Consider the following 144,179-nt stretch of genomic DNA (forward strand, 5'->3'; position numbering starts at 1 on the left):
TCTGTCTGTACAGGTGATCAATGTTAGAGACAGATCCAGGAAATCATATTTTGCATATATTATAGAAGCAGGTGTTTGGAGATAAACTTATGAGCAGTAAACGTTTTCAGCTACAAGATATTAGTGTTACCTCAGCTCAGTTGGTAGCACTGCTGTCTTGGAGTTAAAATGAGTATAAATCCTACAATGGACTTCAGAACATAATCTGGGCTGACATTCCTGTGCAGTTATTGAGGGAATGCTGCATTGTTTGAGGTGAATGGGTCGTAACGTCCGAGCTGTCCAGTGTTGGATTCAGAGGTGCAGTGCTGGGGGGTACCCCAAAGATGCGCTGGGGAATCCCTCTCGGAAATTCGCAGGTAGGGGTTTGCATGGCAATTGCCCAGAAACACACACTTCCTCTGAATAACTGCCCTGCGCCGGGAATCTTGCAAAAATGCAATTTAAATTGCAAACTTCGGATGTTTCCGGCTGTGTCACACAAAGTATGTCACGGAAGAAGCTAGAAAAATGAAAACCTCCTCTAACTTCTGGGTGACTATGTAATGACCCAGACTGACCCGCCCTGCAAATCCCCCACAGGACTCCCCGCCCGACCCGACCTCCCCCCACCAACACCACAGACCCGACCCGACCTGACACTCCCCCACCACCTGAGATCTGACACCCCACCACCCCCACCCCCCCCCAGCCGAAGTCCGAACTTCCTCCCCCCTCACCGAGGTCCAACCACACCCCAAACCCTCCAATCCCCCTCCCCCCCGCCTTTCCAAATCCTGTCCACTTACCTTCTCCCTGGCCTGTCAATTTCAATGGGACCTTTAACTTACTTGATTTACGACAGCTAGTGCCATAAAAAAGGGGTGTGTCCTTCTTCAATCCCACTCTGCTGAGCTACGATGTTGGGCCTCGAGGAAAGTTTTGTTGCCTGTATCTCACCTGGCCTGAGCCAGAAGGTAGGACGAGACAGGCACGAAAGAAATTTAGAGCAAGTAATTAGGCACGGTGTGGCAAGCCGACGCTGATTGCCATACCGAGAAAGCTACAGCCCAACATTGCCTTTTGGAGGAAAGATTAAATTGTGGCGCTGTCTGCCTGCTCATATTGATCTGAAGGATCGTAGGCACTATTCAAAGAAGAGCAGGGAGTTCTCCTGGTGACTACGTTAACTTCCCCCCCCCCCCATCAAAGGACAGATGATCCAGTTATTTATCTTGTTGCCTGAAAATTGGTTGTCTCGTCTGCTTACGTAACAGCCTGGATTGTCCGTCAAAAGTGCTTCGTTAGTTATAAAACACCTTGGGGTACCTTGAGGACACTTTCTTTTTTGGAAATGTCTTCCATCTGTTTAAGGTGGATAATTGTTCTCATTTTTCGAGCAAGACTGTAGTTTTCACTCTGCACCAATGCAAAAAGAGAGAACCTGCACTTATATCGTGACATTCCTGACCTCACGGTGTTCCAAACCTCCTTATAGCCCATTAGTTACTTTGGATTGGTATTTCCTGTTGTTGTGTAGGCAGGCAAATAGAATAACCAATTCAGGCATAGCACAATTCCACAATCAGCAAATGTTAGGAATGGCCAGTTAATCTGTTTTTGGTGTTATTGGTAGAGGGATGAATGTTGCTCAGGCATTGCAAGAACTCCCTGATTCTGTTCAGATGCTGCTGTGGATCTTTTATGTTCACCTGAACAGGAGTCAATCCACAGCTGTAATATTGTACTGAAGTGTCAGCCTAAGTTATGTGATCAAGTCCTGGAATGCAGCTTCAACCATCGACCTTCTGAATTAGAGGGAAGGGTATGCACCAAGATTGGAGCTAGTTGACAACATAACCGACTCTAGAGTACAATGGTATGAGGCTGCCCCACATCATTAGTGTTTAACACCATGTGACTGAAAAGTCCAGAAAGGGGGGATCAAGTAAATGGACCCCAGGATGTGCTGTGATAATATGTGATAATAATGCAACTGCTGAAGAATACTTTATGGGAACAATGTGTGGAGATAATCAATAACAGTGAAGAAGCCCAAAAGAATGACTTGCATTTATATAGTGCCTTTCACAGTCTCAGGGCATCCTGACATGCTTTACAGTCAATGAAGAATCTTTGAAATATAGTTACTGTTGTAAGTCAGGTGAGTAATGTAAGCTGGAACAAACTTTCTGAAAGGCCGGTGGAGGCAGGGTCGATTGAGGTATTCAAAAGGGAATTGGATTTCTATCTTAAGAGAAAGAATGTGCAAGTTCCAGAAATAAGGCAAGGGAGTGGGATTAGGTAGATTGCTCTTTCAGCGAGCCAGTGCAGACTCGATGGGCTGAATGGCCTCCTTCTTCGCTGCAAAGATTCTGTGATTCTGTAATACAGAAAATACAGCAGTCACATTGCGCACAGAAAACTCCCACAAACTGCAGTGTGATAATGGATAGATAATTGGTGTCAGTGACATTGGTTTAGTGATAAATATTGACCAGAACTCTTCTGCTCTTCTTCAAAATAGTGATGTGGGATCTTTCTCATTTAACTAAATCCATCTCTTGCATTTGACTTAGGCACCGGCAACGACAAAGGCAAACCCAGCTCTGTCCCACCGACAGGACAGATCCACCAGATGTGGCGGCACAGTGGTTTACAGCTGGGAGGTAGTTGCTCTGGGAGCTTTCAGCATCGACTCTGAAGCCCATTAAGTTTCATGGCATCAGGTCAAACGTGGGTAAGGAAACATCCTGCTGATTACCGCCTGCCGAGCCAAACCCCTGGTGCCCCTCAGCTGATGAATCAGTACTCCTCCATGTTGAACACCACTTGGAGGGAGCACTAAAGTGGCAAGGACACAGAATGTACTCTGCATGGGGACTGTAATGTCCATCAACAAGACTGGCTTGGTAGCACCACTACTGGCCAAGCTCTAAAGGACATAGCTGCTAGGCTGCGTCTGCAGCAGGTGGCAATGGCACCAATAAGGGGGGAAAGCCTGCTTGACCTCGTCCTCACCGATCTACCTGTCGCAGATGCATCTACATATGAACATACGAACTAGGAGCAGGAGTAGGTCAATCGGCCCTTCAAGACTGCTCCGCTATTCAACAAGATCATGCCTGATCTGATTGTAACCTCCTGCCTACACCCGATAAACTTTCACTCCCTTGTTAATCAAGAATCTATCTAGTTCTGCCTTAAAAATATTTAAAGACCCTGCTTCCACTGCCTTTTGAGGAAGAGAGTTCCAAAGATTCAAGACCTTCAGAAACAAAATTTCTCCTCATCAAAAACAGAATTACCTGGAAAAACTCAGCAGGTCTGGCAGCATCGGCAGAGAAGAAAAGAGTTGACGTTTCGAGTCCTCATGACCCTTCGACAGAACTTGAGTTCGAGTCCAAGAAAGAGTTGAAATATAAGCTGGTTTAAGGTGTGTGTGTGGGGGGCGGAGAGATAGAGAGAGAGGTGGAGGGGGGGGGGTGTGGTTGTAGGGACAAACAAGCAGTGATAGAAGCAGATCATCAAAAGATGTCAATGACAATAGTACAATAGAACACATAGGTGTTAAAGTTAAAGTTGGTGATATTATCTAAACGAATGTGCTACTTAAGAATGGATGGTAGGGCACTCAAGGTATAGCTCTAGTGGGGGTGTTTTTTTTATAATGGAAATAGGTGGGAAAAGGAAAATCTTTATAATTTATTGGAAAAAAAAAGGAAGGGGGAAACAGAAAGGGGGTGGGGACGGGGGAGGGAGCTCACGACCTAAAGTTGTTGAATTCAATATTCAGTCCGGAAGGCTGTAAAGTGCCTAGTCGGAAGATGAGGTGTCGTTCCTCCAGTTTGCATTGGGCTTCACTGGAACAATGCAGCAAGCCAAGGACAGAAGACATGTGGACAAGAGAGCAGGGTGGAGTGTTAAAATGGCAAGCGACAGGGAGGTTTGGGTCATTCTTGCGGACAGACCGCAGGTGTTCTGCAAAGCGGTCGCCCAGTTTACGTTTGGTCTCTCCAATGTAGAGGAGACCACATTGGGAGCAACGAATGCAGTAGACTAAGTTGGGGAAAAGGCAAGTGAAATGCTGCTTCACTTGAAAGGAGTGTTTGGGTCCTTGGACGGTGAGGAGAGAGGAAGTGAAGGGGCAGGTGTTGCATCTTTTGCGTGGGCATGGGGTGGTGCCATAGGAGGGGGTTGAGGAGTAGGGGGTGATGGAGGAGTGGACCAGGGTGTCCTGGAGGGAACGATCCCTACGGAATGCCGATAAGGGGGGGTGAAGGGAAGATGTGTTTGGTGGTGGCATCATGCTGGAGTTGGCGGAAATGGCAGAGGATGATCCTTTGAATGCGGAGGCTGGTGGGGTTATAAGTGAGGACAAGGGGGACCCTATCATGTTTCTGGGAGGGAGGAGAAGGTGTGAGGGCGAATGCGCGGGAGATGGGCCGGACACGGTTGAGGGCCCTGTCAACGACCGTGGGTGGAAAACCTTGGTTAAGGAAGAAGGAGGACATGTTAGAGGAACTGTTTTTGAAGGTAGCATCATCGGAACAGATGCGACGGAGGTGAAGGAACTGAGAGAATGGGATGGAGTCCTTACAGGAAGCGGGGTGTGAGGAGCTGTAGTCGAGATAGCTGTGGGAGTCGGTGGGTTTGTAATGGATATTGGTGGACAGTCTATCACCAGAGATTGAGACAGAGAAGTCAAGGAAGGGAAGGGAAGTGTCAGAGATGGACCACGTGAAAATGATGGAGGGGTGGAGATTGGAAGCAAAATTAATAAATTTTTCCAAGTCCCGACGAGAGCATGAAGCGGCACCGAAGTAATCATCGATGTACCTGAGAAAGAGTTGTGGAAGGGGGCCGGAGTAGGACTGCAACAAGGAATGTTCCACATACCCCATAAAGAGACAGGCATAGCTGGGGCCCATGCGGGTACCCATAGCCACACCTTTTATTTGGAAGAAGTGAGAGGAGTTGAAGGAGAAATTGTTCAGCGTGAGAACAAGTTCAGCCAGACGGAGGAGAGTAGTGGTGGATGGGGATTGTTCGGGCCTCTGTTCGAGGAAGAAGCTAAGGGCCCTCAGACCATCCTGGTGGGGGATGGAGGTGTAGAGGGATTGGACGTCCATGGTGAAGAGGAAGCGGTTGGGGCCAGGGAACTGGAAATTGTTGATGTGACGTAAGGTGTCAGAGGAATCACGGATGTAGGTGGGAAGGGACTGGACAAGGGGAGAGAGAAGGGAGTCAAGATAACGAGAAATGAGTTCTGTGCGGCAGGAGCAAGCTGAGACGATCAGTCTACCGGGGCAGTTCTGTTTGTGGATTTTGGGTAGGAGATAGAAGCGGGCCGTCCGAGGTTGGGCGACTATCAGGTTGGAAGCTGTGGGAGGGAGATCCCCAGAGGAGATGATCTCTGTCTAAAATGAGTGAGCCCTTATTTTTACACTCGACCCATAGTTCTGGATTCTCCCACAAGAGGAAACATCCTTTCCACATCCATTCTGTCAAGATTCCTCAGGATCTCAAAGGTTTTGATCAAGTTACCTCTTACTCTTATAAATTCCAGTGCATACAAGCCTAACGTGTCCAACCTTTCCTCATAAGACAACCCACCCATTCCTGGTATTAGTCAGTAAACATTATCTGAACTGCTTCTAACGCATTTACATCTTTCCCTAAATAAGGAGACCAAAACTGTACACAGTACTCCAGGTATGGTCTCACCAGTGCCCTGTACAACTGAAGCACAACCTCCCTACTTTTGTTTAAATTTCCCCCCGCAATAAATGATAACATTCAGAGATATTCAGGTTACGATGAGAAGGAAAAGAGAGGCTTTTAGCAGGTACAAGGGAAGCAAATCAGCGGAGGCATTAGTGGAGTACAGACAGTGCAGGGTGGAGCTTAAGAAAGTAATTAGGAGAGCAAAGAGGGGATATGAGAAAGCTCTGGCTGGTAAAATTAGGGAAGGTCCCAAGATATTCTATATGTTTATAAATGGGAAGAGGATAACCAGGGAAAGAGTAGGGCCCATAAGGGACCAAGGGGGCAATCTATGGGTGGAGCCAGAGGACATCGATATAGCGTTGATTGAATACTTCACATTCGTCTTCACCCAAGAGAATGAGGATGAAGGTATCAAACTCGGGGAGAGAGACTGCAAGGTTCTTAAGCAAATTGATATAGGGAGTGACAAGGTATTGGAGGAGTTGGCAGGCTTGAAAATGGACAAATATCCAGGTCCGGATGGTTTATGTCCCAGACTGCTGAGGGAGGCAAGGGAGGAGATTGCAGGGGCTCTGACCCGAATTTTTAATTCCTCTCTGGTCACGGGGGAGGTGCCAGAGGACTGGAAAACAGCTAATGTGGTTCCGCTATTTAAGAAGGGTTGCAGAGATATGCCAGGGAACTACAGGCCAGTGAATCTCACGCCAGTGGGAGGGAAACTATTGGAGAAAGTTCTGAAAGATAGAATCTATCTCCACTTGGAGAGGCAAGGTTTGATCAGGGAAAGTCAGCATGGCTTTGTCAGAGTGAGGTCATGCCTAACAAATTTGATTGAATTTTTTGAGGAGGTGACCAGGTGTAGATCAGGGCAGTTGATGTAGTTTATATGGATTTCAGCAAAGCCTTTGACAAGGTCCCACATGGGAGACTTATAAAGAAGGCAAATGCACATGGGATACAGGATAATTTGATAAGGTGGATTCAAAATTGGCTTAGTTGTAGGTGGCAGAGGGTGATGACAGAAGGATGCTTTAGTGACTGGAAGCCAGTGTCCAGTGGCGTACCACAGGGATGTGTGCTGGGTCCCCTATTATTTGTCATTTATATAAAAGACATAGATGACAATGTGGGGGGTAGGATTATTAAGTTTGCGGATGACACAAAGATTGGCCGGTGGTTAACAGTGAGGTTGAGTGTCTTAGGCTACAGGAAGATATAGACGGGATGGTCAAATGGGCAGATAAGCGGCAGATGGAATTTAACCCTGAAAAGTGTGAGGTGATACACTTTGGATGGAGTAATTTGACAAGGAAGTATTCAATGAATGGCATGACATTAGGAAGTTCTGAGGAACAAAGGTACCTTGGCGTGTGCAACCATAGATCTCTGAAGGCGGAGGGGCATGTTAGTGGGGTCATGAAAAAGGCATATGGGACACTTGCCTTTATCAATTGAGGCATAGATTACAAAAGTAGGGAGGTCATGTTGGAGTTGTATAGAACCTTGGTGAGGCCACAGCTGGAGTAGTGTGTGCAGTTCTAGTCACCACATTATAGGAAGGATGCGATTGCACTGGAGTGGGTGCAGAGGAGATTCACCAGAATGTTGCCTGGGATGAAACATTTAAGTTATGAAGAGAGGTTGGGTAGGCTTGGGTTGTTTTTGCTGGAGCAGAGAAGACTGAGGGGCGACCTGATCGAGGTGTACAAGATTATGATGGGCAAGGACAGGGTAGACAGGGAGCAGCTGTTCCACTTAGTTGAAGGGTCAGTCACAAGGGGACATAAGTTCAAGGTGAGGGGCAGGAGGTTTAGGGGGGGATGTGAGGAAAAACCTTTTTACCCAGAGGGTGGTGACAGTTTGGAACGTGCTGCCTGGGAGGGTGGTGGAAGCTGGTTGCCTCACATCCTTTAAAAAGTACCTGGATGAGCACTTGGCACGTCATAACATTCAAGGCTATGGGACAAGTGCTGGTAAATGGGATTAGGTAGGTAGGTCAGGTGTCTCTCACATGTCGGTGCAGACTTGATGGGACGAAGGGCCTCTTCTGCACTGTGTGATTCTGTGATTCTATTAGCATGCCTAATTACTTGCTGCATCTCCATACTAGATAGTATTGATAGGAGTGACCACTACACAGTTCTTGTGCAAGCAAAGTCCAGTCTTCACATTGTGGATCCGCTCCATCACATGGCACTACCACCTTGCTAAATTGGATAGATTTCAAACAGATCTCGCAGCTCAAAACTGGACATCCGTGAAGTGCTGTCAGCCATCATCAACAGCAGAATAGTACACAACCACAATCTATAGCCTCATGGCCCGGCATATCCCCCTCTCTAAAATTAACATAAAGCAGGGGATCAACCCTGGTTCAATGAAAAGAGCAGGAGGGCATGCCAAGAGCATCACCAGACATAACTAAAAATTAAGTGTCAACCTGGTGAAGCTACAATGCATGCCAAACAGCATCCCACAACCAACGGATGACATCTACGCCCAACAATCCTGCCACATTCAGTTATTCATGGTGGTGGACACTTAAACAATTCACTGGAGGATGAGGCTTCATAAATATCCCCATCCTCAGGATGGGGGAGCCCAGCACATCAGTGCAAAAGACAAGGCTGAAGCATTTGCCAGAATCTTTAGCCGGAATGCTGAGTGGATGATCGCCTTGATGTCCTCCAGAGGTCTCCAGCATCACAGGTGCCAGTCTTCAGTCAATTCAATTCACTCCACGTGATAACAAGAAATGGCTGTAGGCACTGGATACTGCAGTGGGCTATGGGCCATGACACCATTACAGCAAAAGTACTGAAGACTTGTTGTCCATAACTAGCTGCGCCCCTAGCCAAGCTGTTCCAGTACAGCTACAACATTGGTATCTACCCGACAATGTGGAAAATTGCCCAGGTATGTCCTGTACACAAAAAGCAGGACAAATCCAACCCAGCCAATTACCACCCAAACAGTCTACTCTCGATCATCAGCAAAGTGATGGAAGGTGTCGGTGACGGTGCTACCAAGTGGCACTTAATCAGCAATAAGCTGCTCACCGATGTTCAGTTTGGGTACAGTATTGGTCTCCTTATTTAAGGAAAGATGTAAATGTGTTAGAAACAATACAGTGAAATTTTTCGAGACTACTACCAGGAATGGGCTGGTTGTTTTATGATGAAAGGTTGGACAGGTCAGGTTTGTATCCACTGGGGGTTAAAAAAGCAACTTGATTGAAACCTTTAAGATCCCAATATCCTAAAAAATAAGGGTTTGCATATTTAAGACAGATGAGGAGAAATTTTGACTTATGAGGGTCATGAGTCTTTGGAACTCTCTTCTTCAAAAGGCATTGGAAGTAGAATCTTTAAATATTTTTAAGGCAGGCTAGATAGATTCTTGATTAACAAGTGGGTGAATGGTTATTGGGGATAGGCAGTAATGTGGGGTTGCAGTTACAAGCAGATCAGCCATGATCTTATCGAATGGAGGGGCAGGCTCGAAGGACCAAGTGGTCCTCCTAACTTGTATGTTCGTATGCCAGGGCCACTCAGCTTCTGATCTCATTGCAGCCTTAGTCCAAACATGATCAAGTGAGCTGAATTTGAAAGGTGAGGTGAGAGTGACTACGCTTGACATCAAGGTAACATTTAACTGTGTGTGGTATTAAGGAACCCTAGCAAAACTAGATTCAATGGGAATCAAGGGGAAAACTCTTTACTGGCTTTAGCCACACCTAGCACAAAGGAAAATGGTTGTGGTTGTTGGAGGCCAATCATCTTAGTTCCAGGTTGTCACTGCAGGCGTTCCTCAGGGTAGTGTCCTGTCGGCTGCTTCATCAATGACTTTCCCGTCATCATAAGGTCAGAAATGAGAATGTTCGCTGATGATTGCAAAATGTTCAGCACCGTTCACAACTCCTCAGAGACTGAACAAGTTTATGTCCAAATTCAGCAAGAGCTGGACAATATCTGGGCTTGGGCTGACAAGTGGCAAGTAATATTCACACCACACAAGTGCCAGGCAATGACCATCTTCAACAAGAGGGAATATAACCATTGCTCCTTGACATTCAATGGCATTACCATAATTGAATCCCCCATTATCAACATCCTGATGCTTACCATTGACCAGAAACTGAACTGGACTAGCCATATGAATACTAGGCTAAAGAATCAGGTCAGAGGCTGGGAATTCTGCAGATTTTCCAAAACCTGTCCACCATCTAGAAGGCAGGCATGTGATGGAATACTCTCCACTTGCCTGGATGAGTGCAGCTCCCACAACACTGAAGAAACTCGGCACCATCCAGGACAAAGCAGCCCACTTGATCGGCACCCCATTCACCACCTTCAACACCTACCTCCTCTTCCACCGATGCAGTGGCAGCAGTGTGAACCATCCACAAGATCCACTGCAGGAGCTCACCAAGGCAGCCTCAATTGCATCTTCCAAACCTGCGACCTCTACCACCTAGAAGGACAAAGGCAGCAGATGCATGGGAACACCCATGTAGCTCCCCTCCAAGCTACACACCATCCTGCCTCGGAACTATATCGCCATTCCTTCACTGTTGCTGGGTCAAAATCCTAGAACTCCCTCCCTAACAGCACTGTGAAGTGTACCTCCACCACATGGACTGCAGCGGTTCAAGAAGGCAGCTCACCACCACCTTCTCAAGGCCAATTAGGGTTTAGCAATAAATGCTGGGTCTAGCCAGTGGTGCCGACAACCCATGACAGAGTAGGAAATCTGAAGGACCTCAGTTTAATGTCTCTGACATTGCAGCATTCCCTCAGTGCTGTGCTGAAGTGTCAGTTTCGATGATGCCCTCCAGTCTTTGGAGTGGGGTATGAATCCACAACCTTAAGACTCTGGCTAGAGTGCAACCCATTAGGCCACAGTTGACACGTAAGTGAGCTCTCTTGACGTTTCAGAGAGATTATCCCATGAGTAGCCAAATCAAACAGATTCTGAAGAAAAGCCATATTGGGGGTAAATATTAACTCTGTTCCTCTCTCCACAGATGCTGGGTTTTTCCAGCACTTTGAAATAAAAACAAACAGATTGTGAATGGCCCAGGGCCAGTCCTGTGTTTGTACAGAGCTAATTGAACTTAGTTGAACTGGTGGTAGGGGAGCTGCAATTACACATAACTTCCTCTGGCTAAAGAGTGGATAATTGGCTAATGTTCCTGCTCCTTGTTGGTATCATTGGCACTTCAGCGCAGTACTGAAGGAATGCTGCAATTGATGGATGTGAGAACCATATAAAGTTACACTACAGAAAGAGGCCATTCATCCCATTGTGTTTGCGCTGGCCGAAAAAGAAAAAAAAAACTTGCTGCCCATTGATTGTACACCATTAGTAAAGTTGTTAGGATCTGGAATACACTGCCTGAAAGGATGACGGAAGGAGATTCCTTCTGAGCTTTCAAAACAAAATGGGTTATAGATATAGAAAAATAACCATTTGCAGGGCTCTTTCAAAAAAAACCACCACAGGTGCAATGGCCTGAATGGCTTCCTTCTTTGCTGTACAACAGTTTTGTTCTCCATACCTAAGTATGGAGCCTTAGATGGCGTGAAATGAAGTTTCTTTCGCTTGATTCATGAAAAAGCTTACAAGAGTACATGCTGAGAGCCTGTTTCCCTTGGCTTGAGAATATGTCCACGGTCCATAGTCTCACGATCTTGTTGAACTGAGAAGCAGGCTGAAGGGGCCAAATGGCCTTCTCCTATTTCTTAAGCTCTTGTGGGAAATGTTCACCAGTTCATCCACTTAAAAAAAACATTTTTTTCGTAAAGTAAAAAAGTTGTGTTTTCAATAATTTCTTAATATGCTTCACAAACAAAAGAGGAAACAAAAACACCCTTCCCCAGGTAAGAGTATCAATGTACATTCCTTTCCAATGACGACTGAAGTCCCACTGCGCCAGCCTATGCTCCAGATGCTCACTCTATCTCTCTCTCTCTCACCTGAAACGCTAAACCCCGCCCACATTCATACCTGAGCTTTTGAGAGTGCGCATGCGTCGCAGTCCTCTGGGACGGTGGCGGCTCCAAGGGGGCCCCGGCCGCGCGTGCGCTGTAAGTAGCTGGCGGCTGGGATGGCCAAGACTGAGCGTGCGCAGTCGGGGGGGTGGGGCGGACGGACGGACGGACGGACGGAGAGACCCGCCTCCTGGGACGGACTGGCGCGCCTGCGCGCTGCTGCTGGCTTCACCTGTGGAGCGGGACGGTTGATAACGGAGTGTGTGAGGGAGCCGCCGGACGGGAAAATGCCGCTGGGCCTGAAGAACAGGAGGAAGAACAAGTCGCGGGACAGCTCCACCCTGGTGGACAATGAGGGGGGCCCGGCTTGGAGGGGAGCGAGTCCCGGGGCGCACTCCCCTAGCGCCGGTGGACCGGGGCTCCCGGCCCCGCCGCCTCACGCCCGGCCCAAGCTGGTCTTCCACACGCAGCTGGCGCACGGCAGCCCCACCGGCCGCATCGAGGGCTTCTCCAATGTCCGGGAGCTGTACGCCAAGATCGGCGAGGTGTTCGGGATCCCCGCCTCTGAGGTGAGAGAGAGAGAGAAAGCCCGCCGGCCGCCCCGAGCGTGCTGGGAAACAGCGGCCGGGACCCCTCCTGCCAAGCGCCCTCCCCCCTCCCCACTCCGTGCCCAGGGTGGTGGGGGCGGGAGTAGGGGGGCGAGGTGGGGATGGTGGGGGAGGGGGCGGGGGCGAGGTGGGGGTGGGGGGAGGGGCGGGGAGGGGCGGGGGGGGGGGCGAGGTGGGGGTGTGGGAGGGGGGTAAATATCTGAGTGGACTCCAGTCCTGAGACACGCTGATTCAGGATAGGGTCGCCATCCATTCTCTCTCCCCCCCCACCCCCCCCCCTTTCTCTCTCCCCCCCCCACCCCCCCCCTTTCTCTCTCCCCCCCCACCCCCCCCCTTTCTCTCTGGCACCTCTCGAAACTCCCCCCCCCCCCCCCAACTTCCTTCCTTCCTTCCTCTGGGTCAGCGTGTCTCGGATCAGCTGGCGACCCTCCCTTTGTCACCGAGCGCCCTGTTTCAGGTTTAAAACCCTCCCTTCCAGCAGGGCACCAAAAAAACCTGAACCCTGCGGAGGGGGGTGGGGGGTGGTAGGGTGAAGCGTGTGACACGAATCGACGAATTGCTGGTAATCCCGGCGGTGCTGCCTGGTGTGTTTCGGGCAGTGCGGATTGTGCAAATTTGAGTTTAGCTGCGGGCGGGTGACGCTGTTGCTCCTTTCCTTTCCTGCCTCTCCACACCCTTCCAACCGCCACCCCCCCCCGTGTCCAAAGGACATTTGAATAGCGAACCAACAATGTTGTCGTAATTTCTCTAAATATTGCTGTTCGTGTTTGGATGTTTCAGTTAGTTTGTTACAAAATACTTATTGTTGTGTGACTGAAGCTGGGTTTGATGCTAGTCGTTGTGACCAATCTTTTGTACTTTTTGTAATGTGATATGCGCACTTTAAGCCTTTGATCCAGGCACTGATTCATCCTTGCAGTAGAATGGTTTTTAAGATCCCTAGTTGCTACCTAAGCATTGAATTTACCACCCGAAAGGTTGGTGGAGGGCAGGTTCAGTTCTAACTTCCAAAAGGAAGTTGGATTAGCACATGAATGGGAAAAATTTGCAGGACTATGGGGAAAGAATTGGGGTTGTGGTACTCATTGGATGCCTCTTTGAGAGTTGGCAAGATGGGCTGAATAGCCGCCTTCAATGTTGTATCATTCTGTGATTAATTTCATGATCGATACAGCATTCACATTGTATTCTGTGGCTCCTTTGAAGGAGGGCATTCAAGAACGTACCGCCTTGCATTTATAGTAACTACTAAGAGTGTTTTGAAGTTTATATTTGACATTATAATTTTTGTTTTAGTGAAGGGACGAAGCAAGTAATAGAATTTTACAGCAAAGAAAGACCATTCAGCCCATCATGCCTGAGCTGAATTTGCTGTTTTCCCCATTGTTATTGATTTTTTTTTGTGGCCTGTTTATCCTGTTCTTAAAATAAATATTTAACCATTAGATGAGCTAAAGTATGTCTGGAAAGAGATGAAGAGAATGGAACTTGGATTTATATAGTGATTTTTCACAGCCTTTGGAAGTTCCAGAATGTTTTGTAGCCAATACAGTATTGTGTTGTAACTGTCAATTTGTGCACAGCAAGATTCCGCAAATGACAATGTGATAATGACCAGATAATCTGTTTATTTAGTGATGTTGGTTGAAGGATAAATATCGGCCAGGACACTGGGGTATCTTCAAAATAGTGTCAAGCCTGAGGGGTCAGGCAGCGATTTGGTTTAACGTTGGACCTGGAAGACAGCACTGCTGACAGTACCACACTAAAGTGTCTCCTGGATTCTGTGCTGAAGTCTCTGGAGTGGGACTTCTGACTTGGTAAATCTCTGCGAGTGATCACCAACAATGTTACCAAGTGACACCCACTCACCAATAATCCGCTTACTGACACAATTCACTCATCTCTGGACCTCAGTACAGCCATGGATGCGTGAGGTGGATGCCAGAACCGAAATGAGTGGCTGGCCTCCACACTCAAGCCTCAGTCCACTAAGTGGGGAACCAAGGAGCACCAGAAAAACTGAGGCCAGAGTGTCAAAAGGAAAATCCTCCAGTGGCCTTGATCACCCCTGATGTAAAGGAAGGTTGTTGTTAAAGCCTATTACTGTTACTGGAGCAAATGCCCTTTATCAAGCCATCTTCAGCTGCCTCACAAATGTCTGTCCTTCTGTTATAAACTCAGGAATGGTGCTGGATGCTAATGATTCCAGTATTCAGCTTCATCTGACTAAAATTTGCTTGAAGATTATTTCATATACTTCATAATGCCACTTACAGTTTGAACTTCATGCTTGCTCTTGAAGCTGCAATTTTTATTCCATAATAGCATTGAATTAGTTGTAAATTTACATTTATTAAATTTGCAGTTTACAGTTTTATCAATTGACAATTTAAGGGAACGTGAGCTCTTAATGTAATCATCATGTCACGAAGAATAAAGCTTCTATAGTAATTTTAAATACCATGTATTTTTCCCTATAAAAGACAATAAGACATTTAAGGAATTCTGATGTAACAAAATAACCTGAATATCTCTTGGACATCCCAAAGCAATTCCCGTCCAGTTGAAATGCAGTCATGTTATGCAAACGGATTGGGAGTCAGTAAACAAATTGCTGGCCTTTTTTGGTGCTGGTCGAGGGAGGACTGGTGGCCAGATCATCAATCCTCATCTTCACATTGTGGCATGGGATTGTATATGCCAATCCAAAGAGGAGTCACGGCCTTGATTCAGGATCTCTTCTCTATTTCATGAAGAGCTTCCTCAATACTGCAGTGTTGGTGAGATTGACTCTGAAGTAGGGATTGAATGCACAATCTTCGCTTCGCTGTAATGCTGAGGGAATGCTGCACTGTCTGATGCAGTCTTGCAGATGAGACATTGAACCAAGGCCTCATCTACTGTCTTGTGAGAATGTTAAAAGCTTTAGGCATGATGTGAACATGATCAAGGGTGTTCTCTTGGTGTCCTGGCTAATAGTTATCACTAAAGCTAATAATCTTGTCATTTATCTCACTGTTCTTGGACATTTGTGTGTTTTTTTATTAATTCAAGGGGTCTGGGCTTTGCTGGCTCGTCCAGCATTTATTGCTCATCCCTAGTTGCCCTCAGGATGGTGGTGAGCTGCCTTCTTGAGCTGCTGCAGTCCATGTGGTGTAGGTACACCCACAGTTAGGAAGGGAGTTCCAGGATTTTGACCCAGCGACAGTGAAGGAACGGTGATATATTTCCAAGTCAGGTTGGTGAGTGGTTTACAGGGAAACTTCTAGGTGCTGCTCTTGCCCTTCTAGATGGTTGTGGTTGTGGGTTTGCAAGTGGCTATCTAAGGAGCCTTGGTGAATTCCTGAAGTGCTTCCTGTAAATGGTACTGCTGCTACTGTGTGTCAGTGGTGGAGGGAGTGAATGGCACCACAACCAAGAACAATCAATCAGCTGCTTTGTCCTGGATGGTGTCAAGCTTCTTGTGTTGTGGGAGCTGCACTCATCCAGGTAAGTGGGGAGTATTCCATCACACTCCTGACTTGCACCTTGTAGATGGCATACAGACTTTGGAGAATCAGGAGGTGAGTTACCATTCGCAGGATTTAAAACCTCTGAGCTGCTATTGTAGCCACAGTATTGATATGGCTAGTCCTGTTCAGTTTCTGGTCAATGGTAACCCCAAGATGATAGTGAGGGATTCATTGATGGTAATGCCATTGCATGTCAAGGGCTGATGGTTAGATTCTCTCTTGTTGAGATGGCCTGGCGCTTGTGTGGTGCAAGTGTTACTTGCCACTTGTCAGCCCAAGCCTGGATATTGTCTTGCTGCATTTGGACATAAACTGCTTCATCATCTAACGAGTTGCGAATGGTACTGAACATCGTACAATCATCAGTGAAAATCCCCACATCTGTCCTTAAGATGGAAGGAAGGTCATTGAAGCAGCTGAAGATGGTTGGGCCAAGGACACTACCCTAAGGAACTCCTGCCTTGTTGTCCTGGAACTGAGATGAGTGACCTCCAACAACCGCAATCATTCTTTGTGCTAGGTATGACTCCAACCAAGTGGAGAGTTTTCCCTCTGATTCCCATTGACTCCAGTTTTGTTAGGGTTCCTTGATGCCACACCTAGTCAAATGTCGTCTTGATGTCAAGGGCAGTCACTCTAACCTCACCTTGGGAATTCAGGTCTTTTGTCCATTTTTGAACTAAGGGTGTGGTGATATGAGAAGCTGTGTGACTCTGGTGGAACTCTGGGTGTCAGTGAGCTGGTTATTGCTAAGCAAATGCTGCTTGTTAGCACTGTTGATGACCCCTTCCATGACTTTAGTGATGATGGAGAGTAGACTGATGGGGTGGTAATTGGCCGGTTTGGATTTGTCCTGCCTTTTGTGTACAGGACATACCTGGGCAATTTTCCATGTAGCCAGGTAGATGCCAGTGTTGTAGCTGTACTGGAACAGCTTGGCTAGGGGCGCGGAGCATTCTGGAGCTCAAGTCTTAGTACTATTGTCAGGGCTCATTGCTTTTCCACTATCCAGTGCCTTCAGCCATTTCTTGATATCATGTGGAATGAATTGAATAGGCTGAAGACTGGCATCTGTGACGCTGGTGATCTCTGGAGGAGGCTGAGATGGATCATCCACTCGGCACTTCTGGTTGAAGGTTGTAGCACGTCCTTCCGCCTTATCTTTTACACTGAAGTGCTGGGCTTCCACACAGTTGTGGATGGGAGTATTTGTGGAGTCTACTCCTCCAGTGAGTTGTTTAATTGACCACCACCATTCATGACTGAACGTGGCAGGACTGCAGAGCTTAGCTCTGATGTGTTGGTTGTGGGAGTGCTTAGCTCTGTCTATCACTTGCTACTTATGCTGTTTGTCACGCAAGTAGTTCTGTGTTATAGCTTCACCAGGTTGACACCTCATTTTTAGGTATGTCTGGTGCTGCTCCTGGCATGCCCTCCTGCACTCCTTCGTTGAACCAGGGTTGATCCCCTGGCTTAGTGGTAATGGCAGAGTGGGGGATGTGCCAGGCCATGAGATTACAGACTGTGTTCGAGTACAATTCTGCTACTGCTGATGGCCCACAACGCTTCAAGGATGCCCAGTCTTGAGTTGGTAGGTCGCTTCAAAACCTTTTGCATTTAGCACGGTGCTAGTGCCACACAACATGATGGAAGGTATCCCCAATGTGAAGGCGGGTCTTCGTCTCCACGACGATGTGCGGTGGTCACTCCTACCAATATGCAAATTAGCTGCTGATTCTCTGCATTACGAAAGTAACTGCACTTGAAAAATACTTCGGGCAGTTAAAAGCTTTATGAACGATGCTGAAAATAAGAGCTTGTTCTTTCAGATTCGTGCTTTATTTTAGCCATGGGAATGTTCACTGCACATTTAAAATGGTATTTTGTTTGGTCTCAACTCCTTTGAGACTACTGATATACGTACATCCTGCATTTCTACGCCACATGGTTCATTTGAAGAGCTGCCTGTGGGCGTATCTCACATCCTCCCTGCATCTGTAACCTGATCTGGCACATCCAGTTAATATTTGTCATTTTGTTTTTCTTTGTTTAACTCAGTTTACTTACAAATACTAGAGACTAAGTAATTACATTAGATTTCAACTGGGAGAGCACTAAACATGTTGCATCGAGTGACGAGTCCCTATGTTTGCAGTTGTGAAATTACCACAGTTGTCATCATTCAGGAAATGATAGTAAATGAGATACATTGCAAACCTTTTGCAACAGCGTTTGGTTTGTTAGCAAAATTGCTAGCAGTTTTAGATTCAGAAAGGTGAATCTCACTCGAGAATCGTGGGACTTAATAGTAGTGATTTGTGTAATTGTGAACTGGCAGATGGAAAGTTTTGTATGCCAAAATCAAGCTGTCACATGAAAGATGAGGGAAATCCTCTGTATCCTGTTTCTAAGGAATAAAAACAGAAAATGCTGGAAAAGCTTAGGCCTGGCAACAGCTGTGGAGAGAGAAACAGAATTAACGTTTCGAGTCTGTATGACTCTCCTTTTAGTCTCCCCAATGTAGGGGAGACTGCATTTGGAACTGTATTGGTATGCTAAAGTGCTCCAGTGAAGCCCAACACAAATGGAGGAACAGCACCTCATCTTTCGATTAGGCATTTCTGGACTTAACATTGAGTTCAACAACTTCAGACCATGAACCCTCTCCTGCCTTTTTACCCCTTTTTTAATCCAAATACATTTTCTTCATTTTTGTTATTTTACTTTAAACCTCCCCACCCCCCCCACCACAGTGCCATCTGTCACATGTTTTTATGTTGACCCTTGTTCTGCTATTAGTACTTCCTGCTATCTTACCTTTATACCACTATCAGCACCTTCTTTAGTCTTTAATACTGCCCTTTGTCTTGTATCCATGACATCGTTATTAAATTTCACCTAAGCTCATACAGGCTCAAAGTTAACACTCAGCTTCTGTGGAAACAGAAACAGTTTTTTCAGCATTTTTTGTTTTTATTTCAGATTTCCAGCATCTGCAGTATTTTGCTTTTAACTTGCTGTTTCTAAGAATTTTCTTCTTTATGTGGGCCAGTTACTCTGCTTTAACCAGCTTAAACAATTGAAAACCTAAATCTGTTGAGGACTACAGCTAGTTAGTTTTGTGAGAGAAACTGGAGGCAATGGTCAGCTTTGACGACCCGGACATTAATGTTGCATTGATCCTGTTTAAGTTTTGTTTGTATTCCTTTAAACCTTTAATTGAACTGTAACTGAACAGCTTTAATAATTTTTCCTTGATCTTGCTAAAATTAAAAAGTTAAAATATTACATATTCAGCTTTTATTTCCTTGCATACTTAACATTTTAATAGTAAAGATTAATTGTAAAACTCAATCACGTATGTTCAAGAAAGGAGAATAAATGCTGATATTGAGTAATATGATATTTATTTGTATGCTGCTGAGCGTGAATGTTAAGATCAACAGATTTTGGAATGTGACCCTGCTCTCTCTCCTAATTCTGGTTGAAGTGAACAGAAAAAATGCATTTGAGGGCACACTACATAAACCTTTGAGGGAGAAAGGAATAGATGGTTATGATGGTAGATTTAGATGAGAACAGATGGGAGGAGGCTTGAGTGAAGCATATACGTCGGCATGGAGTGTTTGGGCCAAATGGCCTGTTTTTGTGCCGTATATATTAGGTAATCATATGTGATTCACAGAAAGTCATTACGTAGCAACATTAGGTGAAAATTTGCTTGAATTGCTTTTACTTCCTCATGATATTTCATAACCCTCGCTGGTAAATATTGATTTTTGACCCTTGGGATATCTTGGATCTTCTACCAGAAGTTGGTTACTTTTAGGAAGGAGTTAAATACATTTTTAAAACAAATAAAGAATGTAATTTATCTTTGGATAAGTTTCTCCACGTGTCATTGCTGGAGTATACATTGGACAATTAGCCATTCATCACATAAACTGGGCAGTAAGCTCCAGTTGGCTCTTTGGCCACAAGGCCTCACAGCTGAGTTGAATCCTGCTTTTGCACAAAATATGTGTCAGTCCATTTAAGGCTGTGATTAGGACTGAGAGCTGTTGTCTCCTGTTTCTCCTCTTCTCGCTCCCCTTGTGCTCCCCACCCTCCCTTCAGCTCCCAGTGTAACCTTCAGATGTAACTCAAGACTTGGAGATTGAAGTATTTTGTTGTTCAGTTGGGCATTCATTGTTACTCTGCCTGAGGTTAGCAGACTCAGCAGAGGCTGAGGATTGAGAATTTTCTTCTTTATGTGGGCCAGTTACTCTGCTTTAACCAGCTTAAACAATTGAAAACCTAAATCTGTTGAGGAATACAGCTAGTTAGTTGCCCCTCCCTGTGAATTCCCAGTGCCCAAATCGGTCAAGGGTCTGTTGAGTTTAAAATCTAGTTTTGTGTATGACCTCCAGTTGAACTTGGTGTACAATTGCTGTTCGACAATGAGATTATTGATGGATATTTAGCAGCAGTGTCACAAGATTAAAGACCTGTTAAGGTTACTAATTAAAATACAGATACATTACTTTGCTATTTCAAACAGTACAAAAACAGTGCATCATCGGGTTACTCATTCATTGGCCTCTTGTTTTGAATGTTAACAGAATTTTTGAATGTTTAATTAACATGGTGGATGGTACTGATGTCACTATTGGTGCAGGAAAATCTGAGTCAACGTTCAGACTGCATGTTTTCCATAAATTTGTTTTCTTCCCTTATCTTTTTCTGGTGGTGGAATCCAGAACAAGGGAGCACAATCCTGAAATAAGAGGTATGCCATTCCAAATAGAGATCAGGAAGCACTTTTTCACACCGAGTAGTGAAATCTGGAAAATTCTATCCCCCCGCAAGGATGTTCTAGGACTGTTGGAGTTCTCGTGAGAAATCGCTTGATTTTGTTCAGCCAGTGGTATCAAGGAGTATAGGTCAAGGCATCATTTGACCGAGTGTGGCAACAAGAAGCCCTAATATAAAAGCAAAATACTACAGATGCTGGAAATCTGAAATAAAAACAGCTTCCGCTCTGAAGTCATACGGACTCACCGTTAACTCTGTTTCTCTTTCCACTGATGCTGCCAAACCTGCTGAGTTTTTCCAGCATTTTGTGTTTATACCAAGGAGCCCTGGGCCTACTGAAGTCAAGAGGAATAAGGGGAAAATTTTCCTTTGGTTGGAGTCAAAACCTAGCACAAAGGAAGATGGTTGTGGTTGTTGGAGGCCAGTCATCTTAGCCCTGGGATATCGCTGCAGGAGTTCCTCAGGGTCATGTCCTAGGCTGAACCATCTTACCTGCTTCATTAATGACCTTCCCTCCATCATAAGGTCAGTAGTGGGGATGTTTGCTGATGATTGCTCGGTATCGTTTGTGACTCCTCAGATACTGAAGCAGCCCGCGTCCATATGCAACAAGACCATAAGACATAGGAGCAGAAATTAGGCCCATCGAGTCTGCTCCGCCATTCAATCATGGCTGATAAATTTCTCAACCCCATTCTCCCCGTAACCTTTGATCCCCTTACCAATCAAGAACCTACCTATCTAGGTCTTAAATACACTCAATCACCTGGCCTCCACAGCCTTCTGTGGCAATGAATTCCATAGATTCACCACTCTCTGGCTAAAGAAGTTTCTCCTCATCTCTGTTCTAAAAGGTCTTCCCTTTACTCTGAGGCTGTGCCCTTGGGTCCTAGTCTCTCCTACTAATGGAAACATCTTCCCCACGTCCATTCTATTCAGGCCTTTCAGTATTCTGTAAGTTTCAAGCAGATCCCCCCTCATCCTTTTAAACTCCATTGAGTATAGACCCAGAGTCCTCAAATGTTCCTCATATGTTATGCCAAGACCATGCAGGTTTGGGCTCATAAGTAGGGCGGATGGACAATAAATCCTCCCATCCCATGAAAGAATAAAAGGAAAATGATATGAGTTGATGTACAGATCAGCCATGATTGAACTGAATGGTAAAACAGGCCCAAGGGCCTGAATGGCCTACATCTGTTTCTATATTACTATCCTGCAGTTACTGGCCCCTCATTTTCTATCCCAGCCTGGTTTCTGTTTAACTTGAGCAAGTTACCTGTCCATGTAGTTATGCTTGTGCAATTTTGTTTAACAATTGTCTCAATCATTGGACCTGTGACTACCTGTACTTGGTGTTTAACACCTCTCCAGACAACCTAAGCCTGGATGGACTAAATCTTACATTGGGCTGCTGGGTCCTGGGGATGTCTTGTAGATTGGCGAGACCGCATCTCGAATACTGTATGCACTTTTGATCTCCTTATTTAAATAAGGATGTAAATGCCTTGGAAGCATTTCAGGGAGGTTTACTAGATTGATACCTGGAATTAGCAGGTTGTCTTATGAGGAAAGGTTGGACAGACTGGCCTTGTTTCCACTGGAATTTAGAAGAGTGAGAGGTGACTGGATTGACGTATATAAGATCCTGAACGGTCTTGACAAGATGAACATGATGTTTCCTCTGGTGGATGAGTCAAGAACTTGGGCACTTTTTTAATTAGGGGTCACCCTTAAAGGGCAGAGATGAGAAATTTTTCCTGAGGGTTGTGTGACTTCAGCAATCTTGTTTCAGAAGGCGATGGAAGTGGGGTCACTGAATATTTTTAAGGCAGAGGTAGATAGATCCTTAATAGGTAAGGGAATCAAAGATTATCAGGGGTAGATGGGAATGTGGAACCCGAAACATAAACAGTTCAGCCAAGATCTTATTGAATGGTGGAGCAGGCTCGAGAGGCCGAATGGCTTACTTCTCCTATTTCGTATGGTCGTACCCATTGTTCAGTTTTACTGGAAGCTTGAGTGATTTCACTGATAAAGTTAAAATATCTGAAACTGATTGCTCAAACTGTTTTAAATTTCCCCCTTTACTCTTGCCACTCCCCTGCATTACCTACCGTAACATGTATTGCAACATCTTTGTGGAAACCTGCTTATTTTGGATAAGTTACAGATTAAAATCAGACATACTTTAATGGACATATTCATTGAAAGCATATCTCTCCTTGACACACTCAAAACTGACAGTCTTTTAGTTTCTTGAGGCTCAACCTTATCACAACTGTCTTAGCTCTCCTAAGTAACTTCATAAATTGCAGCTGATTTGGAGCACTGCCACCCACCCCTTCTCCTGTCCTAAGTCCTCTTCAACTGTGTCCTTCCTGAGTTTGATTCTATCTATGTGCAATTTAGGGTGACACAGGTATCATCAATCGGAAACTAATTTAATATTTTTAAAGGGGTCCAAACAATGAACTACAAATTATGGGTAAAAGCCAAAGTAGCCTTACTAATTCAAATCATCATGTTGTTGCCTCTATCCCTTACCCAGTGCAGGTCCTCTGGTTCCCACTGGTCACAGCCTCAAGCCTGTTAATGGACACCACATGCCCCTTTTGCAAGGACATCTAGGTGGCAAAGAAGAAAGACAGGTAGCCAGATCAAACAACCCTATTGGCTGCACTCCACTTGGACCCTAATGACTGGAGGACTTTTGTCTTGACCATGAATTCCATCTATGGCCTTGCCCCATTTTGCCTCAATGACTTCCAGCTGTCCGTTGCTGCGTGCTGACATTTGAAAGTTGCTCATCATTACAGTACCATGGCTTGCTTTTCTGACACTTCTGACCTCTGGGATGTGTCCTCTCTTTCTCCCACATTTCCTCTATGCTACTCTTGTCTGCTTTCAAAGGCCTCCCAAATTCATTCACATGACTACCACCTCCTGACTTCTGTTCATTGTTTTATCTGCCCCCTCTTTCACTTTGGTAACTTTTTTCTATATGTAAAAAGAAATAGCTGTGTAATAGGGACATGCTCTAGGATTATTCAGAAAACAGGTAGCTGCTGGGCTGTGACAGACAATCAGACGATGACCTTACTGGTGACTTTTCTTTGTTCATTGTTAGAGAATGGTTCATGAGCAAGCTATTGAGAGAGAGGAACTGGTTGGACCAGGACAGTTTGTTATTACCTTAATTGAGTTGACTGCCGGTCTGTAAACCAGGTCCATTCTATGGAATTCCTGGAGGTGAATCATATTCTCTGAGTGTCATTGATTCCAATTCGTCAGACGCAGTTCACTTGTAGTTGCCACATTCTGATGTATGAATCAACATGGCTTATAATGTGGAATAGTTTCAGCTATGGTTGCATACGTGTGGAATTGGTGCTGATACCCAGTCTGGCTTGAGGATATTTGCAAAATGTCCTGACAGGCTGGTATTTGTAACCTCTGTGGGTTAGAGGTCAGTGATGGCATAGTGATAATGTCGCTGGACTAATAATCCAGAGACCCAGGGTAATGCTCTTGGGACCCAGGTTTGAATCCTGCCACAGCAGATGGTGGAATTTGAATTCAATAAAAATCTGGAATTAAAAGGTCTAATGGTGACCATGAAATCATTACCGATTGTTGTAAAAACTAACCTGGTTCACTAATGTCCTCTAGGGAAGGAAATCTGCCGTCCTTACCTGGTCTGGCCTACATGTGACTCTAGACCCACAGCAATGTGGTTGACTCTTAAATCCCCTCTGAACAAGGGCATTTAAGTTCACAATTAGGGATGGGCAATAAATGCTGGCCTAGCCAGCGACACCCACACCCCATGAATAAAAAAAAATACCATCAATGTATATTGTTTGTTGAAATATTTACTGAAGGATTTTAGTGTCCCTGGTGGCAAGTGTGTTGGGTGGTTTAGTCTATAAGATTAAATCCTTCACCTGTAGCAAATTTTTTCTTTTTATTTACTCTATTTAAAATAAACACTTCATGATTTTATGCACCTCTAACAAATCTCCTCTAGTCTTCTCTGCCCTAAGGACAACAACCCCAGTTAAGAGCATAAGGCATTGGAACAGAAGTAGGCCATTCAGCTCACCGAGTCTGATAATCCTTAACTTCACTTTCCTGCCTTTTCCCCGTTACCCTTGATTCCCTTACTGATTAAAAATCTGTCTATCTCAGCCTTGAAAATACCTAACGACCCAGCCTCTACAGCCCTCTGCGATAAAGAATTCCACAGATTGACCACCCTCTGAGAGAAGAAATTCTTCCTCATCTCTGTTTTAAATGGGTCCCCCCTTACTCTGAGATTATGCCCTCTGGTCCCAGACCCTCCCACAAGGGGAAACAACCTCTCAGCATCTACCCTATCGAGCCCACTAAGAATCTTATATGTTTCAATAAGGTCGCCTCTCATTCTTCTAAACTGCAATGAGCACTGGCCCAACCTACTCAACCTCTTCTCATAAAATTCCTCCATACCCAGCGTGAACCTTCTCTGGACTGCCTCCAATGCCAGAACACCTTTCCTTAGATAAGGGAACCAAAATTGTTCACAGTATTCTAGATGTGGTCTAACTAATGCCTTGTATAATTTTAGCAAGACTTCCCTATTTTTATACTCCATTCCTTTTGAAATAAAGGCCAACATTCCATTTGCCTTCCCTATTACCTGTTGAACGTGTATGTTAGCTTTTTGTAATTCATGCAGAAGGACTCCCAAACCCCTCTGCTGCAGCCTTCTGCAGTCTTTTCCTATTTAAATAATATTCAGCTCCTCTATTCTTCCTGCCAAAGTGTAACCTCACATTTTCCTACATTATTTTCCATCTGCAACGTTTTTGCCCACTCACTTAACCTGTCTATATCCCTCTGTAGGCTCCTTGTGTCCTCACTACTTGTCCTCCCACCTATTTTTTGTGTCATCTACAAACTTGTCTCATCTAATATATATATTGTAAATAATTGAGGCCTCAGCACTGATCCCTGTGACACTCCACTGGTTACAGGTTGCCATCCCGAAAACTCCCCCCTTATCCCAACTCTGTCTTCTATTAGTTAGCCAATCCTCTAACCATGCTAATATACTACCCCCAACGTCATGGGTTCTAATCTTGTTAAGTAGCCTTATGTGCGGTACCTTATCGAGCGCCTTTTGGAAATCCAAATATATTACATCTACTGGTTCCTCTTTATCTATCCTGCTTGTTGCTTCCTCAAAGATTTCTATTACATTTGTTAGGCATGATTTCCCCTTCATGAAGTTATGCTGACTTTGCTTGATTAGATTGTGTTTCTCAATGCTCTGCTATTATATCCTCTATAATAGACTCCAAAATTTTCCCAATGACAGATGTTAAGCTAATTGGCTTATAGTTACCTGTTTTTTGTCTCCCTCCATTTTTGAAAAAGGGTGTTACATTGGCTGTTCTCCAACCCTGGGGCATTTTTACAGAATCTAATGATTCTTGGAAGATTACTACCAGTGCTTTCGCTATCTCTGTAGCTACTTCCTTTAATATTCAGGGGATTTATCAGCCTTTAGCCCCATTAATTTCCCTAGTACTTTTTCTCTAGTATTAGCTATTGTATTTATTTCCTCCTCCCCCCCCCCCCCCCCACCTGTTTTGTCCCTTGATTATTTAGTATTTTTTGGTGCTATTAGTATCTTCTACCGTGAAGAGTGAAGTAAGTATTTATTCCACTCCTCTGCCATTTTCTGGTTCCCCATTATTATTTCCCCAGCTTCATTCTCTAAGGGGCCTATGTTCACTTTGGCCTCTCCAAGTTTCTCCATGTAATTTTAATCTGTCATCCTTGGAACCATTCTAGTAAACCTCTTAGCCTTTCTGAATGCTTTGTACCAGTTGTAAACTGTGGTACCCAGAACTCGTGACAATTCTTCAGCTGGGACTGAACTAGTGTTTAAACAGGCTTAGCTAAGCTTCCTGACTCTGCTACACTATAGCTCTGTTTATGAAGTCCAGGGCATGATATGCTTTATTAACTGGTCTTGCCACTTGTAAAGGTTTGTGCATAAGCACTCCCAGGTCTCTTTGCTAAACAGTATGATTTTGTTTGTATACTTGTTTCTCCTTGTTCTTCCTGTCAAACTGTACCTCTTCACACTTTTCTGCATAATCGACTTAGCTTAATATTCAGTCTTGGACAATTAATACAGGAAGTGCAGTTCTATTTCTTGATTATGCTTGATTTCATCTTGACATTTTTTTCAATGCATATTCTCACATTGCTAGTTTCTGTCTTCAAATATCTCATGTAGCCTTTAAGTTTATTTTCATTAATTAGTGGATCATTGCAGGAATCTGAGCTTGGGATCCTTGGTGCTTATTATGTATGTATGAATGATTGGAAATGGGTACAGAGACAAAAATTTCCTATGTTTGACAAACAAGTAAAACAAAAGCACAACATTGACAGGCAGGAAAAGACCAGCTGGTCCACCTAGCCTGCCCTACTTATGATGAGCAATGCATCATGAGTAAATGCTTCCTCGAGTCACTACCCCGCCCAATGCAAACACATCGTTGTGGCCATGTAATCTCTCTGGAGGGGCAAAACACTGGAAGGCACCCCAACAAGACAATAGACTGGTCAGATACTGAGGATCTGGATAGATTTGGGAGCTGAGGTTGTGGCATGGCAGATTCTGTTTCATATGGACAGTGCAAAGTCATGAGATTTGGAAATGATAAACAGTGACAACATAAGCTCAATAGTTTTCTTTTGTAGCCTATGATACTGGAGAGAGATTTGGGGGCTACTGATAAATACATTACTGCTTCCACACATTGCCTTTGCTGAAACCATTAGCTCAGTATAGAGGATCTTGGGCTGTTTGGCCCAAGGAGCAGGAAGTGGCTGAGTTTGCACAGAGTGATGGTCTGGCTCAACCTGGAGTACTTTGTCTAGTTCTGGTTGCTATATCTTGAGAAAGATACGAAAAATGCAAAGGGCAGCTAAATTGAAAGCCGGGATTAGACACGAGTTGTGAGGAGAAACTGGAATTCTTTTAGGCAGAAGACTTGGGGGTAATCTTACTGAAATATTCAAATCCTAAAAGGTAACGGAAAGATAAATGTCACGTGTTTAACGTAATCAGATCCCATAACAAAGGGGCATTACCTCAAACATAATGGGGAATAAGAATCCCACTGCACAATTTGAAGAAGAGCAGGGGAATTCTCCTTGATGCCCTGGCAAATATTTAACCCTTGTCGATCATGAAGAACATTCTCTGGTCATTGTGGGAGCTTGCTGTGCAAAAATTGGCTGCCGCATTTCCGACATTACAACAATAATTATACATACCAACCAGGAGTAGGTCATTCAGCCCCTTGAGCCTGCTCTGCCATTTAATAAGATCATGGCTGATCCGATAGTACCTCAAGACTGTGTTATGCCCACCCATGATAACCTATCACCCCCTTGCTTAGCAAGAATCTATCCACCAATGCCTTAAAAACATTCAGACTCTCTTCCTGAAAATGCAGTGGAAGCAGAGTTCCAAAGACTCGCGACCCTCTGAGAGAAAAAAGTTTTGTCACATCTCCATTTTTAATGGGCAACCCCTTATTTTTAAACAGTGACCCCCTAGTTCTAGATTCTCCCACAAGAGGAAACATCCTCCCCACATCCATCCTGTCAAGACCCCTCAGGATCTTATATGTTTCAATCAAGTCACCTCTTACTCTTCTCAACTCATGCAGGTAAAAGCCTAGCCTGTCAACCTTTCCTCATAAGACAAAAGAGAAAAACTTTTGCATCAAAAAAGTATTTAAATGGTTGCCAAGTGTTTTGGACATCCTGTGGTCATGAAAGGTACTACATAAATGCAAGGTTTTTATTTCGTTGTTCCACTCTTTCTCAATGTAGATGAGTAAATATGTTAGTTTAGAATTCTGTAGTAATCATGATCTTGTGGAAAGGCCTAGGGCCACATTTTGTATGTGCTAAATCAGTTTAGTCAGGCTCGTAAGTGGTGATCCCATGTGTTAGACGGGCTGTCGAGCAGTTCTGGTACAGTATTGGATTCATACCTTTCACAAAGAAAAATAGCTGTAGCTGTTGGAGATCAATCATCTTAGTCCCAGGACATCACCACTGGAGTTCCTCAGGGTACTGTCCTCGGCCCAACCATCTTCAGCTGCTTCATCAATGACCTTCCTTCCATCATAAGGTCAGAAGTAGGGATGTTGCTGATGATTGCACAATGTTCAGCACCATTTGTGGCTCCTCAGAGACTAAAGCAGTCCATGTCCAAATGCAACAAGTCTTGGACAATATCCAGGCTTGGGCTGACAAGTGGTAAATAATATTCTGCCCCACAAGTGCCAGGCAATGACTGTCTCCAACAAGAGAGAACCTAATTATTGCCCCTTAACATTCAATGGCATTACCATCACTGAATCCCCCACTATCAACATCCTTGGGGTTACCATTGACCAGAAACTGCACTGACATTGCTCATATAAATACTGTGGCTACAAGAGGAGGTCAGAATCCTGACACCCCAAAGCCTGTCCACCATCTGCAAGGCACAAGTCAGGAGTGTCATGGAATATTCACCACTTGCCTGGATGAATGCAACCGCAACAGTACTCACCATCCAGGACACAGCATCTTTAGCACATTGAAAAAACTCAACAGGTCTGGCAGCATCGGCGGAGAAGAAAAGAGTTGACGTTTCGAGTCCTCATGACCCTTCAGTTCTGTTGATGCTGCCAGACCTGCTGAGTTTTTCCAGGTAATTCTGTTTTTGTTTTGGATTTCCAGCATCCGCAGTTTTTTGTTTTTATTTTTAGCATCTTCTTTGATCCTTCAAGTCTGTTCCAGACAGACCTAGTCAGTGCTGATGTCTTCACAACTGAAAACAATGAATCCCACCAAGGTGAGGTATCCCTGGCTCCAAAGCTGATCTTTATGTGAAAGGTTTCTCTCCTGTGACAGGTGTGAATGGATGTTGCCTGGGGCTAGTTGGTTGTGACAGTGGCCTCCTTCATTTCTTAATTAGATTACATGATGGTGGTTATCCTGTGTTCTCTGCTGTGATGATGTCTTAAACTCCAGTCCTTTTAGTAGTATCAGTTCTGTTGTGATGTTGGAATGTCTGAGATTAACCCCGCCCCACAATGTAGCCTACCTCGGTGTGATTTGTTTTAAGGCTGGGCTTTCATTCACAGTACTTGTGCCTGTGGGGGTTTTGGGGTTCTTCCATCACATACAGTCCATTTGCAGGGGATCTGATCCCACAGGCCTACTCCTATTTCCTTTGGCAGCTTGTCCACTGTGGGATTGCCCTTGGGAAGAAAGATTGTTGACACACTACCTTGGAAACAAATGGTCTTTGTAGTTTGTGTGCGTGGCTTCTTTGCGTATTGTCGTTGCTGGAGGGCACCAGGTACTTGGTTCTGTCAATTCTTACCAGATCACTCCATGTTTTATAGAACATATGTGTGGTCAGTGAGCAGAAAACAACCACACTGCTGAGAAATAATCGGTCTGGGTTTGCACTACTTGCCTCACCACCAATGCAACCTTAATGTTTTCTTGTGCAGTTGATTTGTAGAAGTGTGTGCTCTATTTAAATCCTGTTGCATTGCCGTGCAACTGAGAGGGAACATCGCTCACCGCAGCTGTTAAAGCTGGACCTTGAACCTGATTTGTGCACGTTATTTCCTTACACATGGGGATCCCTCTGCCTGTCTGAGATTGAGAATGCTAGAAGATGATGGCTGTAAACCTGTCCGCCATCCATCTATGATGCATTGTTTGTTTGGGCAAGTGGTATTATCTTCAGTTTTTGGTGTGTCAGAAAACAGTTTGTTTTTGAGTGTGGGAGATATGGACATGATAATCGCTGGATAAAAGATCAAAGCCCATTAGTTCATTGTCTGCTGGCCTGGCAGTCACATGGTAATGATGATGGATTTGTTGACAAATAGCAATCATTCTCCATCAGTTAGTTTACAACAGATCCATACATGACATGAGGTAAACCTCAGTGGTGGAGAGCTTTGGGAAACTAAAATTGCCTGCTCCTACCCTCCCTAGCCCTTCTTTCCCCCTGCCATCCCAGCACACTACACCTACCGCATGTTATGTCTCAAAATACTCATACTCTATCCCAAAAAATGTTATTTTTGGCAAGAAATTTATTTCCTTTGCATTTGCATGACTCAATACATTGTGGCACTAGTGCCTTGTCACCAGCTACTGATGGGATTTTCAATTGAACTGAAGACCAGGGGGTGTGCGCTATTTATTGCTGTTCATTCAATAACGAGATCTCCCCAATGGCTGAGTGGATCCAGTGCTTGTGAAGGATTTTGAAGAGGCCAGGGAATTTAAGTTCAATAAAGGGAGCCAGTGGGAAAGGGAGTAAGATTTAATGCAGCATAGGACAGGGGCAGCAGTGTTTTGAACAAGTTAGTGTTTCTGAGGGTGTTATCTCATGATCAGCCAGAATTTAGATGGGCAGAAATCTAATTATGTTGTGGATATTTGGATGTTCTTTAACACTTAGAGTGGAGATGGTATAAAAAAAAAATTCCACCCAGCTGCCATTGCACCTGCCTAAACTATAATTTATGCAGTATCTTTTTCCTTCTGCACACCTATTTGTGTTAAGAATATGGCAGCAAACAGTGTTTTGTTATATAATTATAATTTGTCACCAATGATAAGTCAGTCCATGGCATAATTTGGTGCACTCCCCACCACAGTTGCACCCCATCCCGCTCCACACAACCCCAAGATGAATTCTGAAACTTGGTTGAAAGCAGCAGGAACCCCAAATCATTTATTTTGTGGTTTTGCAATAGCTTCCTACATCCAAATTAAAGACATAGATTTTTGCTTTTTAAGTACCCACTCTGTACTCCCTTCTATTTAAGGGATTTCATGGCCAGACCAAATTGCTCCAGTGCAAGAGGGTTAGTATAGGAACAATAATCTGAATGGCCTTCTTGGTGATGCTCTCAAATTACTTGATTTCACTTCCTCATCAAACTCCCTCTGTTACAAGATCATAACTTCCTGCTGCCTGTTTGATATTGTATTTAAAACAGGATTGTTCCCAGAAACCTCTGACGCTTAGCTTATTTTTTTATAAACTGGTCCACATTTTTAAGGGCTTAGTGGAAGGAAATACCAAAGACTCGGCATATGTGGATAGATTTTCAATTGTGAATGCTTAGTTCCCACCTGTATAAATAAAATAGCAAGCCACTGCAGGAGTTTGATACCATGTGAAAAAATTACTATATGTACCCAGAGTGTGAGAAATTGTTAACAATAGGCTGTGTAATTAGTCAGTGAAGTTTTGATGGTTGCCTGATGGTAATAATGTTGTCAGGACATTGACTTCCATCACCCACCAGTAGTTATTGCCCTTCTTTTGTTTTTCTGATCAGAATGACAAGCTTGATTATTGAACATGCTACTTTGTGCTGATTATTTACTTCATCATTATTTCATCATGTAAAAACAAAATCATTCTCTGGATATGAGCGTCACTGGTAAGATTGGAATTTAATACCCCACCTTGGTTTCCCTGGAACTGAGAGGCTTTCTAGGCTATTTCAATGAGCAGTTAAGAGCCAACTGATGTGGGAGTGCAGTCACGTAGAAAGACTGGATAAATATGACAGGTATCAATTGAACCAATTGGGTCTTCTAACACACCCAAGATTTTGACTTTGAATTTTGCACTGATGAAGGTTAGGGGCTTAAAAAAAGAAAAACATTTCTCTGTTTTCATTTTGTAACTCAAAACATGGAAGAATGATGTCCATGAACATCTGAGCTATTCTACCAACCTGAGTATTGCCCACTCAGTTAAGGGATCTGGCCTCAACAATACAAATGCAGGGAGCAGTAGGATAAAGTTAGGCTTCACTTGCTTATTTTGTAAGGTGTTAAGAGAGGTTCGGACAGTTGAATTTTTCACCACGATCCTAGGGTGAACACAGCAGAGTAAAGGGAGAAATCCTGGAAAAATGTTTGCTATTGGATTACAGAGGGGAGGTGCAATGATTTGTTTTGTGTGTATCTGAGAGAATGTTAAGATAACTGAGAATGTACTTCAAGGGAGATTTCTGGAAAGGTTTTACCATCATTCTATTTTAATAAAGGACATTTAATAAATTGAACCGTTAGACATGGTATAAAAGCAGAAACTCTCAACGATATTGTCAGTTGGAGATATTTGATGAAGAAGGAAGCCTGCAATTTTTTTCATTAGGTCAAGGGAACAGTCGACTTAATTTATCGCAGCTTGGTCAGCTTGATCAATTTGATTGCAAGTTAAAGTTTTAAACTTCACTGTGACTCTTATGGCTAATGAGAGGCAAGAGCACAAACCCATAAAGGATGGAAAAGTGTTGATACAGAAACGCAGCTCCAAGTGGCTATCAAAACAGGCTTTAAGGGAGGCAAATAATTTGAGCATTCTTTTTTTCGAACCTTCCTGAATACTTTGAATGTGCTGTTAAGTTAAGGCTGCTGCTTCTGATGAAGGAAGCATAGTAACCCATTGCCTCTGTTGCACAGTGGAGCCCTAGGCCCACCTCTTGAGCAGACTATAGAAATGAGGTCAGCACAGTGAGCTTTAACATAAAATTACATTGGACTGCTTCAGTACTGCAGGCTTTCAGTCCAGTTTGTCAATGCCAGTGTTTATGCTCCACATGAGCCTCCTCCCTTCCCTCCATCTCAAGTTATCAGCATGTTTTTCCATTCTTTTCACAGAACCACAGAATCACACAGTGCAGAAGAGGCCCTTCGGCCTATTGAGTCTGCACTGACATGTGAGAAACACCTGACTTACCTACCTAATCCCATTTATCAGCACTTGGCCCATAGCCTTGAATGTTATGACGTGCCAAGTGCTCATCCAGGTACTTTTTAAAGGATGTGAGGCAATCTGCCTCCACCACCCTCCCAGGCAGTGCATTCCAGACCGTCACCACCCTCTGGGTGAAAAAGTTTTTCATCACATCCCCCCCAAATCTCCTGCCCCTCACCTTGAACTTTTGTCCCCTTGTGACTGACCCTTCAACTAAGGGGAACAGCTGCTCCCTATCCACCCTGTCCATGTCTCGTCTCTCTCCCCCCCCCCCACCCCCCACCCCGTATTTGTCTACCTGCCCCTTAAATGCATCTCTGTTCTTTGCCTCAACTACTTCAAGTTTTCCCTGAATTCCCTAGTTGATTTATTGGTGATTCAGATTTGTGGTCCCCTATCTTTGGACCCCCTGACTAGTGGAAACATTTGGACCTCTACCTTATCAAAGCTCTTCATAATTTTAGAAACCTCAATTCAGTCTTTAATTGAACTGGATTCCCTAAAATGGCAAGCAATTATAAAAGACAATAGACATGGGGATGGCAGTGTAGATCGCTTCAGTTTTGTTTTGTACCGATATTATCTGTCTAAATTCCACGTGCCAAGTGGGGGGTGGGGCTGGGGGGGTGCAATATGTCACTTTGATTAGTTGTTTTCACATATTTGGGAAAACTGGAATGCTCTGGGTCACTTATGATGGGCGGTTGCCTTGGTTATAGCTGACACTAACGGCTTGAATGAGTGTGTAGCTGTTTAATTTCTAAGCTGTCAGCAGCTTGCAGGAAGGATAACCCTGGTTGAGTTAAAGTGCATTTGTAACAAATTCCACATCTTGTGTGCGAGTTAACATTACAATTCTATTTTAGATAATATACACAATTTATGCTTGTTAAGGTGAAAGATGTTTGCCTTAGAGAATGGACCTTTTTTTAACCTGGCTTCTTGAGTACTTCATGTTGGCATCAAGTGTGCATACAAACACCACGATGTGAACACATGGTGTAAGGCAAATCTCCAACTATCTCCCACCTCAGTTTAACACTTTTTACATTTTCCCCACCAGGTTAAGAACAGCTGTGTGTTTTCAACTCTGGTTGAGAATTTGTGTCACCAGATGAGCATAACTAAACAACGACTGTGCCACAGCCTCGGTGATGTGACCAGTTTGACTCATGGTATAACTATTGCAAGCCTTGATGTATTTAAGCAATTGTTTTTAATGGGAATCTAGAGCAAAGTGTTTGTGTTGATTTAACCCAAATCTCCTGTAAGCCCTTCTTTGCAAGTAACTGTGTGTCTAGAATTTTAAACTCCAAAGTGAGATTCCAACTCAAGCAAAAAACAAGATGCACTCCTCTTTCTGCTCTCCTCCATGCACCCTCTCTTCTTCAAGGAGTCTTTTTATGGACTGCAGCTATTTAAATCTCTGGAACTGGAGTACTGGTCTCTGGTCCAAATTTTTTCTTTAACTACCGACTTACGATATATCGCAGCGTGAAAGAGCATTACATAGTGCTTTGCCAGGCAGCAGGGAATTTATAATTGGCAGTGGAATGGGTTAGGGGGATAATGAAAGCAGTGGAAGGGTTTCTTTCAAAGAAAAGCAGCCCGTGAGGCAAAGAAGAGGCAACGAGGGAAAGTTTGTGAGTTACAAAGTGTCATGAATTAGTGGCTGGAAAATCCCCTTTTTATGAGGGTCCAGTTGATGAGGAGTAATCCAGAGTAAGGAGAGCCGAAGGTTGAAGTTGGAAATGTATGGATGGCGAAAGTTAATTCGGAGAATGAGTTATAGACCATGGTGGCATTTGAAAGCCAAGATGAAGATCTTAGATTAAATGCCTGTGTTTGATTCCTTCTTCAATCATATGATTTGCCTGTCAACTCCGTGATTAAGCTGCCAGCCAGACCCTTGTAATGTTTTTTAAACAAAAGTGAACAAGCAAATTCTGGAAACTTGACAACATTGATTTACTTAGAGTGCAGATGCAGTCTACAGAATGCCACCATTTTGGAAGCAGCATTTTCTGTATGGCAGAAGCAGGGAATTGTGGTCTTGACTCTCAATTCCCAGTTTGACGCTGCTTGCAGCCTCTGGCTGGGCCCACTCCTCCTATATGCAATTCTTATCATAAATCATAAGAAATAGGAGCAGGAGTAGGCCATTCAGCCTCTTGAGCTTGCTCTGCCATTCATAAGATCGTGGCTGATCTGATTGCGGCCTCAACTCCACTTTCCTGTCTGTTCCCCATAACCCTTGACTTCCTTGGAAATCAAAAATAACCTTGAATATATTCAATAACCCTACCTCCACTGCTTTCTAGGGAGAATTCCAATCACTGATGACCTTCTAAGAGGAAGAATTCCTCCTCATTTCTGCCTTAAATGGGAGACTCCTTATTTTTAAACTGTGCCCCACTAGTTCTAGATTATTCCATGAGGGAAAAGATCCTCTCAGCCTCTACTCTGTCAAGCTTAAAGTTGGCCAGGGTACAACACCATGGGTAATGCTGCAGGAGATGCATATCAATGGAGATGCAAATTAATGCATAAGGCATGTTTTTACTTTTGGGACTACCTCGGGTGTTGATGTTTAAGTTCAAAACCATCCACAGAGCAAATGCCAGCACTTCAGACCATTACATTTAGGACCAATGGACTTAGGCTTGCATTGCAACGTTTCTGGTTGTACACTGTACTTGGCTTCCATGTGCAGGAAGTTATTTTAAATTGCTCTACTGTTATCTCCCCTCCTTTCTTAAGGTGGTGTGTCATGTTGGTGCCATAAACCCCCCTCAAATCCTGCTATTCTGTGAACACTTCCTTCTCGTTCACTGTGTTGTGTGCCTCTATGTCATAAAATTAAGCTAAAGTCCAGCTTTCACTTGGGACGATTCATTCCCTGACTTAAACCATGAGCTTGGCATCAAATATGGCTCTATTATGTGAAGAAGGTTTGACCGGTCTGCACAATTTGGGCCAAATCGTCCGTTCTGTGTTGTAAGTACTGTCTAATTTGGGTAATTGTGTAAGAATATAATAGAAGAATGTGTGGACACTTGTTAAATTTGTAGGGGGGGAAGGTGGTTTCTGTTCTTTTCCCCACCCAGCCAAAGTTCACTTTCTTCCAATGTGGAATCCTGGATTAGTTGGGATGTGGAGTTGATTCCTGACTTGTTGATGAGAGCTGAGGTTTGTTTACAATCCAGCCATGCTCGTTCCTGCCCATCTGAGGTGCTTCCTTGTAGCAAGTGGCATATGATGAGGTAAAGGACTTTGAAGTAACTGTGACCTGAAATTGGAGTCTTAGTGATTTGAGCTAAGCATTTTAGCCTCTAACTGCACGTTATCACTTGAAATTAAATTGAAGATTATTTGTTTCTTTTGCCAATTATTTCTTTTATTCTATTTTTTCTTTCCTTCTCTACCACCACCCTCACCCCCACCCCCACTCCCAAACAAATTCTCGAAACTATTGTTATTTTGTTGGGGCCCACAGACGTCAGCAGCCCACTGATCATTTTTGTGGCTGCAGATGGTGGGCTCTGGGGACATCAAACCCTGGCCCCCCTCCACATCCAACGCCTGCATTCACTCACATTTTTATCATCAGTTCCCGGAAAGTGATTACAGGAAACACACAGACAGACATTCTCCCCTCCCCCAGTGTATAAGCATGGTCATTACTGACAACAGCCGAGTACAGATCAAGCATCAAAACTGCTGTTTTCAGCTGTCCCAGTTGAATGCAATTAAAAGTATAGGATAGCATCTTTTAGTTTTGTTTTAACCTTCCTGATGCAATTATGACTTAAGGTGTTACCTCTTTCAGCTGGGCGAAGTACAGCTAAGTGCATTGTAAATCCTTCTGCAACCTCAGTGTCTCAAGTGCTCCAAGCATTATCTCGATAGAACTGAATAACTATTTAATGAGTCATGCCTTTTAGATCCAATTTATCCTTGCAGATCAGATTGGTGGAAGGTGTTAGAGTGCAGACCTGTTGGTACACGTTATCTGCAGTGTACTTCTGTGGTCTAAAGTTGCTGTTCACTTTTATGCTGGATACTGGAACAACTAAAATGTTATCGTCATTTCGTACTGAGTACATATTCTAGGCTGACACTTCAGTGCAGTACTGAGGGAGTGCTGCATAGTTTGGGATGAGATGGTAAACTGTATAAAAACAAAAAAACTGCGGATGCTGGAAATCCAAAACAAAAACAGAATTACCTGGAAAAACTCAGCAGGTCTGGCAGCATTGGCGGAGAAGAAAAGAGTTGATGTTTCGAGTCCTCATGACCCTTCGACAGTTCAGAATTACCTGGAAAAACTCAGCAGGTCTGGCAGCATCGGCGGAGAAGAAAAGAGTTGATGTTTCGAGTCCTCATGACCCTTCGACAGAACTGTCGAAGGGTCATGAGGACTCGAAACGTCAACTCTTTTCTTCTCCGCCGATGCTGCCAGACCTGCTGAGTTTTTCCAGGTAATTCTGTTTTTGTTATGGTAAACTGTATGCCTCTTCAGGTTAACAAAGACCATGTGACTGTAGTTCAAAGGTGAGTGGAGGAATTCTCCTGGGTGCCTGTTCAGTCATTGTGTCAGCCAGCACCTAAAACCGATTCTCTTTGGTCTTTGCACTATTAATATTTGAGGGAGCTTGTTGTGCACAAATGAGCTGCTGCATTTTGAATGTTAGAGCAGCGACTACATTTGAGAAAAAGCATTTAATTGGTAAAAGTACTTTGGAATGTCTTGCGGCTGTGAAAGCGATCTAGAAATTAGTATTTTTCCAGATGTAATGTATAACAGCCTATAAAATGATCCGTCTGCACCAAACTATTATGTTTTTCCTAGTAAGAATCAAGAATTTGACTTATTGAAAGGATGCACAGGACTTTCTGTCTTGTGGGCTCATTCGGTGCATTTTACAAGAGGTGTGTAAAGTGTGACCCTGAAGGCCCAAGTATGCCCCTTGGCAACAGCATGGGGAACCATCCTTTTCACACCCACAAACTTCAAACAGTGCAAGCCAGAGAGTGAGAAATATAAGCATAAATAGAACTGGATTTTGTGGCCTGGATTGGTGAAGGTTTGTGGCAAATATGCACGGGCTGCAAGTTGGTCCCTTGTTATATGGGAGTGACAGTAAATCTTAACAAACAAGCAGGTTGCAGTTGCCTGTGGACCTCCCTTAGAGTGGCCAGTTTCATCTGGTTTTATCTGATTTTCAGGCTGTAGAGGTGTGTGCAGTGGGGAATTTGGAAAGAGATATCCACGGCTACTGGTCCTGATCATCATTCGGTGATTCGTACTGGAAAATGTGAGCATGTTTGGGTCAAATGGTCTGTACCACTCCAAGGTAGCACAGTTAGTTTTTAGACATTTAGTTTCTAGGTTTGTTCATGAAGAATGGCCTCTCGGATGAGGCTGTAGAGGGTAGATGGCATCTGTTCTCCAGCAAGGATTCAGTGCCCAAATGAGAAATTGGGGGAAATTAAATGAAGGCACGACAACTTTCCTTGGATAAATTCCCTCCCTCAACTTCTCTTGAATTCCCCCTTTAAAAACCCATCTCTTTGACCCTGACCAAATACAGTATTGCCTCATGTGGTTCGGTGTCAAATTTTGTCCCTTGGAATATTTTATTATATTAACAGATCTATATAAATGTAAGTTGTTTAAGATTTTAAGAAAACTTTGCCTATTGTTCAAATGCAAGCGAGTTGAATTACCAGCCTTATATGAAGCTCTTGAGATCTCTGTGGGAAAGTTATGTGGAATTTAACAAACTTTAAAAAAAATACTTCCAATGTAAATTATATTTCACATTTGGATCGTATTAGCCAAATGCAGTTTGAATGTGGAAATTCAGATAAGTATCTGTTCTCCAGCGTGGCAATTTAATGCCACCTTTCATACACACACAGCAGATGGATGCAAAAGCAGTTGATGGTGAAGTCAACTATTGAAAGCTGTCACATGTGCCACCTTCCGTTGTGGGCAGCTAGCTTTGCTGACGATGCATATTAAACTCACCAGGTTCACTGAGACAAATTCAAAAACTAATTCTTCCCGATAATTAGTTATACAGAACCTGGGCAAGTTTTTCAAAGGTTGAAGAGCTGAAAAGTCAACCTAACCTCTGTTTCTGTACAAATGCTGCCTGATCTGCTGAGTGCTTCCAGCATTTTTATTTTCAGTGGTTTCCTTCATCTGCAGTATTTTCTTGTCTCAAAAGGCCAAAGGAATGTTAACCTCATCCCAACGTTTATAAAGGAGAGGAAGTGATGCTTCAGTTACATTGAGGTTTGGTTTGACAACATCTGGAGTATTCTGTTCAGTTTTGGGCACTGGACGAAGGAAGAATATATTGGCCTTGGAGTAGATGCAGCAAAGCTTCAGCAGAATGACATTGGGACTAAATGGGTTAAATTGTGAGCTCTGGTTGTATTCCCTTGATGATAAAAGACTAAGGGGTAATTTAACTGAGGTGTTTAAGATGATTAAAAATTTGAATAGAATAGATAGAAAGGTGGGACGGGGGCTGGAACAAGGATGAATAATCTTAAAATTAGAGCTAGTCAGGAGTGATGTCAAGAAACACCCCTACACACAAGCTGGTGGAAATCCTGAAATACTCTGCTGCCAAAAAGCTTTTAAGACAATGGGGTCAGTTACATTTCAAAACTGGCATTTTTGTTGGTCAAGGAGGTGAGGGGTCGATGGAGTTAAAATACATGCCACCCATGATCTACATGAATGACTTTCAGGCTCAGGGCTGAATGGCCTACTTCTGATTCCATGTCCCAAAACTTGGTCTTGGCAGTTTTGGGAGACGTGCTTATCAGGAGCTGATATTACCATTACGCCAACTGTAATGTTAAAACAAGTAAACTTGGCAATGACTTGGATTTGATTTCTGCCCCAAGGTTATAAAGAAAGTGCTTGGGTGTGTCTGTAGTTTGATATCTTTGGGGTTACTTCTCTAAAGACTAGAAAAATGCCTTAAAATTGCATTATAATGACGATCTTTATATCTAGTCAGGAAGCAAAATGTGTACATTTAGTCAGGAAGCAAAATGTGTCACAAATCTCTTCACGCAGTCCTTTGTCTATTTGTTTGAGAAAGATTAGGTAATACTCATCCAGCAAGAATTTCCAACTGGGCCTCATGTTACCCTAATGTGGTTGGGTAACTTAATATGTAATTAATGCTCTGGTTCGGAGTGTGAGCTGTCAGCTAAATCTCTGATTTTGTTGTTGAAGTATAACGAAGCTTCATTATATCCCTCGACCGAAAACCCTTTCCACATCTCTCTCCCTCCCGCTGCCATTTGTTGTGCATTTCTCATTTGATAAAAGGTGCTTCAGTAAATAATTCTGTATTGGAGCATTAAAGTCATATTAAGAGTTGCATAGAATGAGAAGTGACCACAATTAGCATACTCCACAATGGAAATGACGAACCAAAATCAGGGCATGAAATAGAGAGGAAGAGAACTGAGGCACAGTGACAGGAAAGGGATGCTGTAAATTTTTGTCTATGAGCAGCACTGCAGGAACCCAGCTGGATGTATTTTTTTTCAAAAAATGCAAATATTTTCAAAGTTATCTATGAACCTTAACTAGGGATACAATTTAAAAACCTGCTTGTTTTGTTTTAATCATGAGTTCAAAGATACATCCAAATGAAATGTAGCTGTTTTTACATGGTGTTATGATAATAAGACTATAAGATATAGGAGCAGAAGTAGGCCATTTGGCCTATTGAGTCTGCTCCACCATTCAATGAGATCATGGCTGATCTGATGATCCTCAACTCCACTTTCCTGCCTTTTCCCTGTATCCCTTGATTCCCTTACTGATTAAAAATCTGTCCATTGCAACCTTGAATATACTTAACGACCCAGCCTCTGCGGCAAAGAATTCCACAAATTCACTACCCTCTTGAGAGAAGAAATTCCTCCTCATCTCTGTTTTAAATAGGTGACCCCTTAATCTGGATAATGCCTTCTGGTCCTAGACTCTCCCACAAGTGGAAACAACCTCTCAGCACCTACCCTGTCCAAGCCCCCTAAGAACCATTTATGTTTCAATAAGGTCACATCTCAGTCTTCTAGACTACAGTGAGGACAGGCCCAACCTACTCGATCTCTCCTCATAAAATCCCTCCATCCCCGGAATCAACCTAGTGAACCTTCTCTGGACTGCCTCCAGTGCCAGCATACCTTTCCTTAGATAAGGGTACCAAAACTGTTCACAGCATACTAGGTGTAGTCTAATTAGTGCCTTGTAGCGTTTTAGCAAGACTTCCTTATTTTTATACTCCATTCCCTTTGAAACATTCCATTTGCCTTTCCTATTACCTGCTTAATCTGTATGCTAGCTTTTTGTAATTTATGCACAAGGACCCCCAAATCCCCTTGTGCTATAGCTTTCTGCCATCTCTCTCCATTTAAATAATATTCAGTTCCTCTATTCTTCCTGCCTAGGTGCATAACCTCACACATTTTCCCACGCTATATTCCATCTGCCACACTTTACCCACTTGCTTAACCTGTCTGTATCCCTCTGTAGACAGTCATCCTCGCTTGCCTTCCCACCTATTTTTGTCATCTGCTAACTTGGCGATAGTGCATTCAGTTTCCTCATCCAAGTCATTCATTTATATTGCAAATAATCCCCACCACTTTCATTACCCATGTTTATCACAAGCAGTTGCTTCTGTCAGATAAGTGGTACTAATCAATGTTCCCCCTTAGCTGCATGGATGTGCAGTAACCCATAACTTTGCGCAGGGACAAACATGCCTCACACCAGAAGCGATCTCTTTAAGATGTGCGCATTTTTGGTTCCACGGCAGTCTTCAAGGGACTGTATAGTACAATAAACGGGTCGTGCACAATGAAAGGAAATTAGAGGCAGCATTTGTGCTGATCATTCACCATTACCATTGAAGTCAATTGTAAAGGCACTGCTTGCATCACTTTTTAAGTGGCCTGGGTTTTTCGGGCAATTCCAAAAATGTTTTGGACCTGGTTAAATGCGATTAGGTGCTGTTAACTATTTACTCAAGGACCTGAGTACCTCTTGATGTTATCCAGCCTTTTGTTTATCTTATTATAACACCAGGAACAGCTGACTGAAGCTGCCCGTGGTTTCCACTTTGAACCTGCTGCAGTTATTAACAGTAGAGTTCAGGCATTTACTAAATACAGCCTGATTTTGGATCAATTTCACATCATGTGCAACAGTCCCCGTCACTTTGAGAGATTTATCTTTTCAAAATCTTAGGTGCTAAGGAGCCAGTAAGATTCAAAAGCCACCATGTTTAACATGCAAATTATGTCCACACAAACTTGCCTGGCATATCCAGAGGCAACTGTACTATCTCTCCCTTGGGACTGAGCTAACTTGTTAGATTTGCCAACACCAAGTTGCATAACACTTTTAATGTAGTAAAATATTGAGTCACATGGGATTTTGGCACAGGTCACCATGGCCAGAGGAAGGTTTTAAGAAGCACCTTAAGAGTGAGACAGGCTGAAAAGCAGAAAAGTTTAGGGGAAATTTGAGTTTAGGTCCTTTGCACATTGAAGGCATGACTTTCAGTTGAGCTCAAAATGGGAGAGTTGTCAATAGGGTCTAGAATTGGAGACTTCAGAGGTTTGTAGAGTTTTGAGGAGGTTGGAAAGACCAGGATGGAGCAAGGTCATGGATTTGAAAATGAGGATGAAAATTTTAAAATCAAGGCCTTGCAAACCAGTAGCCAATGTAAGTCGATGAGCAGATGGTTGATGGGTGAATTGATCTTGGTCTGAGCATGGATAAGGGCAACGGAGTTTTAGATGAGCTCACATTTACAGAAGGTGCAAGAAGGCCAAAAAGGATAGTTTTGGGCTCGTTGAGTCTGAAGGCAACAGAGCTGGGCCAAGGCAATATTTGAGAGATGGAAAGAGATGCTAAGATTGGTCATTAGTAAGACCCCTCTCTTCCTCTTCCTTAGCGCAGAAACAGTTAAGTTCCAGCTGCCAGTGTTTGTCTCTACACCCTGGTTTCTGTATGCGGGTGATTGGAACAAATCCTACCATGTTTGGCACAGGTTTTCATTAGCTGTAAAAGCTTTTGTGATTGGGAGCTGGTGTCCAGTACATTCTTGAAAGCTCGAAAAGCAGCTCAAAACTGATGGGATTGCAGCAACAGGACGGAATACAATTTGGGCCTGAAGCAGTAGGTGATCGTCAATCTGCCTTGCACTGCAGACATGGCATGTCCTGTTTCTCCACTGACTGAAAGATGGCCACTTACTGATTAGCCAATCTGAGAGTGAAATCCATCGTTATGACTCTGCATTCTGGGTCCCATGCTGTTGAAGTTGCAATCAGTATGAATAAATGTTGGGATTTTTATTTCTGGAATCCCATTTTCTTAATTCTTGGGCAGGAGATTAGTAATTTGAGTTGGAGTGTGCCCATGTATCTTTTGGGTGTAGGAATTATTGTTCTGTTCTGGTATAGTTAATTGGGCGTGAGATTTCTGTATAAGGTGGATTTGAAAAATGCCCCCCATGTTTTGTACATCTCACTTGCTTGGATGCAGGAAAAGTTAAGTATCTAGCTGCAAGTTTTCACTTCTGCCTTTTCTGGTACACGTGCTAGAAAGAAGACAGCTTGCATTTTGAATGCCCCCAAAGTGTTTCAGTGTTACACTGCTATCCAAACAAAAAGGCAGCTAATTTGCCAGCAGCTAGGCTTCATAAACATGCAAATGAACAAATGACTTACTTAATCACCTTTGGTGATGTTTGGGAGAAGGAAGTTGGCCATGAAAGCTGCCTACACTTAATTGAATTGTGCCACAGGATACCTTGTGCCCATCTCTGTTTAATATCCTATCTGAAAGATTGCACCCTTGATTTGCAGCACTCACTCACTGCTTTGAAGTATAAGACCATAAGACGTAGGAGCAGAAGTAGGCCATTCGGCCTGTCGAGTCTGCTCTGCCATACAGTAAGATCATGGCTGATCTGATAACCCTCAACTCTACTTTCCTGCCTTTTCCCCATACCCCTTGATTCCCTTACTGATTAAAAATCTGTCTATCTCAACCTTGAATATATTTAACGATCCAGCCTCGACAACCCTCTGTGGTGAAGAATTCCACAGATTTTTGACTATCCTCTGAGAGAAGAAATTCCTCATCATCTCTGTCTTAAATAGGCACCTGCTTATTCAGAGATTATGCCCTCTGGTCCTAGACTCTCCCACAAGGAGAAACACCTCTCAGCATCTACCCTGTCAAGCCACCTAAGAATCTTACGTTTCAATAAGGTTGTTTCTCATTTTTCTAAACTCCAATGAGTACAAGCCCAAAGTACTTCACCTCTCCTCATAAGAAAATCCCTCCATCGCTGGGATCAACCTAGGGAACCTTCTTTGGACTGCCTCCAGTGCCAGTATACCTTTCCTTAGATAAGGGGACCAAAATTGTTCACAGTATTCTAGGTGTGGTCTAACTAGTGCCTTGTAGTTTTAGTAAGACTTCTCTCTTTGAAGTAAAGGCCACCATTCCATTTGCCTTCCCTATTACCTGTTAACTCGTATACTAGTTTTTTGTGATTCATGCACGAGGACCCCCCAAATTCCTTTGTGCTGCAGCTCTCTTCAGTCTTTCTCCATTTAAGTACTATTCAGCTCCTCTGTCCTTCCTGCCAAAGTGCATAACCTCACATTTTCCCACATTATATTCCATCTGCCATGTTTTTGCCCACTCACTTAACCTATCTATATCCCAATGTAGACTCCTCATGTCATCCTCACCACTTGCCTTCCACCCAACATCCGCAAACTTGGCGATAGTACATTGATTTCCCTCATCCAAATCATTAATATATATTGTAAATAATTGTGGCCTGAGCACTGACCCCTGTGGCACTCCACTAGTTACAGGCTGCCATCCTGAAAATGTCCCCCATTTCCCAACCCTTTCTTCTATTAGTTAGCTTAGCCCCCTGTCTTTGCTAATATACTACCCCCAACACCATGGGCTCTTTCTTAAGTAGCCTTATGTGTGGTACCTTATCGAACGCCTTTTGGAAATCCAAATATATTGCATCAACTGGTTCCCCTTTATCTATTCTGCTTGTTACTTCCTCAAAGAATTTTAAAAAATTTGTAAGGCGTGATTTCTCCTTCATGAAGCCATGCTGACTCTACTTGATTATATTATGCATTTCTAAATACTCGGCTATTACATCCTTTATACTAGACTCCAACATTTTCCCAATGACAGATGTTAAGCTAACGGCCCTTTAGTTACCTGTTTTTTGTCCCCCTCTCCTTCTGAATAAGGGTGTTTTATTGGCAGTTTTCCAATTCTCTGGGATTTTTTCCAGAATCTAGTGATTCCTGGAAGATTACTACCAGTGCATCCACTATCTCTGCAGCTATTTCCTTTAATATCCTAGGATGCAACACATCAGGTCCAGGTGACTTATCGGCCTTTAGCCCCATTAGTTTCCCTAGTATGTTTTCTCTAGTGATAGTTATTATATTTATGTCCTCCTCCCACCCCGCCCCCCCCCCCACCCCCCATCTTGCCCCATGATTATTTAATGTTTTTGGAATGCTGTTAACGTCTTCTACCATGAAAACTGATGCAAACTATTTATTCAACTCCTCTGCTATTTCCTGGTTCCCCATTATTATTTACCCAGCTTCATTCTCTAAGGGGGCCTATATTGACTTTGGCCTCTCTCTTTCTTTTTTTATATATTTAAAGAAGCTCTTACTGTCTTAAATTACTTGCTAGTTTATCCTCAGTTTATTTTCTTTTTTTTGGTCATCTTCTGTTGGTTTTTAAAACTTCCCCAATCCTCTGGCTTACCACTAATCTTTGCCACATTGTATGTTTTTTCTTTCACTTTGACACTATCCTTATCCTCCTTGGTTAGCCATGGTTGGTTTATCCCCTTCCTACAATCCTCCTTCCTCACTGGGATAATATTTTGTTGTGAGTCATGAAATATTTTCTTAAATGTCTGCCATTGTTCATCGACGATTTTTTCTGCTAAACTCCTTTCCCAATCCACTCCAGCCAACTCTGCCCTCATTCCTTTGTAATTACCCTTATTAAGTTTAGCACAACTTCCAAACTAAGTTTCTCACTCTCAAACTGAATGCAAAATTCCACCATGTTATGGTCACTGTTTCCTAGGGGATCTTTTACTCTGAGATCATGTATTAAACCTGCCTCATTACGTATTACCAGATCCAAAATAGCCTGACCCCTGCTTGGATCCACAACATGTTCTAGGAAACTGTCCCAAATACACTCAATGAATTCCTGCTCATGGCTACCTCTGCCAATTTGATTTTTCCAATCTACTTGAAGATTGATGTCACCCATGATTAAAATACTGCCTTTTTTAGATGCCCTCATTATCTCCTGATTTATTTTGTCCTACAGTATAGCTACTGTTAGGGGGCTTATTGACTTCTCCCACCAGTGTCACCTTCCTCTTGTTATTTCTTACCTCCACCCATATGGATTCCACACCTTCCAACCCAAGATCATTTCTTGCTATCATACTTATTCCATCCCGTACTTATAAAGCTACCGCACCACCCTTTTCTTCCTGCCTGCCTTTTTGAAAAGTCACATACCCCTGAATACTTACTCCCCAGCTTTGATCTCCTTGTAACCATGTCTCTGTAATGGCTATAAGATCAAACCCATTAACTTCTATTTGTGTGTTAATTAATTTATTTCGTTCCAACTACTACATGCATTTAAGTAAAGAGCCACTAATTTTGCCTTCTTACCATTCTTTCCCCCCCCCCCCCCCCCCCCCCCGCCCCCGCCCCTGTTTGCTGCTTTTTTTTAATGTTTGTACACTCTGTCCCTTCCTCTCAGGGTATCATTACCTAAGTAGTTGCCCTGCAATGCCACCATATCCTTTTGCTTTGTAAGCCTACTTATCCCCTCTCCAGAACCCTCCCTCAGGCTAGATTATGTGCCCAATTCCATAGCAGGGCTTTAACCTTTGACTAAGATGCGTACATTATCATCTGACACTCAAGGTGACATTGGTCAGTGTCATCAGTCCTTGTGCTTTTCCTTTCAGCTTGTTACTATGATGCCATGTCATTTGATTTATTTCTCAAAATAGCTGTACAGATTTGTTTGTTTAGTAGTGTAGCTAAAATTCATACACCATCTTGATGCTTTGCTGTGAACAAGCAAACATTAGGTGTTGAACTGTACAGTGGTACATTGATTATAATCTGCAGTAATGGAGGGATGCTCAGGAGGGTGATGAAAATTCATGTATAGTTATGAGTTTTAAAGTTTCTAAGTTGTACAGCTCTCAAAAATACTCTTAAAAACACGAAGGAAGATGAATGCAATATGATTATCAGCATGTTTATTAAACTGACTGACTGACTAGCCTGTGAAGTGGAGCTTCATCTAAGTTAGTGGAGGAAATATTTGAATCATTTGAGAGGCAGGTTGATGATATGACAGGCTGGTGCTGTTTGTTCTCAAGGTTATGGGTTTGGATGGGTCAAATGGCTTCCCTCATCCTGCGATCAGCCTCTGATCCTTTAGTCAACCGTGAAAACGACCAGCATGTTTACTTGGTTAAATTATCAAGGTGATGTACTTTAACTTCTAAACAATTCTAGCAAACATTCTTGGTGTTGAGAGCTTCATTACTTTAGGAGTGACAAGCTCATCAGTGTAAACTTCAGTTTTGTTTTTAAAAGGCCAGTGGCTTGGCGAACTGGTGCTAATGCCGAAAACAACAATCCGCAATGACACGAGGTAGCTTCATGTGTGGCACTTGTGGCAGAACCTGCCTCTTGAGGATTGACCTCACCAACTGTCAGCAAGTCTGCACCATATGACGATGCCCCAAGTGAAATGGATTTGTTTGCTGCGTGTCCATCATCAATGATAGATGTAAGGATGCCGGAAAATTAGGCTCTGGAACTTGAGCTTTCTGCGTCCATTCATGTGCACGTTTTGGTTGCTGTTCCAGACCTCGGCCAATCACTCTATTTCTGCTTTTTCTCCCCCTTTATACTTCCTTGCCCATCTTAACCCCCCCCCCCCCTCCTATCACATGCCTCTTTTCACTTCTCCCCTCTCAGATACTCTCCCCTCCCTAATCCCTACCCCAACCTTTCAGTACACCTCATCTTTCCTACTCCTGCTCCAGGCTTTATCCCCTCTTAACTAAATCGACAGCTTCTCTCAGTGCCTCTCGGCATCTCCCCAGAGGGCCCATTGAGGCATTCAGCGCCACCTTAACATGAGGAACAGCCCACCTGCCCCATCCTAACCTCTTGCTGAACTTCCTGCCCACTGTGCCCCAGGGTGATAACGCTTCCAATTTCCTTCCTATCTGACTCGTACCTCTCTCTGGTGACCCTGTGGACCCTGCTGATGGATCAGCTCTCGTTGCCTCTATCTTCATCCCCCTCCAGAATTTCTGTTCACTTGTGAACAAGGGCCTCACTATCCGTAAAGTTGTTATAGATAATTACAAATGACATCATGGTATTGATGGAAACCTGGCCTGAGGGTTGAATACACCTTCCCCCTAAATCCCTAAAATGAAGCCTCTCCACTAAGAATGCCATGATGAGGGTTTGGCCCAGAACTGTTCTGACAGAAGGTCAACAACCTGAAACATTAAATCTGTCCCTTGTTCTACTGATAATGCCTGACCTGCTGAGTATTTCCAGCGCTTTCTGTTTTTATTTTGGATTTCCAGAATCATAATTTTGTATTAGAACATAACGCAGTTACTAAGTTTCTATATTTCAGTCAGGTTCACTTAAATTGTATCACAACAGAGACAGATGACAGCAAACTGCTCAAAACTGTTATCATTTAAATGTCCACATGAACAGTGGAATGTGTTTGAAAAAACATTTAGCTTAATGCGGGACTTGTATATGTGCTGAAGGAGAGAGAGCTCTACTTACCAAATAACTCATCCATGGTCGACAAAAGAGATGAGATGACACAAAACTAAAAGGAAGAGATCATAAGAATGCAGAGAATAGTGTAGATCTAGAGAACTGGGCGATATGCTTAATACAATATAGTAAGCCAAATATATTGCGAAGAGCTGCAAAATGGAATACCAAAAGAAACTAATGGGGGATATTAAGATTAAAACACAGTTTTTAATATTTACTTTGGAGGAAATCAAGTATAACATGGGATCTGTAAAAGAGAGATGCTGGTAGGATTGCAACTGAAAATAAGGAAATGGCAGACTTGATGTATCGCTACTTTCAGTCTTCCCAGACGAAAAAGATAATGTACCTGAGATTTGAGGGAAACAAAGACTGGAACTCGCCAAAATTAATGACAGCAAGAAAATCATATTAGAAAAATAATTACATGAAAGACTGGCACAAACCCTGGAACTGATAAAGGATCAAATGAAGGAAATTGCAGATGCATTAGCCGCGCTCCTGTGTGGTTCTACCAGTTCAGATTGGAAAATTACAAATGTAACAACATTGCTTAAGAAAGGTGTGAATGAGAAACCAGGAAATTATGGACCCATTAGTCCTAACATCTTTTGCGACTAGGGAGTCTAGGACAAGGGGACATAACCTTAATGTTAAGAGTCAGACCATTCAGGAGCAAAGCTGGGTAACATTTCTTCAGTTCAGGGGTGGTATACCTCCTCAGTATTTCACTGGAGGATCAGCCTTGATTTTAGGTGTTCAAATCCTGGAGTAGGACTTGAACTCGGAACATTCTGGCCCTGAGGCAAAAGTGCTATTCACTGAGTCTCAATTAACACAATACGCTGCACTATTGTGCTGTTTCTTGTGTGATAATTTATCACCTCAACTAGTTCGTACTCCTGTCAACATCCTAAATACCTCCAGTGTTCTGATCAAATTTGAGAGGATTCATTCTGGGCATGGAGTTTTCACCCAGTGAGTGGTTCTGATCTGGAATGCACTGCCTGATAGTGTGGTGGAAACAGCCTCAATCGAGGCTTCAAAAAAGAATTAGATCATTATCTGAAAAGAAAATATTGTAGGGCTACGGGGGAAAGGCGGCAGAGTGGAATTAAGTGAGTTGCTTCTGCAGAGAACCTACATGGTTACAGTGGGCCGAATGGTTTTCTTCTGTGTTGTAACAGTTTTAACAAAGTAAAATCACTCCCAGAAGTGTAATCCGACAAAAACTGACACTGAGCCACATGATCTATTAGGACAACTGACCAAAACTTTGGTTATAGAGGTAGGTTATAAGGAGCTGCTTAAAGGTGGAGAGAAGGTGAAGAGGTTTAGAGGAGGAATCTGGACAGCTAAAAGCACCACCAGCAACAGTGGAGTGAAAGAATTGGACAATGCGCAAGAGTTGAAAAGGCTGAATGGGCTGCACTTTGTTTTATGACATTTGATAAATGCAGGAAATAGTCAGCTCGGGGGGGCGGGGGTGATGAGTGTCATCCTGTTAGATAGGATCTCTGTCTTTCTGTATTCACTATCAATGTTTTTCTTCCACACAGATTCTATTCTGCACGTTGAATACTCACAGAATTGACATGGACAAGCTCCTCGGGGGACAGATTGGCTTGGAAGATTTTATTTTTGCGCACACAAAGGGTCTGAAGAAAGAAGTGGACGTATTTAAAGCAGAAGATGCCCTGGGATTAACTATAACTGACAACGGGGCAGGATTTGCTTTCATAAAAGTAGGTTCCAATTCTATATCTGTGCAAGCGAAGAAAGTGGCGCTTGGGTTTGCAACAGAAATATTGCAAAAACATGATTGCAGCTTTTTCACTGTAGGGACGGACGGGCTCCTGTTTCTTACTTTCCCGATCAAGAAACTACAGTTTTCCTGCTGTTGCTAGCAGTGTAATTTCGCTTACATTTTCTATTATTGTTGAATAATTCTGTGACCTCTTAAAGGAAAGTGGGAACACCAACTCTGCAAGTTGCATACCACCCTGACTTTGATGTATATCTCTGTTCCTGGTTGCTGGGTCAAATCCTGGAACTTCCCTCCCCAACAGCACTGTGGTGGTACCTTCTTCACACTGACTGAGGTGATTCATGAAGGTGGCCCATTACACCACCTTAGGACCAACTAGGGATGGGCAATAGTTCCTGTCCTTGCTGGCGACATCCATATCCAGAGAATCAAATTTTAAAATGAATAAAATTAGGCAGCGTTGTTTCTATTGAAGAGCTTGCACAGGCACGAGTTGCCATTTGGCATCCTCTTTCTGTAATTCCTGCCAATGTTTAACTCATTTCCATTGACGTTAAAATTATTAATGGGTTTGATGACTCTCGTTCTTGGTAAAAATGGTTGGTTGATTTTTTTTTTAAATGATTCTTTACCAAGTTTGACAGCTGCAGACCCTGTCATGGTGAAAGTCAAAGACTAAAGAGCATGAGAGAGTAAAAGGCCAGTTTACTTTGTTGCCTACTTGTCTCCATACCAACCCTGAGTTGGCTATGACATAAACATTGCAATCTTGGGAAGGGTGTTTGCGTGCTTTGTACTTGTGCAAAGGTCAGAAAACTTTATTTAGCTTAATGATGGTAACCCAATGCTAGCATAATCTGCATAGCAGTACCTTTCTTGTTTGGATCTCAAGCCAATTTTATCGCAGGGTGCCCTAGAGACTAGAATGTTCCCTGAATGTAGCTGTCCACAGTGTGGCTTGGATTACACACTTGACTTTAGTAACAACTGCATTTCAGAAATTTAAGCTATGAGGCTAATAGAGGGTTGAGATTGTGTGGAAAAAGAGGAGACCAGCTGAAGCAAAAGAACCAGTATGGAGATGAGAACGTTTTTCTTAACATGGCAAGCTATGATAATCAGGAATGCACTGCCTGAAAGTGTAGTGAAAGCAGATTTAATAGTAACTTTCAAAAGGAAATTCGATAAATGCTAGAAAAGGAGAAGCTTACAAGGCTTCGGGGAAAGAGTCAGGGAGACTAATTGTCAGCTCTTTCATAGAGCCAGCACAGGCATGATGGCCACCTCCAGTCCTATAATATTCTATGATAAAACATAAAATTAAGCGACTGGTATTTGGTGTAGATTTAAAATAATTTTTCAATGTGCTAATAGATTGGACGTGCTCTAAATTTAAGAAAAAAACACCCAACTAAAAATGAAGGGACTGGAAATGAAATGTTGGTTTCCTACAATAGGCTGGGAGCGGAAGGGAAGTGTCAGAAGGGTTGGGTGTGGGTATGTGCGTTTCCAGTGGGCAGTCTATGAAGTAAAAAAGCCAACTAGGAGGTCATTGTTGACAATAAGCACTGCACAATGTTGGCAAAGGGAAGGAAGTCATTACTGCTCTGTGTTTGCCTGGGTAATGACTCTTTCTCTGTTGTTGTTAGAACAATTTTGTTAATTAGTTGAGTGGTTGGATTAGGATGTTGGAGGATGCTTGTTAGCTTACAGAAAAGCTTAGATGGTTGACAGTAATGCAGGTAGATGTTCACAGATTTATTAAGCACATGATAACTGACAAATATGCACTTAACAAACAGCACTTATGAGTTTCTAACCTGGGGAATCTACAGGTTATCAGTGAATTCAGACGTGTCTCTCTTTCGGCAACGACTTCCCGGGTTGTTTCTTTACGATCCTGTTCTGTTTTAATATTACCTAATGTTCCCTTTGTGATCCGTCACTGACTTCAGTTTGACATAACACGTACTGGTCAATCAAATCCTTAAGCCGAAGTCAGTTACAGAGCTACCAAAGGCCGTCTAACACTCCTGTGCACGTGTTGCTTTCCGAACACACTAAACCATATTCCTTTTGACACATGTCATCTTCCAGGATGTCCCATGTATATAGTTGTTTATGTATCAATACAGCTGCTAACCACCCTGAAACTGTCACACCTCATGTCTCTGTTAAGTTAAAAACCAAATAATTTGCAAGATGACATTCAGTCTATATGCCCACTTGCACCCTCCTTCCCCCATTTTTCCCCTATCTCTATTGACATTGGGAGGGTGGGACATGAAGCTACATTGTTCAGTCGAGCACTGCTGGGTCCTTCAGCTGGCCCTATCTGTCTGCTTGTTCTGCATCTGTCATCACTGGCCACCTGTTGGGTTGAGTCAATGAGTTGACAGTTTAGGTTATATAGAGCATGAGGATGAAGGCATTCTTTTTCACACTCCTACGAAAGTAAATGCCTGATTGCAAATTTACGGAATTGTATATTGTATGTGTCAGGGCCCACCACATGCTGTTTGTTAGAGATATTGAGATAAGGATGTACTGCATTGCCATCTAGTGGCAGTAAGAGGCCACTTTACAGACTCTTGTACAGCTATCTCTCTTAACACTCCAGATGTGTTCCTGTGTGCTGTTTGAACATGTGGAAAATGAAATATCACTTTCCCATATGAAAACATATTATAAGGGTGGGTTATGATCCTCACCTGGAATTTTTACATTAAAAACCTGTTGGCTGCCGTGAGCCTAACTGGCCCAAAGATCCTATCCGGGATGTTGATGGTGAAGTTTCAGCAATGGTAATGCTGGTAGCATCAAGAAGAGATGATTAGATTCTCTCTTGCATAGAATATACAGCACAGAAATGGGCCTGCTGGTGCTTATGTTCCTCTTGAGCCTCCTCCCATCTTTCCTCCTCTAAATCTATCATCCTAACTCTTTATTCCCTTCTCCTCATATGCTTGTTTAGCTTCCTCCTAAATGCATCTATACTAATTGCTCTTGCCACTCTGGTGATAGCGAGTTTCACATTCTCACTGCTCTATGGTTCTTGCGAACCACATTTTCTTATTACCCAAGCTGGAACGTTGTGCAGATTTTGCTGTATGCACTCGGACTGCTTCAGAATCTGAAGAGGTTCCGAATGGTGCGAATGCAAATGAGCACTATGCAATCATTAATGAACATCCTGCTTCTGACGACCTTCCCTGGATGATTGTCATAAGAACAGACAAATTAGGAGCAGGAGTAGGCCACTCGGCTCCTCGAGCCTGCTCTGCCATTCAATAACAGCATGGCTGATCTGACTGGGACCTCAACTCCACATTCTCACCCATCCCCTAAATCTTTCATCCCCTTGCTTATCAAGAACCTATCGACCTCTGCCTGAAAAATATTCAAAGACACTGCTTCCACTGCCTTTTGAGGAAGAGAGTTCCAAAGACTCACGACAGAGAAACAAATTCTCCTCATCTGTTTCTTACGTGAGTGACTCCTTATTTTTAAACAGCAATCCCTAGCTCTCAATTCTCCCACAAGAGGAAACATCCTCTCCACATCCATCCTGTCAAGATCCCTCAGGATTATATTTCCATCAAGTCGCCTCTTACTCTTGTAACCCCTAGCGGCTATAAACCTAGCAGGTCCAATCTTTCCTCATAGGATAACCCACTCATTCTAGGTATTAGTCCAGTAAGCCTTCTCTGAACAGCTTCCAATGCATTGACGTCCATCCTTAAATAAGGAGACTAATGCTGTAAACAGTACTCCAGATGTGGTCTCACCAATGTCATATATAACTGAAGCATAACCTCCATACTTTTGTATTCAGCTCCCTTTGTAATAACATTCTATTAGCTTTTTTAATTACTTGCTGTACCTGCATACTAACCTTTTGAAATTCATGCACTAGGACGCCCAGATCCCCCTCTATCTCGGAGCTCTGCAATTTCCCACCATTTAGGTAATATGCTTTTTTATTCTTCCTGCCAAAACGGACAATTTCATATTTTTCCACATTATACTCCATTTGCCAGATCTTTGCCCACTCATTTAGCCTACTTATGTCCCTTTGTAGCCTCCTTTCGCCCTCTTTACATCTTACTTTCCTATGTGTCTTTGTGCAAAAACAAATTTTGCAACCATACCTTCAGTCCCTTCATTCAAGTCATTTATATCAATTATGAAAAGTTGAGGTCCCTGTGGAATGCCACTGGAAACCGCTTTCCATTCGCAAAAACGTCTGTTGACCCTTTGTTTCCTATTGCTGAGCCAATTTTGGATCCTGTTTGCAATTTCCCCTGTATCCCATGGGATCTCACCTTTCTGACCAGTCTGCCATGTGGGACCTTGTCAAACGCCTTACTGAAACCTATGTAGAAAACATCCACTGCTCTACCCTGATCAATCCTTGTTACTTCCTCAAAAAATTTGAAGGTTACTAAGTTATGATCTTTCCCGAACAAAAACATACTGACTCTCCCTTATCAACCCACACCTTTCTAAGTGACAGGTTATTGTCTCCCAGAATTGTTTCCAATAATTTGCCCATCACTGAAGTCTGACTGACCGGCCTATAATTTTCTGTCCTATCCCTTGCACCCTTTTTAAATAATGATACAACATACACAGATCTTCAATCCTCTGGTACCTCGCCTGTATCTAGTGAGGATTGGAAAATAATCCTCAGAGCATCCACTATTTCCTTCCTGGCTTCCTTCAACAGCCTGGGATACAAGCCACCTTCAAGGATGCCAGTCCCTCCTGTACATCCTCTCTCATTATGCTTATTGTATCTAATATGTCATACTCCTGTTCTGTAACAAGAATATCTGCATCATCCCTCTCCTTAGTGAAGAGAGAGACAAAGTACTCATTGAGAATCCTGCCCACACCTTCAACATCAACACCAAAGCTACCATGGACATCCCTGATAGGCCCTCCCCTTTTCTTAGTTATTCTCTTGCTCTAAATGTACTGGTGGAGCAGCTTTGGGTTGTCTGTGATTTTTGCCTGCCATATTTTTTAATATCCTCTTTGCTTTCTTAATTTCCTTTTTTACTTCACCCCTGCACTTTCTATATTCCTCTATGCTTTCTACAGTATTAAGCGTTTTGTGACTGTCATAAACTTTCTTCTTCTGCTTTATCTTACCCCGTATGCTTCTGGATAACCAGAATCTAGATTTGGCAGTACCAACCTTTGTTCTTTGTGGGGTCATGTCTACGCTGTGCCTGTAGAATCTTACTTTTGAATGTCTACCACGGATTTGATACTGTTTTGCCTTCCAGTTGCTGTATCCAGTCCACTTTTGCCAATTCACCTCTCAGCTTTGTAAAATTTGTCTTCCCCCAATTTAGAACTTTTGCTCCTGTTCCATCTTTGCCTTTTTCCATATTAGCTTTATTTCCTATACTAAACCTAATTGTATTATAGTCATTCTCCAAAATGGTCCCCCGCTGCTACTTCATCCACTTACCCAGCTTCATTTCCTAAGACTAGATCAAGAATTGCACCCCCTCTCATTGGGCTTGTTACGTGCTGGCTATAAAAGGTCTCTTGAATGCAATGCAAGAATTTTCTGCCCTTTTGGACCCTTCACACTGTTCATATCCCAATTAATATTAGGGTGGTTGAAGTCTCCAACTATTATTGCCCTGTTGTTTTTGCACTCAGAAATTTTCCTACATGTTTGTTCTCCTAGCTCCTTTCCACTATTTGGGGGTCTGTAGTACATTCTTAGCAGTATTACTGCCCCCTTTTTTATTGCTGAGCTCAACCCATGTGGCCTCATTTGATGTTTCATTTACTATATCATCCCACTCGCTGCTGTAATTTATTCTTTAACTAATAATGCTACACCCCCACCTTTTTTATCCCCTTCTCTATCGTGCTTGAAGACACTATATTCAGGGATGTTGAGCTGCCATTTTTGCCACTCTTTAAGCCAAGTTTCCATTATAGTGATATCATGTTGCAGTATGTCTATCTGTGCCCTCAGCTCATTGGCTTTATTTCCTATACTACTTGCATTTATAAAGGGATATGTGTGAAGGTGTGTGTGTATATGTATACGTGTGTGTATATATATATATATATATATATATATATATATATATGGGCAGCATTTATTGCCCATCCCTAATTGCCCTTGTTCAGTGGGAGTTTAAGAGTCAACCACATTATTGGTGGGTCACGTGTAGGCCAGATCAGGTAAGGACTGCAGATTGCCTCCCTCATAGGACATGAGTGAACCACATGGGTTTTTATGACAATTGACAATGATTTCATGGTCATCATTAGACTTTTAATTCCAGATTTTTATTGAATACAAATTTCACCATCTGGTGGGACTCTAACCCGGGTCCCCAGAGCATTGCCCTGGGCCTCTAGAACACTAGTCCAGTGAAAATACCACTTTGCCACTGCACCTCACACACATGCACATGTTTTGACACTGCCAAATTCCTGTGCTGTGCACTTTTTAACCTGTGCTGCTACTGTTTTTCAGAGTCATTCACTAATTTTCTATCTCCCGTTCCCTTCTCTGAATTTGCCTCAGGTTCCCGTCCCCCTTTCAATCTAGTTTAAAGTGCCTCCCCCCACACCAGCACTAGCAAATCTCCCTGCGAGGATATGCGTCCCAGTCCTGTTCAGGCATAGACCGTCTGGCTTGTACACACTCCGCCTTCCCCAGAACCAGTCCCAATGCCTCAGAAATCAGATGCCCCCATCCCAACCACCCCCCCAGACCAACTTTCCAACCACGTGTTTAATCATTCAATTCTTATATTTCTATCCTCACGTTTGCATGTGGGACTGGGGGTAATCCTGAGATTACTGCTTTCGAGGTCCTACTTTTTAATCTCCTTCCTAGCTCCCTGAAATCTGCTTTTGGGATCTCATCCCCTTTCCTACCTAAGTCATTGGTACCAACGTAGACCATGACCTTTAGCTGATCACCTTCCCCCAGAAGAATGCCCTGTGACATCCTTGACTCCAGGATGGTATGTCGCCCCCCCCGGGTGCCATGGTCATGCCTACAGCCACAGAAATGCCTGTCTGTTCCCCTAACTTAACAAATCCCCTATCACTACTGCTCTTCCTTTCTTCTTCCTCCCTTCCTGTGGTGCCACAAACTTGGCTTTGACTGCGCTCCTCCGAGGAGCCAATGCCCTCACCTGTATCCAGAATGGAAAACCGACTGATTAGCGAAACCACAGGGGACTGCACTATCTGCCTAGTTCTCTTGGGCTACCTTCTGGTCACCCATTATCCTAAACTGAAGTGTGATCACCTCTTTGAACCTGTTATCCATGTGGCGCTCAGCCTCGTGGATGCGCCACAGTGACTCCAGCCACCAAATGAGCTCTGAAAGACAGAGCTCAAGTTTCTGCGGTTGGTGACACTTCCTGCACATGTGGTCTTCTAGGACACCGGTAGTGTCCATGACCTCTCACATATTACAGGATATGCATTCCACATGACCAAGCTGTCCTGCCATGGCTTCAATTTACTTCCCTTATGTTAATTTTATTTTACTTTGTTTTACTTATACTACTTTATTTTACGTGGCCTTGACTTTAATTTCCTATTGCTTGTGTTTCTTTCTTAAATTGTAAGTAGCTATTTCTTTAAAAATGTTTTTTCTAATTTTCAGCTACTTGAAGACTCCCTAACAGCAGTTTCTCACCAACCAATTACTTATGTTTCTCCTGTGATATCACACTCCGAGAGTGCAGCCCTCTCGTGCAGCTTTTAAATTCCTGGCTTCCGGGAGGCTGAGATATTGAGAAAGAGAAAGAAAAGAGCACCTCCCTCCTCTCCTCACTGAAATCCCTTACTCACCAAAGACGCAGTAATTACACTCGGAACCAGCTGCACTCTGTGCCAGTGCGGTTAACCTCTTTTATTTATACTAAGATTTCAAATGAGTCTGCCGTGTGGCGGTTACAGAACCAGATTAGGCCAGTTACTTAATTGACTGATCTCACCTGCTCTCTCGACAGACAGCTTGATTTATTTGGTTAGCCCTGCCAAAGCCTAAGTTTTTAAAACAGTAAATTTAAGTTAAATGATAAAATGCAAGCAGACAGTACTAGATTTTCTAAAAGAGGTTAACCCTTAAATTTTAAAACTTGACTCCCTTACACTCAGAGCCACCTGGGCAGTTTTCCACATTGCTGGGTAGATGCCAGTATTGTAGTTGTACTGGAACGGCTTGGTTGGAGGCACACCTATTTCTGGAGAAAATGTGTTCAGTACTACTGCTGCAGTGTTGCAGTGCCCATATTCTTTGCTTTATCCAATGCTGCCAGCCATTTTTGATATCATGTGGATTGAATTGAATTGGCTAAAGCCTGGCATCCATGATGATGGGACCTTCTGGCTGAAGATGTTTGCAGATGCTTCTTCCTCCTCTGGCTTGTTGTTTAGTTGTCCACCACCATTTACAACTGGAAGTGGAAAGACTGCAATGCTTTGATTTGATCCATTGGTTGTAGGATTGCTTGACTCTGTCTCTTGCACGCTGCTTCTGCTGTTTGGTGTGCACATAGTCCTGTGTTGTTTTCAAATCCCTCTCTATCTCTAATCTCTTTGAGTCCCACAACCCTCCGGTATCTGCGCTCCTCCAAGTCTGCCCTCCTGTGCATCTCCAATTTTAATTGCTCCACCATTAGTGGTTATGCCTGCAGTTGCCTTCATCTCAAGCCCTGGGCTACCTTCCTACACCTCTCCAGGGTTCAAATTACATTGGGTCAGTGGGCAAATTTGCCCTTGCAATGTCGTAAGTAGCCTGTGATAAAGCAAAGAATGGCGAAACGTTCAAGAAAGGTTGCTTCATGAAATATTAGCTTACCTTATGGCTCTTTCGCAACCTGGACCTAAACAATTGCAGGCATCTCCGTGAGAGTGGGAAAACAATACAGAGTTTGGTTGGCGGAGCAGTGGGTGTGGGAGAGACAGAATCTGTGGGGTACTGTTCTTTCAATCTCAGATTCTGTCTCTCGTATGCTTGCTGCTCCAGCTCCTCCAATCACAGGGTTCCTCCTGCTCTTGCTGCTCCTCCATAGACAATCTATGTTAAGCAGAGTAGCCAGGGAGGAAGGGAACCTGTGTTTGGAGGAGCTGGAGCAGTGAACACGGGTGAGACAGGAGAAAAGATATTAAATGTGGCCCTGTCAGCATCGTCCATGTCCTGAAAGATTTCGAAAGAGAACACGGTACACTGGGCAGTACTTCTGTCAACTGAGGCATCAGGCATGGCATTAACATCAATGCTCAACCATCACGTTGACTTCCTGCTTGAAGATTTTATAGAAAATTTTTCCAAATTAAAACATTGCATCCTCATTGACAACCACAACCTGGTAGAGTGATGGAAGTTGGGGATACACGAGAGGCCAGCAATGGAGGAGCAATATGTCAGAGGTTTGTGTTTACCATGAAGTAATAACAAAAATGTAGCAGGTGTATTGTGTTTGTCAGCACCCATAAAGCTGGGTTTTTGATGTAGACAATTGTTGGAAATAAGGTCTTTCTGCTTTGTAGTGTTTGAACACGCTTTCATTCTCTTCCATTTTCCAGCGCATCAAAGAGAACAGCATCATTGACCGAGTTAAAGTAATCCTCGTCGGCGATCACATCGAATCGATCAATGGCCAAGGTGTGGTGGGCTGTCGGCACTATGAAGTGGCCAAAATGCTGAAAGAGTTGCCAAAAGGCCAAACATTCACCATGAAACTGGTAGAAACTACAAAAGCATTTGGTAAGCTTTTGACAGCTAATGCTGTACAAGATAGTATGGCCCTCCACTTCCCTTCTCTTCCCTCCTCCTCCTCTTATCCTACCAGCCTGAGCCATCTGTTTTAATCTATATGTGTGATACATGCGAACGCTCTGATTTATCAACCATGTGGGGCATCAAGGTTGGGATCATGCCTGTTTGCTCCCAGGCGTTAAGTTTGCCCCATCCTGCCACTCCAAAGTGACCATGAGCAGTTGAATTGTCATTTGAAAATGAAATGCAACTGGTTTACTAGCTTCCATGGGGAAGGGAAATGTGTCACCCTTACCCGGTGTGGCCTCAGTGACTCCAGACCCACAACAACATGGTTGACTGTTACTTAAATTGCACTGGAAAGGGACCAAGTGAGCCACAAGTGAGCAGTTGTATCAAACTGCTGTGCAGTGCTTAGAGAAGACGGCCCACAGTACCTTTGTCACTGGGGCTTTAGAGTAGCTGTTTATTTTACTTCTCTAAACAATATGAATATTGCAGCATTGGGCCTACAGAACATAGTTGTTTTAATGTTGCAACATCTGTTAACATCAGGGATTTTGGTGCTTACTAATAACCCAACTTGGCACATTGGACCAGCGTTCTTGTGTACCTTTTGTTTTTTGGATAAGATATTTCTACTGAGAATATAACATCCCAGTGCAATACTGAAGGAGTGCTGCACTGTCGGATGCTGTCTTCTGGACGTGATGCTAAAAGATCCTGTCTTCCCTCTGTGTATAAGATTCCATGGCATTATTTCGAAGAAGAGCAGGGGAGTTCTCCTGGCTAATATTTATCCCTCAACTGGAATCAATAATAAAAAAAAAATATCTGGTCATCACATAACACTGGTGGTGGGAAGTGGGACCTTTCTGTGCCACAATTACTTAACTGGAGTGGTCTGAGATCATGAAAGGTGCTTTATAAATATAAGTTCCGTTCTCTTCTTTTCCCTCTTTCCCCCTCTCTGCCCTCCAGGCCTCTTGTCCCCCCTCCCCCAAACCTATCCCAGTGCCCTTTCCCTGTTTCACCCTGTATTTGAAGTAATATGCCAACTTTATACTTCTCTAAGAAAAATTACTTGTTTCAAAAGTTTTGTATTCCGTGGACTGTTGAAAGTAGAATATTCTCTTAAAATGTTTGAAAGGGATTTCAGCTGGACTGTAGAAAGCTTAGCCCTTAACATCAAAAGGGGTTTCGTAGCATTTGCAAATTAATTTCCAGATTCAATTGTTCACTGAAGAGCTGTAGTTGGAAACTCGGCAAGCGTCTTGTTAAATGTATCTTTAGAAAATGTTATACATATGGTGATCTGGCAGAGAAAGCAGCTAAACATTAACATTTTGGCACCAGCTCCCCCCACACTCAGGTTGCAACTTTTAAGTATTTACTTTTCCATTTCATGGCCCAATTTAACATGAGCAGGAGACCTGATCTACCTGGAAGTTGAAGGACTTGAATTCAAAAGTTAAAGGAGAATAGATGTTGTTTTGCCTTAGAAGAATCAACTTGCTTGAAAGCTATGGATTATCCTTAATGTAGTTTAACTAATGATTTGGCAGAGATTTTAAACCTTCCAGTAAATCTGTGTAAATTCAGAGTTGCCTGGCAAGTGTGGCTGTTGCCGTTTTTTTTTGATGTGTTATTTCATTGAATTGGGTGTATTAGTTTGGACTTTGTGTGCAGAATAACTTACTTCATGTAACACATTGCAATGATCTACTGTTAATATTCTTGTAGAATAGGCATGTAATTAATTAAAAACAAAAACAGAATTACCTGGAAAAAGTCAGCAGGTCTGGCAGCATTGGCGGAGAAGAAAAGGGTTGACGTTTCGAGTCCTCATGACCCTTCGACAGAACTTGAGTTCGAGTCCAAGAAAGAGTTGAAATATAAGCTGGTTTAAGGTGTATGGGGGGGGCGGAGAGGGAGAGAGGGAGAGAGAGAAGTGGAGGGGGTTGGTGTGGTTGTAGGGACAAACAAGCAGTGATAGAAGCAGATCATCAAGAGATGTCAACAACAATAGAACAAAAGAACACATAGGTGTTAAAGTTGGTGATATTATCTAAACGAATGTGCTAATTAAGAATGGATGGTAGGGCACTCAAGGTATAGCTCTAGTGGGGGTGGGGAGAGCATAAAAGATTTTAAAATATTTAAAAATAATGGAAATAGGTGGGAAAAGAAAAATCTATATAATTTATTGGAAAAAAAAGGAAGGGGGAAACAGGGGGTGGGGATGGGGGAGGGAGCTCAAGACCTAAAGTTGTTGAATTCAATATTCAGTCCGGAAGGCTGTAAAGTGCCTAGTCGGAAGATGAGGTGTTGTTCCTCCAGTTTGCGTTGGGCTTCACTGGAACAATGCAGCAAGCCAAGGACAGACATGTGGGCAAGAGAGCAGGGTGGAGTGTTAAAATGGCAAGCGACAGGGAGGTTTGGGTCATTCTTGCGGACAGACCGCAGGTGTTCTGCAAAGCGGTCGCCCAGTTTACGTTTGGTCTCTCCAATGTAGAGGAGACCACATTGGGAGCAACGAATGCAGTAGACTAAGTTGGGGGAAATGCAAGTGAAATGCTGCTTCACTTGAAAGGAGTGTTTGGGCCCTTGGACAGTGAGGAGAGAGGAAGTGAAGGGGCAGGTGTTGCATCTTTTGCGTGGGCATGGGGTGGGGGTTTGAGGAGTAGGGGGTGATGGAGGAGTGGACCAGGGTGTCCCGGAGGGAGCGATCCCTACGGAATGCCGATAAGGGGGGTGAAGGGAAGATGTGTTTGGTGGTGGCATCATGCTGGAGTTGGCGGAAATGGCGGAGGATGATCCTTTGAATGCAGAGGCTGGTGGGGTGATAAGCGAGGACAAGGGGGACCCTATCATGTTTCTGGGAGGGAGGAGAAGGTGTGAGGGCGGATGCGCGGGAGATGGGCCGGACACGGTTGAGGGCCCTGTCAACGACCGTGGGTGGAAAACCTCGGTTAAGGAAGAAGGAGGACATTCAGAGGAACTGTTTTTGAAGGTAGCATCATCGGAACAGATGCGACGGAGGCGAAGGAACTGAGAGAATGGGATGGAGTCCTTACAGGAAGCGGGGTGTGAGGAGCTGTAGTTGAGGTAGCTGTGGGAGTCGGTGGGTTTGTAATGGATATTGGTGGACAGTCTCTGATAGGCTTCTCTACATTGGAGAGACCAAACGTAAACTGGGCGACCGCTTTGCAGAACACCTGCGGTCTGTCCGCAAGAATGACCCAAACCTCCCTGTCGCTTGCCATTTTAACACTCCACCCTGCTCTCTTGCCCACATGTCTGTCCTTGGCTTGCTGCATTGTTCCAGTGAAGCCCAACGCAAACTGGAGGAACAACACCTCATCTTCTGACTAGGCACTTTACAGCCTTCCGGACTGAATATTGAATTCAACAACTTTAGGTCTTGAGCTCCCTCCCCCATCCCCACCCCCTTTCTGTTTCCCCCTTCCTTTTTTTTTCCAATAAATTATATAGATTTTTCTTTTCCCACCTATTTCCATTATTTTAAATATTTTAAAATCTTTTATGCTCTCCCCACCCCCACTAGAGCTATACCTTGAGTGCCCTACCATCCATTCTTAATTAGCACATTCGTTTAGATAATATCACCAACTTTAACACCTATGCGTTCTTTTGTTCTATTGTTGTTGACATCTCTTGATGATCTGCTTCTATCACTGCTTGTTTGTCCCTACAACCACACCAACCCCCTCCACTTCTCTCTCTCTCTCTCTCTCTCTCTCTCCGCCCCCCCCCCCCCGACACACCTTAAACCAGCTTATATTTCAACTCTTTCTTGGACTCGAACTCAAGTTCTGTCGAAGGGTCATGAGGACTCAAAACGTCAACTCTTTTCTTCTCCGCCGATGCTGCCAGACCTGCTGACTTTTTCCAGGTAATTCTGTTTTTGTTTTGGATTTCCAGCATCCGCAGTTTTTTTGTTTTTATTTATGTAATTAATTAATTTCAATATAAATGAATGGGTTAGTGCATTTTGGTGGAAAGAATGAGGAGGCCAGAGTGTCTTTGGGAAATTAATGTAAACATGTAGAGGTGCAAAGAGATCTCGGGTACAGATTCTTAAATTACCAAGTGGAGATGCAAGTTAATAAGGCCATTAAAAAAAGCACAGCACAAGGCTTCAATTCTAAAGGGATACAATTGAAATACAGGGCAGTTATATTCAACTTGTTTGAACATTTGTTGACCACACTTGGAGTAGTGTGTGTAGTTCCAGTCGACGACATAAAAAGGATACAGAGGCACTGGTGAAGGTGCACAGAAGATTCACAAGGATGGCAGCATGAGGAATGACTGAACGAGCTGGACTTTTTTCTCTAGAAGGCTGAAGGGTGACCTGATAGAGGCCTTTAAAATGATGGAGTTTGATAGGGTAGATGCAGAGGCAGTATTTATGGGTGAGTCCAAATTTGAGGCCGTAAATGAGATGACCATTAATAAATCCAAAAGGGAATTCAGGAGAAAATTCTTTACCTAGCGAATGGTGTGAATGTGGAATTTGCTATCAGAAGTAGTAGTTCAGGTGAATAGTATAGATAAATTCAAGAGGGAGCTATATAGAGACATGAGACAAAGGAATGGCATGTCATGCTAGCAGGGTTAGATGGAGAAGGGTGGGAGGAGAAGCATATATGCTGGCAAACAGCAGTTGGGCCAAACGGCCTGTTTCTGTACTGCAGACTCAGTGTAGTTTGTGACTGACCCATAACATTACAAATAATAACTTCAAAATTGTCATTTTCCATTTGGCAGAATGCTTTGCAGAACAGTCTCTGAGCAAGCAGTAAGCGATGGAATTCAGACAGGGAGCCTGAAGCTTGCCATCACCAAGGGAGACCAGTTGAAGGCAGTGGGATTGATAGCTCACGGATTTTAGTAAAATTAGAGTAAGCTGGATTGTGGTGGCTGAAGATTCCGCCGCTGAGGGGCCGAGGAATAAGCAAGAAACAGGAGGGTGTGTTCTGGTTGATCCATGAATTGGGTGGGATGTTTTGTGCGGCACAAAAATGCAATTACTATCTCAATTTTATGCTAATTTGAGTTCTGAAATAGAAACAGAAACTGTTGAAAACACTCAGCTTATCATGGAGCATCTGTGGAAAGAAACAGTTAACGTTTCAGTCACTGATCTTTTTGAAGAACTGGAAAATGTCAAAAGATGTTTAATGGGTTTTAAGCGAGTGTGGAGACAAGGAAGGGGTGATAAGAACAGGAACTCCTCTCCTTTTGTTTTTTTTTTTCCCCACCCCTCCTTTCCCTGTCTCTGGTCCTTAACATGAAACATTAACACACTGTTTCTTTCTCTACAGATATTTCATGACTGCCTGAGTATCTTCAGCTTTATCTGCATTTATTTACTGTAACCCAGTAAAACATCTCAAGAAGCTTCACAGAAGTGTGATTAGACCTAATTCGATCGCACTACACTAGAATACTTTGTGTAACGTCGTTCTTCATGTTTTGCTAGCACATCATCCTCCTGTTTAATCAGTGCTGGCACTGAAGTTGGCAGTGAGTTGTGCATAGCACCACTAAGTGGCGGGGATTGGTTGCTCTTGCAGTGCAGCATGTTCTGATAACTCAAGTCATAGTGCAACCTATAGAAAGCAACAAGTTCTCTATTCTCTTTTGACCAACACCACCAAAACTGATAACTGGGCCTTCATCTCATTTGTAGTACATGGGATTGTACTAGTTAAAAATTGGCTGCAGTCTTACCGTAATAAGTGTCTGCATGTCAAAAATACTTAGTTGGCTGGAAAGCACCTTGAGCTGTAATGAGGACACAATAAGGTCAATATTAATGCAATTGGCTGGAGTGGAGATGAGGGGAGAGATGTCTGTTGCAGATGCATCTGTCGATGACAGTATAGGTAGGAGTGAACACAGTCATTGTGGAGACGAAGTGCCGCCTTCACATTGAGGACACCCTCCATTGTGTTGTGTGGCACTGCGCTAAATGGGATAGATTTTGAACAGGTCTAAAAACTCAAGACTGGGCATCCATGAGGTGCTGTGGGCCATCAGCAGCAGCAGAATTATACTTGAACACAATGTATAACCTCATGGCCCAGCATATCCACTCAACCCACTCTACCATTACCATCAAGCCAGAGGATCAACCCTGGTTCAATGAAGAGTGCAGGAGAGCATGACAGGAACAGTACCAGGCATACCTAAAAATGCGGTGTCAACCTGGTGAAGTTATAACACAGCACGACTTGTGTGCCAAACAGCACAAGCAGCAAGTGATAGACAGAGCTAAGCGATCTCACAACCAATGGATCAGATCTAAGCTTTGCAGTCCTGTCACATCCAGTTGTGAATAGTGGTGGACGATTAAACAATTTGCTGGAGGAGGAGACTCCACAAATATCCCCATCCTCAATGATGGAGGAGCCCAGCACATCAGTGCAAAAGATAAGGCTGAAGCGTTTGCTACAATCTTCAACCAGAAGTGCTGAGTGGATGATCCATCTTGGCCTCCTCTGGAGGTCCCCAGCATCTCATGCCAGCCTTTAGCCAATTCAATTCGCTCCATGTGACATCAAGAAACGGCTGAAGGCGGTGGATAGTGCAAAGGCGATGCATCCTGACAATATTCTGGCAAAATATTGAAGACTTGTGCTCCAGAATTTGCTGCGCCCCTTGCCAAACTGTTCCAGTACAACTGCAACACTGGCGTCTACCCGCCTATATGGAAAATTGCCCAGGTATGTTCTGTACACAAAGCAGGACAAATCCAACTGACCAATTAGTGCCCAGTCTACTCGTGATCATGGAAGTAATGAAGGGGTCATCAACAGTGCTATCAAGTGGCACTTGCCTGGCAATAAAATGCTCACTGATGCCCAGTTTGGGTTCCACCAGGGCCACTCAGCTCCTGATCTCATTACTGCCTTGGTTCAAAAATGGACAATAAAGCTGAACTCCTGAGGTGAGGTAAGAGTGACTGCCCTTGACACCAAGGCAGCTTTGACCAAGTGTGGCATCAAGGAGCTCTAGCAAAACTGGAATCAATGGAATTAGGGGAAAAACTCCGCTGGTTAGAGTCTTACCTAGCACAAAGGAAAGTGGTTGTGGTTGTTAGTCAGTCATCTCAGCTCCAGGACATCACTGCAGGAGTTCCTCAGGGTAGTGTCCTCGGCTCAACCATCTTCAGCTGCTTCATCATTGACCTTGCTTCCATAATAAGGTCAGAAGTGGGGATGTTCACTGATGATTGCACAATGATCACTGCCATTTGTGACGACTCAGATACTGAAGCAGTCCATGTCCAAATGCAGCAAGACCTGGACAAAATCCAGGCTTGGGCTGACAAATGGCAAGTAACATTTGCGCCACACAAGTGCCAGGCAATGACCATCTCCAACAAGAGAGAATCCAACCACTGCCCCTTGATGTTCAATGGCATTACCATCACTAAGCCCCCCACTATCAACATCCTGGGGGTTACCATTGACCAGAAATTGAACTGGACTAGCCATATAAATACTATGGCTAGAATAGCAGGTCAGAGCTTAGGAATCATGTGACAAGTAACTCACCTTCTGACTCCGCAAAGCCTGCCTACCATCTATGAGGCACGTCAGGAGTGTGATGGAATACTCTCCATTTGCCTGGATGAGTGCAGCTCCCACAACACTCAAGAAGCTTAACACTATCCAGGATAAAGCAGCCTGCTTGATTGGCACCACATCCAAAAACATTCACTTCCCCCACAACTGATGCACAGTAGCAACAGTGTGTATTATCTCCAAGATGCACTGCAGGAATTCACCATGGCTCCTTCAATAGCACCTTCCAAACCCATCTAGATGATAAGGTCAGAAGTGGGGATGTTCACTGATGATTGCACAATGATCACCACCATTTGCAACAACTCAGATACTGAAGCAGTCCATGTCCAAACGCAGTAAGACCTGGACAACATCCAGGCTTGGGCTGACATGTGCCATTTGACCTTACCATCTAGAAGGACAAGGGCAGCAGACATGGGAACACCACCATCTGGAAGTTCCCCTCCAAGTCACTCACCATCCTGACTTGGAAATATATCGCAGTTTCTTTACTGTCACTGGGTCAAAAACCTGGAACTTCCCTTCCTAACAGCATTGTGGGTGTACCTACACCACATGGACTGCAGCAGTTCAAGAAGGCAGCTCACCACCACCTTCTCATGGGCAACTGGGGATGGGCAATAAATGTTGGCCCAGCCAGCGAAAGCCACATTCCATAAATGAAAGAAAAGATGTACTTCTTGCCATTTGTAAGCTGGTCATTGTTGAGCAGGGTGTTTAGTTAATCTGAAGCTGCACTCAAAATCTTCCATGGTAGAAGCCACCCCTTAATTGCAAGCCTGCAGCTCACAGAGTAAACAGCGGCTGAGGTCAAGCCAGAATGAGACACAATAACTGCACATCAGCCTATCTGGGATTGATTTGTTTGGCTACCTGACAGGCCTTGGCTTTGTCTCCTACAACAAAGCAGGCTGGGAATGATGATGGTGTGCTTTGCTCTTCTCCTTATTCACATAACAGCTATAAACTGCATAAATCTGGTTTACAGATGACTGCTGTGTGGCACTGTAGGTAGCGTCATGTATTCAAACCTGATTCCACAGACTTGAGCATAAAATCCAGGTTGACATTCCCTCTGTAGTACTGAGAGCATGCTGCACTGTTGGAAGTCCAACTTCTGATGAAACTTTAAACCAATCCCCGTCTACCCTATCAGGTGCACAGATAAAATATTATTCCTCAATCAAATCACTTTTAAGAAAAATATCCTGTCAATATGGCACTTAAGGAACTTGTGCATCAGACAGGCAGTACTGATATGTGATGACACTCATCTGGCCACTTGGTGGTGCCATGTACAATGTTCTGCCAGCTCAAATGCCTCTTTTCTAATTTGATTAAACAGGCAGGTGATCTGTTACTAAAGGGAGTCATCAAGAGGAGAGTCATTAGAGAAGGGAATCAAAAGATATTGCCGGTTTCAGAGAATCTCAAAATCTTTATAGGGCAGAAGGAGGCTATTTGATCCATCAAGTCTGCACTGGCTCTCTGAAAGAGCATTCTACCTAGTCCCACTCTCCTGCCTTATCCCCTGAACCTTGCACATTCCTTCTTTTCAGATAGCAATCCAATTCCCTTTTGAATAACTCGATCAAACCTGCCTCCACCATCCCCTCAAGAAGTTCGTTGCAGACTCCAACTGCCCTCTGGGTGAGACAATTTTTCCTCACCTTTTACTACTTTTGCCAATTATTTTGAATCTGTGCCCTCCAATTCTTGATGCTCTCAAGTGGTAACAGTTTCTCACTATTTACCTTGCCCGCACCCCTCAGGATCTTGAATATCTCTCTCAATTCTCAGCCTTCTTTTGTTCAAGGAAAAGAGTCCCAATCTCTCCAACCTATCCTCATAATTACAGTTCTTTACCCCTGGAATCATTCTTGTGAATCTCCTCTGTATTCTCTCCAATGCTTTCACACTTTTCCTCAAGTATGGTTCCCAGGACAGGACACAGTACTCTAGATGAGGCCTTCGACATGACCTCCTTACTCTTTCACAAAACCATGTTGACTCTGTTTGATTGTGTTATCTTTTCTAAATGTCCTGCTATTGCTTCCTTTAATAATGGACTCTAGCATTTTCCCAACGATAGATGTTAGGCTGACTGGCCTGTAGTTTCCTGCTTTTTGTCTTCCTCCCTTCTTGAACAGAGGCGTCACTTTAGAGGTTTATTATTAATAAAGCCTAAGTTAATATATGCTTTATTAATTGCTCTCTCGACATGTCCTGCCATCTTCAATGACCTATGTGCATAAACACTGAGGTCCTTCTGTTCCTGCACCTCCTTTAGAGTTTCTCCTTTTATTTTATACTATGTCTCTATGTTCTTCCTGCCAAAATGAGTCACACTTTTCTGTATTGAACTTCATCTGCCATTTGTCTGCCCAATCCACCAACACGGATTGCATGGAGAGTGTCCAATCAAAAACTAAGGCATGCAAACTAGTGGTAGGCCAGAGGATTGGGAATTTTTTAGGAACCAGTAGTGAATGACTAAAAAGCTAATAAAGAGGGAGAAAATTTATTATGAAAGTAATTTGGCAAGAAATATAAAGGACAAGCAGCAAGAGGTATGGGTATATGAAAAGGAGGGAGGGAGACAAAAAGCAGGAAACTATAGGCTGGTCAGCCGAACATCTATTGTTGGGAAAATGCTAGAGTCCATTATCAAGGAAGAAATAGCAGGACATTTAGAAAAGCTAAACACAATCAGAGTCAACATGGTTTTGTGAAAGAGAAACCATGTTTGACAAATTTGCTAGAGTTATTTGAGGATATAACAAGCAGAATTGATAAAGGGGAACTGGTAGATGTGCATTTGGATTTCCTGAAGGCATTTGATAAGGTGCCGCATAAAAGGTTATTGCACAAGATAGGAACTCATGGTATTGGGGTATTGTATTAACATGGATTAAAGATTGGTTAACACACGCAAGACAGAGAGTCGGGATTAATGGGTCTTTTTCAGGTTGGAAAGACGTAACTAGTGGAGTGCCACAAGGATCAGTCCCAGGGCTCAATTACTTACTGTCTACATTGTTGAGTTGGAGGAGGGAGCAGAATGTAATGTATCCCAATTTACTGACAGTACAAAAATAGGTGGGAGGGCATGTTGTGATGAGGAAATAAGGAATCTGTAAGGGGATATAGATAGATTGAGTGAGTGGGCAAAAACTGGGCAGATGGAGTTTAATGTAGGAAAGTGAGGTCATGCACTTTAGTAGCAAGAATCAAAGCGACCAAGAATCAAAAAAATAGTGACTCCAAAAAGTGCAGCACAGAGGGATCTGTGCATGAAACACAAAATATTAGCATGCAGGTGCAGCAAGTAATTAAGAAGGCAAATGGGATTTTGGCCTTTATTGCTAGGGGGTTGGAGTTTAAAAATAGGGAAGTCTTGTTACAATTGTACAGGGTGTTGGTGAGGCTGCACCTGTAGTACTGTGTACAGTTTTGGTCCCCATATTTAAGAAAGGATATACTGGTATTGGAGGCAGTTCAAAGAGATTCACTAGGCTGATTCCTGAGATGAAGGGGTTGACTTATCAAGAACGGCTAAACAGGTTAGGCCTTTACAGTTACAGTTTAGAAGAATGAGGGGTGATCTTATTGAAACGTACAAGATTCTGAGAGGGCTTGACAGGGTAGATGTTGAGAAGATATTTCCACTAGTGGTGGAATCTCGAACAAGGGGGACATAGTTACAGAATAAGGGAACACTCATTTAAAACTGAGATGCGATGGAATTTCTTCTCTGAGGGTGGTGAATGTTTGGAATTCTCTACCCGAGAGAGATCTGGAGGCTAGATCTCAAAGTATTTAAAGAGGAGGTAGATAAATATTTGAAATATTAGGGAGTTGAGGGCTATGAGGAGCTGGCACAAAAGAGGAATTGAGGCCTGGGACAGATCAGTCATGATCTTATTGAATGGTGGGGTAGGCTTGAGGGGCTGAATGGCCTACTCCTATTTCTTATGCTCGTATGTCCTTTTGAAGTTAAAGACTGTCCTTATCACAGTTGACAACGTTTTGAATCTTCGTATTAAGTTCAAATTTTGAAATCATTTCCTGAACACCTCAGGTCTAGGTTGTTAATATATATCAGGAAGAGCAAAGATCCCAACACTGACCCCTGAGGAACTCTCTACAAATCTTCCTCCAATCTGAGAAACAACCATTTATCAATGGTTAGCAATGTCAAATTGACTGATTATGCTCCTGTGACACATCTTGAGATGTTTCAATACATTTATGGTCACTATATGAATGCAGGTTATGATACTGGATTAATAATCCAGAGGTTCAAAACACACCATGACATTTTGTGCACTTGAATTCACTGAGTCTTCAAGAGCTTCTAGTTTTAATGCAAGGTCGCTGGCCAGAAACGTTATTTCAATTTCCCTATAGATACTGCCTGGCGGCTGGGCTTTTCCAGCATTTTCTGTTTTTATCTCAGAACTTAAATGAGCATAAATCAAGGTGTGACTACACTTCTACCCATCTATCTCTGCCTAACATGATATTCTGCCCAAGTCTGTGGATCACCCAGTACACGGTTTCTGTGTCTCCTGTTTTTGGCTTGTACCTCAGAACTCACCTGATCATCAGAGATTGAATGTTTACTGATACAACACTACATGCTGTAATTCTTCTGAAGGCACTGGGCTATCACCCCCACTGCCTTCAAAAGGCTTCCCTCAGCGATGATGGCTTCAGTCTCCCTGTCTGAATTCCATCATGTCCTCCTTGAAAGGATACAACATGAGCTGCTCAGTCAAATATAAATTCCAATTTAGAAGGAAGTGATTTCTTTCTAATATTTTCAGTGAAGGGCAGGACACAAACTATGTTGCATTACATCAAGTGTATGGAACAGAAATGGACCATTTTGCTTGACTAATGCATGCTGCATTTATGCTCCACAAGAACCTGCTCCCACCCCTCCTCCTCTTATCTTAACTTAACCTTGTGTTCTTTTCTCCTTCACACCCTTAGCTAGCTTGCCCTTGAACTTTTCCATGCTATTAGGCTAAACTACGACTTGTGGCAAATTCCACATTCTCACCATTCTCTGGTTAAAGAAGTTTCTTCTGAATTTCTTGGGATTTATTAGTGACTATCTTAAATTTATGACTCTAGTTTTTATCTCTCCCCTGTCTCTAGCCCTCTCTCAAAAGTGGAAACAACTTCTCTATATCTAATCGGAATATTTCATTAAGTACCCTGTTAGATCACTCCTTAGCCTTTTCTTTTCTCTACACTTGCATTATTAGGCCAGACATTTCTGAGTGGCAATCTAAGGTGCAATAGTAATGCAAGTCTGCCTTATCCATTCTTTCAGGCTGTTCAGCTCCTCTGCTGTTTGTTGGATCCTGCTCTGTGGAAATTGGCTCCCATTTTACCCTATATTTCAGTGACTTAACTTCAAAAGTAATAAATTGGCTTTGAGGCATTTTGTCTTAGGGACGTGAAAGGCTCTATATAAATGTGATATTTTTTCTGTCGCTGTTCTCTTTCATTCTATGCTACACAAAACCTTTTCACGATATGATAATTTGACATTATGTGTGTTATGACGTGTAGATGAATGAAGAGTTGTGACCTGTTATAGCTGTAATTTACTTGGAAAGTATGACTTATGCTAAAATTGTTTTTCCCCATTTTGTGAAATTTGGAGATATTTTAAGTTAATTTAGATTTTTCTTTTCCTTCCTTGTCAGAAGGAATTGAGCCAAGGTCACGAGGAAGATCTGGTGGTGAAGGCAAGATTGGCACAGGGAGAGGTACATTACGATTACGTTCAAAGGGACCTGCAACTGTTGAAGAATTAGTAAGTGCTGCAGAAATGAATGGGTTCCTGAACAGATTTTAAATATTTAGAGTTCCAAATCCATTTCATTCAAATAAAAATGTTGCTTTCTTTGTACTGGAGAGTGGAACTTTTAGCACTGACTTAAGCATTCCCAGGTCATGCGTTGTACTGACACATAATAGTGTAAAGCTCTCCCTCTCCTGCCCCAATATGTGCCTCAGCCTAAACCCCTCTCAAATTCCTGGGAGTGTATCCGTGTGGCAGTTTTTTGTTCCATTTCTCATGTCAGTCAGCCTGTGAGATTGTTGATTAGTAATGAATAGACAACAGTTCATGTTTTAGCCCCATTTCCAGTGGAATATGGGGCTTCACTTTAGTAGAGAAACTAAGAGGAAAGTTGGTGGAGCACTTTATAATAATTGCTGAAGACAGCATGACGTTACTGAAGCTTTTTGTCTTGCACTCATCAGGACAAATGCAAGAATGCCAAATTTCAAAAGCTCACCATAATTTATACTACAGGAGAAAAGGGTGCTGATTGGTTGGGAAGCCGACACTGTGGCCAAGGCATCGACCTGGAGAAAGCAGTGGGGAATTGCAGGTTCCCCAAGCTCCTGGGTAGTTCAAAAAAGGCACAAAGCTTGAACATGTCCCTTTTGTTTGCAGAGAATGGCTCCTGTGTATGAATGTACATCGCTTCTAGCAAGTGTAAATGAGCCACATTACGAGCTCGACTGATTATCTTAAATGGGTTGTTAGCGTAGCTATTAGTGCACTAAGGATTGTTTAGCTAGTGTGGTCCAATGTGGAATCACATTTAACGATAGATGTTTTGGGTTTTACAAGTGTGGGCTGATTGAGTACTGTCTGTATGCTACCTACTGTGAAGAACAATTAAGCAAACTTTGATAAGATGGATGTGGTGAAACTCTTTGTATGTATGAATGAGTCCAGAATAAAGCAGTGTAAATATGATTGTCAAAAACAAATCAGATAATTGAGAAAAATTTCTTGACACAGACAGCAGAGAATAAAGAACTGTGTGTTACATGGAGTGGTTGAAACAGATAGCATTGATGCATTTAAAGGGAGGCATGATGCATACTTGGGGAATAAGTGTATAGTGGGATATGGGGGCAAGGTGGAAAGTGGTATCTAGAATGGGAGGGTAGAGTAGGAACACCAAAATAGATCTGCTGGGGACAAATAGCCTGTTTCCATCTATTAATATTTCTGTTTCAATACTATTATACCTCAGTCATGAAGCTATTAATGTTTGTAATATTATTGGAAAATATTTTTCTTTTAAAGTAAAGTGGGTGTGTCTTAATTGGATTAAAGCCAGCTAGTCTGGGTGCTTTGATGTGTACTAGTTTTGAGATGTAAGAGGCGTAGAGTGCATTTGCATTTTTTGAATAGAGCATCAAGAAGTGGGATGAAATCTGGCACCTAGCTAGCAGCGACCAAGCAATATGTTTACATTACTAACAAAATTTGTACTATGAAAGGGGTTTAATTGTTAGAAGGGGTGGAGTTCGAAGAGGCTGGTAATACAGTGAGAATTTACATTCATTGAGCTGTGCTAGGTATAACTTCAGTTTTGTGTGTGCAGGGCAGAGGCAGAGACAGAGAAATTTAGGGAAGGAATTACAGAACCTAAGGTCTAGATAACTGCAGGCACGGTCACCAGTGGTGGAATGATAAAGTCAGGGACGTGTAAGAGACCTGAATTAGATGAGTGCAGATAGGGTAGGAGGAGCTTGTAGGGATAGGAAGGGACAACAACATGAGGGGGTTTAGAAGCGAGATGAGACTTTTAAAATTGAGCCATTGCTGAACCAGGAGTTAATGTATGTCAGCGAGCAAAGGGGTGATGGGTGAAAAGAACTTGGTATGAGTTAGGATATGGGTAGCAAGAGTTTTGGATGTGCTTCAGTTTATAGAAGGCGCAAGGTGGATGGCATAGTCAAGTCTAGGGGTAATAAAGGCAAGGGTGAGGGGTTTCAGCAGCACATGTGTTGGGGCAGGGACACAGATGGACAATGCTGAGGAAGTGGAAGTCAGCGATCTGTGATGGAGAGGAAATGGAGTCAGAAGCTCAGCTCAGGGTCAAATAATTTGCTCTTTTAGGAATGTATTGAATTTCTTTTTTGGAGGGGAACATGCTGCTTTTTTTTTCTAATGTGTTAATTTAAATTGTCCAGTTTGAAACCTGTTAATAGGGATCCACTTTGAGCCAGATGCCTCTGCAGTTTTTTAAGCAAATACTTTATTTTTTGATATAAAAAAAGGAGAATGATGGAAATGCTTTGTCCACCGATGCTGTCCGACCTGCAGAGAAACTGAGTTAACATTTCATGTCTGTGACCTCTTGTTACAACTGGGAAAGATTAGAAAGGTAAAAATTTTGAGCAAGTGAAAGGGGAAAAGTGGGAAGAAGAAAAAAAGGGAAGGTCCCAAGACCTATTATGTTCCTAACTTTTCCCAGTTCTAATGAAAGGTTGCAGATCTGAAATGTTAACTGTTTCTATATCCACAGATGCTGCCAGACCTTGAGCATTTCCAACATTTTCTGCTTTTAATTCTGATTTCCAACACCTGCTTTTGCTTTATTATTTAAGCTAGAAAAAAATCTCCAGGCTGATATCTAGCACATAAGATCCAATCAACATCACTGAGGCATGATGCACATGAATAAACTCCAGCTTTACTACTCCAATCTCAGCTTTAAGATGACCCAGTGAACAGGAAACGGAAAGCACCAAGTTTTCTGTTCTGCTTCTGGACAGGCTGACAGACATCCAGCACTCCCACCCACCTCCTGTTTGTTCCCAACACATTTCACAAATGAGTACGGAATCTTGTCTCCAATTATGGGCAACACACTGTATGAAAGATGTGAAGGCCTTGGCGAGAGTGCACAGGAGATTTATTAGAATGGTATGAGGCATGATGAATTTTAGTTATGTGGGAGACCAGAGAATTCTTCTTGAAGCAGAGAAGGTTGAGGTATTCATAAGACTTTTTTTTGTGTCGCAACGCTAGGAGGAGCACTTCCTGCACACACACACACTGTCAGTGTTAGCTGGCTGTAGGAGGAGCACTTCCTGCACACGCACAGTGTCAGTGTTAGCTGGCTGTAGTAAAACAAACAAATTGGCTAGACACAGGCAAACAATAAAATTCAAGTTACCCATTTTATGTCTGTTTAGCCCTTAAGAAATTGCAAGTACTTGTCTATAGTTCACCTGTAATTTAGCACCTGTACCCTCCGTAACAAATGCTTCTGAAGTTTCAGTAAATGATAGACGATTATATAATCAGGAAATTTCAGTAAATGAGATTCTCTGAGCTCTGAGACTCTGGAGAATTGATTGTAATTTTTTTTGGCAAAGATCAATTAAAAAAAACTATTTTGAATATGACATTAAGAGAAAAAACCTCATGCAGGATTTGAAACAATGACCTTGGGATTAAGAGCTCCGTTATCCATCAGCTGATGTTTGTGAACTTTTTGCATAAAGCATTAATATGCTGGGAGGATGAAAAATGGTATTCAATATATTTTGCTCATATATTACTGATATGTTTTGTTTATTTTCATGGTCTGATTATTTTGGATTGTGGCAAATTAGTTGATGTTCTGTGTGGGGCACGAACCCCTCTATGGATGCAGTTGTTTCCCTTTCAAAGCTCCTGGTTGTCTTTTTCGACCCAGAGTGGAATTGGTGTGAGGCATGAAGTGTCAGTTCGCTTTCCAGGCCTGTTTTCCTGCCAGTTCTTTATTAAACTGTCTAAAAATAGAGTAAAAATTCCGTCCTGCGACCGACCGGGAAGACGTCACTCCGTTGCTCGTGAGCTGGCAGCCGCACTGTGGGCTGAGTGCGCATGCTCAACTGTTCCTGGCACCTTTCTGGTTGGTGGCAGGAGTTAGCATATTCAGAATCATCAAGACTTTGATAGAGTAAATAGAGAGAAACCGTTTCCACTGGCAGGAGGGTTGATTATCAGAGAACACAGATATAAGATAATTGGCATAAGAGCCAGAGGGAAGTTGAAGATTTTTTTTAATATAGTGAGATAGGATCTGGAATGCTTTGCACGATGAGTTAAGTGGCTTCTTGTGCTGCAATATTCTACGATTCTGTATGTAAGTCTGCTGCCTTGGTAAACATTTGTCTTACAGCTAACACCTAACCCTTCCCACTTCCAGATTATCAGGCCATTTATTTCATTGCTGTTTGGGCTCAAGTTGGCTGCTGTACTACGTTACAATAGTGATTACACTTCAAAGATAATTCATTAGTTGTAAAGTGCTTTGGAACACCCTGAGGTTGTAAAAGGAACTTATATCAGAGTGTGAGGATCTTTGTTTTGGTATGGTATATTTGTTGATTGTCTTACAGTTCGTAGTCAACTGACTTTTATTCTTTAACGTTTTTTATCAACAGCCCACCGAATTCGAAGAAAAGGCAATCAGTAAAGTTGATGACCTATTAGAAAGTTATATGGGTATAAGGGACACAGAACTAGGTGAGTTTATTATTTTTCGTAAGCTTTGATCTCATAGCTGCCTGCAAAATATGTTTTTCAATCTTGCGTTAGTGTTCCACTAGGATTTCAGGGTGCAAATGTGGAATTTTGTGCTATGTCCACTCAGTGCAGAAAAACATAGCAGTACAAATTTTCTACTTCGAAACCTGGGTTGTTTAAGGTGCATATTGAGCTGCCTAAATAAGGAGAGCAATTTGAATGGACCAATTCGAGTATCGCGCAATATTTTAGCTTATTGACTTAAACTGTGAAAAGACAAGGGGCCACAGGTTCCAACCAAGTGAAAGACAAATGTTGGCCTGATGTTTAGGAAGATCTTCAGAGTGACAAATGCTTGGAACAGGCATCAGATGCTACATGCATGCTAATGAGCAGTGAAAGTAAGCATAGATCTTGAAGCCTTTTCTGGAAAAATGAGCTCTATTACGTGACCTGAATCCTCCACCTCCATTTTTTTGAAGTACTAATTTTTGTCCTGCATTGGCACAACTATGCTAATACGCTCACTGAAAATGCTGCATTTCCTGATTGATTCTCTGACACCCTTGTGTTATGCACTTCTGTATAGGTAAATGGAATTTCCTACCACAAAGGATTAGTTGAGGTGAAAAGCATAGACTCATTTAAGGGGAAACTAGATAACTACACGAGGAAGTAAGGAATAGGAGGTTATGCTGATAGGGTTAGAGGAAGTAGATTGGGAGGAGGCCTGCGTGTTATAGTCAAGATGGGCCGCTTGTCTGCAATGATTTGCTCGACTGCTACAGTGTTAAGAGCCAGCTGTCTTGTGCAACTGATCCATGTGTTCCCAAGAGGTTTAATTTTGGAATAACCTGACATAATCATGTTCACAGAATCATGCTCTTAGCCAGCAATGCAGGCTCCTTTATAACCATCTCTGGATATGTTTAATCCCACTGGCAGGCTAGACCTCTCGAGGTGGGGCACAGTCAGGTGAGTGGCTCTGGGAGTCCTGAACCTTGAACTTGGATAACTTCAGGTTAAACACTCAGAGCAAGCTCATCACCTACCGCCACTCTTCTAACTGGCAAGTTGAGATTTCTTCATATTGTCTGTCACCTGGAGCGAGCTCTGATAGAAGTAAAGGCACCAAACGTACTCTGGGTGAGGAGACTTCGTCAATGTCTGCTACCAACAGTGGCTTGGTGGTATCATCATTGGCTGAATCCTGAAGCACCTAGTTGCCAGACTGAGCCTGTGTCAGGTGGTGACCGAACTAACATCCTGTGAAGTGGTGTTGATGTTTTCGTACTTTAAAGGGGCTATATAAATGCAAGTTGTTATTAAAAGCTCTATTTTTATTCCCAGCTGCGACCATGGTTGAGGTTGGAAAGGACAAGAAAAATCCTGATGAATTTGCTGTCGCACTTGATGAAGCTCTTGGAGACTTTGCTTTTCCGGATGAGTTTGTCTTTGACATTTGGGGAGCGATAGGCGATGCTAAGAAGGGAAGACTTTAGTGCCAACATTTCTATAAGGATCAATGGACAGTGAAACTCTTCATTGTTCCCTTTTTAATGTCAAATGGACAATTAACTTCTGTAGCCTGAAAGTGGAATGAATGCAGTTTTAATTGAAATGATTGATTCACCCTGTGACTTCTGTCTATCTGTGCTATTACAGCCTAGTTTTATCGAGTGCTTTTGGTTTTATAAACCCGAAACAAAAGGGCTGTAATCATAAGCATAAAGCCATATAAAATACAGCCAATGAAATAGAGCATTCCCCATACCATCCCGTTCCCCTTCCTGCCACCCAACACCCCCAAACATGGCTTGTTAGGGTTAGCCTCAGCACAGATCCACTTTTTCCAAGAAGATCAGTGAAGAGCAATTTATCCCCTCTATTCCTCCTTGATCTCTGCTGGAGGGCAGCATTTGATGCAAATATAAAGGAGGTTGAGTGGGATTGAGAGATCAGAATGTGCCTCCTCCTATTAGGAACTGATAAAGCGCTTATAACCTGATTGACCATTTGCCAATGTTGCTGCTGTGTAAAGTGTAATAATGGGAGCAAGAAATATTTTAATTCAATATCCACTTAACTAAACAATTGCAGCAACAGACTTTGTTTCTTAAAATTGGTTTGTGTAAAAGGGAGCATTTCAAATTTATGGCACTCTGGTTTAATCTGAGGTGATTAATTAAGGGTACTGTACACAAAAGCATATTGGCTATGTTGCAATTCCCTGTTACTATGAATAAGGCTGGCGACAACATTGGCGACTATAGCTGTATAAATTATATTGGACCAAAGATTTTCTGCAGAATATTTTGCACACTCCAATTGCTCGATCTAATAGGGGCTTTGTATAACTTTAAGCATATATGGGCCTAATATATTTTGAGTCAGAATTGCAAACCAAGAAGTGTTTTTATAACTACTATCTGGGTTTTTATGAAAACTTAAATTTACGTACCACAGTGTGCCTAATGCTATACCGCAGTGTGTTTTTATAACTAAATTACTAATTTTGATTTTTGAATGAAATGTGGTAGTAGGACTGTCACCTAATCAGAAGTTTGCTTGGATTTTTATTTTAAATATAGATCCAATGCTCCCTAATTTGAGTTCATTTAATCTGTAAATACACGTTGCCTATTGATTTATGTGAATACAGGTAGGAGTTTACTGCAGTGGTTCAGCTTCTCTTTACCTGGGACAATGTCCTCATCTGGCACAGTTCCCCAGTCCCCAACTTTCATTCACTGGAAAACCTTTCGTTAATCCCAGTGCAAAGAGCCTGGGAAACTAATTAGAACTTCTTGGAAGAGTCATTATTATATATATATAACATCGTTTGTTGAGTCAAGCTGTATGATTTTTCCACCCACTGTTTAGAACATTTCATTTTTCAATGCAGTATATAACCGGATTTAATTGAGAGTGCATCGTGCATTGGATGTCTATAATCTTCAACTTTTATTTATTTAAGCTTTGTGTTCTATGTCAGGGTGGATTTGTGTTAATGTTGTGATATTTATCAATGGGATATAGGTGCTTAATCCATTTTGTATCGCTACTACTATACAATTACTTTACTGAAACACTTACCTCATAAACTGTTCCCAGGGGTCATTCAACCTTAGTGTGCCTTAATCTCGCCAAATCATAACTAAAGTAAAAATCAACATTTCTATTAACTTGTATCTTGAGCTGCTGATTTCCAGCAGGTTTTTGGGTGTTTTGATTTATCGCCGAATGATAGGACAGCAAAACCTCCCCTTTCCATCCCCCCCACCCCCCCCCACCACCACCACCACCACCACCAACGGCCTCCCACATAACTTAGCACTTTGCAAATCTCCAGGCTCACACAATTCTGACAGGACCAAGCAGAATAAGAAATTCAAGCACAAACACAGCTTGACCTGCTCGAAACCTGGAGGTTGCTTATGGATCACATTTGGATGCCTCTGTTCTATGGGACCAGTTTTTTTTTTCAAATTCAACCAAATTTCTTCTGCACTTTCGTTTCCAGGGGAAATAAAAAAAATGAAAAATAACATTAAGCATTATTCACAAGGGGTGTTGCACAGTGGAAAATAGACATTCTGCCATAATTGTACTTCAAAATGCCATTATGGATTTATCATGACTACTTTGCCTAAAACAATGCATGTGTGTGAACTACTGAAAATTAGAAATGAGATTTACACTACATCAAGTGAAAATATCTTCTGTAACAATTGTTTTCTATTAAAGTTTTTTTGCGAAATCTTGCGTTAAAAATATTAGTATGATAATTAGAACTGCTGTTGTCATATTTTTGCTGTTAAACCCACTGTCCATCATTTATCATTTCTTTTTGCATTCAACGCGGTAGATGTTCATTCTGGGGATAAAAGGTATTCCACTATAGGCTATCCTCAGTATCATGCACTCCTAGGTCAGCAATAATATGGTGCAAGGTAAAGTCTGCTCACTTCCTCCCCAGTAATATGCCTCAGTTCCAATTGGCACTTCCAACAGCATCAATGTGTTATATTTCTCATTGCTGTTTTAATGCCAAATTAGACCAGCTTTGTACATGGGCCTATTTGAACGAGGGAATGAGTTGAGACCACCCGACCTCATGCTTCACAGATGTCTCTTAGCCCATTATTTTGGATTTAATTCAAACCCAAGTACCAGAGATTGAAGATCAATATCAAATCTACTGCACCACCCAATTTCCTCAACCTTTCTAAAGAGAGCTTGCATTGATATAGTGCCTTTCTTGTCACAAAATGGTTCCTTGTCGATAAAGCACTTTTGAAGCGCAGTCACTGATACGTCGGCAAATGTGACATTACAACCAGCTCAAATAAGGACTCTCAACCACCAACAAGCTAAGTGGCCAGATAATGTGCTCTGGTGATTGAAGGATAAGTGTTGCTTGGATTATAGTCAGCCTTAAGATTCTTTTTGATGGTTTCTTTCTACAGGCTCAAGTGTCCATTGTCCATGATTGGCAGTTGGCTGGAGGTTTATCCTGTACTATTAATGGAAGTGGAGGGAAATTCACTTGAATGTTTTTTCTGAGTTTTATTAATCTGGTTAATTTACTGAATCCATATTAACTTGGAACAAATCAATTACCAGTAAGTGTTTGTTCATCTGAAGTGGTCCTACATTTAAGTGCAATGCATTTAAGTACAAATTCACTGTTTAGCTTGTTAGTATTTAAGATTTAAGACCATACAAGTGATCAACAGAAAATGCAAAGATAGAGACATCTAACATACTACGTTAGTGCTAAGAGTAGAAAAAGGAAAAAAAACAGTCTTAATTCTTGACAGATGCCCTTTTAATGCTCCAAATGTTTAGAATATCAGTGCACACTTTGTAACATTGATTAAATTAAGTCTCATTGCCATGTGGAGAATTTTTGTTTTCACAATGTCTGATTCAGTTATGGAGCCTAATCCAGTTTGGAAAGAACTTTTTAATCCTTTGAGCATCTCAGTATTTTCTTAGATGCGATTCAGCTGAAATTTCCTCTCCTCCATCCCTTAAGGCACTGATTCAGGCTGACTTAGCCTCCAGTATATCACAGTGTGTGTTGATTGCCCACTTAGCAAGGTTGGGAAGGTGGTGGGGAGAAAGATGACAGCTTACCTTGATCCTCCCTACTCAGTTATATCAAACACTACAGAAAATTCAAATAAGCATAAAGCCGGACATCTCGCCCACCATCAACCAAGGCAGTGGAAATGACAAAGGCATACTTTGCCCAGTTCACCTACCATCTGGAGGGCTTTGTGCCAAAATTGGGAGACCTGTCACACAGATGAGTCAAGCTACACCCTGACATTGTGACACGCATTGAATCACATCTTCCAGTGTCTCACACTCCTCCATCCCCATACGAGAGGTAGTAGCACAGTGATATACACTAGAGAGACAGTGACCCTGTGCATCCTCAACATTGACACTGGAACCCATGAAGTTTCAAGGCATCAGGTTAAATGTGGGTGAGGAAATCTGTTGGATACCACTTATTGCCCTCTCAGCTGGTGTATCAGTGCTCCTCTGTTGAAAACCACTTGGAAGAGCATTAAGTGTTGTAAGGGCATAAGTTGGATTCTGGTTGAGGGGCTTAATGGTCATCACCAAGGGTTTCTCATAGCACCACTACTGACTCAGCTGACTGGGTCCAGATAGATTTACCTGACAGACTTGGCCTACAGCAGGTGAAGAGAGAACCAATGAGGGGTAAAAGCAACTGGACCTTTTCCTCTCTAAGACATCTGTTGCAGATGTATCAGTCCATGACAGTATTGGTAGGAGTGACCACCGCACAGTCCTTGTGGAGACAAAATCCCTGCTTCGCACTGAAGATATGGTCCATTGTGCTGTGTAGCACAACCACTGTGCCAAGTGGGATAGACTCAGAACAAATGAAGCAGCTGAAGACTGGATATCCATAAGATGCTGTGGGCCATCAACAGCAGCAGAATTGTATTCAACCGTACTCTGAAACCTCATAGCCCACCGTATTCTTCACTCTACCATTACTATCAAACCAAGGATTGAACTAAGTTTGATGAGGGTTGTAGGACAACATGCTAGGAGCAGTATCAGACATATGGCATGGAGGTGCCAACTTGGTGAGGGTACAATACAGGACTACAAGCATGCTGAACAGTGGAAGCGGATCAGATCTAAGCCCTGCAGCCCTGTCACATCCGTTTGTGACTAGTGGACAATTAAACAACTAACTGGAGGAGAAGGCTCCAAACACATCGTCTTAACAGAGGGGGGAGCCCAGCACATGAGTACAAAAAGCAAGGCTAAGGCATTTGCAACCATCTTCAGCTGGAAGTGCCAAGTCGATGATTCACCTCTGCCTCCCGCTGAGATCCCCACAATCATAGATGCCGGTCTAGCCTATTCGATTCACTCCATGTGATATCAAAAAAACAGCTGAATGCATTAGAGCAAAGGCTATGGGCTCTGACAATATCCCAATTGTAGCACAGAAGACTTGGGCTCCAGAATTAACTGCACCCCTAGCCATGCTTTTCCAGTATAGCTACAATACAGGCATCCACCTGACATTCTGGAAAATTGTCTAGGTATATCTTCTCCACAAAAAGCCCAATTGGCCAATTAATGCTCAATCTGTCTACTCAGTCATCAACAAAGTAATGGAAAGTGTTGTCGATAGTGCTTTCAAATGACACCTACTCAGCTCACCGCTGTTCGCTTCTGGGTTCCATCAGCTCCAGATCTGATTACAGCTTTGGTTAAAACATGGACAAAAAAGCTGAGATGAGATTGACTGCTCTTGATATCAAGGCAGCTTTTGACTGAGTGTGACACCAAGGAGTCCTAGCAAAATTGGAGTCAATGAGTATAAAGGAGAAGTCTGTACATTGGATTGAGTCATACCTAGAACAATGGAAAAATGCTGTGCTAAATTGACTCCAATAATCTTAGCCCCAGGATATTGCTGCAGGAGTTCTTCAGAATAGTGTCTTAAGCCCAACCATCTGCAGCTACTTCATCAATGACCTTCCTTCTGATCCAACATAAGATCAGAAGTGGGATGTTTGCTGATGATTGCACAGTGTTTACTACCCTTTGTACCTCCTCAGATAACGAAAGACTCGGTAAGAAAATAAGAAATAGGAATAGGGATAGATCACATGGCCCATCAAGCAAGCTCTGCCATTCAATATGATCATGGCTGATCTTGGGCTTTAAACCCACATGCAGCAAAACTTGGACAACTTTCATGCTTGGGCTAATAAGTGTCAAGCAGCGTTAGTGCCAGGCAATGACCAGCTCTGACAAGAGAGAATTTAACCATTTGACTTTCAATGACGTTACCATTGCTGATTCTCCCACTATCAACATTCTGGGGATTAACCTTGATCAGGCACTTAACTGGATCAGCCATACAAATAGTGTGGCTACAAGATCAGGTCAGAGACTGGGAATTCACCTCCTGACTCCTCAAAGCCTATCCACCATCTAAAAGGCACAAGTCAGGAGTATAGTGGAATACTCTTCACTTGCCTGGACAAGAGCAGCTCAAGCAACACTTCGAAGCTCGACACCATCCAGGACAAAGCATTCTGTTTGATTGACACCCTATACACCACCTTTAAATATTTACCCTGTCCGCACAGTGACAGCAGTGTGTACCATATACAAGATCCAGTGCAGCAACTTGCCAAGGCTCCTTCGACAGCATTTTCCAAACCCACGACCTCTACCACCTAGAAAGACAAGGGTGGCAGACACATGGAAATACCACTACCTCCAGGTTCTCCTCCAACTTACATACCATCCTGACTTGAAACTGTATTACTGTTCCTTCAGAGTTGCTGGATCAAAATCATGGAACTCTAACCCTAACAGCACTGCACTATTGGTGTACCAACACCATATGGACTGCAGCGGTTCTGGAAAGCGGCTCACCACCACCTCATTAGGGATGGGCACTAACTGCTGGCTTTGCCAGAAACTTGAGCACAAAAGCCTATATTGACCCTTCAGTGGACTAGTGGGGGAGTGTTGGAGGTACATTCTTTAGATGAGATTTTAAACTGAGGCCCCATCTGCCGCCTTGGGTGCAAATAAGCCAAACTCATCCTTGTCTCCTTATCTCTGTAACCTTTTCCAACCCTTCAACCCTCCTCCAATTCTGGCGTCTTGGGCATCTCTGATATTCATCGCTCCACCATCGGCAGTGGAGTGTCCAACTGATTGGGCCCTAAGCTCTGGAATTCCCTCCCTAACCTCTATTTCCATTTTCTCTTTCAAGGTGTTCCTTAAAACCTATTTCTTTGCTTGTGGTTTTTTACACCTGTCCTAGCATCGCCTTTGGTGACTCAGTGCCAACTGTTGTCTGATAACACTCCTGCGAAGTGGCTGGACATGTCACTTCATTCAAGATGCTATGTAAATGCAAGTTGTAGCTGACATAATGTCGGTAGAGCTGGGGGTGAAGCAAAGCATGGCAGTAGATGAAGGAGGGCTAATGGGGCCACTATAGATGCTAGTATATATTTGAAACAAGGGTGCACAGACCTACAGATAACTACCGCTGTAACTACTTGGATTGTGCAGTGGCCCTTCTGCTAAGTTGGGTCACAATTAAAAACAAGCAGCAGTGAAACTTGATCATCACATCCCCTCCAACAATTGGGCTGTCATAACATCCCACCATGATCTTTATGCAAGCATCTTTGTGCAAAAATTGGTCCTTTTTTAAAAATCTGTTGGTAATGGCACTGCCTAGACTGAGTGTAAATTGTATCGGCTGCTATGGGGATTCACACCCTTCCTGAGATGTTTTCAGGTTTTATATGCTGGCATGCATTGTGCACATCTACAGTGGGGTCAGAAAATGTTGGAAAGAAAGAAAGACTTGCAAAGTGACTTCAGTATATCCTGAAGTGCTTCATAGTCAGTTGAATACTTCTTTGGTGTAGTCACTGTTGTGGGAAATGTGACAGCCAATTGTACACTGCAAGATCCCACAAGCAGCAAGAAAAAGCAAAATACTGCGGATGCTGGAAATCTGAGATAAAAACAGAAAATGCTGGAGAAATTCAGCAGGTCTGACAGCATCTGTGGAGAGAGAAACAGTTCAAGTTTCGAGTCTGATTGACTGTTCCCCTCTCCATAGATTCCTTTCTCAGACCTGCTGAGTTTTTCTGGCATTTTCTGTTTTTATCCCACAAGCAGTAGTATGATAATGACCAGAAAATATTTGTGATGTTGGGATAAATGATAAACAGTGGCCAGGACACTGGGGCCAACTTTCCTGCTCTTCTGCAAATAGAGTCATGGGATCACCTCCGAGAGCAGTTGGGGCCTCAGTTTAATGCCTCAACTTGGCATCTCTGACAATGCAGCACTTCCTCATCACTGCACATGGCTGTGTATCTTGGCACCTCTGACAATGCAGCACTGCACATGGGTGTGTCAGCCTGGATTATGTTTTCAATCTATGGAGTGGCACTATGAACCTCAATCTTCTGACTCAGAGGTGAGTGTGCTACCATTGCAACCACAGTTATCATCTCAATAGTTTACTAAAACCAAAAGCCCAAACTTTAATAGTGTTAACTTATCTCAGCCACTATGATTGGTGTCAACACACTGTATATAGATGAACAAAGTAGCCCAAGATTAAGCTCCTGATTGTTATTTAGTGGCCTGTAATTAGAATTTGTATTGCATTTTTTTTCCTTATTCTTTCATAGCATATGTGTATCATTGCCAAGGCCAGCATTTGTTACCCATCCCTAATTGCCCTTGTGCCAAGTGGCTTGCTATGCCATTTCAGAGGGCAGTTAAGAATCAACCACATTGCTGTGGGTGTGGAGTCACATGTAGGCCAGACCAAGTAAGGATGGATCCTAAAGGACATTAGTGAACCAGATGGGTTTTTATGATAATTGATGATAGTTTCATGGTTACCATGACTGAGACTAGCTTTATATTTCAGATGTCATAACTGAATTCAAATTCCACCAGCTACTGTGGGGGGATTTGAACTCATGTCTCCAGAGCATTAGCCTGGGTCTCTGAATTGCTAGTCCAGCAACATTACCACTACACCACCCTCTCCCCCTGTACATAAATATAAAGAGAGAAGAAGATCAGATTTGGTTCTGATGCATCTTCCCCACACTCAATCGCCCTTCCACCACCTTCAACATTCACTCCCTCCACCACTGATGCACCCAAGCAGCAGTATGTACCATCTACAAGGTGCACTGCTGGAACTCACCAAGGCTCCTTAGACAGCACCTTCCAAACCTACCATCTAGAAGGACAAGGACAGCATGGGAACACCACCACCTGGAAGTTCCCCTCCAAGTCACTGAACATCCTGACTTGGAAATATATTGCACTTCCTTCACTGTTAATGGGTCAAAATCCTGGAACTCCCTCCCTAACAGCACTGTAGGTGTACCTACACAACATGCAGCAGTTGAAGGAAGAAGCTCACCATGACCTTCTCAAGAGTAATTAGGCCCAGCCAGCGACGCCCACATCCCATGGATGAGTTAAAAGAAATGCTAGGCTCATACAAGTAGGGTTATTGTTTAAATATGCCCCAAAAATGCTCACATGAGTGTGTAACCATATGCAGAATCCTTTCCAACCACGGAAAAATTGAGCTAATCAAATTCTGGCTTATTTCCGGAAAAATCTCATTTCTGATTGAGTCCATAAGGCAATCTCCAGGAAGATTGATGTATTTTTTTGTGGAGCTTCTCCTGCCTCTTCATGAAATAAAAGTGTTAGTAAAAATGTCTTACCTTTTTGGTTAGGCTGCACAAGATGCAACTGAGTAGCCCCTCCTTGTGTGAAACAGAAAAGCAATACACCACATACCTAACCTGATACTTACTTTCACTCAAAGCTTTCCACTGACCTCCACACTCTAGCGGGACCCACCTTCCCCATGCCCGATCCCATCAGATTCACACCTCAACAAGGGGAGGCACCTTTGTAGGAGGTTGATTAAAAAAGGAAGATGGTAAGAAGCTCTATTTTGCATTTTCTACATTACAACCAATGACTAAACTTCAAAATATACTTCATTGGCCGTAAGGCACTTTGAGATGTCTGGTGGTCATGAAAAGCCCTATATAAATGCAAATTTTTCTTTATATAGTGCTTTTCAGTCCCCAGTATGTCCCATTTGCTTTACAGCTGATGAAGCACTTTGAAGTGTTGCCGTTGTTGTATCGTAGGAAATTATTTAAATATATTCAACTGCTAACATTTTGTTTGCTCGCAAATCATGGAATCATAGAACGATGTAGCAAAGAAGGAGACCATTCCAGTCTTTGGTGGAACTATCCAATGAATCCCATTGATTGAAAACCACACAGGTTTTCATTTACCTTACACTGAACACTTTAATCTCCAGCCTAAAAGTTAAATTCCTAAAACTAAAAGTTATACCTCTAAAACACATGAATTATGAAATCAGATATTTGCAACAGTAGTAAGGCTCCATTAGTCTTATACTTCAACCCCTGTGATAAAGGCTAACGCACTGTTTGTCTTCCTAATTGCTTGCTATATCTGCATGTTAACTTTGTGATTCATGTACAAGGGCACCCAGGTCCTTCTGAATATCAACATTTCCCAGACCCTCACCATTCTAAAAAATATTCTACTTTTCTATTTTTCTTACCAGATTCAGTAACTTGCCATTTCCCTATTTTGTACTCTTAAGTAGATTTTTTGGTCCACTTACAGAACTGGTCTATACCCCTTTGCAGCCTCTTTGTGTTCTCCCCACAACTCACTTTCCCACCTAACTTTGTAGCATCAGCAAACTTGGATACATCGCATTCATATAAATGCTCTGGCTACAGGAGTAGGTCAGAGGCTGGGAAATCTGCAGCAGTAATCCCACCTCTTGATTCCCTAAGGCTTGTCCACTATCTACAAGGCACAAGTCAGGAGTGTGATGGAATACTCCCCACTTGCCTGGATGAGTACAGCTCCAACAACACTCAAGAAGCCTGACACCATTCAGGACAAAGCACACCATCCACCACCTTCAACATTCACTCCCTCCACCTCCTAGTAGCATCTACAAGATGCACTGCAGCATCTCACCAAGGCTCCTTTGACAGCACCTTGCCAAACACATGACCTCTACTGCTTAGCAAGCCAAGAGGAGCAGACGTATGGGAACACTATCATCTGCAAGTAATCCTCCACCACACACCATTTTGACTTGGAACTATATTGTCATTCCTTCACTATCGCTAGGTCAAAATCCTGGCACTCCCTCCCTAACAGCACATTAGTTGTACCTACACAACATGTGTAGTGGTTCAAGAAGGTGGTTCACCACCACCTTCTCAAGGGCAATTAGGGATGTGTTATGATTTGGCAGGTGATATGTGCCAGGTGGGCCAAAGCTGCAAGGGAAACTTGGCCACACTATCATAATGTTTTTCCAATTTGTATTTATTATGAGAAGATTTGTGCACTGAGTTCATAAGTAGTGAGTCCACTAACAACTTTAGAGATTTTAAAAATTAAATTAGAACATTTATTAATGAAAGAAAAGAATTCAAATGCAGACATAAGATTACAGTTACTTGATATTTTAACAAATCCCAAAATTCATAATTAACCTGACTCCCAACTACACCCCCTTTCAGGCAACAGTCCAAAATAGAAGCAAAATACTGCAGATGCTTGAAATCTGAAACAAAAACAAAAAATGCTTGAAAAACTCAGCAAGTCTGACAGCATCTGTGGAGAGAAAGACAGAGTTAAGGTTTCGAGTCCGCATGACTCTTCTTCAGAGCTAAAGGGAGGCAGAAATGTGGTGAAATACATACTGTTTAAGGAGGTGAGACAGGTGAAGCTGGATAAAAGGCCAACGATAGGTGGAGGCAAAGGAGAGATTGTGAAAGATGTCATAATCAAAGGGGTGTTAATGGTGGTGGTACTGGTTAAAGGAGGTGCTAATGGTGACATAAAGAGTGGAAAGCAGAATGTGATAATGGCAGGACCAGGGTAAGCACTCTGGAAAGTGACAGAGGGCCCCAGCGGGGGTGGGGTGGGGGGAGGGGACGGTGGTGGGAAATAAAGATTGAAAGACTAAAAGCTGGGGATAAAACAATGAATAAAAATGGAAATAAATTCTAAAAAAAATAATGAAAATAGGTGGGAAAAAATAAATAAGTAATAAAAACTAAAATTAAGAAATAAAAATGAATATGGAAAAAAGGGAGGGATCAAAAAGGGACGGGGATGGAGGAGAGAGTTCATGGTCTGAAGTTGTTGAACTCAGTGTTAAACTTGGAAGGCTGTAGTGTGCCTAATCGGAAGATGAGGTGCTATTCCTCCAGTTTGTATTGAGCTTCACTGGAACATCACAGCAGGCCAAGGACGGACATGTGGGCATGAGAGCAAGATGGGGTGTTGAAATGGTAAGCGATGGGAAGGTCTGGGTCATGCTTGCGGACAGATCGAAGGTGTTCCGCAAAGCGATCACCCAGTCAGCGTTTGGTCTCTCCAATGTAGAGGAGACCGTGTTGGGAGCAGTGAATGCAGTAGACTAAGTTGAGGGAAGTGCAAGTGAAATGCTGCTTCACTTGAAAGGAGTGTTTGGGCCCCTAGGACGGCGAGGAGGGGGGAAGTAAAGGGGCAGGTGTTGCACCTTTCTGCGGTTGCATGGGAATGTGCCATGGGAGGGGGATGGGGTTGGCGGACGAGTGGACCAGGGTGTCCTGGAGTTGGCGGAAATGATGGAGGATGATCCTTTGAATGCAGAGGCTGGTGGGGTGAAAAGTGAGGACAAGGGGAACCCTATCGTGGTTTTGGGAGGGAGGGGAAGGTGTGAGGGCAGAGGTGCGGGAGATGGGTCGGACACAGCTGAGGGCCCTGCCAACCACAGTTGGGGGGAATCCTCGGTCATGGAAGAAGGAAGATATGTCAGAGGAACTGTTTTGGAAAGTGGCATCATCGGAACAGATGCAATGGAGGTGAAGGAGCTGAGGGAATGGGATGGAGTCCTTACAGGAAGTGAGGAGTTGTAGTCGAGGTAGCTGTGGGAGTCGGTGGGCTTGTAATGAACATTGATGGACAGTCTATCACCAGAGATTGAGACAGAGAGGTCAAGGAAGGGAAGGGAAGTGTTGGAGATGGACTATGTGAATGTTATAGAGGGGTGGAAATTAGAAGCAAAATTGATAAGCTTTTCCAGGCCCAGATGAGAGCATGAAGCGGCACCGAATCAGCCATTGATGTACTGGAGAAAGAGTTGTGGGAGGGGGCCGGAGTAGTACTGGAATGCTCCACATATCCCATAAAGAGACAGGCATAGCTGGGGTCCATGCGAGAACCCATAGCCACACTTTTTATTTGGAGGGAGTGAGACAAGTTTAAGGAAAAATTGTTCAATGAACCAACAAGTTCAGCCAGACAGAGGAGAGTGGTGGTGGATGGGTATTGTTCGGGCCTCTGTTCAAGTAAGAAGCAGAGTTCCCTCAGACCATCCTGGTGGGGGATGGAGGTATAAAAGGATTGGACGTTCATGGTGAAGAGGCAGCGGTTAGGGCCAGGGAACTGGAAATTGTTGATATGATGTAAGGCATCAGAGGAATCACGGATGTAGGTGGGAAGAGACTGGACAAGAGGAGAGAGAACAGAGTCAAGATAGGAAGAAGTGAGTTCCATAGTTCAGGAGCAGGCTGACATGATCGGTCTACTAGAACAGCCCTGTTTGTGGATTTTGGGGAGGAGGTAGAAGCGGGCTGTCCAAGGTTGGGAGACTTTGAGGTTGGAAGCTGTGGAAGGAAGATCTCCAAAGGAGATGAGGTCAGTGACAGTCCTGGAAACAATGGTTTGATGTTCGGTGGTGGGGTCATGCTCCAGGTAGGAGGTAGTGCCTGAGAGTTGGCACTCAGCCTCTGCAAGGTAGACTTCAGTACGCCAGACAACAGCAGCACCACCCTTGTCAGCGGGTTTGATGACAATGTCAGGGTTGGACCTGAGAGAACAGAGAGCGGCAAGTTCAGAGAGAGACAGGTTAGAATGGGTGAGAGGAGCAGAGAAATTGAGACGGCTGATGTCACGCCGACAGTTCTCAATGAAAAGATCAAGAGCAGGTAAGAGGCCAGAAGGAGGGGCCCAGGTGGAGGGAGAATATTGGAGGCGGGTGAAGGAATCCATTGAACGGGGGGAGGACTCCTGCCCAAAGAAGTGAACACGGAGGCGAAGGCGGCGGAAGAAGAGTTCAGCATCGTGCTGAGCCTGGAATTCATTGAGATGAGGGCGTAAGGGGATGAAACGGAATCCTTTGCTGAATGCTGAACGTTCAGCATCGGAAAGGGGAAGGTCAGGGGTATGGTGAATAGACGCCAAGGGCTAGGATTAGAAGATGGGATGGGGAGGGGTGGAGGGTCCTGGATGGGCATTGGTATTAATGAGTTGTTGGAGCTTGCGTTCCTTAGCACCTGAAAGAAAGAGACAAAGTTTCTTGTTAAGATGTTGGATGAGGCGAAGAATAAAATGAAACTGGGGGCAAGGACAGCTTTGAGATAGGGTGAGTTGGTGCTGCTGGAAGGAGAGGTCGAGTGTGTTCATATGGCGGCGCATGGCACTGAGTGTGGATCTCAGGATGCGATGGGAACAGCAGTCTGAGGAGCGTTGTATGTCCTGGAGATATCTGTAATCCTGGGTGGGTTCGCAACATGAGGGATGGAACTTTAGTTGGAATCCACGTGGGGTAAGTCAGAGACGGAGACAGTCACTGAGGAAGGAAATATGGCTGTGAAAGCAAGTTTTAGTGAACACCTTGTCAAACACCAGGAGAGAAATGGAAAGCAAGAGGGTGAACAGGGCAAAAGAGACAAGCAGAAATCCTGTCGCAGAGAAGAGCAGTAATTCTTCAAGGTAGGCATTCCTGGAAGAGAAGTGGCAGTGAATTAAACACTAAGATAAAGGCAAAATACTGTGGATGCTGGAAATCTTAAACAAAAACAAAAAACCCTGGGAAAACTCAGAAGGCCTGACAGCATCTGTGGAGAGAAAGATAGAGTTAATGTTTCGAGCCCGTATGTCTCTTCTTCAGAGCTAGTACCACCATTATTAACAACCCTTTGACCTTTTGTTTATGACATCTTTTGCAATCTCTCCTTTGCCTCACCTATCGCTGGCCTTCTATCCAGCTTCATCTGTCCCACCTCCCTTAAACAGTATATATTTCACCACATTGCTACTTCCCTTTAGCTCTGAAGAAGATTCATGCGGACTCGAAACATTAACCCTGTTTTTCACTCCACAGATGCTGTCAGACCTGCTGAGCTTTTCCAGCGTTTTTTTTGTTTTTGTTTTAGTCCAAAATAGAGGTTAAATTTAAATAAGGAATCCAGCAAGGTTACCATAACACCCACTTGACAGTGGAATTCCAAAGGCTCTTAACACAACTTTAGTTACTGGACACTGCAGACTTCTGCAAAAGTGGCTAGAAGTTTTTCCCCAAGCCTGCTTTACACAGTGCACCTTTCAAGATGTCGCATGGTCACACCCCCACATAACCTCCCATCTTTCTTTATATATGTTTCTCTCTCTTTAATGTGTAAAACCCCATTGTTCTACATGTCTTTGGAAATTTACTCTTCCCATAATATAAAAATCTTTCATCTTGTCAATATGGCTTCTTTGCTTTTGGGAAAAGTAAACATAATAACCTTGGCCTATTTATCCTGTTAGTTGTAAACGTCCTACTATCCCTTTGAAAATCAAACAACTCCTTCACTTGTCTAAAAATACAAATTTCATTCACAGCATCTGTGAAACTCACATTCTAGCTTATCTCTATTTCAAAAGTCTGCTTTACACCTAACTCTTTTGATAATTTCAACCTTGCAGTCTATCTGACTCTAAATCAGTCACACAGACAGAAGCGTCCACACTCATGCCTTAGCACCTGAAAGAAAGAGACAAAGTTTCTTGTTAAGGTGTTGGATGAGGTGAAGAATAAAATGAAACTGGGGTCAAGGACAGCTTTGAGATAGGGTGAGTTGGTGCTGCTGGAGGGAGAGGTCGAGTGTGTTCATATGGCGGCGCATGGCACTGAGTGTGGATCTCAGGATGCGATGGGAACAGCAGTCTGAGGAGCGTTGTATGTCCCGGAGATACCTGTAATCCTGGGTGGGTTCGCAACATGAGGGATGGAACTTTAGTTGGAATCCACGTGAGGTAAGTCAGAGACGGAGACAGTCACTGAGGAAGGAGATATGGCTGTGAAAGCAAGTTTTAGTGAACACCTTGTCAAACACCAGGAGAGAAATGGAAAGCAATGAAGGTGAACAGGGCAAAGCCTACAATAATATCATGAAAAATATTATAGTTTCATTACAGATGGGCAATAAATGCCGCTCTGGACAGCAACTTCCACATCCTGTGAACACATAAATAAAAAATGTAGTCTCTTCATCAAAGGCATTGGTACCTTGATACTTCTAGCCTGACAACCTGAAAATGACCCATTTATTCCTCTTCTGTTGTCTATCCTCAATCTATGCCAATATAAATTGTGCTAATTCCAAGATTTTGTGTATTCTGTGTATTAACCTCAAAATTCTGTGTAATAACCTCAAAAAGCTCCAACAGATATGCCAAAAACAATTCCCCTTTCATAAGGGGAAAATGCTGGCAAAACTCAGCAGGTCTGGCAGCATCTGGGGAGAGAGACACAGAGTTAACGTTTCTACTCCGTATTGGCTTTTCTTCAGAGCTCTGTTTCTCTCTCTCCAGATGCTGCCAGACCTGCTTAGTTTTGCCAACATTTTCTGTTTTTATTTCAGATTTCCAGCATCTGCAGTGTTTTGCTTTTATTCCCTTTCATAAATCTCTATTGGCTCTGGCTAATCATTTATGATTTTCTAAGTGTCCTGTTACCACTTCCCTAATAATAGATTCAAACTTTTTCTCTACTACAGACCCCAGGCTTAGTGGCTCACAGTTCTTCATTTTCACCCTGTCTCCTTTCTTAAACAGTGAAGTCGCTACCTTTCAACTGATGGTGACTGATGTAGAATATAGAGAATTCTGGAAGATCAAAACCCATACAATCACATTAAACGTTTGCCATTTTCACTCTGCTGTTATATTTTTTAATCTAGTTTCCCAAACAACCGAAGCCAACCTGCCCCTCATGCCTATGTAGTTTGCTTTGTTCAGATTTAAGACCCTAGTTTTGGACTTAATAAAATCACTTTCAAATGCAATATAACATTTTTATCATATTATGATCACTTTTCCATAGTGGACCCTTCAAAGCAGAGTTATTAATTAACCCTTTCTCATTGCACACTACCAGATCTAAAATAACTCATTCCCTAGTTAGTTCTTGACATACTGATCTAGAGATCTAGAGTAATGCATATGTTCCATGAATACTATCCTGTATACCTTCCGTTTATAAGGGACATGTCTTGTATACAATCTTCAGCTGCTTCATCAATGACCTTCCTTCCACCATAAGGTCAGAAGTGGGGATGTTCACTGATGATTGCACAATGTTCAGCACCATTCGTGACTCCTCAGATACTGAAGCAGTCCATGTCCAAATGCAGCAAGACCTGGACAATACCCAGGCTTGGGTTGACAAATGGAAAGTAACATTCACGCCACACAAGTGTCAGGCAATGACCATCTCCAACAAGAGAGAAACTAACCATCACCCCTTGACGTTAAATGGCATTACCATCACTGAATCCCCCATTATCAACATCCTGGGCGTTACCATTGACCAGAAACTGAACTGGACTAGCCATATAAATACTGTGGCTACAAGAGCAGGTCAAATGCTAGGAATCCTGCGGCGAGTAACTCACGTCCTGACTCCTCAAACCCTGTCCACCATCGGCAAGGCACAAGTCAGGAGTGTGGTGGAATAATCCCCACTTGCCTGGTTGAGTGCAGCTCCCACAACACACAAGAAGCTTGACACCAGCCAGGACAAAGCAGCCTGCTTGATTGGGACCATGTCCACAAACATTCACTCCCTCTGCCACCAATGCACAGTAGCAGCAGTGTGTACTGTCTACAAGATGCACTGCAGGAATTCAACAAGGCTCCTTAGGCAGCACCTTCCAAACCTATGACCACTACCATCGAGAAGGACAAGGGCAGCAGACACATGGGAACACCACCACCTGGAAGTTCCCCTCCAAGTCACTCACCATCCTGATTTGGAAACATATCGTTGTTCCTTCACTGTCACTGGGTCAAAATCCTGGAACTCCCTTCCTAACAGCACTGTGGGTGTACCTACACCACATGGACTGCAGCGGTTCAAGAAGGCGGCTCACCATCAACTTCTTATGGGCAACTAGGAATGGACAATAAAGAATGGCTCAGCCAGTGAAGCCCACATTCCATGAATGAATAAAAATGAACGCTGATTTGAATGATGTAATAGATGGACTGGAGCTGTTGTTTATCATTTGCATTGAGGAGGGAGATACATTACCATGATTTGAGTTGACTTTGATCATACTTGACATCTGTGCCACAAATGTTGCTGTGTTTTATTTCTCTTATGCAAGTAATGAAAGGCAGATTTAAAATAGCCCAGACCACAAAATTAAAATGACATGAACCACCCCTAACTTTAGTACTCTGGATTTCACATTTCAGCAGTCCCTTTAGTACAGAGGCCAAGGAATTTCACAGATGAGATGTCAAGATTCCATCATATACCTTCTTGTTTTAATTACAGACTCAGTTGTGGCTTTTTTCAAAGTTAATTCTCAGAATTAATGTATCAAAAAAGAGGGTGTGCTCCCAGCTAGAATTGTAAGTATGCCTCAAATTGGAAATCTCTGTCTATCAGGTTAAAAGAAAGAAAGCCATGCTTTTATATAACACGGTTCTCATGTGGGTGTAAAAGATCCCATGGCACTGTTTCAAAGAACAGGGGAGTTCTCCCAAGACTCTTGGCCAATATTTATTCCTCAGCCAACATAATTAAAATAGATTATCTGGTTATTATCAGGTTGCTGTTTCCAGGAGCTAGCTGCCACATTTCTTACATTACAACAGTGACCACACTTCAAAAAGTACATAATTGCTTGTTGTAAAGGGCTTTGGGGGTGTTCTGCGGTCATGAAAGGCGCTATGCAAATGCAAGTCTTTCTTTTTGTTTCAACATTCCTCACTCAATTCCGAAACAGATTAACTGGCCAGTCCTTTGTTTGATATCGAGGGGATTCTTCTTTGTGAAAATTTGGCTGTCCTATTTTATTGTTCATCCTGTCTTATCTGAGTTTCTGTGATGCCTGATTTCTCATAAGCGATTCCATTAACTGGGGTGGGGCTGGGGTTGGCAGGTTGGGGCGTGGTGGTTTGGTCGGGGCCGGGGGGGAGGGTGGTGGTGGGGTATTGGTGAGTGGTGGAGTCTCAATCGGAGCAACTTTGTTCTGTCAGTTTGTCTAACACTGCAGTTAACATCACAATGTATGTGCTGCCTGCTTTATTGTGTGCTTTTTCTTTTGACCAGTATCTCCTCTCCCTCTCTGCTCCTGAAGCTTTTGTTGCAAGGGCATCATCCATTTTCTGTAACAAAGACCCCTCTATTCTCAGCCTTCTGTACTGTTCCAATGAAACTCAATGGAAGGTGAGGAATAGAACTTCATCTTTTGATAAGACACTTGGCAGCCTTCTAGCCTCAACAATAAGTTGAAAGATTTCAGCTCATAACCACTAATCTTTCAGTCAGAAGATGCTGGTAATAATCCTTTGGTTGTCATATACAGCTCCCCTCGACCCATCTTTTATTTTTTTCATGTGAGTCAGTGTGGTAGCACTTTCAGCTCTGAGTCCGAAGGTTGTGGCTGCAAATCCCACTTCAGAGGTTTGAGCACAAAGATATAAGTTGGCATTCTATTGCAGCGGTGAGAGAGCGCTGAAATGTCCGAGGTGCTGTGACTGCTATCTTTTAGATAAGATGTTAACCCGAGGCCCTACCTGCCCTCGAGGTGGATGTAAAAGATCACATGACTATTTTGGAAGAAGAGCAAAAGATAGTCGTTTGACGGTACAGAACTTGAGTATGGCTGAAAAAAAAGACACGTCAAAGCTTTTGTCTTGCACTCTTCAGGATAGTTCACAAAAATACCAATATAAGGGGAAAACAACAATTTATGTGAAGAGAGTGCTGATTTGGTTGGCAAGTGGACGCTGATTGGTAGAGGCATTGAATTGGAGAATGTACCAGTGTTGGTGACTTGAAAGTTAACTGCCAAGCATTGTTTGAAATTTAAACCAGACAGCTTGATCCTGATTGGTCAAGGCATTGCCTTGAGGAATGATTCAGCGAATGGCTGTCATTTATTTTGTTTTACTGAAGCAGGCGCAATGCCTATACATGTTCTTTCTGGCTGCAAAGAACATTCTTCAACATGTCCCCTTTTTCAGCAATACTTAAGAGCAGGAGAGTTGTCCCTGGTGTTCTGGCCAATAATTTATCCCTCAATCAACATCACAAACACAGGTTTTTCTTAATTCTTTTACACGACGTGGACATCACTGAGTGGGCCAGCATTTTTATTGCCCATCCCTAATTGCCCTTGAGAGGTGGTGAGCTGACCTGAAACATTAATTCTCTTTCTTAATTTGTAGCTGCTGCCTGACCTGTTGAGTATTTCCAACATTTCCTATTTATTTTCATTTTCTGCTCCCTCATCTGTTGCCGATTCTCCATCTGGGAGCCTGAATACTCAGGGTCAGCAGGCTATGGAGCAATGGAAAATAGAGCAGTCAAGCTGAACACTGCTCTTGCCCAACATTTCACAGTTTCCAGCAGGAGCAGGAACTCTGGCTGATTTTTTCCATTCTCTGACCCAGGACAAAGTTTTACAGAGAGTAGTACCAACGGAGATCAGTTGACTCAGCCCCGATCATGATTTAAACCCGGAGACTTCTGATCTGCTCACTGGCCTTTTTTTTTCATTTGTGAGATGATGGGCATCGCTGGCAAGCCTGACATTTATCGTCCATCCCTGGTCACCCTTGAGAAGGTGGTGGTGGACCTTCTTCTTGAATCAAACATACGAACATACGGAACAGGAGCAGAAGTTTGGCCCCTTGAGCCTGTTCTGCCATCCTGCAAGATCATGGCTGATCTGTTTGTGTTTGAATTCCACATTCCCATCCACCCCCGATAACCTTTGATTCCCTTGCCTAACAAGAATCTATCTGCCTCTGCCTTAAAAATATTGTGACCCCCGTCTCCATTGCCTTCAAGGCAGAGAGTTCCAAACCCTCTGAGAGAAAAAAATTCGCCTCATCCCTATCCTGAAAGGGCAACCCCTAATATTAAAACAGTGCCCCCTTGTTCTGGACTCACCCACAAAAGGAAACATCCTTTCTACAGCCACCTTGTCAAGGCTGTTCAGGATCTTATATACTTCAATCAAGTCACCCCTCACTCTTCTAAACTCCAGTGGAAACAAGCCTGGTCTGTCTAACCTTTCCCTGTGAGACAACGCGCTCATTCCAGGTATCAATCTAGTAAACCTCCTCTGAACCACCTCCAATGCATTTACATCCCTCTTTAAATAAGGAGCCCTAAAACTACACATTATTCGAGATGTGGTCTCATCAGTGCCCTGTATAACTGAAGCATAACATTCTTACTTTTATGTTCAATTCCTCTTGTAATAAAGGATAGCATTCCATTAGCCTTCTTAATTATTTGCTATACCTGCATACTAACTTTTTGTGACTCATGCACTAGAACACCTAGAACCCTCTGCACCTCAGAATTTTGCAGCCATTCTCCCTTTAAGTAATACTCTGCTTTTTATTCTTCCTGCCAAAGTGAACAATTTCACATTTTCCCACATTATACTCCATTTGCCAGATTTTTGTCCACTCACTCAACCTATCTATATCCACCTGCAACACCCTTATGTCCTCTTCACAACATGCTTTCCTACCTGCAATGCAGTCTGCATTGTAGGGGGAAATCCCTGTTCTTCCTTAGAGACCCTTCCCACACTTAAGCTCGTGACATCAGATTCACAAGTGTATGGCTTGAACAGAATGACCAGTGAAACAAGTTTCTTCTGATAGTTCACAATCGCTTTATTGAATTACATGCAGCCCTCCCAAGAAGGTCTGCACTCAGCAATCACGAAATACAGTTACAACTACAGTTACATTACCCGGAACTCTGCCCCATTAGAGGTTAAACCCGCACCCTATTCCTAACTTAACACTTAATCTTTATATCCTAACTTAATACTTACAATCACCCCTCGGTTGGTCTTCCGATGGCACAGTAAGAATTGACCAGACCCTACCAACCTGCTTGGCCGCCTGCAAAAACAGTGCCCCCCCTACAATTTCTGTTCCCAGTTATACCATTTCTGCTGTTGGCCTGGCCAGTTCGTTTTCCAAATTTGGCAATACTCCAAACGTTTAGTTCTGATTGGCAACTAATGGTCTCATCCTTGATATTCCACTTTTTTAAAAAGATAGAGTTTTCTGTGAGAGGGACACAAGTTGCCTGTTTCCTGCTGATAATCGACCTCAAGAATGCCAGTCTTTCATGACTCTGACTCTTGTATTTACACCACATTGGAGCTGATCTCCTTCCATTGTCTGGCTCTTGAGGTCATCAGGCGCTTATCTCTTCCCCGATTGTATGTGGGGGTCACATATGTTTATTGCACCTTACTTCTCAATTGAGCTATGTCATTGTCTGCTCCCACTGAAATTTGTAATTCCTTGTTTGTAACTCAAACAAGGAGTTAACACATTGCTGTCCTTCAGTATGGTGAAGGCACTCCCTCAGTGTTATTAGGCAGGGAGATCCATGGTTTCGACCCAGTGATGATAAAGGAACAGCTGATATATTTCCAAATGAGGGTCATGTGTGGCTTTGAGGTGTTGGTGTTCCCATGCATCTCCTGCCCTTACCCTTCTAGGTGGTAGAGGTTGTGGATTTGGGAGGTGCTGTCGAAGGAGCCTTGGCAAGTTGCTGCAGTGTTTCTTGTGGGCAGTAAATATTGCAGTCAGTGTTGGCTGGTGGCGGGGCCTTAAATGGATGTCTCAGATCTACAGTTTCCTCAGTAAGAAATAGATATAACAAAGATTTTACTTGATGTAAAACTAATTAGAATCAGAGCTATATCTCCTCAGATGTTGTATGTTATTCTGAACTCAGCCAATTTTGAGCTTGCCAACATATTCACTCCTTTTAGAAGACCTGCTTTTAATGTGAGGTTCAGTTTCAAGAATGTAATGATTTTTTTAAAACATAGAGTACCGTTGCATAAGGGTTTCTAAGTTTTAGAAAGCAGCTTGTGGACTGGTAGAATGAAAGAGACAATTAGTGGTGACTGACAACTACTGGGAGAGAGAATATTTCAGGGAAGTCAAGTCCACTAGATGTTCAGTCCAGTGGAATTACTCTTTTTGCTGGTGCAAGCAGACCAAAGTGTAGAAGTTGTTTGGCCCCCAGCTCACCAACAGGAACAAGGCCCCGAGTACAATACTGTATTGGAATGGGCAGGCCTGATCTCCATTCCATATTGGGCCTTGGGCATAGACTGGGAAGCCACAGACACCAGTTGGGCCAGGCAAGGAGGAGGACTGTGATTACAGGTCCACCAGCCTTCACGTAGGTCTATGGAGATGGTGACAAGGGTATTGATAGAGTAATTAGGACAGAGGTGATGTGATCAGAAGAGAGATGCAGTGATTAGGGGAGAGATGGAGTGATTGGGGGCAGTAGTGAACAGGAGAGTGGGAGAAGTGTTTAGGGAGAAGGTCTGAGAGAGAGGGGGAGTGGTGGAGAGAGGCAGAAGTAATCAGGACAGTGACAGAGCAATCAGGCGATAGGGGTGTGATTGGGAGATGGGAAAATGATTAGGAAGGAGGTGGTGTGATTGGGAGGGAAGGGGGCAGATAACATGGCATGGGGAGAAGGAGGGTATGATTAGGAAGTGGTGGGGGGTTGATTTGGAAAACTTGGGAGCAATTGGTGGTGGAGGGTTCAGGCACTGGAGGCCTTTTATCAGTCTTTACCAAAATAGTGGAGCATGAGTTCGAGCCTGCCTGGCCATATTGAGTGCTTAGGGTATTGCACCTGAAGAAAGGGCACAGTGCGATTGAATCTATAGACCCACACTTTTGAAGTGCTTTCCTTTAATAATGTAATTGTAAGAAGAATCTCAAGCAAGAATATGCAATCATTCCTGTTAATTGTTTATTTGTTCCTTCTCAATATGGTTGGAGTTGCCAAAAGAGAATTTTAAAATTTTAAAACAATAATCAATATTCCCACTTGTCCTCCAAGGGTAGACGTAAAAGAACCAAAGGCATCATTTTAAAGGAGAGCAGGAGAGCTTCCTTGCCAATGTTTACTTCACAACAGATATGACAAAAACAGGGTTATATGGTCATTATCAAATTGCTGTTTGTGGGACCTTGTAGTTAGTCAAATTGGCTGTCATGTTCCCTACAACAGTGAGGACAATTCAGAAATACTTCATTGGCAGGGAATTGTTTTGGAATGTCCTGAGGTTGTGAAAGATGCTCCATAAATACACATCTTTATTCTTTATGCCAGAGCCCTTTGAACAGGTGTCAGGGGTCATTGACTTACAAAGTTAATTGGCATTACACAGCTTTTTACATTTGATCATGGGATGTGAGTGTTGCTGGCAAGACCAGCGTTTGTTGCCAATCCCTAACTGCCCTTGTGAAGGTCAATGAGACCTTCCATCACTTTGCTGATGACAGAGAGTGTGATAGAGAGGCTGATTTGCACTGCTTTTTGTGGACAGGACAGACCTGGGCAATTTTCCACATTGCTGGGTAGATTCCCGTTTAGTAGCTGTACTGGCCCAGCTTGACTAAGGGCACGTTCAGTTCTAGAGCACATGCTTTCGAGTACTACAGCTAGCATACTGTCTGAGCCCATTGCATTTGCCGTTTCCACTGCCTTCAGCCATTTCTTGATATCAGGTAGCGGGTATCAAATCAGCTGAAGGTGTGGTTAGGGTTTTCCTTCAGGATTGGCTTGAAGTCTCCAGTAATTGAAGATCAATCTCCAGGATGCTGCTATGTGCAATCCTGGAGAAAAATCATTGGGAGAAAACATTATTTTTGTTTGTCATTTATTTTTGAATATTTCTCTATACCAGATATAAAAATATTGAAAATGGGTGAAAAAAAAGCTTGTTTGGCTGATGGCCAAGCACTATTCAATTGGGGAATGATCTGTGGGCTTTCCAATTGGCGTAGGAAGACAGTACATTACAAGGGTGGGGTGTGTTAGCCGACTAATGGCTGGAGCATAGGGGAAAGTCATGTGATGAAATCTTCAGGACTACACAGTTAGCAACTCTAAATGTGAGGCTGGGGTGTTCAGGGGTGGCCTACTTCATGCTCATCTTCAGTTTTTCACTAATATTTATAAAGTCAGAAAAGTGAACACAAAATCTGTGAGAATATAGCGCAGTCTGAAGCAAGGAAAAGTCTATCAGCCAATCAAGGCCCAGCTCCATCAATAATACGTATCTTGCTTTTACATACATGCTTTTATTTGAATTCTTTATCCAGTTGTGGATGGCACTAGCAGAGCTGACTGACCAATCATAGTTGCCCTGAGAAAGCTGAGGTTTGTGCAGTGTCAATCGTGTTAGTGTGGGACTGGAGCCACAAGTAGGCCAGACGGACAAGGACACAAAACAGAAGTTGGTCATTCGGCACCTCAAGCCTGTTCCATTATTTAATGAGATTCAGGCTTGCAAAGATTGAATACAGTGACTGTAAAAAGGTTGGCAAGATCCCTCCAAGGAAGATGAGGTTTTCAGTCTGTATTGTGTGGAAGCATGCTGTTTAAAATGTCCTGTTACAGGTTTCACTAGTCTCAAAACTGGAAAGCAATCCATGAGGTGTGATGCGGGTGTAGCTGAGATGTCCTGGGATTCGCACCAAGTGAGCTCTGCCCATAGCCACTCTGCCAGAAGTTGCTCATTGATGGAAAATTCCTTTTGGGCAACGTGCAAGAAAAAGACACATCCTCCTCTTCCAGGAAACAGTGCTGCAAAATTCTTGCATTATTTTTTCTGACATATTAATCACGAAAATGTTATCTTTCCTACATGTGCATTCTTAAACCAGCAAAATCTGCTTTTTCAAATGCACAGTGATGACCAGCCGTTTGGAGAGTAAGAACTTGCATCTATGCGGTGCCCTTCGTAATCTCAGGCTGGCTTAAAGTACTTTACAACCAATGAAGTACTTAAGGGTATTCACAACCGAAAACATGCAGCCAATTCACGCACAACACAGCAAGCTCCCACAAATAGGTGACGACTGGGTTATCTGGTTCAGTGACGGTTGTTGATATTGGCCAAGACACCAGGAAGAACTCTGCAGCTCCTCTTCAAAATACTGCCATGGGAACTTTTGAGTCCATCTGAGGGAGCAGACGTGGCCTCAGTTTGACCTCTCATCTGAAGGGCGGCACTTCCACCAGTGCAGCACTCCCTGGGTACTGCACTGGAATGTCAAGTCCCTGGAGTGGGACTTGAACCCACCACCTTCTGCCTCAGAGGTAAAAGTGTTACTCATTGGTTAATTAATGGCTTTCAACTTGCACAGCCAACTTTAATGACTTTTTTGTATCTATAAAGTTCTTCCACTAGATTCAATGTTTTACCATTGAGGCAGTTTCACCATTCCTTTTTCCTTCAATTCCTTTTCACGGAATGTGGGAAAATGATAGCCTGGCCCTTTGCTATTTGCTCTCCAGCTTCCATCTGGATTTTCTGCTGGAAAGTGTCAAGGGCTGGTGATTTACCTGCCTAAAACCCGAGAATCCTCTTTAATTCCGTTTCCCCTATTAAATATTAATCAACCTGTTCTCCAATTAAATGTTCTATACCCCTGCATCTGATGTTTGTACTAGTCCAATATACATATTCTCTGAAAACTGGGACAAATTGATATTCCTGATATCACTTTTGCCTATGACATCTTTGGCAATCTCTCCTTTGCCTCCACCTATCACTGGCCCTCTATCCAGCTCCACCTGTCCCAACCCCTTAAACAGCTTATATTTCACCTCATTTCTATTTCTCTGTCAGACCTGCTGAGTTTTCCCAGCTATTTTTGTTTTTGTTTCAGATTTCCAGCATCCGCAGTATTTTACTTTTATGATATCCCTGCTATTCCCTCACTCTCCAACAGGTGGCCTCTTTCATCACTTCACACCTTGAGCCTCAGCTTCTTGCCAATGCCTGTCTATTTCTGGTTCACTTTCTCCCATATTCCCTTTTATCATTTCTAATCTCCCTCTTTGTGGCTTTTCAAGATTTATCCTGGCTTTTGTTTATGTCTTTTCTGCCTTACAATTGCAAAATGCTTCTAAAAAGTTTGAAATTTGGTCTAATAGCCCAGCGAGTTAAAATTTATTGAGCGTGTGATAAATGTCCCTTTCAACTTCAAGTTTCTCAAGTTCATCCAATGACCTGAGAAGAAGGAGGATTAAGAGGAGCAAATCCCACCTGGCTACCAAACGTTGACTCATGGTCCACTCTTCCACTTAATGGCAGCCCAGGAACTTACAAACCTTCGCAGTTCCTTTTTAAAGTGCACTTACTGTTCAAGACCTGCACTATTAAGACAGTATCCTATCAGCATTAAATGCTAAGTACTGGAACTGCATGCAGCCTTTGCTTGCTAATCGATAGATGTTAAAGAAATGACATTAACTGGAAGAAAGCATAAAGGATCAGCAATTTAGCAACCTAATGCAGAGTCAGATAACTGGGGTCTAAATTCAATATTGTTGTGCCAGTTTTATATGGTGGCTGCTGCTCAATAGGGACACAGGCTTCATTCATTGGTGAAACAAGGCTCTGAGAGTAAGAAGGAAATCTATTTATATTTGAATGAATCCATTTTAGGGTGGCACAGTGGCTGCTGCCTCAGCTCCAGGGACCCAGGTTCAATCCTAACCTCGGGTGTCTGTGCGGAGTTTGCGCGCTTTCCCTGTGTCTGCGTGGGTCTCCTCCGGGTGCACTGTTTTCCTCCCACCATCCAAAAATGTGCTGGTTGGGCGGATTGGCTACGGTAAATTGTCCCCCAGTGTGTGTGAAGGGGAAGTTGCTGAGTTTGTGGATGACACAAAAATAGGTGGGAAGGCAAGTGGTGAGGGTGACACAAGGAGTCTACAGAGAGATATAGACAAGTTAGGTGAGTGGGCAAAAACTTGGCAAGTGGAATATAATGTGGGAAAATGTGAGGTTATGCACTTTGGGAGGAAGAATAGAGGAGCTGAATATTACTTAAATGGAGAAAGACTGAGAAAAGCTGCAGCACAGAGGGATTTGACAGTCCTCGTGCATGAATCCCAAAAAGCTAACATACAAGTTCAACAGGTAATAGGGAAGGCAAATGGAGTGTTGGCCTTTATTTCAAAGGGAGTGGAGTATAAAAGTAAGGAAGTTTGCTAAAACCATATAAAGCACTAGTTGGACCACACCTAGAAAACTGTGAACAATTTTAGTCCCCTTATAGAAGGAAAGATGTACTGGCATTGGAGGCAGTCCAGAGAAGGCTCACTAGGTTCACCCTGGGTATGGAGGGATTTTCTTATGAGGAGATGTTGAGTAGTTTGGGCCTGTACTCATTGGAGTTTAGAAGAATGAGAGGCGACCTTATTGAAACATATAAGATTCTTAGGGGGCTTGACAGGGTAGATGCTGAAACTGTTTCCCCTTGTGGGAGAGTCTAGGACCAGAGGGCATAATCTCAGAGTTAGGATCACCCATTAAAACAGAGATGAGGAGGAATTTCTTCTCTCAGAGGTAGTGAATCTGTGGAATTCTTTACCGCAGAGGGCTGTAGAGGCTGGGTCGTTAAGTATGTTCAAGGTGAGATGGACAGATTTTTAATCAGTAAGGGAATCAAAGGTTATGGGGAAAAGGCAGGAAAGTGGGGTTGAGGATTATCAGATTAGCCATGATTGAATGGCGGAGCAGACTCGATGGGCCGAATGGCCTACTTCTGCTCCTGCGTCTTATGGTCTTATGGAGTGTGTGACCTGTGATGGACTGGTGTCCTGTCCTGGATGTACCCTGCCTAGTTGAGATAGGTTCTGATTCCCCGTGACCCTGAATTGGATAAAGTGGTTCTGGAAAAGTGAGGGAATCCATATTACTGGCTTCTACCATCTCCTCAAGAAGCCTGATCCATGGATTGGCCACTCGGTCACTGCAATATTGCTTCCGCAAATTAGTTTTAAGTTTGCCCTCCCTTCAAGGTGCAAGCCTTGTTCTACTGTTCTGGCCGAGGTGAAATAACTTGTTGCGTCCTACATTATATAGCTAATTTACAATTCTAAAATCAGCAATCATCTCACCTCGCATCTCCCTCTTTTCAAGTGATAAATTGCTTAATTTACATAATTGCTCTTTCTAATCCAATTTCCTCAAGCATTCAGGTTGCTCTTTTCTGTATCCTTCTGTTCTATGACTCTCTGATTCTATGAATATCTCCAGCATCCTTTATCTGCTCTGGTAGAGTTAGGCTTGGTTGACTCTGGGTGGGAGTTGGGGGATGGGTGGGTAGGTGAGTTGGCAGGGGGATATTGCGCTCTGGGATTGACCGACTAGGCAGGAAGGGGATCGAGGCAGAAACTTAATTAGTTTGAAGACCAAACCAAAAGGCTGAAGGTAGGCCAAAGAGATCCCTGCGAGAGGAATGGAGGTGGCCTTCCAAAGCCACATTGGTTGGCTTCGATGTGACTAGGGGGAGGGGGGCCCCATGACCCATTCCGACCTCACTCCTGATCTGCTACTAATGGGAGGGAAATGATTTTCTGCTTTACGAGCTTGTAAACCAAGAACAGCAATGTAGTAGCTGAAGGTATAGCCTCTTCTGCTGTCTATCAGAGGTCACATGATGTTCTGGGAGGCTCTGACCAATAAGCCCTAAGCACAGGCAGTCCTGGGGGGTGGGGCTTCCTGACGATTGTCCTGATCGAGCTTGTGGCTCCTGAAAAGCTCTCTGTAACAAAGTTTATCTGTTTCTTGTTGAAACCTGTCCACTCTGTCAAGTCATTACAAGCAATTAAACTAAAATCAGAGAATGCTTCAGTGTAAAACAGGCCATTCGGCCCATCAGGTCTGAGCCAACTCCTCTTCCTCAAACTCACTCTTCCTCCATGTACACTTAAATATTCCTCTATGTTAGGCCATTATCTAATTCCCTCCTGGGAGATGTTATGACTCCAGTTCCAAACTTGATCTGTGGCTGAGGGTTCCACATTCTAACTACCCCTTTAGCTTTTGTCCTAACCTCATCTTCAATCATTTTTGTGGTTATCTTTAAGTAACAGTGTTGATATATTCATTATTGGACCCTTGCAGCCTTGGGAAATTTTCTCCTTTGATTCCATCAGGCAAAGTTAGAGTAGAACCCAGTTGCTACAGGTGAAAGGTTAGTGAATCATAGAACTGTACAATGGTTATAGCGCAGAAGAAGACCATTCTACTGACCATGTTCATGCTAACTCTCTGCAAGAGCAACTCAGCTAGACCCCCCCCCGCGCCCGCCCCCCCACCGCCCTTTCCCCATAACTCTGCGTTAATTTTATTTTCAGGTGCTTATCCAATTCTCTTTTGAAGGCCTGAAATGAATCTACCTCCGTCCCACTCTCAGGCAGTGCATTCATTCCAGGTCCTAACCGCTTGCTGTGTACAAAAAGATTTACCTCATGGCGCTTTTGGTTCTTTTGCCAATCGCCTCAAATCAGTGCCCTCTGGTTCTCGACCCCTCCGCCAAACTGTTTCTCCCTATCAACTCTTTCCAGACCTCTCATGATAATGAACACCTCTCTCTAATCTCCCCTCAACCTTCTCTTCCCTAAGGCGAGCAACCCCAGCTTCTCCAATCTATCTACTTAACAGGAGACCCTCATCCCTGGAACTATTCTCATACATCTTTTCTGCACCTTCTTCATGCCCTTTCTAAAAACCTTGGTGGCTGACTGGGTGTCCCATCCCATCCCCTGTCCTGTGCTCACTGACATAAAAATAATACATATTATTTTAAGCCGGACTGATCTCCCAGGCTCTGGTCTGGAAACGATGAACTTTTTTTTTTACGTGCACTTGGATTGCACATCCTGAATGTTTCCCGCTTCCCTACTTGCCCAAGGCTACACATGTCAGTCATCTCATGTGAAAAAAAGTGGATTATATCCCTTGTCACGCAATAGCAGTTTCTCGGCGCTAGGCTTATCCAGACTCTGAAAAGATCTGGCAGCTCAAACCTGGACAGCCATGAAGTGCTGTGGGCTATCAGCAGCAAAAATTGTATCCAACGACAATCTGTAACCTCATGGTCCAGCCCTCATTCTAACCATCACCATCAAGCGAGGAGACCGAATGTTGACAGGCTATTCAACTGTGCGAGGCTTCCTTGTTTGCAAACGTTCAAACGCACAGACATGCACATGGAAACACTCACCCTTGCACACCACATATACGCGCGGAAGTACCATGCGCATATACAAACACACAAGCCTCGTACTCTGCAGCAGGCAGGAGCAGTCACAGGACAGTGAGCAGACCTGACTGATTTTCCTCCCTCCCTCCCTCACCCAGGGCTGTTGAAGCCAATTGGATCAATCCTTCTACCAAATTGTGTGATCAGCGAAACAGGCACATGATCAGGTGATGAAACTCTTGTCCATTCTGCTCTGGGTGGAGCCTCTGGTGAGCTTTTAAATTTTTTAAGAGTATAATTACATCTTATACTTGAATAATTGATACATTTCTCCAATCAATCAAGGGCTGTTCATTCCTCAGCCTCTGGGTTAACATCTGGAATCAGCTGCCAGAGAAGATTCACTCTGCCAGTTGCTTTGACAAAAAACAGATGTTTGGTGAAAAGATGGATCAGTAACATTTTAAAAATATTGGGCTGAAATATTTAAGTGATACATGATATTTAGAGGCTATTAAAGATTGAGAAATATTCTTTTTGTGGCTTGAAAGTCATGGAGCTTGAATGTTGGACCCCTTCCACCTCAGTCTATTTAAAACCTGTGTTTTTGACACGGCAGGGGAATGGGGAGGGGGTTTCTAATCAGGTTGGCCTCAGTACCTCTGAGGTGGGGAATGGAGGGGGGGGGTGGGGCACTGTCCATAGCATGGCGCAGGAAGGGTTTGCCATTGGTGATAGAACTGGATCTGAGCAAGAGTCGTGGTACTTTCCCTGGTGACTATTCCACCACATTAGCCAGCACATAAGCCCAGTTTTCTGCCCTCACCCCTTTATATAAAGGCAGTGTGCTCCAGACTCTTTCAAGGAGGATAGAGTACCCAATTAGCGGCAGATATACAGTGGCCAGTCAACTGTTTACACTAATTCAGCGGTTGTAAAAGTGTGGTCCACAGACCACCAGTCCACGGGGATGCTCCAGGTGGTCCACGGGCTGGTCCAAAGCGCAAGTCACTGACGAGCAACCTCACGGCCGAGGACATACAAGAGAACGGGCCGGAACCCTCACCCCACCACACCACATGGATCAGACCGGCTCCCGCATGGGTGGCACGAGACATCGAAAGTGCGGGCAGCAACCATGTGGCTTTATAAGCAAAATTTAGGTTCCTGTTGATTTTATTTGATTAATGTGAATGTAATATAGGGCAGGATCTTTAGGTTGGCTAGTGGGGGGTGGGGGGGTGGGGGGGGGCGGCAGGGCCTGCTCGCCGACATGTAAAATGACGCGGGATGATGTCGGGTGGAACTCCTGACGTCACCCCCGCGTCATTTCAATTTTCAGGTCGGCGGGGGCGCAGCCGAGTCAGCTGTGTGCCCGCCGACCTGTCCACGGCCAATTGGGGCCATTTAAAAAGTCGTTAACATAATTAAGGGACCTGCCCGTCCAACCTTAGGGTTGACAGGCAGGCTGGGAGCCCTGGCAGGCTTCAGACAAAGCACTAAATCTCATTCACGGGCGGGATGTAGTTTCATGAGGGTTTTAAAATATTTAATAAATGTTTGGGTCAAAGTGATGGTGTCACATGAGTTCGGACATGTCAGGGAAATTTTTTTGCACATTTGTCTTAAAAGTTTTAAATCTGAGCTGATCTCCCTGAGGCAGCACTTAGCCTCAGGGAGATCAATGTGCCTTTCCGTGCGCATGTGCGTAAGAGCGCACTCTTGGCTGAGGGAATCCCCCTCCCCCGCCCGCACAGGGACTGCATAGCGCTTCCTGGCGGTCGTCACGCTGGGCGGGCCTTAATTGGCCCACCCACGTAAAATGGCGGCGCGCCCCCAATCGGGGGAGCCAATTGGGGGTGTGCCTGCCCACGCCCGCTCCTGCACTTTCCCCCCAACAGTGGGGGTGGGGGAGAAATTTTTCCCATAAGGTTAGTTTCTCAGAAGAGGATCATTGTGATGATTTCATAAAATGTTCCAAATAAACATAATCCCTTGTTGCATTAACATGAACATATCTCTACTTTTGCATCTGGCATGAATTATTAATTTACTCACAATATTTAATTAAGAATGCACATAAATTTAATAGCAGGATGGAAGTGAAGTATTTATAGTTTCCATTAATTCTGATGAGTTTTTTTTTGCTGTGGTAAGCGAGAACAGGTGGGGTAAGACCGGTAGGTGGTCCACGTTGTCTCCTGACCCTTCCAAGTGACCCGTGGGTGAAAAGGTTTGAGAACCACTGGACTAATCCACAACGCAACCTAAGAACTGTATTAAAACACAATGGGTTGTGTCCAACTTGTGGAGCTGGCAGCCGCAAAGGGACATTCTTCTTGTTGCTTTTGGCATTCTGCATAGCAACTGCATTTGTTCAGCCTATCAGCTTTCACCTTGGAGTACAGAAGCCTAGCGGGAGTTCCAAATGAGGTGTTTAAGATGGCTAAAGGAATCGGTAGGACAGGCAGGAAAGTGAAATATTTCACCTGGATGAAGACTCCAGAGCAAGGTGGCCTAATGTTACATTTCTGAACCTGGGGTGATGTCAGGAAGCAGTCCTTCCCACAAAGGCTGCTGGAAATCTGGAACTCTCTCCCCACAAACAGCTCTTCAAGGCTGGGGCCAATTTATAATTTCAAGACCGGGGATTGATGGATCTTGGTTCAGTCAGAGTTTTAAGGGTTATGGAATCAAGGTGCTACAGATCAGGCGTGATATAATTGAATAGAAGAACAAACTCGAAGGGCTGAATGTCCTTCTCCCATTCCTCTGTTTCTACATTATATAACGATGAGTAAAGAAATCCCATCTCGTATTTTAGATTTAATCTCCATTTAACCCAACTATTTTAGAGAAGTTAAATTTGGCTTTCCTTATTATTAGCGAACAGTGCACAGCCTTTATAATTTATATTTCAGACTTTAACAAGGATTTGTGACAAGCAGATTAAATGGGGAGCGTGTAATTATTTTTCTTTGTTTACCTTTCTGCCCTCCTTTCTTCCTTAATCTTTCTCCACATTACAACAGCGACTTCACTTCAAGAGTACTTAATTGGCTGTAATGTGCTTTGGGACATCCTCAGCTAGTGAGATGCAAATGCAAATGCAAATATGCCTGTGACCTGTATTGCAAAGTGTTCACTATGCAGGCAAAATACTGTAAAGTTATCTTTGTAAGGTTGATGACAAGAATTTATGTAATGATCTATCACAACATTTAAGAAGTATTTAGATGGGCACTTGAAATGCCATAACATACAGGGCTATGGGCCAAGTGCTGGTAAATGGGATTAGAATAGACAGGTGCTTGATGGCCGGCACGGACACGATGGGCCAAAGGACCTGTTTCTGTGCTGTATAACTCTACGACTCTATAACACATCTCTCAGAGATATTTCAAAGTGTTTCACATGCAACTAGTTACATTAAAGTGCAGCCACTCTTGTTTTCCAGGCAAATGTGACAGTCAAGTTGGACACAGCAAGATCCCACAAACAGCAAATAAAATGAATGAACAGTTATTCTGGCTTTGGTGAAGGTTGATGGAGGAACGTTGGCCAAGACACCTGGGAGGACTCCCCTGCTCCTCTTCTTCAAAATAGCATAATGGATCAAGCCTGTGCTGGCTTTTTCAAAGAAAAAAAACAGTCAGTCCCACCCCCCCACTCCTATCTCCATATCCCCTGCAATTATTTCTCCCTCAATTCCCTTTTGAAGGTTCCGTTGAATCTATACCCTATTCGGCAGGGCATTCCAAACCCTAACCACCCATTGTCTGAAAAAGTTGCTTCTCATGTCACCTCTGCTTCCTTTGACAATTAGCCTAACTCTTTGCCCCCTCTCAAACTTGACCTTTCAGCTATTGGAAAGATCTTCTCTTCATTTATTCCCTCCAAATTTGACACACCTCTATCACTATCCTCTGTGCCCTGAGGAGAACACCACCAACTTCTCCACTCTGTGCACATAACTAATCGCCCATCCCTGGAACCATTCTAGTAGATCTCTTCTGTAGCCTCTCCAAAGCCTACACATCCTTCCTAAAGCGTGGTGACCAGAGTTAGACAAAATGGCGCCTCCTTTAAATTTGTACTATTTAGTGTGCGTTGTTTCCCATCAGTCTTCCTACCAAAATGTATTAACTCATGCTTATCTACGCGGAATTGCATATTGTCATGTGCCAGACCATTCCAGCTCCTGTCTACATCCTCCTGAAGTCTATTACGAATGTTGGCAGTGATGGGTGGAAAATAGGATTTTCAAGGCATTTTTGTGTCTTTCGATATGTTGACTCTTCCTAAATGTTCCGTGGTTCACAATGTACTTTCTGTTTGTTACCTTTGCTGCTATAAGTCAGAGCTAAAAGCTATAAATTTTGCAAGAAACATTTCCTTTGGCATTTGGTTAGAAGTAATTTATCGTTGAATGTTCTGCAGTTAAAGTTTCCATCCAACAAATTGCAAGCCCACTGGGGCCAACTCTGAATTCCTCCCTGCTGTGCAAATTTAGATCACTGTATAGCGGAATGGATCATGTCTTATATTCTCCTTTTCTCACTAAAGTTTGTGGGTTAGATATTCCTATTCTTTGCATTTATATAGCACCTTTGAAAAACTCAAGACACCCCCAAATGCTTTACAGCCAATGAAATACTTTTTTGAAGAACCCCCGCCATTATCTTCTTCTCGAGTTCTCTTCCCAAGGGCAGGTCCACCCCACAGCGCCACTACCTCCACCACGGGCAGGGCAAGGAGGCAGGTCCTGAATCCACCCCAGTCAGAACGGGTATCAAACCCAGTGCTGTTGGTACCAACCTGATCCACACCACACATCCAGCCAATTGGCCCCCCAGGGAGCCCAAGTTGCTATGGCAACATGCATTTTTACATGCATGTGGTCGCCTGGAGCTATGGCTATTGATGGTAAGAGCTTCCAATTTCTTTCCATCACATGGCTGACCAGGGATCTCTCCCACTCTAATCCCCTGCCATTGGCATGTATAGGGAGGATTTATAGGTTGATAATCAACCTGTTTAGCCACATTATGACCGCACCTTCCTTAGCCATCCAATCCTGGAGTGGGTCTTTGTGGTAACCCGAGGTGTAATACGCCTTTAAGAGACTGTGAGCAGATTGACCATGTCACTACAAGACCTGATAGCTGTGTAGCGCAGGCTACCATGTTAATGTTAGTCTAGAGTAGGGTACTCACTTGACGACAGATTAGCAAGCAACCGGTTCACGGGCAAAGCGACCCATAGTCAAAACATAACAGACTTGAACCCAGAGGCAGGGACGCCACCCACTGCACCACAAGACCCCCTACTGCCATCATCACAAAAGAAATGTGGCAGCCAGCGAGTGCCCACAAACAGCAAGGAGATAACACAATTATTAGCGACCTTGGTTGAGAGATAAATATTGGCCAGGACCCCGGGGCAAATACCTTTGCTCTCTTTTGATATAATGCCGTGGTATCTTTTACATTCACCTGAGAGGGTAGACTGGATCTCGACTCAATGTCTCATCCAAAAGACAATTGCCGGAGATTTCCAGCCCCTCATGCCAGTGGGATCTTCCGGTCTCGCTTATGTGAACAGAGGTTTCAATGGTTTTCCAGTCCCGCCATTGGTGGGGAGTGGTGGTGTTGTTGGGTTGGGGGGGGGCCGGGGTTGAGGGGGAGGGTGGGGGTGATGGTGGTGGTGTGGGGGGTGATGGTGATGTGAGGGGTGGTGGTGGTGTGGGGGGTGGTGGTGTGTGGGGTGTGGTGGTGTGGGGGGGGGTGGTGGTGTAGGGAGGGTGGTGTGGCGGGTGGTAGCGTGGGGGGGTGATGGTGTGGGGGGGTGGTGGTGTGGGGATGGTGGTGGTGGTGTGGGGGGGGGTGGTGGTGTGTGGGGTGTGGTGGTGTGGGGATGGTGGTGGTGGTGTGGGGGGGTGGTGTTGTGTGGGGTGTGGTGGTGTGGGGGGGTGGTGGTGGTGTGGGGGGTGTGGTGGTGTGGGGATGGTGGTGGTGGTGTGGGGGGTGTGGTGGTGTGGGGATGGTGGTGGTGGTGTGGGGGGGCTGGTGGTGTGTGGGGTGTGGTGGTGTGGGGATGGTGGTGGTGTGGTGGTGGTGTGGGGGTGTGGTGGTGTGGGGATGGTGGTGGTGGTGTGGGGGGGTGGTGGTGTGTGGGGTGTGGTGATGTGGGGATGGTGGTGGTGGTGTGGGGGGGTGGTGGTGTGTGGGGTGTGGTGGTGTGGTGGTGGTGGTGTGGGGATGGTGGTGGTGGTGTGGGGTGGGGTGATGGTGGTGGGTGGGGGGGGTGTGGGCAGTAGGGCAGTGGTGTGGTGGTGGTGTGGGGGGTGTGGTGGTGTGGGGATGGTGGTGGTGGTGTGGGGGGGTGGTGGTGTGTGGGGTGTGGTGGTGTGGGGATGGTGGTGGTGGTGTGGGGGGGTGGTGGTGTGGGGGGTGTGGTGGTGTGGTGGTGGTGTGGGGGGGGTGGTGGTGTGGGGTGGGGTGATGGTGGTGGGTTGGGGGGGGTGGTGGTGTGTGGGGTGTGGTGGTGTGGTGGTGGTGTGGGGGGGGTGGTGGTGTGGGGATGGTGATGGTGTGTGGGGTGTGGTGGTGTGGTGGTGGTGTGGGGGGGGAGGTGGTGGTGTGGGGATGGTGGTGGTGGTGTGGGGGGGGTGGTGGTGGTGTGGGGGGTGTGGTGGTGTGGGGATGGTGGTGGTGGTGTGGGGGGGTGGTGGTGTGTGGGGTGTGGTGGTGTGGTGGGGTGGGGTGATGGTGGTGGGTGGGGGGGGTGGTGGTGGGGGGGGGGTGGTGGTGGTGTGGGGGGTGTGGTGGTGTGGGGATGGTGGTGGTGGTGGGGGGGGGTGGTGGTGTGTGGGGTGTGGTGGTGTGGTGGTGGTGTGGGGGGGTGGTGGTGTGGGGATGGTGGTGGTGTGGTGGTGGTGTGGTGTGGTGATGGTGTGGGGGGGTGGTGGTGTGGGGGGGTGTGGTGGTGTGTGGGGGGTGGTGGTGGTGTGGGGGGTGTGGTGGTGTGGGGATGGTTGTGGTGGTGTGGGGGGGTGGTGGTGTGTGGGGTGTGGTGGTGTGGTGGTGGTGGTGGTGTGGGGTGGGGTGATGGTGGTGGGTGGGGTGGGGGGGGGGGGGGGCGTGTGGGCAGTAGGGCAGTGGTGGGGTGGTGGTGACTGGAAAATTCCAGCCAATATCTCTGCCGGTGTAGCCCTCCCTCAGCATTGAAGTGGAATGCCAACCTAGATTTTGTGCTCAAGTAGGACTAGAACTGTCTGACACAGAGGCGAGGGCTCTACTGCTGATGGACCACAGATGAAGTTTAGAGGTAACGGACAAAAGAGATTGAAGTACAACTCTAAACGAAACCTGTCCTAATCCTCTCCATGCATTCAAAGGGAACCAATGTATCTAAGCACAAGAATGGGAAATCTGACCCAGTGACTTTGTCCCAGGGGAGAGTTCCACAACTCTACTAGAATAGGAAAGTGGTCATTCTTTATGGGTGGGTCTGGGCAGTGCTGGCAAGCTGTTTTCAAACCCGATCCTGTCGGGCCAACACATACATTCTGGTCAGCAATCAACAACCCTGTCTTTCTGTGGAGACTGAGGACCCTATCTGACACTCTGGCTGAGATCAGTTCTGGGATCCAAGTCCTTCCTGGTAGACCACGCAATTCATTTACCCCATGAACCACACGGGCGAAGGGCTGGTGATCTGACGAGGAATTGGGCAGTGGATAAAGTCAGGAACGGTGAGAGAAAACTTTAAGATTGTTGGGGGTTTTATTTCTGATGGGACTTTTTCAACTTTTTAACAACTAAAATCCAAATATTGTCCCATTTGGGGAGAATGCAGCTAATCTTCAGATGCAGGTTTGAATTCAGCTTCGAAAATACAGAATTACGATATAAATCTTGGAGATGTTTAAGGGCTGTGGATAAATAGACAAAGAGTTCAAGCAGATGTTACATCTGCCTCCTTGATCTCTTTGATGGGTTCAATTTGTCAAAATCACTGAAGAGATTAATAGTTTTGTGAAGTCATTCCAAAGAATTATAGCTGGCACTTAGCTAGAACAATCCAAAACTAATCCCCTGATCTCATCATTCAACTATGGAATCATGGATTGGCTACAGCACAGAAGGAGGTTATTCAGCGCAGCGCTGCAAGAGGAACTCACCTAGTCCCATTTCGCTGCCTTCCCCCATTGCCTCGATTGAAATCTGCCAAACCCTCAGCTAGTGCATCCAGATCCCGTCCATTCACTGCGTACAAATGCTTTTCCTTATGTCACCATTGCTCCTTTTGCAATCACCTCAAAATCAGTGTCCTCTGGTTCTCGATCCTTCCGCCAATGGGAACAGTTTCTCCTATCTACTCTACAGATCCCTCATGGTTTTGAACACCTCTGTCAAATCTCCTCTTAACCCTCTCTTTTCCAGGAAGAACAATCCCAGCTTCTCCAATCCATCCACGTTACTGGGATTCCTCACGCCTGGAACTATTCTGGTGATTATTTTCTGCACCCTCTCTAATGCCCTCACATCCAGCTAAAGGAAGTTTCATGCCCAGAACTGGACACAATGCTCCAGTTGAGGCCAAACCAGTGTTTTATAAAGGCTCATCAGAACTTCCTTACTCTTATACAGTATGCCTCAAGTTACAAAGCCCAGGAACTTGTCTGCTTTATTAACCACTTTCTTAATCTGTCCTACCTTTAGTGATTTGAGCACATTCACACCTGGGACCTCTGTTCCTGCATCCGCTTTAGAATTGTAACCTCTATTTAATATTGCCTCTCCTCATTCTTCCTACTAATATGCATCACTTCACAATTCTCACCATTAAACTTCATCTACGACATGTCCGCCCACTCCAGCAGCCTGCCTATGTCCTCTTGAAGTTTTACACTATCCATGTCACAGTTCACAATGCTTCCATGTTTTATGCCATCTGCAAATTTTTTAACTGTGCCCTGTACACCCAGCAAATTCTGTATCCATGCTGCTCCTGTCCCTTTTATTTTACGGCCTCTATACTGACAAACCTGTTACATGGCACTTTATCAAATGTTTTTCTGGAAGTCCATGCACACCACCTCTACCTCCTCATCAACTCCTTCGGCTCAAAAAACTCAAGCAAGTCATTTAAACATGATTTACGCTCCACAAATCCGTGCTGGCTGTTCTTAATTAACCTGAATTGGTCCAAGTGACCATTAATATTGGCCCGAATTATTGTTTCTAAAAACTTTTCCACCGCTGAACTGGCTGGCCTGTAGTTGCTGGGTTTAACTTTACGTCCTGTTTTGAACACGGTGTAACATTTGCAATTCTTCAATCCTCTTGCACCACCCTGAGTATAAGGAAGATGGGAAAATCATGGCCAGTGCCTCTGCAATTTCCTCCCTCACTTCCCTCAGTATCCTTGGATGCATCTCATCTGGTCCAGGTGACTTATCAACTTTTAAGTATAGCCAGCTTGTCAAATGGCTCCTCTTTGTCAATTTTTAGCTCATCCAGTGTCCAGCTCCTCCCTCTTTCACTATGACTTGGGCAGCGTCATCTTCCTTGGTAAAGACAGATTTGAAGTTGTAATGTAGTAAATCAGCTGTGCCCCCTGCCTTCATTCATCCCCTTTTAGCTCCCTAACTGGCCCCGCTCCTCGGGTGGACCTCTCCATTATTGAGACTAAGTGTGGTGGGGGGCATTTTTGGCAGCGTCCATCCTGCTCTCTGGGATGGCGGGAACTCGCGCCCGATTCTGCGCTTGGAGCCTCATTAATTATGCAAAGCCATGTATTGGTCCGAATCACCTGGCGGGTCGGGAGTGGCCGCCATCAGCTGGCGGGTTCGAAGGTCTGGGCGCCATATTTAAAGGCCAGTCCAACACACAACCTCACTCTCTCCAGCCCACCAGAGATGTCTGGCAGCCAGAGAGGAAGGCTGAGAGCTTGAACAACAAGTACCCCACCTCACGCAACTGACCCTCCAGACATTGACCAGAGGGGCGCAGGTGCCAAGACGTGCTCTTTATCCCAGGGATGGCTGCAGGAAGCACAGCAGCCTCACCTCTCCGGCCTGGGAGGCTGTCTGGGAGCAGGTCAGCACAGCTGGCAACTGCTCCCGAAACGTCACCCAGTGCAGGAAGAGGATGAATGATCTCATCCGCTCCTCCAGGGTAAGTCAGCCTTCAACTCCCTCCATCATGGCATCATGCACTTAAATGGCCATTCTCTTCAGGGATCTCATGCAACCATTAGCGGCGGACACGAATCAACACTCGTTCTCTCGCCAAGGCTTTCATATCACCACCATCCCATCTATCACGTTGCTCACACTCCATTCTCTGGCCCTCCTACATATCCCCGTAGCGGTCAGAGGCAGGGACAGCCCAAGTCTCCGGCACGTGGAGGGATGATGGAGACCAGCCACCCGCTCGATCCAAGTCGGATGATGAGCCTCTGGAATGGCTGCCAAATCAACACTGAAGATGCAACGGCGGTGGAACATCAGGCAGAGATTTGACAGTCTCTCGGCAGACTAGAGTGACTGATGGACGGGTCCGTCCGTGTTCTGTCTGATGTCATGGGCTCCAACATGTAAGCACCTCCAGGTCATCATGGGAATGCTGGTGCCCATCATGGAGACCTTGGTCCAGCAGGTCTTGCCAGATTTGCGTTTGGCCCTGCAGTTCATGGCCACACACTATGATGGGCACCATCAAGATGTAGGCAACATGGAATGACGGACCTTGCAGTTTATAAACATTAGGGCTTTTTTTATACATTCACGGAATGTGGCTTCACTGGCTGGGCCAGCATTTATTGTCCATTTCTGGTTGCCCTTGAGAAGGTGCTGGTGAGCTGCCTTCCTGAACTGCTGCTGCCCATGTGGTGTAGGTACAGCCACAGTGCTTTTAGGGAGGGAGTTCCAGGATTTTAACCCAGCGACAGTGAAGGAACGGCAATATATTTCCAAGTCAGCATGGTGAGTGACTTGGAGGGGAACTTCCAGGTGGTGGTGTTCCCATCAATCGGCTGCCCTTGTCCTTCTAGGTGGTAGTGGTCATGGGTTTGGAAGGTGCTGTCTAAAGAGCCTTGGTGATTTCCTGCAGTGCATCTTGTAGACAGTACATGTGGCTGTAACTGTGTCTAGGTGGTGAAGGGAGTGAATGTTTGTGGATGTGGTGCAAATCAGGCAGGCTGTTTTGTCCTGGATGGTGTCAAGCTTCTTGAAAGTTGTGGGAGATGCACTTATCCAGGCAAGTGGGGAGTATTCCATCATGCTCCTGACTTCTGCCTTGAAGATGGTGGACAGGCTTTGGGGAGTTAGGAGGTGAGTTACTCGTCGCAGGATTCCTAGCGTCTGACCTGCTCTTGTAGCCAAAGTATTTATATGGCTAGTCCAGTTCACTTTCTGACCAATGGTAACCCCTAGGATGTTGATAGTGGGGGATTCAGTGATGGTAATGCCATTGAATGTCAAGGGGTGATGGTTAGATTCTGTCTTGGTGGAGATGATCATTGCCTGACACTTGCGTGGCACAAATGTTACTTGCCACTTGTCAGCTCAAGCAAGGATATTCTCTAGGTCTTGCTGCATTTGGACCTGGATTACTTCAATGCCTGAGGGGTCGCAAATGGTGCTGAATGTTGTGCAATCATCAGCGAACATCCCCACTTCTGACCTTATGATGGAAGAAAGGTCAATGATGAAGCAGCTGAAGATGGTTGGGCCAAGGACACTATTCTGAGGAACTCCTGCAATGATGTCCTGGAGCTGAAATGACTGACCTTCAACAACCATAACCATCTTCCTTTGTGCTAGGTATGACCCCAATCATTGGAGCGTTTCTCCCTGATTTTCATTGACTCCTGTTTTGCTAGGGCTCCTTGATGCCACACTCAGTCAAATGTGGCCTTGATGTAAAGGGCACTCATTCTCACCTCACCTCGGGAGTTCAGCTCTTTTATCCATGTTTGAACCAAGGCTGTAATGAGGTCAGGAGCTGAGTGGCCTTGGCAGAACCCAAACTGGGCATCAGTGAGCAAGTTATTGCTAAGCAAGTGCCGCTTGAAAGCATTGTTGATGACCCCTTCCATTACTTTCCTGATGATCGAGAGTAGATTGATTGGGCAGTATTTGGTTTGGTTGGATTTGCCCTGCTTTTTGTTAACAGGATATACCTGGGCAATTTTCCACATAGCCAGGATGTAGATGTACTGGAACAGCTTGGCTAGGGGCGCAGCAAACTCTGGAGCACAAGTCTTTGATACTATTGCTGGAATATTGTCAGGACCCATAGCCTTTGCACTATCCAGTGCCCTCATTTATGGATATCATCTGGAGTGAATCGAATTGGCTGAAGACTGGCATCTGTGACGTTGGGGACCTCTGGAGGAGGCCAAGATGGATCATCCACTCGGCACTTCTAGCTGAAGATTGTAGCAAATGCTTTAGCCTTACCTTTTGCACTGATGTGCAGGGCTCCTCCATCATTGAGGATGGGGATATTTGTGGAGCCTCCTCCTCCAGTGAGTTTTTTAAATTGTCCACCACCATTCATGACTGGATGTGGCAGGACTGCAGAGCTTAGATCTGATCCATTGGTTGTGGGATCGCTTAGCCCTGTCTATCACTTGCTGTTTATGCTGTTTGGCATGCAAGTAGTCCTGTGTTATAGCTTCACCAGGTTGTCACCTCATTTTTAGGTATGCTTAGTGCTGCTCCTAGCAAGCTCTCCTGCATTCTTCAATGAACCAGGGTTGATCTCTTGGCTTGATGGTAATGGTAGAGTGGGGGTTATGGTGGGCCATGAGGTTACAGATTGTGGTTGGGTACAATTCTGCTGCTGCTGATGGCCCACAGTGCCTCATGGATGCCCAGCCTTGAGTTGCTAGATCTATTTGAAATCTATCCCATTTAGCACAATGGTAGTGGAGGGTATCCTCAATGTGAAGGCGAGACTTCATCTCCACAATGACTGTGCAGTGGTCACTCCTACCGATATTGTCATGGACAGATGCATCTGTGATAAGCAAGTTGGTGAGAATGTGTTCAAGTATGCTTTTCCCTCTTGTTGGGTCCCTCACTGCCTGCCGCAGAACCAGTCTAGCAGCTATGTCCTTTAGGACTCGGCCAGCTCGGTCAGTAGTAGTGCTACCAAGCCACTCTTGGTGATGGACATTGAAGTCACCCATCCTGAGTACATTCTGCACCCTTGCCACTCTCAGTTCTTCCTCCAAGTGGTATTCAACATGGAGGAGCACTGATTCATCAGCTGAAGGAGGGCGGTACGTGGTAATCAGCAGCAGGCTTCCTTGACCATGTTTGACCTGATGCCATGAGACCTCATGGGGTCTGGAGTTGATGTTGAGAATTTCCAGGGCATCTCCCTCCTAACTGTATACCATTGTGTCGCCACCTCTGTTGAGTCAGTCTTACTAGTGGGACAGGACTCAGGGTGGTGGTGATGGCTGTGTCTGGGACTGTTATGAACGATGCAGTTAGTAAAGCTATTATTTAAGAATCCCAGAAGGAAACTTTAAACAACTGTCATAACCTATAATTTTAAGTGTTATGTTTGAGAAGTGACTCTAAATTCAGGAATCAGACCAGTTCAAGTTTTACATTAAACAAAATGAAACATTTATTAATTTACACAGGTTAAAAAATATATATATATACACATATACGTGTATATATACATATACATGACTACAAATTACTACTATCATAACTTTTAACAAATTCCCAAAATAATATCCATTAAGGCAACAGCAACTCATAGACTTAACCAAACACCAGGCAAAGCATTTTCACCTTATGAATTCAATGAGGTTCTTTTCACTTTGGTTCCTGTGGAGACACTGGTAGGCTCACAGCTGCTTTGATGTTACATTGCCTCTGCTCTGCAGACCCGAAAATTGCTGAAGTTAAACGTACCACCACTCACTGAATGCAAATTCTCATTGTATCACCAGCCCCTTCTAACAATAAATCCCCTTTCATAGTACCAAATCTATTAGTACTATAAGCATATTGCTTGGTATCTGCTGGATAGGTGTCAGTTTTCACCTCACTTCTTGAATGCTCTATTCAAAAAATGCAAATGCATGCTGTCTCTCTTACATATCAAAACTAGTACCCATCAAAGCACCCAGACTAGTTGGCTTTAATCCAATTAAGACAAAACCTCTATTTTAAAAGAAAAATATTTTCCAATAATATAAACATTAATAGCTTCATGACATTCCCCTCCTTATTGAAAAATGAACGCCCATAATTCTAAAAGACGGCTTTATTTTAATAACCCATCTCACACTATCTCCTATACTTATTACACTATTACATTACCAGATGCATGCATTAACATAATATATATACGCAAATCCTTGGTATCAACAGAAATCACTCCAGCTCAGTGTCTGGGTTTTTAAAACAAATTTCCCATTTTCCTTTAAGATTCAAACTCTTGATAACGCATCTCATAGAGTCATAGAGATCCACAGCACAGAAAAAGGCCCTTTGGCCCATCGAGTCTGCACCAGTCAAACAAGTACCAAACTATTCTATTCCCATTTTCCAGCACTAGCCCCATAGCCTTGTATGTCATGGCATCGCAAGTGCACATCCAAATACTTCTTAAATGTTATGAGAGTTTCTGCCTCTACCACCCTTTCAGGTAGTGAGTTCCAGATTCCCACCAACCTCTGGTGAAAAAATTCTTCCTCACATCCCCTCTAAACCTCCTGCCCCTTACCTTAAATCTATGCCCCTGGTTATTGATCCCTCTACCAAGGGGAAAAATTCCTTCCTGCCTACCCTATCTATGCCTCTTATAAATACATAGAAACAGAAAAAATAGGAGCAGGAGTAGGCCATTCGGCCCTTCGAGCCTGCTCCGACATTCATCATGATCATGGCTGATCATCCAATTCATTAGTGTGCTCCCCCTTTCTCCCTATATCCTTTGATCCCTTTCACCCAAAAAGCTATATCGAACTCCTTCTTGAAAACATACAATGTTTTGGACTCAACTACTTTCTGTGGTAGCGAATTCCACAGGTTCGCCACTCTCTGGATGAAGAAATTTCTCCTCATCTCAGTCTTTAAATGTCGACCCCGTACCCTCAGACTGTGACCCCTGGTTCTGGGCTCCCCCACCATCGGGAACATCCTTCCTGCATGTACCCTGTCTAGTCCTGTTAGAATTTTATAGGTTTCTATGAGCCCCCCCTCATTCTTCTGAACTCCAGCGAATATAGTTCTAACCGACTCAATGTATCCTCATAGGAATCAGTCTGGTAAACCTTCGCTGCTCTCCCTCTATAGCAAGAACATCCTTCCTCAGATAAGGAGACCAAAACTGCACACAATATTCCAGGTGTGGTGTCACCAAGGTCCTGTATAATTGCAGCAAGACATCCCTGCTCCTGTACTCGAATCCTCTCGCTATGAAGGTTAACATAACATTTGCCTTCTTTACTGCCTGCTGCACCTGCATGCTTACCTTCAGCAACTGGTGTATGAGGACACCCAAGTCTCATTGTACATTCTCCACTCTCAATTTAAAGCCATTCAGATAATAATCTGCCTTCCTGTTTTTGTTACCAAAGTGGATAACCTCACAATTATCCACATTATACTGCATCACTTTGTCCAAATCACACTGAAGCATCTCTGCATCATCCTCACAGCTCACCCTCCCACCCAGCTTTGTGTCATCTGCAAATTTGGAGATAGTACATTTAGCTCCCTCATCTAAATCATTAATATATATTGTGAACTGCTGGGGTCAGAGGTGCATCCGCAAGGCTGAGAGTTTTGTGGATGGCACCTTTTTAGACATGCTCACCCCACAGCTCATGGAAGTGCAGACAGAGAGGGATTGGGTGACCATCAGTCAGAAGAATGGCATCAGGCAAGTAGTCAGGAAATCCCCGGAGTGCATCTCGCTCGAGAACCATTTTCCTGTGTTGGAAAACAGTGACAGTGACAGTTACTCTGTGGAGTGCAGCCACGCTCATGGCACTGTGAGTGGCTCAGCTGCACAGAGGGGAGGAAAAAGAGGGGAAGAGCAATAGTGGTAGGAGACTCAATAGTAAGGGGAACAGACAGGCATTTCTGCGGCTGTAGACGAGGTTCCAGGAAGCTATGTTGCCTCCCTGGTGCCAGGGGTACCCTGCGGTACCCCACTAGTCACTGCCTGCCATTCGGAAAAAGACCCATTTATTCCTGCTCTTTGTTTCCTGTCTGCCAACCAGTTTTCTATCCATCTCAATACACAACCCACAATCCCCCTGTGCTTTAATTTTACATGCTAATCTCTTATGTGGGACTTTGTTGATAGCCTTCTGAAAGTCCAAGTAAACCACATCCACTGGCTCCCCATTATCAACGCTACTAGTTACGTTCTCAAAAAATTCCAGTAGATTTGTCAAGCGTGATTTCCCTTTCGTAAATCCATGCTGACTCAGTCTGATTCTGTCACTGTTTTCCAAGTGCTCAGCTATTAAATCTTTTATAATGGACTCTAGAATTTTCCCCACTACCGATGTCAGGCTGACTGGTCTATAGTTCCCTGCTTTCTCTCTACCTCCCTTTTTAAATAGTGGGGTTAGATTAGCTACCCTCCAATCTATAGGAACTGTTCCAGAGCCTGCAGAATCTTAGAAGATGACCACCAATGCATCCACTATACACCTCAATCATGTACCCCCTCAATCTCCTCTGCTCCAGGGAAAATAACCCCAGTCTATCCAATCTCTCCTCATAACAAAACTGTCCAGCCCAACCAATATCCTAGTAAATCTTCTCTGCACTCTTGCTAGTGCAATCACATCCTTCCTAAGTACAGATTCCAGAACTGCATGCAATACTCTAGCTGTGGCCTAACCAGCATTTTATACAGCTCAAGCATAACCTCCCAGCTCTTATATTCTATGTCTCGGCTTATAAAGGCAAGTATCCCATATGCCTTCTTAACTACCTTATCTATCTGTCCCACTAGCTTAAGGGACCAGTGGACATGCACACCAAGGTCCCTTTGATCCTCAGTACTTCCTAGGGTCCTACCATTCATTGTGTATTTCTGTGCCTTGTTTGTCCTGCCCAAGTGCATCACCTCACAATTATCTGGATTAAGTTCCGTTTGCCACTCATCAGCCCATCTGACCAGCCCATCTATATCCTCCTGTAATCTAAGGCTATCCTCCTCCCTCTACCAGTTGCCTGACTTCATTCCCTAAAATTAAGTCCAGGACTGTCCCCTCTCTTGTAGGACCTTTTACGTACTGGTTTAAAAAGCTCTTCTGGATGCATTTTAAGAATTCTGCTCCCTCTAAACCTATCATTCTATGACTAATCCAGTTATTGTTGGGGAAGTTGAAATCCCCCACTATTACTACTCTGTTATTTTTACAATTCTCTGAAATTTGCCTACATATCTGCTCTTCTATTTCTCTCTGACTGTTTGGGGGCCTATAGTACACTCCCAGCAATGTGATTGCTCCTTTTTTGTTTTTATGTTCTACCCATATAGCTTTATCTGAGGAGCCTTCTAAGATGTCATCATCCTTGTAATTGATTCCTTGATCAATATTGTGATACCTCCTCCTCTTGTATCTCCTTCCCTGTTTCACCAGAAGACCCTCTATCCTGGGGAATTGAGCTGCCAAACCTGCTCCTCTTGCAACCATGTCTCTGTGACAGCAATGACATCATACTTCCATGTGTTAATTTGTGCCCTCAACTCATCTGCCTTATTCGTCAGACTCCCTGCATTAAATCAAATACCATCCAACCTTGCCAAACTCCCTGTGCCTTAACTGGCTTATAATTTCTATGCCTTCCAGATTCACTTTCTCTCTTAATTTTGGCTGTGCATTTCCCCCTGCTGAACCTTCTCCCAGGATCCCACCCCCCTGCCAAGTTAGTTTAAACCCTCCTGAACAGCACTAGCAAACCTCCCTGCAAAGATGTTGGTCCCATTCCTGTTCAGGTGCTCTTCCCCTCCTTTTCCTCCTCTCTGTGCAGCTGAGCCACTCACAGTGTCATGAACGTGGCTGCACTCCCCAGAGTAACTGTCACTGTCACTGTTTTCCAACTCAAAAAAACGGTTCTCGAGCGAGATGCACTCTGGGGATTTCCTGACTACTTGCTTGACGCCTTTCTTCTGACTGATGGTCACCCATTCCCTCTCTGTCTGCACTTCCGTGAGCTATGAGGTGAGCATGTCTAAAAAGGTGCCATCCACAAAACTCTCAGCCTTGTGGATGCACCTCTGCCTCCAGCTGCTGATCAAGTTCTGAAACTCGAAGCTCAAGTAGCTGCAGCTGGTGGCACTTCCTGCACACGGGGTCGGTCAGAGTGCAAAGAGCATCTAGGAATTCCCACATGTTGCAGGCGGTACATTACACGGGACTAAGATGCCCTGCCATGCCTCTAGCTGAAAACAAAAACCCTTACTTTAAAGTTAAATAGAGTAGAAAAATGTTAAATTATTTACGTACTTTAAAATAAAACTAGAACTCTTACTTTTTCTTAGCTTAATCAATTTTAAACTGGAGAAAAACATTTCCCCAATCAGCTCTCACCTTTGTGCTGACATCACTTTTGAAGCTTCCCCAAACTCGTGCTGGTTCTGATCTCTCCACCACTATCTCACACTGCCTTGTGATGTCATCCTTGTTATTTTCAACAAGAACTGACTGCAGGACACTCTTTCCAGACTGCTTCACTGTGATGCTGACTGCAGGACACTCTTCCCAGACTGCTTCAATGTGATGCTGACTGCAGGATACTCTTCCCAGACTCAGACTTTTGGTTCCAGAATTTTACTGAGTTCAAATTCCATCACCGAATCCGCATTACCGCTGGGTCTCTGGATTTTGAGTCCAGTGCCAAAGCCATTCTGCCACTGCCCGCACTCCCTACCTGCGAACAGATTTTCTTTTCCAGCAATATGTATAATATGTAGACTAAATGGTTGTAATAATAGACTCTATCTGTAAAGTCTGGCACTTTTGTCATGAAATTTGTCCAAAAACATCAAAGGATTATGGTCTGTAGAAACAATAGTTTCTGATTAATTGTTTGCAACATCAATTTCAAAATGCTGCAATGCTAACATCAAACTCAAAGTCTCGTCTTCAATCGTTGAATATCTTCTCTGTTGTCCATTCAGTTTCTGTGAAATAATACCCTATTGGTTTTTCAATTCCAGTGTCATCTTCTTGTAACAGTCCAGCCCCAATGCCTATATCGTTTGCATCAATGGCCAACTTGAATTGCCTTGCATAATTGGGTACTGCCAAAACTGGCGTCATAGTTAATACAGTTTTCAAACTATTGAATGACTTCTGATGCTCCAGTGTCCATTGAAACTTCTTGTTCTTTTTTAATAGTTCAGTCAGTGGAGCAACCACTTGGCTAAAATTTGGTACAAATTTCCAGTAAAACCCACTCATGCCGAGAAATCTCGAAACTTCCCGTTTTGTTGTAGGCACTGGGAAATCCACGATAGCCTAGACTTTCGCATCTCTTGGAGCCACCTTACCAAGTCCATTGGTATGGCCTAGATACTTCACTTGCGTTTTTGCAAATTTACTTTTAGCCAAGTTCATCACCAAATTAGCTTCTTGTAGTTGAGTAAATAATTCTTCCAGATGCTGCATATGCTCCTCCCAAGTCTGACTGAAAACAATTAGGTTGTCAATATAAACAGCACAATTGCTGAGACCTGCAATTACTTTGTTTGTCAGTCTTTAAAATGTTGCAATGCATTATTCATACCAAGCGGCATGAATTTAAACTGATATAGTCCACTTGGTGTTATGAAAGCTGATATCTCCTTTGCTTTCTCCGAGAATGGTACCTGCCATTATCCTTTTAGCAAGTCAATCCTTGTGATAAATTTCGATTGTTCCACTTTCTCAATGCAACTCTCCAACCATGGCATGGGATATGAACCCACTTTTGTCACCGCATTCACCTTCTGATTGCCACACACGGTCTTTGTGTTCCACCCGATTTCAGTACCAGTACAATAGGCAGACTCCAGTTACTGCAACTAAGCTCAATGATATCATTTTGAAGCATGAAATCAATTTCTTTCTGTACTTGTGATAACTTTGCCGGATTTAATCTATAAGCTTGTTGCCTTATTGAAGATGATGTTCCTTTACATACATCATGTAAAGCTAAATGTGTCTTTCCCAGCTTATTTCCACAAATAGGTTTGTGTAACTGCAATAGCTTTTACAAATCACTTTGACACTTGCTTGGAAGGTAACTCAATATTTCATTTAAATTTTCAAACCCCCCTCATTATCCAATTTGATTAGAGGAAAATCAATTTCAGAGTCTTGCACTTCTACCTCTCTCCTTATCCATCACTAATACCTCTTTTTGTTCCTCTTCCCTGTTAAAATAATTTTTAAGCATATTTACATGACACACCCTCTGTTTCTTTCTTCTATCTGGAGTACTTATTAAATCATTTACTTCACTCAATTTCTTTTCAATCCTGTAAGGCCCACTAAATCTTGGATTTAATGAATCACCTAGTACTGGTAACAATACTAATACTTTCTCTCCAGAAACAAAACTGCGAATTTTAGCCTTCTTATCTTATTTCACTTTCATCACTTGCTGTGATATCTTTAAATGTTCCCTAGCCAGCTCACATGCTCTGTTCAATCTTTCCCTGAAATTTGATATGTCATCTAGGAGAATAGTTTCTGAATTTTGACCCATCAGTTTCTCATGCATCAATTTCAGTGGTCCCCTTACCTCATGACCATAAACTATTCAAAAGGGCTAAAACCGGTTGATGCGTTAGGAGCATCTCTAATAGCAAATAACAAAAATGGAATTCCTGTATTCCAATCCTGTGCATAATCATAACAGTACGCTCTAATCAAAGTTTTTAAAGTTTGATGCCATCTTTCCAAAGTTCCTTGTGACTCCGGATATTAAGATGTTGACTTAAACTGTTTTATCCTCAAACTGTTCATTACTTCCTTTAACAGCTATGACATAAAATTTGACCCCTGATCTGATTATATTTCTTTAAGTAAGCCATATTGTGTGAAAAAATTTAATTAACTCATCCACAATCTTCTTAATTGTAATATTTCTTAAATGTATCACTTTAGGAAACCTAGTAGACACACCCATTATTGTCAATAAATACTGATTTCCACTTTTAGTCTTAGGGAGGGGTCCTACCCAATCAATCATGACCCTGGTAAAAAAGGTTCTTCAAATGCTGGTATTGGGATTAAAAATGCCCACTTAATCATTGCTTGTGGTTCTACAGAATTTGACTACATCCCTATGCAACCCTGGCCAAAAAAATACCTCTGTATCTTTACCTGTGTTTTCCTAATTCCTAAATGACCCCCATTAGAATTTCATGAGCAATCCTCAGAATCTCATTTCTATACCCTAATGGGATAATAATCCGATGCATCTCCCTCCAGCTTTCATTTGCTGAGACATGATCCGAACACCACTTTCTCATCAACATATCCCTCGAAGATAATAACATACTGGAATACATGTTGCTCCTGTTTCTGAATCGGCTTTCTGACATAACTGTTTTGATTGCAAATCGTTTTTCTGTAACTCCAATAACCTCTTTTGAGTTAAACACTGCAACTGAACTGTCCTGCAATCCTTCCTCCTGAACAATGTTATCAAATACAGTGCAGCTAATTGGATTTCAACACCTTCTTCTTGCCTTTGAACTGCCTGTTTATCTTGTTCTTCCCATTCCCTATGACCTTTAATCTCATTATAACACAATGAAGAAACTATCCAGCATGTTCCCACCTCTGTTGAAAACATTTCTACAAGCTGCTCAAGTACAATAGGTATCACCTACATTTGTGATCCAGCTATATCATTACCTAGAACAAACTGAAACCCCATGCAATGGGCAATTTTTCCACCACTCCAACTATAACTTCACCTGTCTTCCTTTTGCTTTTTAAATTTACCTTCCACAATGGAATAGATTTAGCATCTCCGTGAACCCCACTTATTTTACCTTCTCCTGCAACGCTCCCTTTGAACAACAAATATCATTATCCCACAACATTAAAGATTGACTAGACCCCGTGTCTCTTTTAAAATTTTAACGTCTTTACCTACTCCATCCTGTACACAAAGAAAGACCTTCCCTTCACACACAAAATCTTTAAACATTTCTGCAACCTGCTCCTCAAAATTCTCTTGAGCAAGCTGTGAACACAATCCCAATTCTTTATCTTTCACTGATTCTTCCTGTTTCACCTGTACACAAACTATTGGTTTCTCCTGTGCCTGAACCTCCGAACCCACAGTACTTTTACTTTGAGCTTTTCTGTACTCCAACAACTCCTGCAGATTTTTCCTGCAATCTCCAACACGCTGACTTCATGTGCCCTACTTTATTACAATGAAAACACCCCAATTTTTGAATGTCACTTCTACCTGCAGCACCTTCCTTTTTATTCTGAGAAAAAACTTCCCGGAACTTCCAGCTACTCCTCTTCCTTTACTACCTACCTTCCTTTCACCTTTCCATTTGTAAATCCTTTTCCAATCAGAAAGGGTGGCAGAGAAATGGTTTAGCTCTATGAACTAACTCATAATCATCAGCTCTCGCTGCTGCTTGTCTTACAGAATCAACTTTCTGTTCCTCCACATGAATTCTCACTACCGAAGGGATTGAATTTTTAAATTCTTCTGAAAGAATGACTTTCCTAAGAGCTGCATAACTGTCTCTAAGAGCTGTCTCTATTTTTAACGCCCATATCCGCCAGTCAAAATTGCTTTGTTTTACTCTATCAAACTCAATATAAGTTTGCCCAGGCTGTTTTCTCATATTCCTAAATTTCTGCCTGTACACTTCAGGAAGCAACTCATATGCACTCAAAATAGCTTTTTTACCTCATCATAATTCAATGACATTTCATCTGATAATGAAGTAAATACCTCATGTGCCCTACCCAACAATTTAGACTGTAATAATAATGTCCAGTTTTCCTGTGGCCATTTCATCTGTCTCCCCAAATGAAATAAAGAATGCTTCAACATCTTTTTCCTCAAACTTTGGAAAAGCTTGTACAAATATAAACATATATCCCCACTGGGTTCTAATCTTGAGGTAAATCCTTCCTCACCCACTGGCATCTCTTTTCTAACTGCCAACATTTTCAGTTGGCATTCTTTCTCTCTCTCTCTTTCCTCCTTTTCCACCTTCACAATTTTTAATTCCCTTGCTTCTAATTCAAGCTTCTTCATTTGCAACTGAAGTCTCACTACCTCCAGCTGTGAATCACAAGTGTCAGGTTTCATTTCCAACTGTAGATGCTGTGCTATACTTTTAACTAGAAGTGATTTCCTAGCCCCTGCAGGCGACTGCAATTTTGACATATCTGCCAACTCTATTAGTTTACTTTGGTTATCTTCTCCAGCTCAATCAGAGTTCTCTTCTTCTACTCCCAGATAAGCCTTAGCAATTGCCAAAGCCATCTTGCAGTCTCACCACTTCTAAAATACCTCATCAACTCCTGAATTCAAAGTGTCCCTCATATTCGTAAGCTTAAGATTCACCAATCTAAAGCCAATCAAGGAATTAGAAATATAATTTATCAGGATGTGGCCCTAATTGTTATGACCGATGCAGTTAGTACAGCTGATTTATTTAAAAATCCCAGAGGCAAACTTTAAACAACTGTCTTAACCTATAATTTTAAATGTTATGTTTGAGATGCAACTCTAAATTCAGGAATCAGACTACCAGTTCGAGGTTTTACATTAAACCAAATGAAACATTTTATTAATTTACACAGGTTAAACTATATATACACATGGCTACAAATTACTACTATCATAACTTTTAACAAATTCCCAAACTAATCTCCATTAAGGCAACAGCAACCCATAGACTTAACCAGACACCAGGTAAAGCATTTTCACTTATGAATTCAAAATGAGGTTCTTTTCACTTTGGTTCCTGTGGAGACAGTGGTAGGCTCACAGCTGCTTTGATGTTACATTGCCTCTGCTCTGCACATCTGAAAACTGAAGTTATACCTACCAGTACCCATTGAATGTATATTCTCATTGTATCATTAGCCTCTTCTAACAATAAAGCCCCTTTCATAATACCAATTTTATTAGTAATATAAACATATTGCTTGGTATCTGCTGGATAGGTGTCAGTTTTCACCCCACTTCTTGAATGCTATATTCAAAAAATGCAAATGCACGCTTTCTCTCTTACATATCAAAACTAGCACACATTAAAACACCCAGAGACTAAATCCCTATTTTAAAAAAAAAATATTTTCCAATAATATTATAAACATTAATAGCTTCATGACAGGGACATTATCTGTAAGATATGATTTTGGCACTAGCCCCCAGATGTTAATAAGGAGGACTTTGAAGGGTTAGCAGGGCTGAGTTTGCTGTTGTTGTTTCTGGAGCCTATGTCAATGCCGGGTGGTCTGTCCAGTTCCATTCCTTTCTTGAGGCTTTGTAGCAGTTTGGCAGAGTGGCTTGCTCAGCCATTTCAGACTCAACCACATTGCTGTGGGTCTTGAATCATATGTAGGCCAGACCAGGTGAGGACAGCAGATTTCCTTTCCTCAAGGACATTAGTGAACCAGATGGGTTTTTACAACAATCATTTCATGGTCATCCTTATACTTTTAATTTCAGATTTTTATTGAACTCAAATTCTACTATCTGCCGTGACAGGGTTCAAACCTGGATCCCCACAGCATTACCCTGGGTCACAGGACTACTAGCCCGGCGACAATACCACTATGCCATTGCATCCCATGCCTCTGCTTGTTGCCATGGAGCCCATATTGACACATGGGTGCAGTCTATTGCACCTTGTACTCTGCACTCTTGGGAAGCCTGAGATGGAGGCGAAGCTGGTGAATCTCGCAGCCTGGCTATCTTCATCCAGAGCAAACCTGACATAATGATGGGCCTTCCTGTAAAGGGCTTCTGTGACCTCTTATATGCATCGATGTGTTGCGGGCTGAGAGATGCCGCTCAGGACCCCTGTTCATCCTTGGAAAGATCCAGAAAGAAATTTCGTGCTGCGGTCACCTTCAAAGCCACTGACAGGGGATATCCTCCAACTCCACACAGCGTCAGGTGTTAACGAAGAATGTAGCATATGTGACATACCAGAGCTCGGGACAAGTGCAGATGTGCACGGCATTGCCTCTCATTCATTTGTAAATAGGAGACTCTTCTATGATAAACCCTAGGGCTGGTGAGTCACCCCTGTTGTCTGGGTCTCTCCTCCTGACCCTCCTGTTCATGCTCTGGTTCCACTTCACTATGTCCCTCCTGCTGGAGCTGCACACGGAGTTGCTTCTCCCTCCTTCAGCTCCTCCATTGCATTAGGGCCCTGACAAAGGCAGCATTGAGCCCTGGATCCATATCTGCTTTTGCCTTCTCTCTGATAGGAAACATTGAAGACATTAATGATTTAAGAGGTAAGAAATTGAAGCTCAGAAGATGACATGTTTGGAGACTGTAAGGGTCCAAAGATTTTCCTGCCCTACTTGCATGGTGGCTGATGCTGCCTTGTCCCTGAGACACTAGCACACACATCGAGGTGACCAAGATGGCATCACTGATATGTAACATCTTGAACCCTGCATGGGATGCTAAAGTTTCAGTGGGATGAGGGACACAACATAGCTCTGTGCTCCAATCTCTGATGTGGCATATTAATGACCAATCAGTTGCTCATGGTTAATGAGTGGATGCCCTTTGGCCCATTAGGAATGTCAATTCTGGTGAATACTTGACCAGCCTTCACTGATGGAATGCCATACATGATACAGCTGTGCCTCCTTCACTATTGCTTGCATTCCCAAATTCTACATTCTGATGTGCTGGTCTCGAGGTGCAGCGACTGTGATGTGAAGCTAGTGAGTTCTGAGTAGCCCTTTAACAGTGCTAATGAAGCCATTGGCTTTCATTGCAAGGAGGTCTTCCTCATTTCTTTCTGAGCAGACTCTGGTGGCAACAAGGGGTTAGAGGGCAACCTCAGAAGGCCCCCCCCCCCCCCCCATATTCACCCTTCTCCCTCATGGCCATTCCACAGCCTTCCATCCCCATTACCCCCTTGCTTGCAATTGTATTATCCACCTAACATCTGCCATTAGTACCCTTTTTATGCTTTGTGTTTGCCCTCCCCCCTCATTGCCATACTGTGGAATTCTGCCCCTCCTTTTCCCACCCTTTTACTATTTATAAGGCTATAGAAAATATTTGTTTTATTCTCACTGCAAGCTCTTCTCATACTCTCCTTGTTTCCCTTACTTGCTCTTTCACTTCCCTTCTGAACCTTCTATATCCAGCCTTGCTTGCAATTGTATTATCCACCTAACATCTGCCATTAGTACCCTTTTTATGCTTCATCTTGCTCTCTCTTTTGTCATCCATGGAGCTCTGGATTAATTTGCTCTATCCATGTCCCTCATGGGAATGCATCTTGATCTGAATGATCTCTTCTTTAAAGGCAGCCCATTGTTCCATTACAGTATTACCTGCCAGTTTACCTGGCCAGATCCATTCTTACCCCATTGACATTGGCCCTCCATCAATTAATTATTCTTCCTCTGTGTCCCTTTCCATAGCCAACCTAAAGCTTATGATACTGTGATTACTGTCCCCTAAATGTTCCCCTACTGACTCTTGATTCACTTGACTCTCTTCATTCCCCACAACCAGACCAATGTATTCTTCCAGGTTGGACTATAAACAGACTGGTGTAGAAAATTCCCTTGAACACACTGCAGAAACTCTTGCCCCTCTCTGCCCTACCTGTTTATATTATGATAATTAAAGCCTCCCATTATAACGACTCTCTAATTCTTCTACCTGTCTGTAATTTCCCTGCAAATTTGTTCCTCTATATCTTTCCCACTAGTTGATGGTCTATACAATGCACTCAGCAAAGCAATGGTATCTTTATGGTTTATTAACTCTAACCAAATAGATTCTGTCCTTGATCCCTCTAGGACCTCCTTTCCCTCCAACACTAACATTCTCCTTAGTCAATACAGTCATCCTTCCTCCTTTCTCACCTTCTTAATTATTCTTGAACACCTTATACCCAGGAATATTTAGTACCCAGTTTTGCCTTGGTCTCTAGGATATAACAAACTTACACATGGCTACCTGCACCTGCAGCTCATCAACCTTATTTACCACGCTCCACACATTCACATGTATGCACAGTAAACCTAATTTAGGCTCAACTACATTCCCTCTTACTTAACAAAAACAGAATTACCTGGAAAAACTCATCAGGTCTGGCAGCATCGGCGGAGAAGAAAAGTGTTGACATTTCGAGTCCTCATGACCCTTCAACAGAACTTCTCCCTCTTACTTACTCTGATCCACCTAATAATTTACTATTTCCTACTCTAGTGCAAACACCTTCTCCCAATTCGCTGTGAACCTTGGTATTCCTCTCTGATACTATCTCCCGGTTCCCATAACCCTGTCATGTTAGTTTAAACCCTCTCCAGTAGCACTAGCAAACTGCCCTGCAATGGCATTTGTCCCGGCTCTGTTCAGATATAACCTATCCAGCCTGGTACAGGTCCCAACTCCCCCACCTCCTGTAGAACTGGTCCCAGTGTCCCAGGAATCTAAAGCTGTCCCTCCTGCACCATCTCTCCAGCATGCATGTATCTGCTCTAACCTCCTATTTCTATGCTCACTTGTGGGTGGTACAGTGAGTAATCCTGTTTGCTAGTTTCTTTCCAGGTTCCCTAAACTCTGTTCTGCAGGACCAAATCCCTCTTTCTACCTATGTCATTGGTACTGATGTGGACCATGAATGCTGCCTGTCATCTTCCCCCCTCAGGGTGTTCTGCAGCCTCTCAGTGATCTCCTTGCTCCTAGCAGCAGGGAGGCAATGCACTATCCTGGATTCCCATCTATGGTCACAGGAATCTCTGTCTGCTCCCCTAACAATTGAATCCTCTATCGCTACTGATTTCCCAATTTTCCTCCTGCCCCCTACACAGCTGAACCAGTCGTGGTGCTGTGAACTCTGCCCTGGCTGTACTCCCCAGAGGAACCAACACTACCAACAGTATTCAGACTGGAATATTGGTTGGAGACTGAGATGTCCTCAGGGGACTCCTGCACTACCTGCCTGGTCTTTTTTGACTGACAGTCACCCATTCCCTCTCTGCCTGCATAGCCTTAAGCTGTGGGGTGACCTTGTCTATAAATGTGCTGTCCACAAAACTCTCAGCCTGTGTATGTGCTGCAGTAATGCCAATTGCTGCTCAAAGTCTGAAACTCAGAGCTCAAGCTACTGCATCTGGAGACACTTCTTGCACATTGCGAGAAGCATCCCAAAGCTTCCACATGGAGCAGGATGCACATTCCATGCTTCTATTACTTAGACTGCTGAACTTACTATTTAAATAAATAAAGACTCACCAGCTACTCACCAATCAGCTACTTCAGGTTATTTTATAGGGAGGTTAACTGAAATCTCTTTTCTTAACTCTTATTATCTAAAAACCAGAGGTTTTAGTTTCCTGAAAGATTCAGAATGTTTTAATTTTCCTTTAGTTCCCTGCCTTAAGGCCAGCCCTTGACATTCATTTGCTAAACCACAGCAAAGTGCTGTGAGCTTTACTACAGGGAGACTGAGGCTAGCATAGCTGAATTAAGCATCACACTGTTAACATTAATATGATCCGCATGTTAGCTGTCTAGCCAACTGAGCTAACTGGCTTTCTTTGTTTTACTATCCTGTTTTATTTTATTATAACCTTATCTCCTAAATCTGATTGATTAATTGAACACTGATTTTAATTAGATGATAAATTATCAAATTGGATTTAGCTTTAGTTTTTATACTAATTAATCAATCAAGTTTTACTTCATAGTTGATTAATTTTGATTAAATTGAAAGCTTACCATATTTTTCCCAAATGACTCTTTGTTCTGTGATATTACTTCACAATTTAAAAATGTTTTTTCTCTCCTTCTGTTCAGTTCAGTATCACAGATCACACCTGATCTACTCCCGGTCTGCTCCACACTGCTCCACTCCCGGTCTGCTCCACACCGCTCCACTCCCGGTCTACTTCACTTTGCTCTAGGCCTGCTTCACACTTCTCCCAACCTACTTCACACTGCTTCCAGTCTGCTTCAGACTCTCTCCCCCCACACTCCCATGATTGCAAATGGTAACACAGGTATTCCCTGGCAGAATGAGGGAGGTGATGGCGTAATGGTATTGTCACTACACTAACACTTCAAAGACCCAGGGTAATGTTCTGGGTTCAAATTCTGCCATGACAGATGGTGGAATTTGAATTCAATGAAATTCAGGAGTTAAAAGGATGAGCATGACCATAAAACCATTGTTTTTAAAAACACATCTGGTTCACTAATGCCCTTTAGGGAAGGAAATCTGTCGTCCCTACTTGGTCTGGCCTACACATGACTCCAGACTCACAGCAATGTTGTTGACTCTTAAATGCCCTCTGAAATGGCCTAGCAAGCTACTTAGTTGTATCAAACAAAGTCACAAAAAAGGAATGAAACCGGACGAACCACCCGGCATCGACCTAGACACCGGAAACAACAATGGCATTCTCAGACCTGTCGACCCTGCAAAGTCCTCCTTACTAACATCTGGGGGCTAGTGTCAAAATTGGGAGAGCTGTCTCACAGACTAGTCAAGCAACAGCCTGACATAGTCATCCTCACAGAATCATACCTTACAGATAATGTTCCAGACACCACATCACCATTTCTGGGTATGTCCTGTCCCACCGGCAGGACAGGCCTAGCAGTGGTAGCAGCGCAGTGGTACACAGTCAGGAGGGAGTTGTCCTGGGAGTCCTCAACATTGAATCTGGACCCCATGAAGTCTCGGGTCAAACATGGGCAAAGAAATCGCCAGCTGATTATCACGTATCGCCCTCCCTCAGCTGATGAATCAGTGCTCCTACATGTTGAACACCACTTGGAGGAAAAACTGAGGATGGCAAGGGCACAGAGTGTACTCTGCGTGGGGGACTTCAATGTCCATCACCGACAGTGGCTCGGTAGCACCATTACTGACCGAGTTGGCTGAGTCCTAAATGACATAGCTGCTAGACTGGGTCGGATCAGGTGGTGAGGGAGCCAACAAGAGCAAAAAGCATATTTGACCTCATCCTCACCAACCTGCCTGCCACAGATGCATCTGTCCATGACATTATCGGTAGGAGTGAACATAATCATTGTGGAGAAAAAGACTTGCTTTCATATTCAGGATAACCTCCATCGTGTTGTGTGGCACTACCACCGTGCTAAATGGGATAGATTTTGAACAGATGTAGCAATACAAGACTGGATGTCCATGAGGTGCTGTGGGCCATCAGCAGCAGCAGAATTGTACTCGAACACAATCTGTAACCTCATGGCCTGGCATATTCTCCACTCTACCATTACCATCAAGCCAGGGGATTAACCTTGGTTCAGTGATGAGTGCAGGAGGGCATGCCAGGAGCAGCAGCAGGCATACCTAAAAATGAGGTGTCAACCTGGTGAAGGTATAACACGACTACTTGTGTGCCAAATTGCATAAGCAGCAAGTGATAGACAAAGCTAAGTTATCCCACATCAATAGATCAGATCTATGCTCTGCAGTCCTGTCACATCAGTTGTGAATGGTGGTGGACAATTAAACAGCTCACTGGAGGAGGAGACTCCACAGATATCCCCATCCACAATGATGGAAGAGCCCAGCAAATCGGTGCAGGAGATAAGGCTGAAGCATTTGCTACAATCTACAGGCAGAAGTGCTGAGTGAATGATCCATCTCGGCCTCCTCTGGAGGTCCCCACATCACAGGTGCCAGTCTTCAGCCAATTCGATTCCCTCCATGTGATATCAAGAAAAGGCTGAAGGCACTGAATAGTGGAAAGGCTATGGGTCCTGACAATATTCCAGCAATTGTAATGAAGACTGGTGCTCCAGAACTTGCCGCGCTCCTAGTCAAGCTGTTCCAGTTTAGCTGCAACACTGGCATCTACCCAGCAATGTGGAAAATTGCCCAGGAATGTCCTGTACACAAAAAGCAGGACAAATCCAACCCAGCCAAATACCACCCAATCAATCTACTGTTGGTCATCAGTAAAGTAATGGAAGGGCTCTGGTGCGCTTTAAATATGGTGCCCGGAGTGAGGAAGCGCTGAGGTCACAATATGGTGGGCAAATCCAAGCCCACCCACCAGTGATCTGGTGTGTTTCCCACGCTATTAATGAGGCAGGATGCACCACCAGGAAGGGGACAGTATGGCGTGGAAACCTGCCATTGCAGCCGGTGGGTAAAAAGTCCTTTATCATGCCCACTACTGCACTTCGTGCAGATCTGGGATGATTCCACCCTATAAGTCGTTGCTTTGGAGATCAGCTCGTTGGAATGACTTGAATCCGTTAGCGTGTCTCAAGACTTCACGAAGTGCTTTACAGCCAATTAAGTGCTTTTGAAAAGTTGACACTTTTTTAATGTAGGAAATGCGGCAGCCAATTTGTGCACAGCAAGCTCCCACAGACAGGAATGTGATAGTGTTCTAATGAAGAGATAAATGTTGGTCAGAACAATGGGAAGAATTCCTCCACTCTTCCTTATATCATACTGTGGAATTTTTTGTATCCACTTGAGAGAGCAGGGAAGACATGGTTGAAGATGTCACCATACTATGGCACTTCTGACTGTGCAGGACTTCCTCAACTAATAGATTGAAATATCAACATACCTTGTGTACTCAAGTCCCTGAAAGGGGGAAATTGAACCCATGATCTTGTGACTCGTATGCAGCAGTGTTACCACGGAACCAAGGATCAAATCAGAATTTAAGCCTGGGTGTCATGGGGCGGGGGGTGGGGAATGCGGAGTGGGGGGTGGTATCTATCTGCTCCCTATGGCTTGGCTGCTCACCAGTTGAATCAGCTCAGTCAGACAAGCAGCTCTGCAATTACACTCACAGAGCCTAGGGCTCTTGTGGTCCAGTGGCTCTCGCCCACTGAGTGCACTTATTTGCGTCATTAGGTGTTTGAAGGAGAGATTATGTTCCTTAATACTTGGTCTGATTGGAAAGTGTGATTTTAGACAAACTGAAAACATGTTTGACCCTTTGGAGGGTAAGTTTGGCATGTTTTCAACATGATGACTGTTTGTTTTTCTTTCCTTCTGCGTGCTGTTATTTTTTCTACACTGGATTCTGCAATTATTTTTAAAGCACAAATCAAATGACAGGAGGCCATTGCTCTCCAGGGCATATTTGAGTGGTAAAGATAAATTGACCACACAACATCTAGACCATCTGCAGTCACATCAAAGGGAGGTGAAGAATGGACCAGCAAAGTGGTTGTGGAGTTTAGAGACCATTCGTTTTTTTTGACCCCTCCCATTACCAAGACTTCCACTCTCTCAATATCGCTGGATTCTGCCCTTGCCTCAGCTCACCTGTTACTGAATCCCTCATCCATGCCTACCTCTAGACTTGACCACTCTAACACACTTCTTGGCTGATCGCTCGCATTCCACCCTCCCTAAAAGTGGGTTCATTCAGAACTCTGCTCCCAGTGT

General features: G+C 43.7%; 1 protein-coding gene across 4 annotated transcripts; it reads left to right on the plus strand.

Moving 5' to 3' along the window:
• The first annotated feature begins 266 nt into the window (after positions 1-266).
• Positions 267-82,757, plus strand: gipc2 (GIPC PDZ domain containing family, member 2). Of its 4 annotated transcripts, none has more exons than XM_041208853.1 (7): positions 267-359; positions 2,559-2,719; positions 51,046-51,231; positions 60,846-61,026; positions 74,384-74,493; positions 78,927-79,008; positions 80,359-82,757. In XM_041208853.1, the coding sequence occupies exons 2-7, from the start codon at positions 2,699-2,701 to the stop codon at positions 80,508-80,510; spliced, it is 732 nt and encodes a 243-aa protein (XP_041064787.1). In that variant the 5' UTR covers positions 267-359; positions 2,559-2,698; the 3' UTR covers positions 80,511-82,757. The 4 variants fall into 4 exon arrangements, with proteins under 4 accessions (XP_041064787.1, XP_041064786.1, XP_041064785.1 ...); XM_041208852.1 differs by lacking the exon at positions 267-359 and adding an exon at positions 919-956; XM_041208851.1 differs by lacking the exons at positions 267-359; positions 2,559-2,719 and adding an exon at positions 11,910-12,271 and having other exon boundaries at positions 74,387-74,493.
• The last annotated feature ends 61,422 nt before the right edge of the window (positions 82,758-144,179 follow it).

The sequence above is a fragment of the Carcharodon carcharias genome, chromosome 16, assembly GCF_017639515.1.
Source record: "Carcharodon carcharias isolate sCarCar2 chromosome 16, sCarCar2.pri, whole genome shotgun sequence".
Taxonomy (NCBI): domain Eukaryota; kingdom Metazoa; phylum Chordata; class Chondrichthyes; order Lamniformes; family Lamnidae; genus Carcharodon; species Carcharodon carcharias.

Coding starts and splice junctions, on each gene's coding strand:
- gipc2 (XM_041208849.1), top strand. CDS start 11,990: ATGCCGCTGGGCCTGAAGAACAGGAGGAAGAACAAGTCGCGGGACAGC. Junction 12,272..51,045: donor TCGGGATCCCCGCCTCTGAG/GTGAGAGAGAGA, acceptor TCTTCCACACAG/ATTCTATTCTGCACGTTGAA. Junction 79,009..80,358: donor TATAAGGGACACAGAACTAG/GTGAGTTTATTA, acceptor TTTTATTCCCAG/CTGCGACCATGGTTGAGGTT.